The 144179-nt window shown below is 42.7% G+C and overlaps 7 protein-coding genes and 1 long non-coding RNA gene across 9 annotated transcripts; 7 read left to right on the forward strand and 1 right to left on the reverse strand.

The window, feature by feature from the left end:
* The first annotated feature begins 1940 nt into the window (after positions 1-1940).
* On the forward strand, positions 1941-9280 carry LOC137286592 (uncharacterized). The gene is made up of 8 exons (XM_067818537.1): positions 1941-2067; positions 4863-5264; positions 5803-6123; positions 6780-6815; positions 6952-7047; positions 7454-7544; positions 7669-7891; positions 8072-9280. The coding sequence occupies exons 1-8, from the start codon at positions 2010-2012 to the stop codon at positions 8096-8098; spliced, it is 1254 nt and encodes a 417-aa protein (XP_067674638.1). The 5' UTR covers positions 1941-2009; the 3' UTR covers positions 8099-9280.
* A 6502-nt stretch (positions 9281-15782) lies between these two features.
* On the forward strand, positions 15783-40390 carry LOC137286593 (uncharacterized). Of its 2 annotated transcripts, XM_067818538.1 has the most exons (7): positions 15814-15936; positions 17974-18387; positions 37792-38124; positions 38220-38255; positions 38909-38956; positions 39260-39341; positions 39845-40390. In XM_067818538.1, exons 1-7 carry the CDS (start codon positions 15882-15884, stop codon positions 40077-40079), a joined length of 1203 nt encoding a protein of 400 aa, XP_067674639.1. In that variant the 5' UTR covers positions 15814-15881; the 3' UTR covers positions 40080-40390. The 2 variants fall into 2 exon arrangements, with proteins under 2 accessions (XP_067674640.1, XP_067674639.1); XM_067818539.1 differs by lacking the exon at positions 38909-38956 and having other exon boundaries at positions 15783-15936.
* A 10396-nt stretch (positions 40391-50786) lies between these two features.
* Positions 50787-70089, forward strand: LOC137288028 (uncharacterized). Its single transcript, XM_067820388.1, has 7 exons — positions 50787-50805; positions 52596-53009; positions 56368-56700; positions 58406-58441; positions 61651-61737; positions 69306-69413; positions 69935-70089. Exons 1-7 carry the CDS (start codon positions 50787-50789, stop codon positions 70087-70089), a joined length of 1152 nt encoding a protein of 383 aa, XP_067676489.1.
* A 2789-nt stretch (positions 70090-72878) lies between these two features.
* On the forward strand, positions 72879-81303 carry LOC137288029 (uncharacterized). The gene is made up of 6 exons (XM_067820389.1): positions 72879-72990; positions 73293-73403; positions 77244-77657; positions 79305-79637; positions 79748-79783; positions 81236-81303. The coding sequence occupies exons 1-6, from the start codon at positions 72879-72881 to the stop codon at positions 81301-81303; spliced, it is 1074 nt and encodes a 357-aa protein (XP_067676490.1).
* A 422-nt stretch (positions 81304-81725) lies between these two features.
* On the forward strand, positions 81726-82345 carry LOC137287522 (uncharacterized). Its single transcript, XR_010957036.1, has 2 exons — positions 81726-81816; positions 82029-82345. It is a non-coding gene; the product is annotated as an uncharacterized lncRNA (long non-coding RNA).
* A 5595-nt stretch (positions 82346-87940) lies between these two features.
* LOC137288030 (excitatory amino acid transporter-like) lies at positions 87941-101659 on the reverse strand. The gene is made up of 8 exons (XM_067820390.1): positions 101455-101659; positions 100689-100899; positions 98276-98490; positions 93456-93582; positions 92840-93073; positions 90056-90250; positions 88818-88952; positions 87941-88248 (listed from the first exon to the last, which is right to left on the reverse strand). Exons 1-8 carry the CDS (start codon positions 101657-101659, stop codon positions 88107-88109), a joined length of 1464 nt encoding a protein of 487 aa, XP_067676491.1. The 3' UTR covers positions 87941-88106.
* An 8095-nt stretch (positions 101660-109754) lies between these two features.
* LOC137287504 (uncharacterized) lies at positions 109755-116775 on the forward strand. The gene is made up of 7 exons (XM_067819841.1): positions 109755-109944; positions 111772-112185; positions 114252-114584; positions 114680-114715; positions 115360-115407; positions 115831-115911; positions 116246-116775. Exons 1-7 carry the CDS (start codon positions 109887-109889, stop codon positions 116299-116301), a joined length of 1026 nt encoding a protein of 341 aa, XP_067675942.1. The 5' UTR covers positions 109755-109886; the 3' UTR covers positions 116302-116775.
* Positions 116776-119667: 2892 nt separating this feature from the next.
* LOC137286425 (uncharacterized) lies at positions 119668-134115 on the forward strand. Its single transcript, XM_067818281.1, has 7 exons — positions 119668-119735; positions 129192-129608; positions 130769-131101; positions 131215-131250; positions 132442-132480; positions 132874-132964; positions 133417-134115. Exons 1-7 carry the CDS (start codon positions 119681-119683, stop codon positions 133664-133666), a joined length of 1221 nt encoding a protein of 406 aa, XP_067674382.1. The 5' UTR covers positions 119668-119680; the 3' UTR covers positions 133667-134115.
* Positions 134116-144179: the final 10064 nt, after the last annotated feature.

The raw sequence follows: 144179 nt of genomic DNA on the forward strand, positions 1-144179 counted from the left end.
CTTTGTATAGTTTAGCGAAGTTTCAAAGTTCAGAGACAACTTGCATCGTTCTAAAACATTTTCCTGTTATATTTCCTGTAACTGTTTGCATTTTCATGTCCCAGTTTCCACCTCTCAGAACACCAAATAGTAGTGCCCAGAAGGAATGACGGTGTACAGGACCCGAACCCCTTAAGCGTACACCCGGTGTCAGACCTTAGTTTCAGTCGTCCTTTCATATGTTAACTGCTGTATAACCCTGAACTGTATAGATAATGACCATTATTCCCATGCTTTGGTCTTATTTGTGTTATTAGCAGCCATTAGACCATCAGTTATTATCTCCGGTAGCTGACACCAAACCAGTGATGGATATCGGGAACATCGATCAACACCAATGGCGCTTTGATCACGCTTTAAAGAAGCAAAACTCCCCAGTCATGTGACGCTATATATATTAATCAATATAATTCAGAATACCGTTTAAGTACTGGCTGTGAGTGATCAGACAGGTAGATGAAGGCTGAGACTGGAGCCAGTCTATCAGTCCTTACCGACGGTAGTTACCGTAGTTACCGTACTTAGCGTAGTTCCCATAGTCTTCGAACTACGCACATGTCGCACACGACTGACTACAGCTGCCAGTGACATCATAGCTGGATCTATGTAGTCCTTTACACACAATCCTATAGGTGACATGTAAATTTATAACCAGCGGCAGGTAGAGCTTTCTGAAAAAAGGATTTTTTGGGTATGTGTGTGTGCGCGCGTGTGCGTGTGTGCGTGCGTGCGTGCGTGCGTGCGTGCGTGTGTGTGTTCGTTTTCACGGGTCGTTCAATAAACGTTTCAGGACGAAAGGGGGTGGGCACCACCCACACACCCCTCTTTCTTTCCCCCAGATAACTTAGAGCACATCCATCACAATCAGATCCTATGTAGTTGTATTGCAGCATCACAATCAGATAACAGGTACATTGTTGTAGTTGTGTAGTAACATCACAATCAGATAACAGGTAGTTGTGTTGTAGCATCACAGTCAGATAACAGGTAGTTGTGTAGTAACATCACGATCAGATAACAGGTAGTTGTGTTGTAGCATCACAGTCAGATAACAGGTAGTTGTGTAGTAACATCACAATCAGATAACAGGTAGTTGTGTAGTAACATCACAATCAGATAACAGGTAGTTGTTTTGTAGCATCACAGTCAGATTACAGGAACAGCTTGATTAGAGCGACAACTAATTACCGAGTTAATTTTGTGATTGATGTTTGCTATTTCTTGACAACTGTTTCAGCCCAGTAGATGTGTTTCGTGTTTCAAATGATGCTCACGTCTGGAAGAAAGTGGTGAAATTGACGGTCAGCTAGCCCTATACTTATACTCCGATGTGTCGAGTTCGACATTCATGCCAATCGTTGTCTTCATTTCAGTCCCTCGCTGTAACACTTCTGGAACATTGCTTAAAGCACCGGAAACCTCGCTCGCTCGATCACTACACTGGGAGGTAAAAACGCTTGACTTGACTACACCGTGACGCCATGCCTCCACCCTAGGAGCATTATTTATTTATTTATTTATTTATTTATTTATTTATTTATTTATTTATTTATTTATTTATTTATTTATTTATTTATTTATTTATTTATTTATTTATTTATTTATTTATTTATTTATTTATTTATTTATTTATTTATTTATTTATATTAATATATTTTCAGTCCTATCTCTTGAGCATATTGCATATTTATAATCATTCAGCCATTTGAACGGTTTAGTGGTTTGACCGTCATGAATCTGGGATGCAATCAGCAATGTGCAAAAATAATTTCAAGCAACACCTTCAAGAAGTATGCTGAGTGTTGATCTCTTGCACGGGACGAACTGTTCAATGCCCCCCGTAAATTCCCTTGTCACTATTTCCTGTTGACTCATGTTTTCTATCACAGGCTTAACTAACTAGGTCAAATCACCGCATAAATTTCAGTCACCTTGAACTACAGGAAACGTGCTGATGTTTGCGTGTAGTGATGGAAAGTGGCAACCTTATAGAAGCAGTTCTGGTGTTAATGTTGCTGCCAAGCCAAGGTAATCAAAGATATACGTTTGTTTTAATGTATGCACTTGTAGGGGGTGGAGAGAAGGAGGTGGGGTTTCAGGGTTAGCGTCCAGGTCACGCCAGCTGATTGTGTAACATTTCTTTCGAAGTTTGAAAACTTCGTCCGTGAGAGCTAACGGTTTATTTCAGGGTGCAGAGAGATAACATCGCACTCGTTGTACACTCAACTTAATATATCGTCGGTATAGTTAATGCACGTCTATATCACACGGATGTATTTGACGGTTTATTTACCTTGTAAATATACGTGCATAATAATGTGCCAAAACACTAAAATCTTGTTACACTGACAACATCTCTCTGATGATACGATCGGAGATTTTATTTAGGAAATTGCTGAAAATGCTGTACATACATTTGTATTTTGTGCAAATGTAGGTTGTAACTACCTTTTATTAAATACACGCATAGATGTGTTGACAAGTCTAAGTGTGCGAGCAGCTATGTTTTATCTTAGGTATAAGGGTAGTTGCAGATATGTTTAATTTTAAAGAGAAGGGAACACAACTTATTACACAGACCACTACCAGGCATTTCTCGTTTCTTATTATAAGGGTTAAAGATTATGTTCCTTATTCCAGACTCAAACATTCACATATACACGTAGTTTATATAATATGACACCACAAACGATGAATAAATCAGCGACATATGTTCACACCTGATAATACCAAGTCCGATATCCCACACCTACAAGACCAACTATCACCATCCCCACAACCACTCCAAAACCAACTCCCCTCTCCCGCTCCAACGCCTACCCCCTCCCACGCCAACGCCCACCCCACCGCTCCAACACCTACCCCCCTGCCACTCCAACACCTACCCAACCGCTCCAACACCTTGCCCATCGCTCCAACACCTACTACACCCGCCCACGCTCCAACACCTACCCAACCGCTCCAACACCTAGCCCATCGCTCCAACACATACACCACCCGCCCCGCACTCCAACACCTCACCCCCACCCACTCCAACACCTACCTACCTCCCACTCCTACACCTACCCCTCCCCCACTCCAACACCCACCTCTTCCCCTCCCCAAACTCCACATACACCCCAAACACCTACCCCAGACCTACCACAAGAACACCTACTCCAGCCCTCCCACTCCAACACCAACCCTCACCTATAACAATGCTTAGTACTTATTGCCTTGCCTGGTGTCCGGTATTTAGTAGTACAGCAAGGACAGGTGGGCTCGGTGTGTAGTCAGCCTGTGTCCTGGCGTCCGGTATTTAGTAGTACAGCAAGGACAGGTGGGCTCGGTGTGTAGTCAACCTGTGTCCTGGCGTCCGGTATTTAGTAGTACAGCAAGGACAGGTGGGCTCGGTGTGTAGTCAACCTGTATCCTGGTGTCCTGTATTTAGTAGTACAGCAAGGACAGGTGGGCTCGGTGTGTAGTCAACCTGTATCCTGGTGTCAGGTATTTAGTAGTACAGCAAGGACAGGTGGGCTCGGTGTGTAGTCAACCTGTATCCTGGTGTCCGGTATTTAGTAGTACAGCAAGGACAGGTGGGCTCGGTGTGTAGTCAGCCTGTATCCTGGCGCCCGGTATTTAGTAGTACAGCAAGGACAGGTGGACTCGGTGTGTAGTCAGCCTGTGTACTGGCGCCCGGTATTTAGTAGTACAGCAAGGACAGGTGGGCTCGGTGTGTAGTCAGCCTGTATCCTGGTGTCCTGTATTTAGTAGTACAGCAAGGACAGGTGGACTCGGTGTGTAGTCAGCCTGTGTCCTGGCGCCCGGTATTTAGTAGTACAGCAAGGACAGGTGGGCTCGGTGTGTAGTCAGCCTGTATCCTGGCGTCCGGTATTTAGTAGTACAGCAAGGACAGGTGGGCTCGGTGTGTAGTCAGCCTGTATACTGGCGTCCGGTATTTAGTAGTACAGCAAGGACAGGTGGGCTCGGTGTGTAGTCAGCCTGTATCCTGGCGTCCGGTATTTAGTAGTACAGCAAGGACAGGTGGGCTCGGTGTGTAGTCAGCCTGTATCCTGGCGTCCGGTATTTAGTAGTACAGCAAGGACAGGTGGGCTCGGTGTGTAGTCAGCCTGTATCCTGGCGTCCGGTATTTAGTAGTACAGCAAGGACAGGTGGGCTCGGTGTGTAGTCAGCCTGTATCCTGGCGTCCGGTATTTAGTAGTACAGCAAGGACAGGTGGGCTCGGTGTGTAGTCAACCTGTATCCTGGCGTCCTGTATTTAGTAGTACAGCAAGGACAGGTGGGCTCGGTGTGTAGTCAACCTGTATCCTGGCGTCCGGTATTTAGTAGTACAGCAAGGACAGGTGGGCTCGGTGTGTAGTCAGCCTGTATCATGGCGTCCCTGTGGACAACGCCATACAACCAACAGTAGTCGGGAACAGCACGTACCGGTAGTGTTAGGATATTTGTTATAGGTAACTTGTGCAATTAAATGTATATTAGTAACACGTACCGCCAGTACAAGATACGTGTGACACCTGTATGCGTACTGACGATAGGAAACTTAAGTGATGCTTTACTTGTATCTACATAATCTACACATATTATTATGATCCGTGTGTTTTATCATCAATCCATTATGGCAGTGAACAGTGCTGGTAACAGGAATAAAAATGTCTTTCTTTCTTTCAGTTTACTCAGAAATCGTCTGTATTAATTAACACGTCTGTATAATGCGTTCGGTTCTGAATATAACAATACTTATCGAGTCAGTCGTGAGACAACCTTAGATTTCAAATTTTCTCTCGTCAATATGCTGTAATCGTTGTGTTCCCTTTTTACAGTTATATCAAAGTGTGAACCAGAGGCCGTACAACGGGGATATGAAAGAAATGTTTGTCACTACAAAACAGAACCGTCAATATTAAAATGTTCTCGGAATGAAGAAATGTTAGTTTTGAAGCTTTTGCAAAGAACTGAAACAGACTGTAGTCCAAACGGCGATGGGTGTTGTGAATACAAGAGAGATGACAAACTGTACGATATCGGAGGGTGTTTGTTAGACCAGAGTGATACTCAGCAGAAGACTGTGTACCAGTCTGCGCTGCGCGACGTTCTAAAGGAGTGCAGTCAGAGGCGATACTGTCTCTTGGAGAGTCTGGGCACCCACCTCCACAACCTCAAGAACACCACCTTAGGGGGACTCCGCACGTCAGCCGTGCTGGTCAACTACGAATGTGTGAAAGGTAATTAGTTGGTTGTTGTTTTGACACAGATCATTTCTTTGAAACAAAGTAGCAAAATTAGTTCATTGGATGCAGTATTGTAATGACAGTGGCATGCACAATCAGGAACATTCAGAGGTATTCCAGAATTAGAAGATCGTCAAAATCATTTAAATAGTTTCAGCTATAATCAGCGTGGGCTGCCAATAACGTGCTTGTGGTGGAACTCTAGAGGACCTGTTGGTCAGGTAGTGTGAAGTCTGCAGTGTGTCCATTGTCTTCCACTGGTGTGAATCCACACTGATGTGCTCATGCTTTCAGTAATGGTACATTCTGTCCCGACTATTATCAGGGCACCATAACAAAGCTTATACTTGCTTATAGTAAATGTTCTTCACTCACTCACACAACCGACAAACAGCTAGTCAATCATTAGGAGAAAATTGCCTGGAAATGTGGAAACATGTCACGCTGAGGTGTTTGTTTGATTTTTAATGCAGCAATAAGCAATATTCTGTTTACATGGCGGCAGTAAGTAGTTGGTGCCATTGTAATTCAGAGGAGGAGTCAGTGACATTATGCCGGAAGCAGTCAAGAACCGGACCACGTGTCTACATCGGTCTGGGTCAGACGATGACGTCCCCAAGTGAGACATGTTCGTGTACTGTAAAGGGAGGTAACCACGTCCAGCTGCTCGATGTCCGGCTAGGGGAAGGCCAGAGCATACTGACCTTGAGAGAGAAGGACAACACATTTCTCACTGTCAGTGGCGACGACATCCAGTTCATGCAGACGAGGGAGTTCCAGATATCAGAATGGAGTGTACACCTGGACATGGACAGCGCGAGTCGTCCACACAGTATCTGGGTCAAAGTAGAAGGTGACGTATCACGTATTTGGCACAACAGAGCTTATATATCGGTCATATATCTCTTTAGCCTTAAAACATATTGTTTTAAATCTCATCACTTTTTTCATCAGTTTCCCACGACGAAACATGTTTCAGGTAGGGAAAGTTTTCTCATTTTTTTTATAATCCAAGCGTCATATATTTAATGTGAAAGTAGGATGTTTGTATTGGAAAACGTCGAACAAGATGAACCATATACCTCATATGACTGTATCTGGCGGTGGCTGACCGCAAAACAAATATGACATGCCTTTTCGATAGTAGTGTCTTCAAGTTTACACATATTCTGTGCAGGATGTTAGTTTGAGACACTATACATGACCCACACCAAGTTGGGAAACATTGTTGAGCTCTTTCGCAAAGCCATTCTGGCAGTGGTCGGCACGTAGCAACGTCATAAATATGTGTACTTACTGCTGAGTTGGCACCCAGTTTAGCTCTGGTCATAGTCTGTGTTTGCCAGAGAGATACCCGTATTTATGGGTGTCATCCAGGCTTTGGCTCCCACAATCTCACCTGTTTATATCTCAAATATTGCTCTAGCAGGCTGCGTTAGTGTTTATTTCACTCACTCACACATATCAGCATGATGCTACTTCCCTAACACATTGGTTTTGTTTTGTCAGCATCCGGGAGTTCTACAGTTCAAGTCACATGCAGTGGTAGGTGTTTATACTTTTATCATTGAACATTTGAACATATCTGTAACGGTATACGTGATGAAAGTTTTCCGGTACGTTGCCTCTGTTTGAATCTTGGTTACATTCCACTACTTACATACAAGCTGTCGCTATTCAGAGACACAACCAACGTCCTCGTCGTCCTCGTCTGAAGCGCCAACGACTACACCTCCAACACCAGCACTTCCTGTACAGTCCAGCCCGTCTGCAAATTGTAAGTTAGAACCACTTACTGTCCAACATATTTTACGATCAACCCACTCTCGTCCGTGTATCACTTCTGAACCGCTCTCTCCCCCCCCCCTCTCTCTCTCTCGTTTATTTTATGCTCGAACCGCCGTATACCGCACGGTTTGTCTGAACGACACTTTGAAACATTGTATACCGCACGGTTTGTCTGAACGACACTGTGAACCATTGTATGCACGGTTTGTCTGAACGACACTGTGAATCATTGAATACCGCACGGTTTGTCTGAACGACTCTGTGAACCACTGTCGAAACCTGCCTTGGTTTCATTTCTGAACTTATCAACGTTTCTGGTCTAAATCTCAATCCGCTCATCGATTTCCAAGTCTGAACCACTCACTGTCTGAAACAGGATCTGTCTTGTGTTTCAGGTTTGGATCACTATCTGCCGTACGTGTTTCTGGTCCTTGGTCTCACATGTGGCTTCCTAACAGGAGCTGTCCTCGCTGTATACAGTAAGAGGTAGGTTAACTCCACCACTAGGTGGATATTGTGTGTTGACGGAGGCATCATGCTATGATTTCACCTGGTATTAAACCAAGGCACAGAATGTCGGAATTACATAATGCATACCTGTCTCCTTCAGATTTCTAAATCGATCGTTGTTCAAGAAGAAGCCGTCTTCCCTACCCTGTGTTGCCCAGGTGAGGAGCCCTGAGGAGCCAGTGTACTCACTCCCCTACAACCACCAGGGGAAATTGATTGTAGTCAGATCCACGAGGAAGCCACGCAATTTCCAGGATAACACCCTGTCAAAACACAGCTCTTCATCAAATCCAATCATTGACAAGGAATTTGTGTACTCAAAGGTAATGTAATGAATCACAGTGTATTATTTCTTCTTTAAAAATCAAATGAATTATAGAAGCAAGTTATCCTGTAAATTAGAATTAATCAGGAACAGATAATCATCATAATTTATAGTTTTATACTATTACGAAATTTTATATTGACTTGTATCACGCGGTGCTATGATATTTTTTATAAAGGGTGAAGCTCCCGCTTCAAGTGTGTAGAATCGAGGTGTTCCATGCAAGCAGTTACTTTCTACCGGATACCCACTTACTGCAAGCAAAGCCGATAGACGAACACCTGTTTCCACCGATGTATACGAAACCTCGACGCTTCAGTGAGGATAGCATTTCAATTAGAATCTCACAAGTCTACACGGATGAAAGTCCTGATGTCTCACTTCTTGCATTGCTCAACACTCTGAAGTGGGCCCTTCAAAAGAAAGGGAAACACCTTTGACTGTTGTATACGAGTGTTACCTACATGGCTGTTCGTAATGGTCGTTGTCTTGTGCTTTAGTTTACACTGCCAGTGATGTGAATCTACACGAATCTGAGTCCTTTTCATTGTTTTAGTGAAAAGGATTTTTGAACAGCAGTAATGTATTTACTGTGAATCATAGATTTACTGTTTTGTAAATACGGAATAATTGGAAGTCGTTTTAACATTGTTAACCTATACCTGAAAAAAACATTGTTAGTCCTGACTCAAAATGACATATTTAAACATTTTTACACATATTTACAAAGGGAGACTACTCCATATGTACTGTACGGGAACTTTCCTGGACATTTGACTATGAACAGAGGTTGAGTTGATATTCTAAGGTAGAATGGAGAGAGATCCCCAGACGCTGGGCATCTAAGTGTTATATGTGTGTCCATATGGGCTTGTTTTTATTATATGTTTTAAGTATTTCATCCGAATGCTATATACTGCCAGTATCACCGTCCATATTCCTACACCAATACATTTCAGATTTTGATGAATGGTACCACATGCATATGTCATATCACAAACATAACGTGCATTTTACAGGCGCTTTATTACGGGAGCGCCATGCATTGTATAACCCCTTACTTTAAGCCTCCACGTCTACTTAATGACACTCACGCCCAAGGTCCGGGTTCGATTCCCTGCGTGGGTACAATGTGTGAAGCCCATCTGTGGTGTCCTACGCCGTGATATTTCTTTGGCAGTGCTACAAGCGGCTTAATCTAAAAACTCGCATACTCACTTACAGACACAGGCGCACACGCACACGCACACGCACACGCACACGCACACACACGCACCAGGAAAGTACCATATTGCCTAGACACTCAAGAACAAATATTTAGATGAAATCTGAGAGATGTATTTGTTGACTTGTTTATAAAAAGAATAAGTATCTATGTTTGTCGTTACGAGGGGTTTGATTGTTTTGTTTACATCAGTATGTCCACACTGTGATCTAGGATTTATATGTGGTATGTTAGGAACATTAAAAGTCTTAACTGGATAGGCAAAACGATACAGTCTATAAGCATGGCGTGTACAGATGTATACAAGAGCTCACGGGTGTGTGAGATTTGACTGGGTGCACAGGTGCGGGATTCATGTGGGTTGTACATATGTGGGATTCATGCGGTACAGGTGTGGGATTCTTGTGGGCCGTACATATGTGGGATTCATGTGGGTTGTACATATGTGGGATTCATGTGGGTTGTACAGATGTGGGATTCACGTGGGCTGTGCATATGTGGGATTCATGTGGGTTGTACAGGTGTGGGATTCATGTGGTTGTACAGGTGTGGGATTCTTGTGGGTCGTACATATGTGGAATTCATGTGGGCTGTACACATGTAGGATTCATGTGGGTTGTCTATATGTGGGATTCATATGGGTGTTACATATGCGGGACTCACGTGGAGTGTATGTATGTAGGATTCATGTAGGGTGTACAGGTGTGAGGTTCGGCTTGGGGTTATGGTGTGGGATTCATGTAAGGTGCACAGGTGTGAGGTTCATGTAGGGTATATAAGGTGTGGTAATCGGTTTGGGTGTACCGTGGTGGACGAGGGCTTACAGCGTTTATTGGGGTATGCAGGACTGGATAGGGCGGTACAGAGTACATTGTAGATATTATAATCTTAATGCGCATATTTTGCAGATACAGAAAATGTGATATTCACCATCAAGTCATTCACCACACTATTAACCAAAATCATCAACTGAACGTGTGGTTCAGTAGATTTTATTATTGCAACATGTACACCCCATTCGCTATAGCTTTAAATATGCTTCCGGTTTACATAAGCTGCATCGATCAGGTCAGACCAACTCTCCCGCTAAACCCGTCTGTCAGCTAACATTACGGAAGATTTAAAGTGATATGGCATACCCACCATACAATATGGTCACATGGTTGCTGAGCAGGGCCCTGTTTCACAAAACTCTCGTAAGCCTAAGATGTCGTAACTTTTCTCGTAGCTCTCGTTCCTGGCATACTGTAACATAGGAGGTGCAAATGCTACGAGAAAAGTTACGAGATCTTAGGCTTACGAGAGTTTTGTGAAACGGGGCCCTGATTACGAGACGTACGTTCAAGGACGGCCGCCCTGAATGCCCAGTATAACGGTTGGGAACAATGGTGTTAAGACTCACAGGTTCTGTATTCCTGTCTGTACTTTCAGTAGTCAGTGGTACGTCCACAGTTTCCCACCTTTGAACTCTTCAACCTCCAGGTTCTCGGCATGTTTGTTCACAATGCTAACGGACAGATTTTGGTTTTAGTTTACGGATTTGGGTAGTAGGGACTTTCTCCTGAAGATCCATTATTTGAATAAAAAAAAGTTTGGAACTGTAGGGGATAAATATGTAACGAAGATGTTTGTCCTGGTCATTATAAATATTGTTTATCTGAAATCTGACCCCGGCGTTTTAAATAACTTTTACTATCAGAAGGATCTTAGACGGTAAAATACAAGCTGGCCATTCTGATGACATTTGTTTGGAGATTCGATATGTAAGCTCCACAGATCCACAAATCGATAAATTCCGTCCAAATATTACCGTGATCCAAAACACACGCAAAGCCACGTAAACGGTCCCTGTCACACACTATAGCTAATATAGTAGTTATGCTACATACTTGGGCTTGGTAACATTGGGAATATTGATGACAAAAATGACGAGAACTGGCTTGAAAGAATATTGGACATGTACACACATGCCATTCTTATGACGCATTTGAATATCGCAACACCTGATGCTCAGGGAACAACATAGTATAAAATTACGTATCAACTGGCTCTAAAGACGATTGTACAAATTTTGGTCTAAACACGCGATGATACCTGAGCATACTGTAATCCACACACCAAGCACGTGCCTCACACTATAACTCAAAATTTATTGTCGCATGTTCACGTGTTGTAAGGTGCCAAACAAAAGAGGATTATATTTTCACAATTGCAGTATGTGCACTACAGTATGTTTTCTGACATGATTTCAAAGACGACAGTACTAAACATTTAGCTTTCTTACATATTGACTTTCAGTAATTACACAATAAAAAGGTACAGGTATTGACTTGCATGCCGCAGAGCTAGGCACACAGCGTTAGTCGACTTGAGGTTAAGTTAAGGACTGTCCAAGACCTGGAAGACAGAGGAAGACCACTGACCGCAATGACCAACTCAATCCCATGACCAATGCCCAAGAAATTCGCCGGCAATGGAGAGTGGGAAACCGGTATGTGTGTTACATGTGCCGGTGTGTGGTCCTGCGAGTATAGCCCAGGTCACAAATCAGTTGAAGTTATGCAGCGTTGAACGAGGACTATCATTTATGGATATACAACTTCTTTTATTCAGTGAATGCGACGTTTCGACATATATACTAATGTCGTTGTCAAGCAAATGGTACAGGGTAATAAGTAATGACTATAAGTAACCTGGAATGTGAAACTGTGAGTGAAACTACTTGTGAGTGTGAAATCCTAGCCTTGCACCAGTTTCTAAAGGTAGTAATTAATAGTTTCTGTGAAAGGTTCTAAAATGTATACATAGCACACTGGCGCCCTTAGACTATCTGCGTACCTAAACTTGCCTCTATAAGTGAGTGAGTTTAGTTTTACGCCGCATTGAGCAATAGTCCAGCTATACGGCGGCTGTCTGTAAATAATCGAGTCTGGACCTGGCAATCCAGTGATCAACAGCACGAGCATCGAGCGAGCATCGGTTCGGTGGGAACCGATTAGATGTGTCAACCAAGTCAGTGAGTCTGACCACCCGATCCCGTTCTTACGACAAGCATAGTCGCCTTTAAGGGCAAGAATGGTTTGCTGAAGGCCTAATGTACCTCGGATCTTCACTGGTCTGCCTCTATAAAGATTAGAATTACTATACCTGGGCTTAACACCCGGTGAAGTCACGGAACAAGGGTAATGAAACTCGAGCTGGTTGAGAGACACAATAACACAATAAGCGAACAGGATGTATGTTCTATTGTGTACGTTGATTTTCCGGGGGAATGAACTTGATCTCCACATCTATGTTGATGATACACTTTAGTGTTGAAAAGTCAGCTATTTATTCTACGGGGTTTCACAAGGCCTGATTGTTTAGCTATGCAGTCGATTTGCAAGAGACCAGTTAATTGCCAGGTTCCTATTTACACCCGTATAAAATACTTAGAATGACATAATTTCCTGTCCATGAGGCATTATGACATGGGGAACCTTGCACAGGCAACTTTCTCCTTCCAACGAGTGAAGTCCGTTAGAATTAATGAGATTATGGTTTGTCAATTTGGAAAATCAAAACTACTTCCTACTGGTTGTTAAATATGTATTTGAATCATGACCAAAAGGATTTTGTATGACGCAACTTGTAACATAAGGACTTCTTCCACGGAAGCAAGGTGGGGGTCGAAGTGACATCGCTTCCAAGAGTGAAATTGCTATGTTATGTGCAAAGTCATGCAAAAATCATATTGTCCGTCAATCAAATACATATGTTACTACTAGTAAAAAGAAATTTTGATTTTATAAGTCGGTGAAAACAAACTTAAATAGCATCTATCCTCAGGCAGGGTGCCGCCGATTTTGAAAATCGTGAAGTTACTGGCTGAAGTCCGTTAGAATTAATGAGATTATGGTTTGTTTTCTCCTAGTTAAAAATCAAAACTACTTTCTACTAATAGTTAAATATGTATTTGAATCATGACCAAAAGGATTGTGCATAACACAACTTGTAACATAACGACTTCTTCCACAGAAGCAAGGTGGGGGTCGAAGTGAAAATACTGCGCGATAAATTTCTTCCTTTCCTAAATTTACTTCGTTTGTAAACGTTCACTCACCAGTATGTAGACACTTGTCAATATACGTCTTTATATTTGGTCTCATAATCCTAATTACTTCATAATTATACCTGTATGCATTTTGAAACTTGATAAAAAGAAACGATATGCAGACACTTATAGCGAATTTATAACAGGAATGTAATATCTAGATATTTTATAGTTTGCCAGTGTAAATCACACACGCCCTGGTGTATGTTGTCTGTATCATTACACTTCACGACGGAAACAATGATTTTGTTGAATGGTACAACTTCATAAACACAAAATGCAAATGTTAAAATTAAACCAAATTAAAGTTATAGGAACAATGTCAGGCTCTTACCTTGTTCGAGGAATGTATCCACCATTATCCACAAAAACGAGTGATATAATATCATTCATCTGCAGATTTCCCAAGTGATGTGTCTTTTAAAAGTATAATATACGAAAAGGTGATGTATTTCACATCGGTGTATAGTCTCACTGGTCACTCAAGATAGCACACCTGGCAGCTAATTGCACAATGTCCGTCATTCTTTTAAAAAGGTAATTTAGTAAGCCAATAATGAGCAATCAGTCAATGTATTGGCAGTTAATCCTTTGAAAGAAGGGTGTTGTTTTTACACAGACACAGACACAGACACAGACACAGACACAGACACAGACACAGACACAACAGATTGTATTCAGTATAGATTAGTAAATGTGCATACACAAACACTACCTTTTGACATTTAAATCCGCATAAAAGTAATTAATCAATCAGCGTGTTATCGGTTAACTCTTTGATCGATCAAGACACAAGAAATGCCAAATGGGGTAATCTAAGTGGCTTTACAACTAATTATACCTGTCATAAATTCATTAACTGAGCATCAAGTAAATGATGACAAATAATGTGTAGGTTTAAACCACCTAACACGGATTACAATCTAGCGACACCAAGTAATTTTGACAGATTCGTCTATGGAAACAACTCACTGATAGCAGACTGTGAGAACATATAACTTTCATTTTTCACAACAGCTGTTGAGATTTCAGGTTTGTACAAACCTGTAAACGAAATAGTTTACCCCTTGAAATGTAGATGAATTCTCATATTACGTCACGGAGACGAGCAGCTCTGATTGGTTGAAATTTCGTTTGCGGCTGAGAATTGTGCAATGTTGTCAAAAAGGTGGATTTAAGATAATTCAAGATCGAAATGAGTAATCCTAATGACGGGGTTTCATTTATGACGACCCCTATGAGTGATTTGTATATTTACACCTCATAGAGTATATGTCATCTCTAATACACATATAATATTTCATTCTGTTCATATTCAAAATGAGGTGTGTGAGTTTCAATCAAGACTGGGTCAAGATTTTAAGTCAAGGAAATGTTTTCATACATAAGTGTTAAGGGATGCATTGTTGAACATAGAAATAACTATGTCATGTAGTCTATATTAAATATTGGAACACTACACTAAACCTGCACCTTATTAATCCTCTTTGACTCACCATGTTGACAGTGTGACTTTATCAACACCTCGCATCAAAATGGTAAAATATTTCTCATGAGTGGTTCAATAAGCTTTATATTTTCATGGGATAATATATTTCATGAGAGGTTCAAAAGGCTATATACTTTCAAGGTTTAAAATGTTTGTAATACTCCGCAGCTGAACACTTAAACTAAATGGTAAGACAACTTTTCTTGATAATAATAGTCAACCAGTCAATAATAGTATGCCACACAGTCTCACCCTGTTGTTCATTGTGAAGCCGTGAGATGTGCCCGAGGACCATGTATATCTATACAAGTAAGAGGTACAGGCCGGGTTCTTTAATCAGATCCACTATATTCATGGTATTCAGTGCCTTTCCCCACGTTTTGTCAATATACTCGGCGTCATTAATGAAGGGTCAAGCTGTTGGTAATACTTTTTCTTAAAAAGCTGAACGTTGTACAAAAAATCTTAGCAGGATGGATAAACACATCCGATCGTTGATTCATACAATATATATGTATATATATAGTAACAAACAGAGCCATTTAAATTGAAACAGAGTCCAAGGAAAACCCGAGATTCAGAACCTGAACATGAGCTGGTCTAGACTTGCTCCATTTAGAGCTTTAGCATTGCAGAGAGGACTAAGCAGTACGGAAAATGGAGTATTTCAGGGACTGTGAGTCAGACTAATGGAATGTAAACCATTGCTCCATACATCGAAAACAGTCCTGTGTGATGTTGTCGGTCGTTGCCGAACAGGCGTCAATCCCTATTTGCCTTACAGGGTCTTCGTAGAGAGCGTCCCAAGCTACATAACTGAGGGGTTCTCTTGTATAGTTCCGTCGGTAGAGGGCGCGAGAGTCGATTCAATGCAACGTTGCTTTAATTCATTAATTCACAGTACTGTAATTATGTGATTACACGATGCCATTCAGAAAGTGGTCAAATGCAACATATGTCATATTTGGGATTTCACTTTCTCAGTAAAGTACAAATTCTAGTACTATTTTGGTTGAGTCCCATCCGCATCCCATTAGCATGAATGAGACAAATGCAATATTGATTTCAGAGAAGTGTGTCGTGATACTGTGCTCTTAAAGACGGAAATAAGCCGTGTCAACGTTTTCACCCGTGTGAAGGAAATGTTTTGACGCCACCACCCCTGGTATGTGCCACCAGCCATGAGGCAAAGAGTGTCTTCAACACTACTGGTATTAATGGTGTCCTATTGTTCTGGTGAGTAGATTAATGGGCTTGAAGAATTTCTGATGTCAGTCAAATATCTGCTTGTAGAGAAAGATGTGACTGTGACAGCTAAAGTTGTCTATCCAACAGGGATGCCCCAGTCGTATCCACGACAAGCTATCATTTACCGGAGATCGAGTTTGACCCAAATTCAATTGTCATTGTTTCAAACGTCTGACGCATGCATCACTTCCTCCCGATATTGTCCGATGTTATAACACAAAGTGCTGTCTGAAGCGGAGTCTTAAAAGAGAAAGACGTGGCTGTGACTGAACAGGGATGTCCCAGTCTTACCCCCGACAAGCTATCATTTACCAGAGACCGAATTTGACCCAAATTCAATTGTCATTGTTTCAAATGTCTGAGGCATGCATAATTTCCTCCCGATATTGTCCGATGTTATAACAGAAAGTGCTGTCTTTAAAAAACTCACTCACTTACTCCTGGTCACAACGTCACTCATGGGTGTGACACCAGAAACGGACATCAAAGATACGACAATTTAATACTTGTCTTGAATTAAGTGAACACTTGTATTAAAAAATAGAAGGTATTCTATGATGTGGTTTTACAAATACTGACTCTTTTCAGTTTAGAAACATTTAGAAAAGTCGTGTCATACGACTCGTTTCCGTTGATTACTCTCGTTTCCGAGACACAGTTTTGGAAGACTTGTAGAGCAAATTATAAAAAAACAAGTCCAGAACATTTCCGTATTTCCACTGGTACCATGAGCTGGCCTTGACACGTGTTTGTGACGGGAATCACTGGTTAGGCAGGATTTCACGTCTCATCAGTATTTCACAGTGAACCACTAATTTTAAGTCGGACTTAATTTCAGACTTAGTCGGATATTTATTATGCATAAAATAAATGTTGGTTTTTGAAAACATTTACTTTTTACGGCAACAAATGTGGTCATATTGTATGCATTAAAATACCCCAGAAATCTGTTGGCGAAAGACTTCCGTGTTAAACCAGCAAACGAAGAAATGCTATAAACTTACAATGACTATATGGAATTAACTAAGTTTACAAAGCAAGAAATTACTACAAAGTGATTACAATGGCAGTATACAATAGAATGGAAATATTCTCCTTTGATCTTTATGTAATGTAAACTAGTAGGGAGTGTTTTGTCCATTGGTCTTGGAAGTGTTTTGATAGGATAATTAGTTTTACACTTATTTCTATTTAGAAAGGTAACATAAAAAATATTTGGATACAATTCATGGATTCATGATGCCTTAATACTTTACACTAGTATTAAATGAGTAATACTATGATCTCGTGGAAAAGCCCTCGCTGAGTGTATTTATAGAACTCCCTTGTAAGGTTGATTAACATGCACTGAGATGGTATGGAAATGTTCTTGCCCCTTGTACAGTCTTAAAAACTGCTACATGATCTCTACATGTCAGAATAAATGTACTGTGCTAATATATACCAGATGAGATTTGATCACCACACATTGTGATTATTGCAACTGCTTACCACACGACAGATTACATCTGAGAGTTATACACTGTTGTAACATATTATATTTGGGGATGCACTTTCTCAATAAAATACAGATTCTAGTACCTTTGGGAGATTTAGTTCCATCCGGGATTCGAAGTCAGGCATCTACTCGCCAGCACATAAAGTCAGTGATCTACTCCTCAGTCACCGTGGCTCCTACTAGTAAGGAGACTCGGACAACTGATTGTCAAGGTTACGTACTCCTTTAAGCCCCGGTAGCTGTACATATAATCGAGCCTGGACCAGACATGGATAGACAATACCGGCACCCATCTGTGCAACAAGGATACGATGACATGTGTCAACCAAGTAAGCCAGTGACCTCGTGATCCCGTTGCGACGAGCCCTTGTTGCTGTACACCACTTTTAATCAATATTCATTTATATCTCTAAAACCCAACTGACATTCTGTTCAGTACGTTACAAATATTACAGAGAGTTAACCACTCTCTCTCCTTACTGACATGGTTCTGAGAAGTTTTTTAAGTGACGTCTGCTGTATTTCAGGTTCAAACGTTTGTGAAAAAGTTAATCTCGCAGACCTGAAAGGACAAGCGAACAACCTTTGTTACAAGGACGGGAGTAGAGAGATTAAGTGTCCCAGAAATCAAACACTTTTGATACCATCGCTCTTGCAAAGAGTACATTCACCTGAAGAATATGAGGACCCAAGTTCCTGTAGTGAAACAGTCCGTGATAACTTTCATGACATTGGAAGATGCCTATTAAACATTTCGGATGTGCAGGAGAAGGCGACCTATGAGGCAGCGGTGAGGGAGGTGCTGCAGGAGTGTAGTCAGAAGAGGTACTGTATCGTGGAGAGTGACATGACGTCCTCTATCCATGGACTCAGGGACCTTCCTGTTGGAGAGGGGAACAGACTACCGTCACATCTGGTGCTAATGCATCAGTGTGTTAAAGGTAAGGATCTCACTATACAGACCCATTGCTTACCATTCTGCTGTTGTATGTCGAGATTAAATATCTACCTTCTACAGTTGATAACTGTAATATTCAAAACTATGTCATTTCAATTTTTAATGTTCACCTTGATCTATGTTTTTTCAGTTATTATTGAACATGTCGAAAAGACTACCATCAAATATGGTGCTAATGTATCAGTATGTTAAAGGTAACATACTGTCAGTGGTATTGACACATGGGAGATTTGCACATGGGAGATTGACTCGTGGGAGATTGACACATGGGAGATTGACTCGTGGGAGATTGACACATCTGAGATTGACTTTTGGGAGATTTACACATGGGAGATTGACTCATGGGAGACTGACACGTGGGAGATTGACACAGGGGAGATTGACTCACGGGAGATTATCTCACGGGAGAATGTGCCGAAAGATATTTAGTTTGTGTCATGTTACCACCTGTTTGTGTTTAGATATACCAAAATACCTTTCATTATAACTTCTATCATTACAAAAACTACAGTAGTATAGGGAATGACAGTCCGAAAACACTTTTCAAAACCCCCTATAAAAAGCCTCATTTACTAAATGAGGCTTTGGTGGGACCCTTAGTTCTTGCTATTATTGCCCCTACTACAAAGCTACGCCATCACGTTTACCGTGACTTGGCAGGCGGTAACACTGTGCCGTACGGTACGATCAATAATTCTTCTCTTACAAATCCCCTACCCGGCCCATCCCTCAAGTAGTACAAGTTGGGTTCGTCGGCTTTCATATCCACTTTATCTATGTTGTAAGTTTTGACTGACCATATAGGATCGGTGGCTCGCTTACGGCTATCGCCCCTATGTTATGTTTATATCAATGAAACAGTTTAATGTGAACCGCCTACGATCTCTTTGGTGTTCATAATAAAGGCTTGCTGGGCTTTTTGTATTCCCTGTGCTATGTACTTTTTTTTCTCGTCCTCGCTGATAGCAGACTTACGAGACTTGGATCGAATATCTTGTTTCATTCCGTTATATTTTTTGAGTTCAGAGAGGATTGAACTAAACTCCTCTTCTGAGATCTTACTGTCAGAGAGTGCCGTGGAAATTCGCTCACTCACTGTGTTCAGCTTTGCTTCGGCCAGAACCCTGATCTCGTCGTGTTTCAATACCTTACGATTAAGTCTGCGTGATACTAACTTAAGCGCCAACCCTACCAACCCTGTCACCCCAGCCGTTATTTCAATACCTAGCACTATAGGTGCAGCCACGATGGTGGTTAACAACCCAACGCCTGCCGCCCCTAGTCCCATGCTGGTTGCCATAAGGGTAGTGTCAGCCCCATCCACGATATTGAAAGCTCTATTGTATTTTTTACATAGTGCTTTCCGCGTGTCACGGTCTTGTTCTAGTTGACGTTTTACATCACATAACTGCCTCAAGCGGAACCCATCTACGGTTTCCAACGTCTTAGCTACTTCCTCTACGACTGGGTACAGACCCATCCTATAATATATATTTTGAAAGATATTTTAATTGGGGTTCAGTTAAAAATCTATCAATGTATTTGAAGCCTATAAGTTCTAGACTACTAGTCAGGGTAATAGGTGAGAGGCTAATAAAACTTCCTATTCTAATAAAAACCCCACTGAGGCTTATTAAGTGGTTTATAGGGCCCGTGGTATCCTGTTGTATAACAATACGACAATATTGGTATGTGTAAGACCAGCGTATTGACACCCCGGGTAAAATTTGGTGTACTATTGGGGGGTCTCCATCGAATGAATCCGTAAAGAAGACTTCTATGATGAGTGTGAAAGGGGGGGTTATTATTTCAGGATTACTAAATGTTAATTTATTTTCGAAGAAAGTTGATAACCCTTTTTTGTCGTAACCAGCAGATTGTCTGTGTGCTAATCCCCTCTCCGGAATGAAATCCCCGGCCCAGATACCGTTGTTCCTAATCTTAGTGATCCAATTATTTTCGTCTATTGTGATATAAGGTGAGGTGAGTGTTAAGTTGATCAGCCATTTAGGCTTTGTAAAATCTGGTAACGGCACCCGTCTGTACACGTTGTCTTTGAAGTGTAGGATGTATAATTCATCTTCCTCACCAGGCTGATCGAATCCCTCCGTATCTCCCAGGTCGTTAAGTGTAGTGTTGGGATGATGACTGGTCATTATTATACTATTATGATATAATTTCCAACTGGTTTTCTGATAATAATTCAGGGGTTAACTTAATACCCATGAAGTGTATGTTGTCAGGCAGGAAGATATTGATTAGTGATATCTTGTTTTCTACGATCACGTTGACCCCCTGCAGACTGGTCTTGGAGTCGACACCCACCCGCACGTAAACGTTGCAAACTTGATACTGGTGTCGTTTCACCCACCCGAGTTTGATCCCCTTCACGATCTCGACATCATTCACCGATGGTTCCCCTAGGTAGACTTTGATGAATAGTGTTGAGTTTGCCGGTAGACTCTCTAGTATCTTGACCACGCCTTCGAATTCAGACACCAACTGCAATTTCACGTTTTGTATGGCTGGTTTACTCGATAGCATGTGGGCTGCTATAGTGTTGACTGGGCTGACGACTATGCTACGTCTCTGAGTTGGGACGTAAGCCACGAGCAGGGTTCCATTGTTCACGACTTTGTTTAGGTGGTTGTCTTTGTTATCCGTGAACACGTAAGGGGAGACGAGCCTAATATTGAGAAACCATTTGTTATCGGGTAACAACACCCACTTGTTATCTTCGGTGAAGACGAGTATATATGGTTTGTTTTTGACGACGGTAGTGCTCTCAACATCGTCTAAGTCGAACAGTTTACCTCCGAATGATGGGTATATTCTCCAGTTGTCATCACCGGTGTTGACGAGGGCGTACTTAGTGTTGGCTGTTGCTCCTGTGGTATCTATCATATCACTTAGGGCTCCACCGGAGGGGATTTCAACGCGTTTGTAAATGTTGTTTTTCAGTTGCAAGGCATACGATTTACCATCTACTCCGGGAGCGTCGAAACCGCGTGTGTCTCCGAGGTCGGAGATCCCGATATTGACGCATTTTTTCACTCCGGGCCCTTGTGCGCTGGTCATTTTACGTGAAGCGTTAAGCTGAGGTATCCTATATTTACAGGATTATGATTTATATCTAACACCGATATTGTCAGCTCAGGTATGTTGCCCTGGGTTAATCTCTTATACTGCCGTGGTGAAAATGACTCGGTTCTACCGTCGTTGAATTTCTCAGTTTTCACCGGCACTGCTCTCAATATAGTGGAAGGGTGACCTCCTTGAATGTTATACGTTGTGCTCACCTGACTGAGATGAATGTACAGCTCTCGGTACGGTACTAGGTCGGGTAACTTCGTGCCTGTGACGGTTGTTGTTGGTTTTATCTCGTCAGGAGACATACCGAGTATCCTCGCTAATGGTCGGCCGAGCCTCAAGGAGGTTCTTCCGTTGTTGATTAACACCACTGTACCGTTTGAATCGTTCATCTTGAGTTCGGCTCCCAGGGGTTTGAAGACCTCATCGTTTAGAGAGCACACGCTGTAGTAGCCGTCAGTTATCTGGCTGCGAGTTCCACTGACGAACAGCTTATTGTTGCTGATATTAATGTTAGTCCATTGCGGTAGGTAGGTGATATCACAGAGTGCGACTTCGAGTTGACCTGACGTGTTATCGATCGCGTGCGTCAGCTGAACGGCCTCACCGCTCGTTATTCCTGGAAGTGTTATGTACATATTACATATATATTTATTTATATAATAGTTTTAAAATGTATTCCCCTGGTGTGTTTTACCCTAAACTGGATGTAGATTTCTCCCCCATGAAGATCGTGGTTGCTCCTGAGTTGTATTTCAATGCCCAGCTTTTAGATGTGTTCGATAAGTATAAGCTTATGGTGACTAACATTGAGGCAGTCCACGCGTGGTTCAACAACCCTATGCAGTTCTGGCAGAATCAATTCAACTTTGCTGTGTGGTGCGCTACAACGGGGTGTGGTGTGGCATTGGCCGACTCTCAGCGTGGACCGCTGAGTCAGTCTGTGTTCAAGTTCCACGTGTACTACCAGGTCAGACGTATCCTTAAAGAGATCAGTGCCCCCCTCCCACAGGACAAAGCGTGGGACGCAACAAACAACCCATACGATAGACGGGCCTACGAACGTATTTGTAATGAATTCGAAATAAACCCGAAGACGGATTGGCGTTTGCCGGGCCCGAACCACGGGTTGGGTATTCCTTCTGATGGCGTGCGATCAGTGAAAGAACTCAGTGATCTTGTACTGAAACAAGGTAAACTACGCCCGGACTTTGCTTTGTCGAGTAATGAATGGAGGGATGATCGTATGAACTTTAAAGGTGGTGTTGCTTTCACAGTCCAGAAAGTGGAGCAGTCAACCGCAGACGGGTGGAAAATGTTCATGCTGGACACATCGAAAGGATTCACTCGTGCTGGTACAATACGCTTGAACGACTCGATTCGAACGTACGTGTGGTCGCTGTTGGGTGCGCAGTCGCAAACGCGTTCCAACATCATCGGTAAGGGAACTGCTTACGACGCTCAGAAACAGTTCGTTGCCAACGTTGAGGATGCTATTAATTCTCCAGTTGATCTCCCGCGGGCCATCGAACGCTACCAAAACGTGTTAGAATACGCCAGATCGAAAGTCAACTACGTGTTCGGCGTGGGGCTGTACATGTCTCCGAGTGATATGCAACTGAGAATAAAAAAAGTGGTGGGTTATAACAACGAAATAGTCATAGCCACGAAGGATCAAAAGTTGGGTATCAACCCCGATATTAACACCCCACATATCCCACACACCCAACCACGTGAAAAGGGTATAGTGGCGCCACCCCCGGGGCCTAAAGTTCATGTGGAGGTACCCCCGGGGGGTGTGGGGGAAACCCCCACCTATCAGCAGCATATTGATAATAAAACGGCCCTAGTGGTTGGTGGGGTAACTTTGGGGCTTATTTGGTTAAAGATTTCTTAGCCGCTACGTACACCAGACCCGCCACGGCGACGATGGCTGCCCACAGGTTTTGACTGAGCCACATGGCAGTTTTAGACAGAGCGCTCAACAACCACGAGACGATGCTACCCAGGATGCCGGGAAGGGCTTCGGCGGCTTTACCAGCCAGTTTAGCTAGGCCTTCCCCGAGTTTTTTAATCCAGTCTTTAACACCGCCGCCAGGGGGTGTGGGGGTAACTCCCCCACCGGCAGGCCCCACAGGGGTACCTCCTGTTAGTGACACCACCAGGGTTGATATAATGAAACCCAATGCAGTCAGAATGCTGGCGATGGTGATCCCTTGCTCCCGGAACAATATCCTAATCCTGTCTGCTAACGTGGTGTCTCGGTGGAGGACTTGATTGATGGTTTCCCGTATACGGCTGACCTGGGATCTAAGCTTTTCTTTGTAGCCGGACGCTGTCTCCAACCAGGTCTGCCTTTCATCTTCCAAATTACGTATTCGTTCCTCGATGGTGGCTTTCATAGACTCGTCCTCAGTTTCACCGAGTTTTTTCTTTTCATAGGCGATGTGGTCGTCTATCTCACTCATTTTGGCTGTGCTTTTCCAGAGCTGACCACGAATGGTTTGCATCAACAGATCCAACCCCCTCAGTTCCCGAACGGTAAATTCGAGCCCCGGGAAGGGTTCGTTCTCGTAGTCGGCCAACATCTTTTTAATATCATAAGTCATGTTTTGATCTGATGTGGCGTCCCTGATGCCTTCCAGGCCTTGAACTAACTTCGGAGGATACTGCTTAGGCCGCGCGCCACCGTAATCTTTGAAGCCTAGTTCATCTTGGACAAACTTACTTCCATGTTTACCGGCCAATGTTGATAAGGCAAGCGGTTTTCTCGTGTGTTGATGCATGAGATCGATCTCCGGGCGAGACTTCAAACGCAGCGTGCCATTGCTGAGGGTAAAATCGGAATATTTCCTTCCCAACGGTTTGAGTTTGGATTTATTTTCAACTGCGTTGTAATAATCGTCGACGGCGCCCTTAAGGAGCTCGTCACTTTGCGAGAATGAGGTCTCCTGGTCATCATTGAATGCCTGGGCACTATCGTCCCACATATCATCCATAGGTATGTCTTCATCCATTAGTATTAAAAATATATTTCATTTATATAACAATGTACGGTAGAAAATTAGATCCTTTCAGAAGATTGAGAGAGCCATTAGGTGCCAGAGCCGTGCGACAGTCGGTGACCATCACCAACAACCCCAGCAAGATAGACCAGAATCAAACTCTGCTGGTTAGATTTCCAAACCTTGGTGAGAATGACCTCATTGTACCAGGCACTGTTCGACTGGCGTTCAATATCACGTTGACCTCCGACAACGACAAACGCGAGCTAGTGCGGAACGTGGGTCGAGCTATCATCAAGAAAACGACCGTCAAGATCAGCGGTAACGAGGTACTGAGCATCGACGACAGCGACGTGTTTCACTGCTACAAGGATCTCTGGAAAAGCGAGAGAGAACGAGTCAATGATGTGTACCAGGGCATCAGCAAATCAACCCGGGCGCGCATAGGGTATGTCTTCACGACAGACCAGCAAGACAAGCTATCGGACGGTGAAAAGGCTATCGCTCTAGCATACGGGAATCGATTCTGCGTGCCGCTCGACTTCGAGTTGCTCACGGGACACGCGCCGTTTTACCAGGCCGCGCTGGGTGATAGGCTCGAATACGAGCTCACGTTTAACGACTATAGCAAAGTAGTGCGTACGCCGAACGGTGATGAGGCCAGTTATGCTATAGACAACATCTCTCTGGAGTTCGACATGGTCACTAGCCCGGAGCTGGCCAGGCAGGTTCGAAGCCAGTACTCTGGGAAGATGGCTATCCTGTACGATCGCGTACTGAGACATAGATCAATCGTGCGAGATAAGAGCGACACTGTGTGGAATATCAACCTGAACGTGCCGGCGAGATCGATGAAAGGTATCCTGGTCGTCCCTGTGGAGGATTACGATCCATTCCGGAGGGACAGCGAGAAGTTTTTCAACCCCGAGATTGAAAAGGTGGAAGTGACCATCGAGGGCGTGCCAAACCAGCTGTTCAGTCATGGTATGAGACCACACCAGCAGTGGGATGAGATAAAAAAGCTACCAGTGGGGGATTACATAACAAAGGACCTGGACCTCGGCTCCGTGCAGATCGGTGAATACCTGACCACCAAGTACGCCCTATGGTTGGACATGCGATCCACGGATGATGATAAACTGCACGGTAGCGGGCGTCATATAGATAACGGCAGCGAAGGGATAACCATCCAGATTAATAAGAAGGCTCAAACCGCTGGTAAGTTGAAATTATATCTGTACGTAATTATGGACGCGCAACTTAATATAGACAATGGAAGATTCGTGCAAGCCATCTACTGATGGGGGAGACCCCCTGGGGTTACCCACTGACCCACACTGCGCTATCATATGCGGGCAGACTGGCTGTGGGAAGACCGTTTTCGTGTTGGATATGTTGGAGGGTTACTACAAGGATGTGTTCGATAACATCGTTATCATGTGCCCTACTCTGAGCATGAATAAAACGTACGCGCGACCTTGGGTAATGACGGACCCTGACGTACACAAAATCGACCCTGGAACACGCCTGCAGGACTGGTTGAAAGCTCTTCACGAGAAATTTAAAGGGGAACCGACGCTGTTTATACTGGACGACTGCAGCGCTAATCGCGAGATAACAAAAAAGAGAGACATGCTATCGTACCTGGCCTTCTCCGGCCGGCATGCAAATCACAGCGTCTGGGTGCTAACGCAGAAGTTCAACTCGGTGTTGAAAGACCTCAGGGAGCAGACGCGATGGGTGGCCTTATTTCACTGCAAGGACAGGGATTCGTTTGAGGAGTGTTTGAGAGAGAACGATGTGATGAGTAAATTAGAACGGGAACGGGTGAAGAAACAGCTCGCTGAAACTAAACACGCTAAGCTCGTTCTAAAAACCGACCAACCAGTAGCATATATAGTATACTAAAGCTAAGCAAAGCTAAGCTAAAGCTAAGCAAAGCTAAGCAAAGCTAAGCAAATGCTAAGCATAGCTATGATATTTGAAGTATTTGTCGTGTGCAACTTAACCTTCATTTCTCTGTGTTTTGCATGTATCGGGTATTATATAGTTAAAACTAAATCTTACTTGTTATATTATAAGATGGAGTGTGAGGAATTGCTCGAACAGTTGGGGGGTACCCCCAGTGGGGGTGTGGGGGATTCCCCCAAGCGAGAGAAACTGGTGGCGTTGGCTGTTGGCGGCAAAGCCAAACATTACTTTGGAGACTACACCCCGGATAAAATTCACAAAATGTCAGCCGAAGAAATCGATAAGCTGTACGCTAGATACGAGTCCCGGCTCGGAGCAGAAATGACAAAGACAATAGGATCGGCTATGACCCAGATATACACCGGTATTGTATCACACTTCCTTCCCATTCCACCAGAGCGCCGACTTTACCTGTGGGAGGACCTAGATAAAGACCCTTTTATCGAACACGCCGTGAGCTCTATCAGCTGCGGGCTGTACCACAAATATGGTATGTTGTTGGCTCCAGTGACGGCGGCGATTATCACGGCAAAACATTGTCAATTTGAGAGAAAGAATAATAATAATAGTATAGATGGATGCTGCACAGGAAACCCCAGTGGAGGTACCCCCAACAGTGATGGAGGAGACCCCACCCCCAACAGTGGATACCACTGCAACAGTAACCAGACAGAAGAATCCTAAGAGAGTAGCTGCCGGTAAAAAACGGTGGCAACATAAAGTGACCAATCCAACCCGACTGTTGTTGGCTGTAGGCGTAACTGCTGCCTTGGTTATCTCGTGGTTATATACACGTGAGGGACGTGAGGTGGTACCTGAGGTGGTAACCCCCACTGTGGGGGGTACCCCCACCGTCGACCCGCATATCATGTTATAATTTTAATATTTTATATCATATACATAATGTCTGAGGGGAAAACGTTCGTCAACGACGCATACCACGCCACAGTGGTCGCTAGTCTAGCCGTAGGGTACGCTCGGTTGACTAAAATGGTGCTTAAACAACCAACTATCAAGCTAGATTTCAACCTGCAGGATATGGGTATGCTCATAATGAACCTTGGTATGGCGATGGCCACAAAAGACATCCTAGTAAAACAAGGAATAATACCTGATAATATAATGAAATAAATATAGGGATGGCCACGATAGCTATGATGGTCGGTGGGGCGTTAGTGAATGCCCTGGCATTTTCCGGGAGTAATTACCTCTTCTCAAAACTACGAGATGATCACGCGGCTGAAATACAGGAAGAAAGGAAGCGACACGATCTCGCTACTGAGAAATTACAAAGAGCACAGGCCGAGTACGCTAAAAAACGCCTCCAGAGGATCGATTTTATTAACGAACAACTCACGCGTGAAAACCATGCCGTTCAAACATTCAACGATGTTGATGAAGCAATGAAAGAATACTATCTACTAACTGGTAAACAATTGGAACCGCTCAATAAACCCACACTCGCTCAGTACTACACACCATCCAAGGGACAAATGAATCGTGAACTGGGCTTCATAGTGTTGGGTATAGCAGCTACTGCGTTGGTTGCGAAGCAATTAAACTAAAATACCTATATAAGTAAACATGAGACCCGCTCCATACCGATGCGAATATATACTTATGGGGAAGACCGAGGCCTGTGGTAGGAAATGCAGGAATCAGGGGTTCTGTTGTTTCCATATGGGAAGTCCTAACTACACGTGTTCTGTGTGTGGTATCGGGGTTAAAGGGCACTACTGTTTATGTAAAGCTCACGGAGCGAACGTAGTCAGACATCAACTCATATACGAGAATAAAAAAGGCTACATAAAAGAAGGTAGGCGACTGCTCAAGATAGCCACTTAAGAGTTACCTCCCCTTACTGTGAACCAATTAGACATTAGTTCTCTTAGGTGTAAACACGATGTCTACTGTGCGCGAGCTCAAGCGGGTCGCAAAGCAGAGAGGTGTGATCGGGTATTCTAGAATGCGGAAGCCAGCATTGTTGAGATTACTAGGTTTAGAAGTCCCTCCTACGGTAAAACAGTTAAAAGCTCAAGCGAAACAGCTTGGACACACGGGTTATTCACACCTGGGGAGAGCCGGGTTAACCGCATTGTTATCACATGCCCCCGTAGCAAAACCTCCCACTGTAAAACAACTGAAAGTCGAGGCACACGATTTGGGTTTAGGCGGGTATTCCCGTATGAGGAAACCACAGCTCGTAGAATTATTACAACAGAATAGAGCTGTTGACCTGCAGTTCGTTCGCACTGAGCGCGCTGTAGGCAACTATTTGAGAGGTTGGCGTATGCTCGTTGATAGAAACATAGACATTACAGATATCAAGCCTCTGATAGCTGATAAGGTCAACCAGGAACTAAATAACCTAGGAAGTATCAAGTTTCAGATCACGGTGAAAATGTCGCTCGATAAGGAGGGCACCACAGGGGTCACTGAGTATGTTCAACCTTACTTCCGAGGCAAACAAGAGGTCGTCACACATACAGAGACCATTGACGCATCAATCGATAATAGTTTTCAGCAGATACGAGAATACCTAGAACGCTACACGCACATGGGGTCCGGGTGGGCTGTAGATAAAATCGATAACGTCTATCTAGATATAGCTAACTACGTGCCGGTCAGAGGCGGGTCATACCTAGCCTTGTCTCCCTACTATAAGAACAAACAAGCCATAGTAAACGTTAAGAATAGAGGAAACGATTGCCTGAGGTTAGCTATCAGGTCAGCCTTATTTCCAGCTGCCACTAATCCGAACAGGCCTTCTAATTATCCACAGGACGATGGGCTCAACTGGGATGGTATAGATGAACCCACCCCAATATCCCAGATCACTAAAGTAGAAAAACAGAATAATCTGGCTATAAATGTCTTTGGACACGAAGGTAACACAACAATAGTACACAGGGTCAGCCCGGTGAAGGATCGCCAAGTTATTAATTTATTCATGATCAAGCGAGGTGAAACGTATCACTACACGTGGATAAAAAATCTCAGCCGGTTGTTGCACGACCAGTCGAAACACGATGGGGAAAAACACTTTTGTGTACGATGCCTACACGGTTTCAGTCGGGCCGATTTATTAGAATCCCACCGGGAGGATTGCCAAGGTGTGGGGCAGACGGCCATACGAGTCGACATGCCTAAGGAAGGTGAAAATATCCTAAAATTCGACAACCACAAGAACCAAATGTCTGTGCCTTATATCATATACGCCGACTTCGAAGCCTTAGTTGTGGGTGGGGATTCCCCCACACCCCCTAGTGGGGGTAGCTTCACCCACAAGACACAAGAGCATATAGCCTGCGGTTTTGGATACATCGTCGTCCGTTGTGACGGGGAAACGAAAGCTCCGGTAGTTTATAGGGGCCATGACGCGGCTGAAAGGTTTCTAAAGTGCTTGCAGGAGGAAGAAAAAATTATTAGGAATGCATTGTATAGAATCGCTCCCATGCGTATGACCCGAGCCGACAGGCTAGCTCACGCTAGTAGCACTAAGTGTCACGTGTGCGACTCACCGCTTAACGGTGATTCGGTGAGAGATCACTGTCACATAACTGGTAAGTATAGAGGCGCCGCTCACAGCGCGTGCAACCTCAAGCTTAAAATCAACCCTAAGACAATAAACATCCCCGTTGTCTTTCACAACTTGAGAGGGTACGACTCACACTTGATCATGCAGGCCATCGCGAAAATCGATGGTAATATATCGTGCATCCCCAACAACATGGAGAGATACATCTCCTTCAGCTTAAACGGACTTAGGTTCATTGACTCGTTTCAATTCCTCCTGTCGTCACTCGACAGTCTGGTCAAGGCTAACAATACCTTCCCTATCACCGATCGATACACAGACGCCGAGACTAGACCCCTGCTCATGAGGAAGGGTGTGTACCCATATGAGTACATGGATAGTTGGGCCAAGTTCACCGAGACCAGACTACCTCCTATTGACTGCTTTTATAGCAAGCTGAATGAGGCGTCCGTCTCACGAGATGATTACTCGCACGCGACTAACGTATGGAATAAACTGGGTTGTAAGAACCTGGGCGATTATCACGACCTGTACTTGAGGACAGATGTACTGCTGTTAGCCGACGTGTTTGAAACGTTCAGGCGGACATGTTTCAAGCAGTATAAACTCGACCCCGCATGGTATTACACCAGCCCAGGTCTGTCGTGGGACGCCTTGCTTAAAAAGACCGGAGTTAATTTGGAATTGCTCACAGATTACGACATGCACCTATTCATTGAGAAAGGCTTGCGAGGTGGGATTTCCATGGCATCCAAACGATACGCGAAAGCAAATAATCAATACGTGAAAGGTTACGATCCTAACAAACCAACCAATCACATTCTCTACCTCGACGCAAACAACCTGTACGGCTGGGCCATGAGTCAGTATCTACCTACAGGGGGATTCGAATGGGTACCCCACGTTGATGTTATGGAGGTTGCACCAGATTCGAACAAAGGGTATATCCTCGAAGTTGACTTAGAGTATCCCAAGGAATTACACGCATCGCACAACAGCTATCCCCTTGCACCCGAACGTATGAGGGTTAACCCAGACTGGATGTCTGAGTACCAACATAACTTGTCAGGTGGTCGTGTGACAGACGTTGAAAAACTCGTTCCTAACTTAATGAATAAGACCAAGTACATCGTTCACTATCGCAACCTACAGCTGTACCTGTCGTTGGGTATGAGGCTGGCTAAAATACACAGGGTGCTCATGTTTGACCAGAGCCCATGGATGGAGCCCTACATCAGAATGAACACAGACCTACGAAAAAAAGCCACCAGTGATTTCGAGAAAAATCTCTACAAGCTCATGAACAACTCGGTGTTTGGTAAGACTATGGAGAACCTGAGGAAACGCGTGACCGTGAAGCTGGTTAGATCTAGTGAGGAAGACAAGCTCAGGAAATTGATAGCCAGTCCGGCATTCAACCGTAGCAAGATATTCACAGACGACCTGGCTGCCCTACACATGAAGAAAAGCCACATAAAATTCAACCGACCTGTTTACGTGGGGATGAGCATCCTCGATTTATCCAAACACCTGATGTACGACTTTTACTACAACGAGCTCAAGAAACAGTACGGCGACAGGTGCGAAGTGCTGTACACTGACACGGATTCCCTGCTGATGGAGATTCGAACCGAGGACGTGTACGAGGACATGAAAAAACACATCGATTTATACGACACCAGCGACTACCCTAAGACCCATACCCTACACAGTACGGTAAATAAAAAGGTCCTAGGTAAGATGAAGGACGAGTGTGCTGGCACGCCCATAGCCGAGTACATAGGTTTGAGGCCTAAGATGTACTCCATACTGAAAGCCGACAATAGCGAGATCCGGAAGGCTAAGGGGGTTAAGAAGTATGTGGTGAAACAACACATCAAACACGCCAGATTCAAGGAAGCCCTGTTCAAGACCCGTACCTTTAGACATAAAATGAACACACTTAGAAGTGATGGGCACAAGATATACGGACTGACTATAAACAAGACGTCCCTATCACCTATGGACACGAAACGTTGGATAGCTATTGATGGGATAAACACATACGCGTATGGACATGAAAAAATTTGAGTCTATTTACTACAGCCCGCGTGGGTACTGGAAAGGAGCTAGCGCAGTAGATAAGCTAGCTAAACTAGCGCGAGTACCCCCGGAGGAAGCCAAAGCGTGGCTTGAAAAACAAGCCCTGTGGCAGATCTATTTGCCTGCACCACGCTACGTACCTAGAAGGAGGTTCGGTATTAACATACCTAATAGCATTCACCAGGCAGACCTACTGTTCCTACCCCACGATAAGAGGTACAAGTATGCCTTAACCGTAGTGGACGTAGCCAGTCGTTACAAGGAAGCCGAACCCTTGACCACGAAAGATTCGGCCCAGGTAGCCAGAGGATTCGAACGCATATACAAACGCAGCCCGCTGACGTGGCCAACAGAGCTGCAAGTTGACCCCGGACGGGAGTTCATGGGTGCCGTGTCACAACTGCTAGCCAAACACGATACAAAGATCAGGCGTGGTACGGCCGGAGCCCATCGCAGCCAAGCCATAGTTGAGAGATTTAATAGGACTTTGGCTGAGCGCTTGTTCGGCTATCAGTATGCTAGGGAGATGACCACCCCTGGAAAACGATCGACTGAATGGGTCACGAGGTTACCCAAGGTGGTGTCGGCAATCAACCATGAAGTCACCCGTCTCACCGGTAAGAAACCGGCAGACGCTATCAAACTAAAATCAATAGTTGCAGAGTCGGCCGCTCCATTGCGTGGGAAGGAGAAACAGATACCAGATAGGGCCCTAGTGAGGTATCTATACCAGCCGGGGGAACACGAGGGTGATAGCCGTAAGCGAGCCACCGATCCTATATGGTCAGTCAAAACTTACAACATAGATAAAGTGGATATGAAAGCCGACGAACCTAACTTATACTACTTGAGGGGTGGGCCGGGTAGGGGGTTTGTAAGAGAAGAATTATTGATCGTACCGTACGGCACAGTGTTACCGCCTGCCAAGTCACGGTAAACGTGATGGCGTGGCTTTGTAGTAGGGGCAATAACAGCAAGAGCTAATGGTCCCACCAAAGCCTCATTTAGTAAATGAGGCTTTTTAGAGGGGGTTTTTGAAAAGTGTTTTCGGACTGTCATTCCCTATACTACTACTACGTACGTGTATCTTTATACAATTCAGCTATTCTAAACAATATTACACTAATTTTTCAAAGCTGTGTAACATATGAAACTGGGTCACTGTTCTTGTTCACTGATTCCCCTCCCCGCCGCTACAAACACGCCCATACCCAGTTACCCAAGTTGTCTAGCTAGATACCTGATACTGAGTCGACTTGACTACTGTAACAGCCTCTATGCTCGATTCCCCGAAGTCCTTCTTGACAAACTTCAAAAGGTGCAGAATACTACAGCACGAATGGTGACCCTCACCCCAAAGAAATCACACATCACTCCAGTTCTTAGGAATCTCCACTGGCTTCCAATAGGAGCAAGGATCCAGTTCAAAATTTTCTGTCTGACATATAAATCTCTTCACAACCAAACTTCTTCATATATATCGGAGCTGTTATCAGCCTATGTCACAGCACGTCAACTGAGATTTCAACACCAGAACCTACTGACAGTGTCACAACACAAACTCAAGTCCTTTGGTCAGAGATCTTTTGAACATTATGCCCCCTAAATGTGGAACGTTCTTCCCCACGACCTGAAACTCTATCCTACGTTTGATTCATTCAAAGTTGGTCTCAAAACCTATCTTTTCCGCCAGTTCCACGAATCCTGCTAACTTTGTCATCTCCCATTCCATTGTACTTCCTTGATTGTTGCGCCTTGAGCATGGAAATGAGCTCATTACAAATGTGCACTAATATTATTGTTGTTGTTGGTCTGCAGAATGCTGGCATGTCAGTAGGATCTATTCCAGAGATATTGGTTGTCATCCAGTGACCATCAGCCGAATGGTATCACATCAGCAGATTATCAAAAACGTTTGCTTCCACACTGTTGTTGTTTCATCAGAATGATCCCAAAAGCGCCTAAAATCGGCCGAGTATAAAACCGGACGGGTTTGATTCCTCACGTGGGTGTAATGTCAAAGTCAAGTCAAAAGAGTTTATGGGGCTTAAGGCGTCCGACCCACATACAAATATACATTTGTAGATAATACAGAATATACGAATAATATACAAAACAGATAATGAAGAGTACAAAATTACAAGCAACTGTAAAGTGTTGTTCAATAATTCATATCTTAATCTCATGCTATGCTTGATAGACAGTGACAGATTAAGAATATCATTATTATTTTGGACGTATAGGGTACAGCAGGTGGTCTTGACAAGACGGGTGAGGAATGTATTTCCTTCTCAGAATGGAATACGATGGACAAACTAACATAAAGTGGATTATACTATTCAAGTGCGGATGTACATTACGGGCAAATTCTCCTGTTCTGTGGACATTTTCCTGCCTTCTCTTATCTTAAGTCTAATTGATGCCAATTCAGATAGAACACAGCAATACTTGGCATTTAAAATTACATAATAAATAGGTTGGTGTTTCCAAAAGTTTGGTTCATCTAAATAAATTCACAACCATGAGAGAACAATGGGTAGGGCTTTTTTTAATACAGTCAGGTAAGGTACTCCCAATGTTATATGAAACGGAAGTAACGTTGAATATGTCATTTTCTGCTCTTGATTCTAAATCTTCTTTTAGAAAAGTTCAGTGGACAGAATAGGTGAGAACTGAAATAATCTCTTTTGCAGATCAAAGGAATATCTGACTGCAACAAGTATGTCTATTGATTACCGATATGATTTGTTTGATTGTCATTATTAGAAGGTGGTAAGTGATAAGAGAGTAAGATTCTTCATGGATAACAAATTCTTTATTGCATATGATGCGACGTTTCGGTATGGATCCTTAAACCGTTGTCAAGCAAGAGTGAAGTAATACAGCACAGAACAGACTTATATACATGGACAGGGATAAAGTAATAACAACATGTAGGTATGAATCAAAGGCGGGGGATTAACAACAACAACAATGGGTGGTGGTAATGATGAGACAATAAGAGGAAGCCAATAGTGGCTGTAGCTGTGACAAGGTATACATGGCTGATAGGGTAATTAGTAATGGTGGCTGGTGAGCTCTAATCTGTTATTTTTTTATGACTTCATTGTATGCAGTTGGGATGAGATATCCCTGATCTCTGTTGATTGAGGGCTTGTGTCTCCTGATTTGAACTGCTTCTGCCAGTTTTCTTTGGGTGAAGTCCTTGTGGTTTTTGGATAATATCTGTACACTGTTCCAAATTATGCTGTGATTGGGACATTTGATGATGTGGTCGGATATAGCAGATTTCCGATCTGATTTGGTTGTAGATGATAAGTGTTCTTTGATTCTGATGTTTATGGGTCGGGAGGTTTCACCTACATATGCCTCGCCACAGTCGCAGTTGATTTTGTAGACGACACCTTTCGGTGGCTGTTGTTGTTTAGAGGTGTTCCTGCCATTCGCTTTGAGCATGGTTTTCAGCGTTGTAGAACTGGTAAAGTAGGTTTCAATGCCTGCTTGTTGCTTTAGGAGACGGCTGATGTGGTAGGAGGTTTTTCCAATAAACGGTAAAGCGATGCGGATAGGTGCTGGTTCAGGTTTGTTGGTGGGCTCTTTTCTTGTCGGGTGGAGCGTGGATCTGATGATTTTATCCACTAACTTTGGTGGGTAGTGGTTGAACTTGGTGAAAACATGGCGGAGGTGTTCTATTTCTGCACTTGGACTGTTGGAGGAGAGGTTTATGGCCCGTCTGGTGAGGGTAGAGATGATCCCAGTTTTGGTTTTCAGGGGATGGTTGGAGTCGAAATGAATGTATTGGTCGGAGTGGGTTGGCTTTCTGTAGACACTGGTTTCTATCTTGTTGTCTGGGGACCTGGTTACAAGGACATCTAGGAAGGGAAGCTGGCCATTTGTTTCTGTTTCTAAGGTGAACTGGACCCGGGGATGCTGTTGGTTGAGGTGTTGCAGGAGGGTAGCTGGGTCTTGGTCTTGACGTAGGATGACAAAGGTGTCGTCAACCTTTCTGTACCAGCAAGTAGGTTTGATGGTCGAGGTGCTGAGGGCTTGCTTTTCAAAGGAGGTCATATAGATTTCTGTGAGTAATGGGGACAGAGGGGAGCCCATGGGCAGGCCGTGGAGGTCCCCAGACAACAAGATAGAAACCAGTGTCTACAGAAAGCCAACCCACTCCGACCAATACATTCATTTCGACTCCAACCATCCCCTGAAAACCAAAACTAGGATCATCTCTACCCTCACCAGACGGGCCATAAACCTCTCCTCCAACAGTCCAAGTGCAGAAATAGAACACCTCCGCCATGTTTTCACCAAGTTCAACCACTACCCACCAAAGTTAGTGGATAAAATCATCAAATCCACGCTCCACCCGACAAGAAAAGAGCCCACCAACAAACCTGAACCAGCACCTATCCGCATCGCTTTACCTTTTATTGGAAAAACCTCCTACCACATCAGCCGTCTCCTAAAGCAACAAGCAGGCATTGAAACCTACTTTACCAGTTCTACAACGCTGAAAACCATGCTCAAAGCGAATGGCAGGAACACCTCTAAACAACAACAGCCACCGAAAGGTGTCGTCTACAAAATCAACTGCGACTGTGGCGAGGCATATGTAGGTGAAACCTCCCGACCCATAAACATCAGAATCAAAGAACACTTATCATCTACAACCAAATCAGATCGGAAATCTGCTATATCCGACCACATCATCAAATGTCCCAATCACAGCATAATTTGGAACAGTGTACAGATATTATCCAAAAACCACAAGGACTTCACCCAAAGAAAACTGGCAGAAGCAGTTCAAATCAGGAGACACAAGCCCTCAATCAACAGAGATCAGGGATATCTCATCCCAACTGCATACAATGAAGTCATAAAAAAATAACAGATTAGAGCTCACCAGCCACCATTACTAATTACCCTATCAGCCATGTATACCTTGTCACAGCTACAGCCACTATTGGCTTCCTCTTATTGCCTCATCATTACCACCACCCATTGTTGTTGTTAATCCCCCGCCTTTGATTCATACCTACGTGTTGATATTACTTTATCCCTGTCCATGTATATAAGTCTGTTCTGTGCTGTATTACTTCACTCTTGCTTGACAACGGTATAAGGATCCATACCGAAACGTCGCATCATATGCAATAAAGAATTTGTTATCAATAAAGAATCTTACCCTCTTATGATTACCGATATATTGATAATATAAACTCAAAAGATACTTCATGGCTCATGACAACTGTGTGCCGTTGTAACTTGAAATGTAAATGGTGAATATACAAGTACCACATCATGTTGATTTCCATTGACACACTTAGGACAGGTCAGAACCTCTCCCAGAGCCTGTCCTAAGTTACGATACTAGGACACCTTTCGAGAATAACGTAGGCCACCTATCCTACACCCTCGGATCAACGTTCCGATATCCTAGGGCTAGGATACTTTGGAGCATAGGGCCCTGGGATATTGCTGACAACAGCGTATAATGCACTAACTTACTCACACAAGCCACAAGGTCTCTTTGTTATTAGATAACCAAGTACGTGACATTCAAGCAACATACTCTCGTGTTCTTGACTGCGATTTCTTTTATCTATCTACGGTTAACATATGTTTCGGGGTTTTCAGGCTAAACCACAAAAATGACAAAATCATATCTTGGCTGTGATACTCGTCTACTGCTTTTCAGAGCAGATCGTATTGTGCGAGAGTAAGACCCAGACAGACAAGGAGGTCTACATCAGCATCAACCGACTGAGGATGTCAACTCTGGGAACAAGCACCTGCACATGTACAGTCAGCGGAGGAGCGAGTGACGTCACCCTACTGGACGTGAGACTGGGCAACAGCAACAGGACAGGACTGTCCATCGGTGACAAGACAGGGTCAGTGTACACAGCCCACGGTGGTCAGCAGACAGTCCACTACATGAAGGAGATTAGGATGAGTCAGACAGAGTGGAGTCTACACCTGAATGTTGTTCAAGACCATGTTCCTGACAAGATATGGATGAGCGTGCAAGGTAATTAGTTTACAGTATTGATTGTACTTGTTAGCTAAAATGTTAATTATTGAATCAAAAAGCTTCTGTGACTGAATAAACTTCCTTTTCCACAGGTTACAACAGTACTCAAGTCACAGTCACATGTGAGGGTAGGTCCTTCTCAATTTCCAACTGTCTAATTTCCCATACTCACATTGTCCGTAAGTTACATTAACGCCACCAGGAAAACCATACGTGTAATGTATAATCATACGTACTTGTTAGGTGCTTGTTGGAGTGGCAATAGTTTCATAAAATATAATATGAAAACAATGTATAAGTGCACTGTATGAGAGATTCTGTTAATCCATTCCTGTCCCCGAAATTTCTTTCTTTCACTAATATAACAGAATATGTCTGAAGAAAGCTGACTGCACAACACCTACACACGGAAGGTGACTCTTAGAAGGCAGTGCTGCTGTGTGTGTCATAGTGGAGACATTTCGGCAGGGAAAACTGTAAACCTTCAACTTGACTTCAGTGACATAAAATTGACGATCATGGGATTTGAATGCGATTATTTGTTTGGACGGAAATGAAAATGTACATCAAATTATAGAGTGTATGTATAACAGTGTATATGAAACAGTTAAATTCTTGCATCGCCAATGTTCACATGAGGAATTAAAAACGACAAATAAAGACATCAGTTCTACCTGGTTATAACTGAATTGTTGAACATCTTTGTGTAATTTATGTCATTTTCCCCGTGAGGACTGTAACTCACTTCTAGTCAGCAAACTGACATTAGACTCTGTTTCAGAACCACATGTTGCAACACCTATTCCTGTGCTGCTACGATCCTCGTCAGGTGAAGAGTGTTATTTACATACACATATTAATATCACTTTCTTCACGTTTTGGCACAGGTGGCAGATTGTAAAGAGAGTTTCCTCAAACTATAGCCATACTCCATTTCTGGTGTGCTTTGCTGTGATAATTCTGTAATTGTCCTCAAAGCAATGTATAAACACACCCATCCTCTAAAAAGTACATTTTGGGGGCATCACATACAGACATATGTCCAGTGACCTGATGTCTCAGTTCAGCCTCATCAACATGTCGTCGTTGTTGTTGTCATGATGTATAGATATTGTTTTACCTTTCATTCCAGGTGAATACATTGTTTTTGCGTGCGTTGGCTTTGTGGCAGGATTGGTCTTTTCTGGTTTTACCTATTGTACTCTTGTTAAGAGGTAAGTGGAACTGAAATCTGACATTAAGTAGCAGCTGTAACCCTGCTAAGATATGGTTCAGATGTACAAATGTATACAAATGTTTCACGCCTCCTGTAGCCTGACGTCAACGGTATTGTTCTCTGAAGTGAGTGAGTGAGTGGGTTTAGTTTAGTTTTACAATATTCCAGCTATATGGCGGCGGTCTGTAAATAATCGAGTCTGAACCAGATAATCCAGTGATCAACAACATGAGCATCGATCTGCGCAATTGGGAACCGATGAGATATGTCAACCAAGTCAGCAAGCCTGACCACCTGATCCCGTTAGTTGCCTATTACGGCAAGCATAGCCGACTTTTATGGTAAGCATGGGTTGCTGCAGGCCTGTTCTACCCCGGGACCTTCAGAGGTCTGTTCTCTCAAACACTGACATGTTACCAGCAATATGACCTAAGCTAAACGTATGGCAGCAACAGTCAACAGTTTTTGGAAGAGTGTCTGTAAAGCAATGCTGTGTTCCAGGAGATCAAGACTCTCCGGTTCCAGCAGATCAGGACTCCCGGGTTCCAGGTCCATAGAAGGTCAGGATAACGGAGGGGCACACTGCTCTCAGCGGGGCGGGTCACGTGTACAGCAGCCAATAGGATCTCCAGATGGAGATGACCATCACTACCACATGCCTGATGACACAAGTGACCACGCCCCAGCACAATGCAACGATTATTACCTGGTACCTATTCACAGGCAGACTCGATAAACTAGCTGTTGGAGACTTGCTAAAAGAGAGTCACATGTTATCTTAGCTCTCTGTCCATTTAACTATTCGCTAGATGAAGAAACTGTTCATACACATATTGTCATCCTCTTTTGCTGCTCCAGCTCCTAAATGCTTCTTAAAGAAGTCATGCTATTGCAGTCCACATCTCCACTGCACTGTTCAAACATCACCTCCTCCCATTTGAATACATATACTAATATATGCCTCTTAATCTTTATTCCCTACTTGGTTGATAATTTTGTTTAAAACCTACACGTCGCTATCACTGTAATAAAGAGCTTGTAAATCCATATATTGTTGTCCTTCTTATTATCTAGAAGACAATGTCTTTGATGCCGTCTTGAGCTTTACACTTTGAAGTAATTTGTGCTGTATGCTGTATTGTGTTGTGTGTGTGTGGTGTGCTGGAGTGTGTGTGTGTGTGTGTGTGTGTGTGTGTGTGTTTGTGTGTGTGTGTGTCTGGTGTAGTGGTGTTTGTATGCGTGTGTTTGCTGTAGTGATGTGTGTCGTCTAGTTATGTTATGGTGTAGTGGTGTGTGTGTGTGTGTGTGTGTGTATGTGTCGTGGTGTGTGTTGTAGTTGTGTTTATGGTGTAGGAGTTTGTGTCTGTGTTTTAATGTAGTGGTGTGTGTTGTAGTTGTGTTTATGGTATAGTGGTGTGTGTGTGTTTTTTATTTGTGGTGGAGTAATGTGTGTGGATGTGTGGGTGTTTGGTGTAGCTGTGTGTGTGTGTTGTAGTTGTGTTTATGGTTTAGTGGGTGTGAGTTTAGTTTGGGGTTTGTGCGTTTCGTGTAGTCATGTGTGCGTTGTAGTTGTGTTTATGATGTAGTGGTGCATGTGTGTGTTGGACGTAGTAGTGTGTGTGCTTGTGTGTGCTGTACGAGGGGATGTCAATAAGTTTTGAGCCTTGCATAGAAAAACACAAAATATTGGTATAAACCACATTTATTTTTCAACATAGTCCCCTTGTAAGTCAAGACACTTGTTCCATCTTTTCTGCCAGTCGCTGATGCCATCTCTGTAGAAGGCGCCATTTTGGTTCTCAAACCAAGCCTCAGTAGCAGCAATAAGCTCATTATCACCCTGAAATCTACGACCACGCAAGTGTTTCTTGAGATTTGGGAACAGATGGTAATCACTTGGTGCCAGGTCTGGAGAGTAGGGGGGATGCAGCAAGATTTCGTACCCGCATTCCAGGACAGCAGCGGCTGCAACGCGAGAGGTGTGTACTGGAGCTTTGTCTTGATGTAGAAGAATACCACGTCTGATCTTGCCCCGGTGCTTCTCCTTGATTGACTGTCACACTTGCCTCAACAAGTTAGCGTAATACTCCCCATTCATTGTTCTTCCTTTTGGTAAGTAATCTATGTGGATGACGCCTTTGCTATCCCAGAAGACTGTCGCCATTACCTTCTGCACTGATCTGGAGGCTTTTTGGTCCTGGGAGAAGTGACATGTTTCCATTCCGTGGATTCTTGTTTGCTCTCAGGATCATAGTGGTGGATCCAGGGTTCATCACAGGTTACTAGCCTAATGTGAAAATCGTCTGGATTCGTGTTGTATCTGGTTAGCATGGAGTTGCTTATGGTGACCCTTGTTTGCTTCATTTCACCTGTAAGCATCCTTGGCACCCATCTTGCGCACACCCTAGACATGACGAGATGTTCATGAAGAATTGTCTCGATGAATCCGTGTGAAATGCCTGTGGTCTCCTCTAACTCGTGGAGTGTGATTCGACGATTTTCCAGCCCAAGTCTATGCACTCTGTCAATGTTTTCCTGACTAGTGCTTGTTGTTGGGCGACCTGGACGGGGGTCATCTTCAAGACTCTCTCTACCATGCTTGAATTCATTGACTCACCATTTGATAGCAGCAGATGAAGGGGAAGACTTCCCACAAACTGCTGAAAGCCTTTGTTCAATGTTCTTCGCCAAGTTTCCTTCAAGAACTAAAAACGTAATTACTACTCTATACTCAATTTTATTCATTTTCACTGCCGTGAGGGGTGGGGGTGGGTGGGTGGGTCTCTTTCTGTCAATGTGAGCTGTTCAATAACTTCTGAGAGCAGGATACCAAAACTTATATGTCACATCAGCTACACCCCAAGGTTCAATGTCGTACCATAGGCTGTGACACCTGGGTATGAAAAATGCTCAAGGCTCAAAACCTATTGACATCCCCTCGTAGTTGTGTTTCTGGTGTAGAGGTGTGTGTTTGGTGTAGTAAAGTGTGTGTTGTAGTTGTGTTGATGGTGTTGTCTGTGTGTGTTTGTTCTAGTGGTGTGTGTGTGCGTTTGGTGTAGTGGTGTGTGTGTGTGTGTGTGTGTTGTAGTTGTGTTCATGGTGTTGTGGGTCGCGTTTCCTGCTACAACAACGCTAAAGGAGACAAAATATCTATCGACGTAGACACGAAAGTTTTGAGCCGAACTGCGTTCAACAGGTGGACATAATTGGCTGAGAAAGTGTCGAATTTTCTGCATCTTCGTTCAACCGTAAATATGTGTAATACATTTCCTTATTTTGGGCATATGTGTTTTTCTTCTCAAGCGTTTAAACCAGTTGCCCTGGTCAGTTGAAATGTACCTGTCAGTGATGTCGGGTTGGTTGGATGTCCTCTAGTCTCACACACACAGTTGTTGAAATATACCTGTCAGTGATGTCGGGTTGGTTGGATGTCCTCTAGTCTCACACACACAGTTATTGAAATATACCTGCCAGTGTTGTCGAACAAGTTGGATGTCCTCTAGTCTCACACACACAGTTGTTGAAATATACCTGTCAGTGATGTCGAACAAGTTGGATGTCCTCTAGCCTCACACACACAGTTGTTGAAATATACCTGTCAGTGATGTCGGGTTGGTTGGATGTCCTCTAGTCTCACACACACAGTTGTTGAAATATACCTGTCAGTGATGTCGGGTTGGTTGGATGTCCTCTAGTCTCACACACACAGTTGTTGAAATATACCTGTCAGTGATGTCGGGTTGGTTGGATGTCCTCTAGTCTCACACACACAGTTGTTGAAATATACCTGTCAGTGATGTCGGGTTGGCTGGATGTCCTCTAGTCTCACACACACAGTTATTGAAATATACCTGCCAGTGTTGTCGAACAAGTTGGATGTCCTCTAGTCTCACACGCACAGTTATTGAAATATAAGTGTCAGTGATGTCGAACAAGTTGGATGTCCTCCAGCCTCACACACACTGTTATTGACATATACCTGTCAGTGAAAATACGGCGGTAAAATACAAGCTGGTCATTCTGATGATATTTGTTTTGGAGTTTCGATATGTAAGCTCCTCAGATCCACAAATCGATAAATTCCGTCCAGACATTAGCTTGATCCAAAACACACGTAAAGCCACCTAAACGGGCTCGTCACACACTATAGCTAATATAGTAGCTATGTTACATACTAGGGCTTGGTAACATTAGGAATATTGATGACAAAAATGACGAGAACTGGCTTGAAAGAAGTATTGGACATGTATACAAATGCCATTCTTATGACGCATTTGAATATCGCCTAGCAACATATGCATCACGTGACATGACATGTAAACCTGATGCTCAGGGAAAAACATAGTATAAAATTACGTATCAACTGGCTCTAAAGATTGTACAAATTTTGGTCTAAACACGCGATGATACCTGAGCATACTGGAATGCACACACCAGGCACGTGCCTCACACAATACCTCGAAATTTACTGTCGCGTGTTCACGTGTTCTAAGGCGCCAAACAAAAGGTAATACAAGACACTATTATGGATGACAACTTCTTTAATTCTTTTAACACGACGTTTCAAGGATAATTCTTGCCCCTTCGTCAGGTGGATGAGGATTATATTTTCACAATTGCAGTATGTGCACTACAGGTTTCTGGAATGGTTTCAAAGACGACAGTACTAAACATTTAGCTTTCTTACATATTGACTTTCAGTAAATACACAATAAAAAGGTACAGGTATTGACTTGCATGCCGCAGAGCTAGGCACACAGCGTTAGTCGACTTGAGGTGATGTTAAGGACTGTCCAAGACCTAAGACAGAGGAAGACTACTGACCACAATGACCAACTCAATCCCATGACCAATGACCAAGAAATTCGCCGGCAATGGAGAGTGGGAAACCGGTATGTGTGTTACATGTGCCGGTGTGTGGTCCTGGGAGTATAGTCCAGGTCACAAATCAGTTGAAGTTATGCAGCGTTGAATGATATATATTATGGATATACAACTTCTTTTATTCAGTGAATGCGACGTTTCGACATAGATACTAATGTCGTTGTCAAGCAAATGGTACAGGGTTATAATATAAGTAATGACTTTAAGTACCCTGGCATGTGAAACTGTGAGTGAAACTACTTGTGAGTATGAAATCCTAGCCTTGCACAAGTTTCTAAGGTTACCCTAGTAATTAATAGTTTCTGTAAAAGGTTCTAAAATGTATACATAACACACTGGCGCCCTTACACTATCTGCGTATCTAAACTTGCCTCTGTAAGTGAGTGAGTTTAGTTTTACGCCGCATTGAGCAATAGTCCAGCTATATGGCGGCTGTCTCTAAATAATCGAGTCTGGACCCAGACAATCGAGTGATCAACAGCATGAGCATCGAGCGAGCATCGGTTCAATGGAACCGATGAGATGTGTCAACCAAGTCAGTGAGTCTGACCACCCGATCCCGTTCTTACGACAAGCATAGTCGCCTTTAAGGGCAAGAATGGTTTGCTGTAGGCCAAATATACCTCGGATCTTCACGGGTCTGCCTCTATAAAGATTAGAATTACTATACCTTGGCTTAACACCCGGTGAAGTCATGGAGCAAGGGTAATGAAACTCGAGCTGGTTGAGAGACACAATAACAATAACACAATAAGCGAACAGGATGTATGTTCTATTGTGTACGTTGATTGTCCGGGGCAATGAACTTGATCTCCACATCTATGTTGGTGACACACTTTAGTGTTGAAAAGTCAGCTATTTATTCTACGGGCCTAATTGTTTAGCTATGTAGTCGATTCGCAAGTCGTATAAAATACTGAGAATGACATAATTTCCTGTCCATGAGGCATTATGACATGGGGAACCTAGCACAGGCAACTTTCTAGTTCCAGAGAGTAACAATATTCTTGTAAGTAATATCATATTGACCCCAGCCTCGCTTTTCAGGAATGACAAAGTCATGCAGAATCCTATTGTCCATCAATCAAATACATATGTTACTATCAGAAGACAGTAATTTTGACCTTATAAGTTGGTGAGCATAACCTAAATAGCATTTATCCTCAGAGAGGGCGCCGCCATTTTTGAAAATCGTGAAGTCCGTTAGAATTAATGAGATTATGGTTTGTCAAGTTGGAAAATCAAAATTACTTCCTACTAGTTGTTAAATCTGTATTTGAATCATGACCGAAAGGATTTTGCATAACACAACTTGTAACATAACGACTTCTTCCACGGAAGCAAGGTGGGGGTCGAAGTGACATCGCTTCCAAGAGTGAAATTGTTATGTCATGCAAAAATCATATTGTCCGTCAATCAAATACATATGTTACTTCCCGTAAAAAGAAATTGTGATTTTGTAAGTCGGTGAAAACAAACTTAAATAGCATTTATCCTCAGACAGGGTGCCGCCGATTTTGAAAATCGTGAAGTTACGGGCTGAAGTCCGTTAGAATTAATGAGATTATGGTTTGTTTTCTTCTAGTTAAAAATCAAAACTACTTTCTACTAATAGTTAAATATGTATTTGAATCATGACCAAAAGGATTGTGCATAACACAACTTGTAACTTCTTCCACGGAAGCAAGGTGGGGGTCGAAGTGAAAATACTACGCGATAAATTTCTTCCTTTGCTAAATTTACTTGGTTTGTAAACGTTCACTCACCAGTATGTAGACACTTGTCAATATACGTCTTTCTATTTGGTCTCATAATCCTAATTACTTTATAATCATACCTGTATGCATTTTGAAACTTAATAAAAAGAAGCGATATGCAGACACTTATAGCGAATTTATAACAGGAATGTAATATCTAGACATTTGATAGTTTGCCAGTGTAAATCACAATTCACACGCACGCCCTGGTGTATGTTGTCTGTATCATTACACTTCACGACGAAAACAATGATTTTGTTGAATGCTACGACAACTTAATAAACACAAAATGCAAATGTTAAAATTAAAACAAATTAAAGTTATAGGAGCAATGTCAGGTTCTTACCTTGTTCGAGGAATGTATCCATCAATATCCACAAAACGAGTGATATATAATTCATCTGCAGATTTCTCATGTGATGTGTCTTTCAACAATCTAATATACGAAAAAGTGATGTATTTCACATAGGTGTATAGTCTCACTGGTCACTCAAGATAGCACACCTGGCAACTAATTGCACAATGTCCGTCATTCTTTTAAAAAGGTAATTTAGTCAGCCAATAATGAGCAATCAATCAATGTATTGGCGGTTAATCTTTTGAAATAAGGGTGTTGTTTTTACACAGACACAGACACAGACACAGACACAGACACATACATAGGCAAATTTATAGGAAAGCTAGAAATGAAGTTTCACAGGTAATTCGGAACGCAAAAGCGACTCACTGCTTGTCTAAGATTGTCAAACATTCAAACAGTCCAAAATCTTTACATCGATTTGTTTCCTCTCTTATGGGGAAAGAAAAGAAAAGTGTCTTGCCTCCACACTCCTGTGAAATACACTTAGCTGATGATTTCAGTGGATATTTTCTTTCAAAGATTGAGAAGATTCGTGTGGAATTGGACAGTGTAACTTCTGGTCATAGTGTCGGTTGTGATGTCCCATCTTTCAGTGGTGTTCCTATTGATTCCTTCAAAGAGTTTTCTGAGAGTGAAGTGCAGTCTCTCATTAACGATTGTAACTCTACTACATGTGAGCTGGATCCGCTACCTACCAAAGTGCTGCTCATGTACTCTGATATCCTTCTGCCCGTGATTACAAGGATTATCAACAAGAGTCTAGTAACTGGATCTGTGCCTGCAGGATTCAAGAGAGCAGTAGTGAAGCCTCTTCTAAAGAAACAGGATCTAGATTCATCAACTCTCAGTAACTATAGGCCTGTATCAAACTTGTCTTTCTTATCTAAAGTGCTGGAGCGAGCAGTTAAATGTAGATTGTCTTCCCACCTAGACAAGTTTGGTCTGTATGACAAATATCAGTCTGCATATAGGTCAGGACATAGCACGGAAACTGCGCTACTTCGGATAATGAACGACATGCGTACTTCTGTAGATAAGGGCTTTGTAAGTTTATTAGTATTGTTGGATCTCTCCGCAGCCTTCGATACTATTGATCATGAGAGAATAGCTGTGACACTGAGAGATTCCATTGGTGTCCATGGGACTGTGCTGAAATGGTTTGTGTCCTATCTCTCTGACAGAGTCCAGTCTGTTTGTATTGGCGACTGCAGCTCGGAACCAGCGGTCTTGAAGTACGGTGTTCCCCAGGGATCAGTGCTCGGACCAATCTTGTTCAGTCTGTATGCTTCAAACCTAGGGAAGTATATATCATCAACAGAAATGCTACATCACACGTACGCCGACGATACTCAGCTACTCAACTTTTTCCCACCTGAGGATTCTGCCCAAGCTGTCAGTGCGCTTGAAGCTTGTGCTGACGGGGTCAAGTCATGGATGACCCAGAATAAACTCAAGCTAAATGACAGCAAGACAGAGGCACTTCTTGCTTGTACTCCCCCAAAACGTCTCGCTGCTGATGTAATCACAGTGCGAGTAGGGAACTCTAACATTCCTCTCTCTGAACGTGTAAGAAATCTTGGAGTTCTAGTTGACAGCAATCTCTCTATGGACGATCATATAGGCAATCTGTGTAGAACCTGCTACTTCCACCTGAGGAATATTGGATCAGTTCGGGATTACCTCTCGACTGTTATGGCCCATATGCTGGCTAGAACTCTTGTCCTGTCTAGACTGGATTACGCAAACAGTCTTTTTGGTCAGTTAACAAGAGATCAGATAATAAAGTTGCAGCGCGTGCAGAACACGGCTGCTCGCATTGTGACAAGAACAAAGAAAACAGCACATGTCACACCCGTACTTGTGTCACTACACTGGCTCCCCATCGAAGCTCGTGTCCAGTATAAAATCTTGACTCTAACATATCAGTGCTTCCATCAGACTGCACCAGAATACCTGACAGAGTTAGTTGAGCAGTATGTCCCATCTCGTGCATTGAGATCAGCGGATCAGCTCCTTCTTAAAGTGCCCAAAGTAAACCTAAAAAAGTTTGGACATAGGTCATTTTCATTTCTCGCCCCATCACTCTGGAATGATCTACCTTTTCAACTGACGGTGTCTATGTCACTGACTGTCTTCAAAACCCGCTTGAAGACATATCTCTTCAAAAGACTCTACAATGTATAATACATCCAATGACAATGCATTTGTACATATTCTGTAGCGCATAGAGCAGGCACTTAGTGCCTGGAGATTCTGCGCATTATAAATTTACTTTATTATTATTATTAGACACAACAGATCGATTGTATTCAGTATAGATTAGTAAATGTGCACACACAAACACTACCTTTTGACAATTCCCCATTTAAAGTAATTAATCAATCAGCGCGTTATCGGTTAACCCTTTGATCGATCAAGACACCAGAAATGCCAAATGGGGTAATCTAAGTGGCTTTACCACTAACGTGTAGGCTTATACCGCCTAACACGGATTACAATCTAGCGACACCAAGTACAAGTAATTTTGACAGAACCGTCTATGAAAACAACAATGATGGCAGATTGTGAGAACATATAACTTTCATTTTTCACAACAGCTGTCGCGATTTCAGGTTTGTACAAACCTGTAAACGAAATAGTTTACCCCTTGAAATATAGATGAATTCTCATATTACGTAACGGACACGCGCCGCTCTGATTGGTTGAAATTTCGTTTGCGGCTGAGAATTGTGGACTGTTGTCAAAAAGGTCGATTTAAGGTAATTAAAGATCGAAATGGGTAATTCTAATGACGGGCTTTCATGACGACCCCAATGAGTGATTTGTGTATTTACACCCCTAGAGTATGTGTGATCTTTAAAACACATTGCATTCTATGGATATCAACTTCTTCATTATGAGAACACAACGTTTCGGAGTTAATGCTTACTCCTTCATCCGGTGAATGAGAATGGGGTGAAGGAGTAAGCATTAACTCCGAAACGTTGTGTTCCCACATAAAAAATTTGATGTCCATAAAAATCTTCATTCTTATGCATTTCACTTCTAAATGCCCTTCAAAGACTTGACATTGCATTCTGTTCATATTCAAAAAGATGTGTGTGAGTTTCAATCAAGACTGAGTCAAGATTTTAAGTCAAGGAAATATTTTCATTAATAAGTGTTGAAGGATGCATTGTTGAACATACAAATAACTATGTCATGTAGTCTATATTAAATATTGGAACACTACACTAAACCTGCACCTTATTAATCCTCTGTCGGACTCACTATGTTGACGGTGTTACTTTATCAACACCTCGCTGTCAGTTTCAAATATCAAAATGGCAAAATATTTCTCATAAGTGGTTCATTAAGCTTTATATTTTCATGGGATAATATGTTTCATGAGAGGTTCAAAAGGCTATATACTTTCAAGGTTCAAAATGTTTGTAATACTCCGCAGCTGGACACTTAAACTAAATGATAAGAGAACTTTGCGTGATAATAATAGTCAACCAGTCAATAATAGTATGCCACACAGTGTCATCCTGTTGTTCATTGTGAAACCGTGAGATCTGCCCGAGGACCGTGTATCTATACAAGTAAGGGGTACAGGCCGGGCTCTTAAAACAGATCCACCATATTCGTGGTATTCAGTGCCTTTACCCATGTTTTGTCAATATACTCGGCGTCATTAATGAAGGGTCAAGCTGTTGGTAATACTATTTCTTAAAATCTGAACGTTTTACAAAAATTCTTAGCAGGATGGATAAACACATCCGATCATTGATTCATAAAATATATATGTATATTTATAGTAAAAAACCAAGTCATTTAAATTGAAATGGAGAGGAAGAAAAATCCGAGTTTCAGAACCTGAACATGAGGTGATCTAGACTTGCTCAATTTAGGGCTTTAGCACTGCGAGAGGACTTGGCAGAAGGGAAAATAAAGTGATTCAGGGACTGTGAGTCAGACTAATGGAATGTAAACGATTGCTCCGTACATCGAAAACAGTCCTGTGCGATGCTGTCGGTCGTTGCCGAACAGGCCTCAATCACAATTTGCCATATAGGGTCTTCGTAGAGAGCACCCCAAGCTACATAACTCTGAGGCGTTCTCTTGTATGGTTCCGTCGGTAAAGGGCGGGAGAGTCGATTCAATGCAACGTTGCATTGATTCATTAATTCATTAATTCACAGTACTGTAATATATTGTATACGTGATTTTTTTGGGAACAAATTATATGGCAGCTTCGTTGATGGCTGATAGATACCATAATTGAGACAAATGCAATATTGATTTCAGAGAAGTGTGTCGTGATACTGTGCTCTTAAAGACGGAAATAAGCCGTGTCAACGCTTTCACACGTGTGAAAGAAATGTTTTGACGCCACCACCCCTGGTATGTGCCACCAGCCATGAGGCCCATAGGAGTGTCTTCAACACTACTGGTATTAATGGTGTCCTATTGTTCTGGTGAGTAGATTAATGAGCTTGAAGAACAACTTCTGATGTCAATCAAACATCTGCTTGTAGAGAAAGACGTGGTTGTGACTGAACAGGGATGTCCCAGTCTTATCCCCGACAAGCTATCATTTACCAGAGACCGAATTTGACCCAAATTCAATTGTCATTGTTTCAAATGTCTGAGGCATGCATAATTTCCTCCCGATATTGTCCGATGTTATAACAGAAAGTGCTGTCTTTAAAAAACTCACTCACTTACAACTGGTCACATCACTAATGGGTGCGACACCAGAAACGAACACCAAAGATACGACAGTTTAATACTTGTCTTGAATTAAGCGAACACTTGTTTGAAAAATAACGTATTCTATGACGTCGTTTTACAAATACGGAGTCTTTTCAGTTTAGAAACATTTAGAAACGTCGTGTCATACGACTCGTTTCCGAGACACAGTTTTGGAAGACTTGTAGAGCAAATTGAAAAAAAAACAATGTACAGAGCATTTCCGTATTTCCACTGGTACCATGAGCTGGCCTTGACATGTGTTTGTGACGGGAATCTCTGGTTAGGCAGGATTACACGTCAGGATTACAGTATTTCACAGTGAACCACTAATTTTAAGTCTGACTTAATTTCAGTCTTAGTCAGGTATTTGTTATGAATAAAATAAATGTTGGGTTTTGAAAACATTTACTTTTTACGGCAACAAATGTGGTCATATCGTATGCATTAAATTACCCCAGAAATCTGTTGGCGAAAGACTTCCGCGTTAAACCAGCAAACGAAGAAATGCTATAAACTTACAATCACTATATGGAATTAACTAAGTTTACAAAGCAATAGAAATTACTGCAAGGTGATTACAGTGACAGTGTACAATAGAGTGGAAATATTCTCCTTCCATCTTTACTTAATGTAAACCAGTAGGGAAAGTTTTGTCCATTGTTCTTGGAAGTGTTAATAGGATAATTAGTTTTACAAGTATTTCTATTTAAAAAAGAATCATAAAATGTTACTTATTTTGATACAATTCATCATGCCTTAATACTTTACACTAGTATTAAATGAGTATGCTCTCGTGGCAAAGCTATCTTGAATTTATTTAAATAACTACCTTGTAAGGTTTACTAACATGCGCTGAGATGGTATGGTTAAGTTCTTGCCCCCTTGTATAGTTTAAAAAACTGCTACATGATCTCTACCATGTCAGAATAAATGTGCTGTGCTAATATATACCAGATGAGATTTGATCACCACACATTGTGATTATTGCAACTGCTTACCACATGACAGATTACATCTGAGAGTTATACACTGTTGTAACATATTATATTTGGGGTTGCACTTTCTCAATAAAACACAGATTCTAGTACCTTTAGGAGATTTAGTCCCATCCAGGATTCGAACCTATACTCTCAGTCAAGTATCTACTCGCCAACACACAAAGTCAGTGATCTACTCCTCAGCCACGTCGGACAGCTGGTAGTCAAGGTTACGTACTCCCGGAAGCCCCGGTGGCTGTATATAGATATATAATCGAGCCTGGACCAGACATGGATAGACATTACCAGCACCCATCTGTGCGACATGGATACGATGATATGTGTCAGCCAGATAACCCAGTGACCTCCTGATCCCGTTACGACGAGCTGTTTTTGCTGTACACCAGTTTTAATCAATATTCATTTTTAGTTCTAAAAGAAACAAATGACATTCCATTCGGTACGTTACAAATATTAAAGAGTTAACCACTCACCCTTCTAACTGACATGGTTCTGAGAAGTCTGCTGTATTTCAGGTTCCATCGTGTGTGAAAAAGTTAATCTCGCAGACATGGAAGGACAACCAAACAACATTTGTTACAGCGAAGGGAGTACACAGATCAAGTGTCCGAGAAATTACACACTTTTGATACCAGCGCTGTTGCAAAGAGTACATGGACCTGGCGAAAGTGAGGACCCCAGTTCCTGTAGTACATTATTCCGTGATAGCCTTTATGACATTGGAAGATGCCTGTTGAAGACTTCGGATGTGCAGGAGAAGACGACCTATGAGGCAGCGGTGAGGGAGGTGCTGAAGGAGTGTAGTCAGAAGAGGTACTGTATCCTGGAGAGTGACAAGACGTCCTCTATCCATGGACTCAGGGACCTTCCTGTCGGAGAGGCGAACATACTATCGTCACATCTGGTGGTAATACATCAGTGTGTTAAAGGTAAGGACCTCACCATACAGACAAATGACTGTACCGTACCGCACCTTCACATCTGTTGGCAATGCATCAGAGTGTTAAAGGTAAGGATCTCACTATACATACCAATGACTGTCCCGTACCGTCACATCTGGTGGTAATGCATCAGTGTGCTAAAGGTAAGGATCTCACCATACAGACAAATGGCTGTACCGTACCGTCACATCTGGTGGTAATGTATCAACGTGTTTAACAGTTAAAGGTAAAGATCTCACCATACAGACCAATGACTGTCCCGTACCGTCACATCTGGTGATAATGCACCAATGTGTTAAAGATAAGGATCTCACCATACAGACCAACTACTTAATATTCTGTTGGGGTATGCCGAACTTAAATATCTACTATCCACGGTTGATAACTGTAATATGCAAAACTATGTCATTTCAATTTTGAATGTTGACCTTGATCTATGGGTTTTTTTTAGTTATACAGGTAACATACTGTCAGTGGTATTGGCTCATGGAAGATTGACTCATGGGAGAATGACAAATTGACGCACTTTTGTTCGTGCCATGTTACCACCTGTTTGTGTTTGGATACACCAAAACACCTTTCACTATAACTTCCTCTATTGCAAAAACTATGTATATGTGTCTATATATAATTCAGCTACTCTAAATAATATTACACTAATTATTCAAAGCTCTGTAACATATGTTCTTGTTCGCCGATTCCCCTCCCCAGCGGCTACAAACACGCCCATACCCAAATTGTTGGTCTGCAGAATGCTGGCATGTCAGCAGGAGCTATTGCAGAGATATCTGTTGTCATCCATTGACCATCGGCGAAATGGTATCGCATCAGCAATCTAAGGACGTTAAGGCCAGCTTTTTGAAAGGATCAAACCCTAAGTATCACAAGACTCCATACATTCATGTCACGTAACTTATCAAAAACATTTGCTTCCACACTGTTTTTTGTTCAACAGAATGCTCCAAAATCGCATAAAATCGGGTTTGAATCCTCACGTGGTTGTAATGTCAAAGGCAAGTCAAAAGAATTTATCGTAGTTAAGGCGTCCGACCCACATACAAATATGCATTTGTAGATAATATAGAATATACAGATAATATATAATACAGATAATGGAGAGAACAAAATGACAGGCAATTGTAAAGTGTCTTATTAGCGTTTTAAGTTGCTCAACAATTTATTTCTTAATCTCATGCTATGCTTGATAGTCAATTTATTTCATTTAGTGTGGTTACTAGCATTATTAATTTTTCAATTCTATGATAACTCAAGTTTCTGTAATAAAAACGAAAACAAAACAATCTATAAAAATACGTAAACAAATACATCTAGTAGGCCTCTCAAGAGTGTAAACAAATATGGCGTCGCCCGTAAAAGTTAATAGTTGATTTCGTCAAAACTGACGGACATTTGGTTGGAAGAGTTGTGAATGTTATCAAGAGATTGAATACCTTCTGCGTGTATGTTGTCAGGACTGCACAGTAACACACAACATCAAAAGACGAGCGGCGCTCTTGTATCTCTATCTCTATCACTGCCACTGTCAGCCGCATCCATTCGCGTCCTCCCGCACAAACATATTGTCACTGCCATGCCTCCCGTGGTTTCTTATGTAGGGGTCAAAAGCACTTCCCAGAATCTGAACACCATTGGCTTGAAATCGTCTTCGTTCGAGGTTGTAGGCTGTGTTTTCAGACCCAGTTTTTTGTGGAGTCTTCAACCTAAACATCGAATCTCGACAAGTGGGAAATCCAAGCCGAGATGAGAATGCGTCACTGGCATCCTGCGCAAAGCGTCACCGAAATATTTACAGTTACTCGTCCTCCGATGAAGAATATTAAGCTCAACTATTTGAGACATACAGTTCCCTGATATTCACATTCATCTTTGCTGTGTTTTGATGAATTACATTATTGCTTTTAAAAACTAATCCTCAACGGAAAAGAATTGATTTTTCATTACGACTTGTTTCTTTCTTAATTTGTTTATTTTCTTGTGATTTGGCGGCGTATAGGAAATACATTGCCTCTACGCAGCGTACGTTTTCCTGGAGTGAAGCGGCTGACATTCCAATCACCAATATGATGTATTAATCCATGTTACATGGTTCTATATAGGAAAGCAAAATATTTCTTTATTTTAACGACATTTTCACTTTTTAGAACGTGGGTAATAAATAGGATACAAAATTCGTTCCCCTTTCATATCACGTTTATGTCCCTCGTGAAACAATTTTGGTTTGTCACGAGCTATATTCCGCTTTCATATCAAGTTTATGTCCCTCGTGAAATAAAAATTAAAAAGGGGAATTATGAAAGGGGAAGCTCGTTTAATATCCTATAATACAATCCATTAACGGAAACTGACAATATCACTGGTCTTAAAATATACCCTTGTCTTAACCCGACTGAACAATCAAAATAATCTCTAAAATCATCACCACAGTACACACGTGATTTTACATTAGAGTACTTAGACGTTAGGAATACATTTTCGCTCGTAATCAGGTCTTCAACAGACAGTACCATAATTTAGAACCATCAACTGAATAGAAAATGTTGGGTTTTTTTTAAATCGACGAACGCTACATACATTCGATGTGAAAGACATTTTTTGAGTTACTGAATGCAATGTGAAAATGTGATCTGAAGAAGAATACTTCTATCGAAAACCGACATGAGCTTCTGGGATTAAGTCACGCACTGAGTTGTCTTTGACATTGACATTTCACAGCAATGTGACAGAAAAGAGTGATGTTGTGAAAAAAAGGCATAGAATAGGTAAGAACAGAAATAACCTTTTTTGCAGATCAAAAGAATATGTGAGTGCTTCAAATATGTCTGTTCATTACCGATAGATTGAAAATATAAACTCAAAGGATACTTCATAGCTCATGAGAACTGTGTGCCGTTGTAAATTGAAATGTAATTTAGTTTTGGTAATGTCACTACTGGTGAACAAACAAGGACCATACCATGTTGATTTCCATTGATAGACTTAGGACAAGTCAGAAGCTATCCTGGAACCTGTCCTAATATCCTAGAGCGAGGATACCTTTCGAGAATAAAGTAGGCCACATATCCTAGACCCTGGGGTCAAAGTTCGGACATCCAAGGGCTAGGATACTTTGGAGAATAGGGCCCTGGAATATTGCTGATAACAGCGTATAACACACTAACTCACTCACACAACCCGTCCAGTCTCTTTGTCATTAGGTAACCAAGCACGTGACATTCAAGCAACATGTTCTCGTGTTCTTGACTGCGATTTCTTTTACCTATCAACGGTTTAAATATATTTTGGGGTTTTCATGTCTTAGCTGTGACACTCGTGTACTGCTTTTCAGACCAGATCGTATTGTGCGAGAGTAAGACCCAAACAGACAATGAGATCTACATCAGCATCAACTGGCTGAGGATGTCAGCTCTGGGAACAAGCACCTGTACCTGTACAGTCAGCGGAGCAGCGAGCCACGTCACCCTACTGGACGTGAGACTAGGCAACAACAACAGGACAGGACTGTCTATCAGTGACAAGACAGGGTCAGTGTACACAGCCCACGGTGGTCATCAGACAGTCCACTACATGAAGGAGATTAGGATGAGCCAGACAGAGTGGCGTCTACACCTGGAAGTTATCCAAGACCATGTCCCTGACAAGATATGGATGAGAGTGCAAGGTAATTAGTTTACAGCATTGATTGTATTTGTTATATAATAACCTTGACCTTATAGTAACCTTTTTAGGGTTTATATGTGGCCTAGGATAATTATAATACCTAGAATTGTTGTCGGGGAATTAGCTTCGGACCGCACACCTTCAAAATAACCAAGAGAAGCATCAATTAGTGGCCAGTCTTTATTCGGTGCATTTCATGAGTAATCACATAATACAACATTAGCAATATCTCAAACTTGTACAAATAATACATATGAAACTCATGTGAATTAACACAATTTTACTGACAAAATACCTTACAATAAACAATTGCAAGGATTACACAGAGGTGAAGACAGCGCAGCTGACAAATAAGCATAGAGACTGATAAGTAATACTAAAATAATCTTCTGTTTGTGGAGGTCGTAAATGACAGGGAACACAACTTAAAGGGCGCAATATAAATACACAAATAATATACACGTCAGTGTGCTAGTTGAATCATATGACCACATCTTTACATCTAGACTATCGTGGGATACAAAAGATCATATGTCGAACATCATGTTATCGAAGGTGTTCAACGTATATATAATTAGAGCTTAACAATACTGAAAACGTAGCAATATTGAGCAGCAGAATGCAGAATGCGCTCCCTAGTTTTGCATGTACAGTATAGTTATCTCATGTAATACATTTGAATTAAACGCACACAATAATCATTTAGAAATACATTCACTGGTATACATTTGATTGTAAACACGCAATAAAATATACAAGACGTGCACAATGATTCCTCTGCTTCCACGAGCCCGATTATATGTAAATGTGATTTACTAAAGTTAGATTATGCCTGACGCTACTAAATTATACTGTAAGCTATTTTGACGTAGACTAAATATTTAGGGTGGGGCTACATGGCCTTACCTAACTAAAATATTCCCTGGTGTACTTAGCCTATACTGTATAGTTTAAGTGTCAGTATATCGTATAAACTAACAGTATGGAACGCAACAGAAAACAGAAAACATGAACATAATTTAGGAACATACATTGAATGAAATGAACATGGCTTACCTTCAAAATAACCAAGAGAAGCATCAATTAGTGGCCAGTCTTTATTCGGTGCATTTCATGAGTGAAGTACCCCGAATAAAGGCCGTTATATATACCACCGATGCTCTCAGAGTTCGTGATATGGACGCACGTTCAACTGAGTAATCCTTAAACAATACTTACAAATGTTACTAATCTACACTGCTGCCTATCTGAATTTTGAGATTACCAGCGTAGCTTCAAAGACTTGAGAATGCAGAAATGACTAAAATTATCTAACAGGTTTCTCGGCGCGTGTGTTATCATAGCGTAATCTTTACCTCTCTCTCTGGACATGTATTCTTAACGATTATTACATAACGCTTATCAAGTAACTTAGTAATTAAGACGAGCGCATATCTCACTGACGGATTAATATACTTGGAACGGACCATGCCTGTAATCTTAAAGCTTAACACTCAATGCTTATTATCTTATAACCTGGAAAATGAAGATCACCAATAACAGATACAGCGTTCAGTATTCTCGTTTTTGAGTAAAATATACAAACTGGGTTGTTTAGTTCTATTCTATAAACTCAGAAATATTTATGTAAGACCGAGGAAAATATGGCGTATTTTAGAACTATGATAGTTAGCTAAAATGTTGATCATTGAATAAAAAACAAACAGGTTATAACAGTACTAAAGTCACAGTCACATGTGAGGGTAGGTCCTTCGGGTATCCCACCCCCACCCCCACCGGAAACGAAAATGTAAATCAAATTATAGAGTGTATATATAACAGTGTATATCGTATATGAAACAGTTAACAAATTCTTGTGTCATCATAGTTCACATGAGGAATCTGCAGTAAAAACGACAAATAAAGACATCAGTTCTACTTGGTTATTTCTGAACTGTCAACGTCTTTGTGTAATTTATATCATTTTCCCTGTGAGGACTGTAACTCACTCCCAGTCAGCAAACTGACATTAGACTTTGTTTCAGAACCACATGTTGCAATACCTGTTCCTGTGCTGCTGCGATCCTCGTCAGGTGAACAGTGTTGTTTACATACACGTATTAATATCAATTCGTTCAAGTGTTCGCACTAGTGGCAGATTGTAAAGAGAGTTTTCTCAAACTATAGCCATGCTCTTAAATTTTACTGAAGGAGGCCTTTGGGTAGCCGAGTTGTTTGACCGTTCGCTTCTCACGCCGCAATCCTAGGTTCCATTCTCGACATGGGTATAGTGTGTAAAGTCCAGATCTGGTGTGCTTTGCTGTGATAATGCTGTAATTGTCCTAAAAGTGATGTAAAATATATTCATCCTCTAAAAAGTAGACATAGGCTCTGGGACCTTTCAATACAGCCTCATGAATATGTCGTTGATGTTGTTGTCGTTGTTGTTGTCGCCATGATGTATAGATATTGATTTACCTTTCATTCCAGGAGAACACATTGCTTTTACGTGTGTAGGCTTTGTGGCAGGATCGGTCTTTGTAGGTTTGACCCTTTGTACTATTGTTAAGAGGTAAGTGGAACTGAAAATTGACATTAAGTATCTGTAATCTTGCTATGACATGGTTCAGATGTACAAATGTATAAAGTTATCTAACCCTCTTGTTTAGAATGAAGATTTTTATGGATATCAACTTCTTTATGAGAGAACACAACGTTTCGGAGTTAATGCTTACTCCTTCATCAGGTGATTGAGAAAGGGATACAGAGGTGTATTTATATGTACAGGTAAAACAATAACAAAGTAACAAGTGGAATGAGTTAACGAAAGCTAGTATAAACAAGCACTGATAGGAAGCCGATAGTTAAGATAACAATGATGGAAGCCAATGGTGATGCATTACAGTTGATTGGATATGTTTACATAACACAGATACGGGGTAAGGACGATGTACATGATTGGGGATACGGATGGAAGCCTATGGTGATACATTACGCATGATAGGATGATGTACATAACACACGATAGGGGGTGAGCATGTTTACATGAGGGTTGATGATGTACAAACACAAGTAGGTAAGGATGTACTCGGGTAGATTGGCTATACATGAATTACATAGATAGAATGTACACAGATAGATGAGATTAATTTATGAATAAGTCCCAGGCACTTGGTAGGTACACTCCTTGGTCACGGTTGATTGCTGGTTTCTGTCTCCGGATCTCGATGGCCTCTTGCAGTTTCCTTTGGTGCCAGTTGTTGTTGTTGGTAGATAGTATCCTAGTGTCCTCCCATCGAATTGAGTGTTCAGGGTTCTTGAGAATGTGTTCAGAGATGGCCGATTTCTGGTCGAGTTTCCTGACTGAGGTCTGATATTCCTTCATTCTGGTGTTGATTGGTCTCAGCGTTTCTCCAATGTATAGGTCGCCACAGTTGCAAGGGATCTGGTAGATGCATCCTCTCGGGTTAGGGTGTTCACAGCTGGGTCCTTTACCGTTGGCTTTTAGGTAGGTCTTGATGGTCTTGCCACTGGAGAAGGTGACATCGATACTGGCTTTGGTCTTGATGAGGCGTGATATTTGATGACTGATGGGGCCAAGGTAGGGTATGGTTACTCTGATGGGTGATGGAGAAGGTTTGGGGCGGGGTTCTCGGTCCTTGAGGGTCTTGTTGATGGTGGCTGTGACGAGCTGGGGAGGGTAACCGTTGAGTGTGGTGAATGTCTTTCTGAGGTGGTCCAGTTCATTGTTTAGGGCATCGGGGTGGCAGAGGGCTTTGGCACGTCTGGTAAGGGTGGCGATGATAGCTTGCTTGATCTGAGGATGGTGGCAGGAGTTGTAGTGGATGTACTGGTCGGTGTGCGTCGGCTTGCGGTAAACTGAGGTTCTAAGTCCATCGTCTGTGGTGTGGAGGGATACATCGAGGAAGAGCAGGTGTTGGTTGGTCTCAGTCTCCATGGTGAACTTGATTCTTGGATGTTGGTCGTTGAGGTGGTTGAGGAGCTCATTGGGGTCGTTGTCATAGGCGATGGTGGTGAAGGTGTCGTCGACTTTGCGGTACCAACAGAGGGGCTGGAACGGAGCTGTGGAGAGGGCTGCTTCCTCGAAGGAGGTCATGAAGATTTCTGTAATGAGAGGAGAAAGAGGTGAGCCCATGGGGAGACCGTGGATCTGCTTGTATATCTTACCATTGAATGTGAAGTAGGAGGTGTCAAAGCAGCTGCGGGCGAGGTTGGTGATGCTGTCTATGGTGAGCTGGGTGTCCAAGTCTTCTATCCGGTTGGCTAACTTGCTGCGAAGGATGTCCAGGGCTTCTTCTAGTGGGATGTTGGTGAAGAGGTCCACGACGTCGTAGCTGACCATGGTGCCTGTGGGGTTGGATTCTTTCAGCTAGTTGACAAAGGATGAAGAGTCGCTGATGTAGGACTTGCCATCTTTGCCAAGTGCAGCGAGGAGACGTGTGAGGAACTGGGCGGTGTTGTAGAAAACTGAACCTTATCCCCAATCATGTACATCGTCCTTACCCCGTATCTGTGTTATGTAAACATATCCAATCAACTGTAATGCATCACCATTGGCTTCCATCATTGTTATCTTAACTATCGGCTTCCTATCAGTGCTTGTTTATACTAGCTTTCGTTAACTCATTCCACTTGTTACTTTGTTATTGTTTTACCTGTACATATAAATACACCTCTGTATCCCTTTCTCAATCACCTGATGAAGGAGTAAGCATTAACTCCGAAACGTTGTGTTCTCTCATAAAGAAGTTGATATCCATAAAAATCTTCATTCTTATGTATTTTCACTTCTAAATGACATTCAAAGACTTAACCCTCTTGTTGCCTGATGTCAGGGGTATTGTTCTGTGAAACACTGACATGTTACCAGCAACATGAACTCAGCTAAACGTATGGCAGCAACAGTCAACAGTTTTTGGAAGTGTCTCTGTAAAGCAATGCTGTGTTCCAGGAGATCAGGACTCTCGGGTCCCAGGTCCAGAGAAGGTCAGGATAACGGAGGGGCACACTGCTCTCAGCTGGGCGAGCCACGTGTCCAGTAGCCAATAGGATCTCCAGATGGAGATGACCCTCACTACCACATGCCTGATGACACAAGTGACCACGCCCCAGCACAATGCAACGAATTTTACTTGGTGCCTGTTCACAAGCAGATTCGATAAACTAGCTGTTGGAGACTTGCGAAAAGATAGTCACATGTTATCTTTGCTTTCTGTCCATTATTATTTAGGTGGAGAAATTGTTCATACACATATTTTTATCCTCTCTTGCTGCTCCAACTTCTAAATGCCTCTGAAAGAAGTCATGTTATTGCAGTCCTGATCCCCATTGCACTGTTCAAACATCTCCTCATACTTGAATATTTGCCTCTTAATCCTTATTCTCTACTTGGTTGATAATGTTGTTTAGAACCTACACGTCGCTGTCACTGTAATAAAGAGCTTGTAAATCCATACATTGTTGTCGTTCCTATTATCTAGAAGACAATGCTTGTGATGCCGTTTTAAAGGTCACATGCAACCAAAAAATCAAACATAATTAAAACACATTTATCACTTACTCGTGACATATAATATACATTGCTGCTTAAAAAAAACCAAATAAACAAAAATATAATCTTACAATTGCGATTCAAAAGTGCAATATTTTGTACTTGGGATTACTTCCCCCGAAACGAAGCTCTTGGGAGACCGAACCTAGTCATAGCGGGTGGATGTGCACTCAAGTGTAACGACGGCTTCGGATTGGCTGGTTCATTTGCTGATACGCTGAGGGCTTATTGTGTGTACAGAAAGATTTATCAGTTTGATGGGCATTTTAGAAGTACCAGAGAGTTACAAGAGAGTAAGATTCTGTATGGACAACAATGCAACTTCTTCTTTTTTGTACTTGATGCGTCGTTTCAGTATGGATTCATATACTGTTGCCAAACAAAATCATATACACTAAAAGAAGTTGTTATCCACGAAGAATGTATGTAGAGATGTTAGGTTTTGAAAATACATTTCTCTGAATTTGCGCCAAAAATGAATTTCAGTCAAAAATTATCTTAGTAGAGATGGTAAACTACTGCGTGGCAGGAATCTGTCATTCGTACAAAGCAGGACTTGAAACTGACAAGAGTTTGCATCAGTTTCCGTCAGATCCAGTCATCCGAGAAAAATGGATGTAGTTTGTTTGCAATCCACAAACATAAAAACATGTCATGTGTATCACACCTGCCTAAATACATAATCTGGCAGAGACGGGACTCGGATACACGAGTAATAAATCAATTTATTTTCTTTATGTCGTATAGTCTGATAGGTGTTAAGTTCAAATTACATGTGGTCAGTGATTGAAACTGTGTACTGCATGTTGTCTTAAGCAGACAGGCAGACATACAGGTGTGAATAAACCAGACACTGAACTTTCCCTGTGACAGAGACTGCTTACCACAATCAACAAGTTTATTTACGTAACGAGTAGATTATTTACTTGTTTGTGTACACAACCAAGATCAGACTAGTGCTCACCACCTCATACTCTGGGCATGCATACTGTTTCAAGCTCCGCGAACCTATTCACTGCGCATGCGTTATGGACGCAGCGTAACACAGCTGTTGAAACCAGTTTTTCCCCCAGCGCTGGGGGAAATTTAAAGAAACGTTTGAACTCCGATTTCGCGGGCTTTTTTTTCATCGCGTTTGTTTCAACTTTATAGGTTGAATTAGCATTTTTAATGATTTGTTTCGGCAAGTGCATACCGATAGGTATCAGAATCTGCAAAGTTGCATTTTACGTTGCACGTGACATTTGAACTCTGAAGTAATTTGTGCTGTATGCTGTTGTTGTGTTGTGTGTATGTGATGTGCTGGGGTGTGTGTGTGTGTATGTGGTGTGCTGGTGTGTGTGTGTGTATGTGGTGTGCTGGTGTGTGTGTGTGTGTCTCTGGTGTATTGGTGTGTGTTGTTGTGTATATGGTGTAGTGGTGTGTGTGTGTGTTTGCTGTAGAGGTGTGTGTCTTCTAATTATGTTTATGGTGTAGTGGTGTGTGTGTGTGTGGCGGGGTGTGTGTTGTAGTTGTGTTTATGGTGTGGGGGTTTGTGTCTGTGTTTTAGTGTAGTGGTGTGTGTTGTAGTTGTGTTTATGGTGTAGTAGCAATTTGTGTGTGTGTGTGTGTGTTTGGTTGGTGTGGTGGTGTGTGTCTAGTGTAGTGGTGAGTGTGTGTTGTAACTGTGTTTATGGTGTAGTGGTGTCTGTGTCTGTGTGTTTGGTGTAGTGGTGAGGGTGTGCCTTTTGTGTAGTCGCGTGTGTGTTGTAGTTGTGTTTATGGTGCAGTGATGTGTGTGTGCGCTTGGTGTAGGTAGTGTGTGTAGATGTGTTTGTGGTGTAGCAATGTGTGTGGGCCTGTGTGTTTGGTGTAGTTGTGTGTGTTGTAGTTGTGTTTATGGTTTAGTGTGTGTGTGCGTTTGGTTTAGTTTGGTGTTTGTGCGTTTGGTGTAGTCGTGTGTGTGTTGTAGTTGTGTTCATGAGTGAGTGAGTGAGTTTGGTTTTACGTCGCACTCGGCAATATTCCAGCTATATGGCGGCGGTCTGTAAATAATCGAGTCTGGACCAGACAATCCAGTGATCAACAACATGAGCATCGATCTGCGCAATTGGGAACCGATGGCATGTATCAACCAAGTCAGCGAGCCTGACCACCCGATCCCGTTAGTCGCCTCTTACGACAAGCATAGTCGCCTTTTATGACAAGCATGGGTTGCTGAAGACCTATTCTACCCCGGGACCTTCACGGGTCAACTGTGTTTATGATGTAGTAGTGTATGCGTGTGTTGGATGTAGTGGTGTGTATTTGTGTGTATTTTAGTTGTGTTTATTGTGTTGTGTTGTGGTGTGTGTTTAGTGTAGTAAAGTGTGTGTTATAGTTTTGTGTTTGGTGCAGTAGTCTTTGTGTTTGTTGTTGTGGTGTGTGTGTTGTAGTTGTGTTCATGGTGTTGTCTGTGTGTGTTTGTTGAAGTGGTGTGTGTGCGTATGGTATAGTGGTGTGCGTGTGTTTTAGTTGTGTTTATGGTGTAGTGATGTGGCTGTGATTGGTGTAGTGGTTTGTGTGTGTGTTGTTGTGTTTATGGTGTAGTGGTGTGTGTATATGTATGTGTGTGTGTGTGTGTGTTGTAGTTGTGTTCATGGTATGGTGGTCTGTGTTAATTTGGTGAAGTGGTGTAGCGGTGTGTAAGTGTGTGTGTGTGTCTATTTGGTGTAGTGGTGTGTATGTGTGTGTGTGTCTATTTGGTGTAGTGGTGTGTATGTGTGTGTGCGTATATTTGGTGTAGTGGTGTGTGTTGTAGTTGTGTTCATGGTGTAGTGGTGTGTGTGTGTTTGGTGTAGGGTGTGTGTGATGGAGCTGTGTTCACAGTTTAGTGGTGTGTGTGTGTTTGACGTATTGGTGAGTGTGTGAGTTTGGTGTAGTGTGTTGTGGGTGTTTTTATGGCGCAGTGATGTGTGTGGTGTGTGTGTGTGTGTGGGGGGGTTGTTTGGTGTGTATTGTAGTTGTGCTTTTGGTGTATGTGTGTGTGCGTGCGTGCGTGTGTGCGTGCGTGCGTGTGTGTTTGTGTTCGACGTTTGGTGTTTGTGCCTGTGGGTGTGCGCGCGTGCTTACGCGTATGTGTGTGTCCTGCATACTCGTGTCAGCCTATTCGAGTAGGGCCCAAGTATTCCTTGCTGTGTAATAAGAACAGAAAAACACTTACGGGTTACTATGGTGACAGTATGTACATGATTACAACAATGATAATAACGTGCTTTATTGTCTGTCCAGTTTACTGATCTGTCTGTTAATAATACAGTTACTCACAGAACACGTAAGCACGTTCACATGAAAATTAAAACTCAGTGTGTGGGTGAGTTTAGATTTACGCCGCACTCATCAATATTTCAGCTATATGACGGTGGTCTGTATATAATCCAGACAATTCAGTGATCAACACTGCGATGGGTCGCGTTTCTTGCTGCAACAACGGGAAGGGAGACAAAATATCTATCGACCTAGACACGAACGTTTTGAGTCGAACTGCTTTCAACAGGTGGACAGATTTGGCTGAGTAAGTGTCGAATTTTCTCCAGCTATGTTGAAGCTTACATATGTGTAATACATTTCCTTATTTTGGGCATATGCGTTTCTCTTTTGAAGCGTTTAAACCAGTTGCCCCGATCAATCCAAATGACGTGAGTTTCAGTCCTCTTGAAATGTCAGTGATATCGAGCTAGTTGGATGCCCAGCCTCCAGCCTCACAATTAGTCCTATTGAAATGTACCTGTCAGTGATGTCGGACTAGTTGGATGTCCTCCAGCCTAACACACAGTCCTATTGAAATATACCTGTCAGTGATGTCGGACTAGTTGGATGTCCACCAGCCTCACACACTGTCCTATTGAAATATACCCGTCAGTGATGTCGGACTAGTTGGATGTCCTCCAGCTCCACACACTAATTAGGCATGCTAATGTCATTGATAGTTTCTAAGTGCGTCGGTAGAGTCAAAGTGATGTCTTGGGGCAGATTTGTAATCGAGCACATCTTACATGTTGCCCAGTACAGTTTTCCTCAACACGAGTGATTGAGTAAGTTAAAGTTTCAGTATTTCAGCGTCAGTATTTCTGCAATATTGTGACTTAACATTGTTTTAAATCCGATGAGCAAATTTTAAGTGCAAAGGACAGTAAAACCAACTTGTATATCACAGTAATAAGAAATACGACAAGCATGTACATGCATCTCTAAAATATAATTTCAAATTAGTACAATACAAAATAAAAGGACTGGCGATCGCCAACCACTCTGGGGACCATGGCGACTTTCAGCTATTTGGCTACCTGCATGGGCCCCAGCTGTCTCTACACCGCCCCTTCAGTCATTGGTGATTGTACTGGTATTTCACCACGATAAAAGAACAAAACATTCTTTCTCAACATGAAAGGCAAGTTCTTAAATAGTTACCTAAAATTGTGTACAGGGATTCTTCGACGTGTATTTGTTGCATTATTCACTGATATCATGAAAACGCGATCCTAAGCATACTTTGACTGGCATAGTTTCTATTGAGATAGATTGAAATTATTGTCACATCTGAAACCGACTGCCTAATCTAACAAACGACGCGCACATGCCAAGTGAAACCACCAAATTATGTTGAGCAAATACAGCTAATAACCTAATGTGAAATCAGATTTCAAAGGGAAATGTAAACTGATATCATCACATCACTTGTCGTCAGCCATGGAGACCGTCAGTGTTGGGATTAATGGTGTTACTGGTGAACTCCTGTCTGTGTGAGTACATGTTTATATATACGTATGCCTCCTTACAGAACAAACTCCAGCTAAGCGTCTTACTATTCGTTCTGTATAGTAATGTTGTAACATCTGTATCAAATGGTTACTTTGCAATCACATAATCCTATCCACATTCTGCCACTGATAATCTATCTTTAAAACAAACGGCAACATAACTGGGATATACCAGTTAAGTACACCGGCAATGGGCTTCACACATTGCACCCATGTGGAGAATCATGTGGAGGGCTTCGGCGTGCCAACGCTTTACCAACTAGGCTATCCTACTGTACTTTAATGATTAAGACCTTTTACAGCGTCGAGTTTTTAACTGTCCTGATTTGTTCGAGCTGAAATTATCTCTTGTCTATGCTTGACACGGAATACGCCACCACTGGTCGAACAGTCGATACGCCAGAACATGACCACTCTGTGAAATTCTGAAACTCTACATTAGTAAAACTACATGAGACCCAGTGAACCAAAGGGTCGTCAGTCGGATGTTAAATTAAAAGCTGATGACTTAACACGCATGTCGCGACAAGGGACAGGCTAACAGTTATTGCATGAGTTATCAAGCAAGTACGTTGTTAACGTCTACACAGAAACGTCACATCCACAACAACAAAGAAGTTGTATGTCCATGAAAAGTGTTCCTCTTCATCATATCAGCTTCTAAATACAACTTATCCCCTGGATGCCGATTTTTTTTTTCAGGCGCACATTTTCATAAGGTTTGAAAACTGAACGTTGTGTGAGGTTTGTGCTGGGTTGGTCCTGGATCTGCATACGGCTATAAAATTACACAGAAATGTAGAATATCTATAACTTCGACCCTCATGGGTTTGAGAAATAGACACTGCTGAATGTTGTCCAAAACCTGTGCTTGCGCTGAAAAACAGTTAATTTCTCCATTTTTCATCGTGCACCAATAAAAGCACTACGCTACCATTCTTTTTACAGGCTGATGTCTGAACGACATAAGTGTATATGAAATGGATTTATGGATTTTCTTCTTTGACGTCAAACGTCGACAGAGAGGTCATGCACGTGTAACGATAAGGGGGCATAACTCCGCTATGATGTATATTAGATCAGTGTAACTCAGATCACATGGAGAGAATTTACTTGGGATACGGACAGTATATTTTCATTATATTTTGTTCACAGTGAACCAAACTATTCCAAACTTCCCCAATGTAAGCTGATACCCTATACAATACATTGGTGCTTCGATTTTCATCTTCTCCTGCTTTTGTGTTTTGACGAATTCCGCATCATTTGTAACAGAATAATAGCCATATCTATAAACGTATTGAAATTTCTGAAAATAATACAGCATTTTTTGCTGACGTCGTGGCATGTTTAGTGCATTTTGTGACTTCGGAAAAAGACGACACTGGTTTGCTGATTAGTATATATCTCATCGAATTTCCATTGTTTATGTGAAAGGTCTCAGCTTCTTCTTCAGAGTTCAACACTCTTTAGACAAAACATAAAATGAACGGTTTTACCATTGAAATTTTGTCCAGAAAATATCAACAATTAGGCGGTTTTACTACGCATCTTATTGTGAGCAGCAGGCGCACCTGTCTGACAGCAATTTAGCTTAAATGAAAATTAATATTTCACAACACCTGAATATTTATTGAATATTTATTTAGGATACAAACTTTTCCTCTTATGGTTATGTAATAATGTCTCTTCATAAATATGCAATGAAAGGTACAAAGAGATCGCTTTTTCAGTATGGAACTATTAGAATATGGACGTGAGGCTTGTCCAAATTAAGACATGACCTGGTTTATATCTTTCAACAATTTTCTTATAAATATTGTTTGAGTTAGATATCCTGCCATCACAATATGTTTTAACCGAATTCGAATTGATTGCATTATCGAAAACAATGATAATGAATCACCAAACGTTTTTGACAAACTCGCACCTGGTCAATCAATATTCATAATATAACATTTTTTATTAAATGTCATTTCTTATACTTACCTGGTAGAAAGCCAACATTGCCCGCTTGAGTGGTGCTTAATCAATTTCTCTCACAGCACAGTCTACACAAAGTAGAGACGCGAGGTGAACATACGGGCGGTCATCACGAGATGACCTGTACCCGTCATTCCCTTACCCAGCGAGGCAGTTAATAAAACCTGGTAATCATAGTTAATAAAACCCTCAGGAGGGGAGGCTGGGCGGTAACTCCCGATTGCTGGCTCTCTACCAGGTAAGTATAAAAATGACATTTAATATAAAATGTTATATTTTTTACATACTTATCAGGTAAGAAAGCCAACATTGCCCAAGCCAACAGAGGCGGAGGGCTGAGAGCGTGGACGCTAGACCTCGCCGTTTGTCTCTACGTAAAGAAGAACCAAGACACCCTGAGGGGTGCGACATTGCGGAAGCATCCGTCCCCGCACTAGAGGGCGGGTGGGACACGAACCGCTGCCCGGACACTTCCGCTAAGGAGGGGAGAGCGGACGGCAACCCCGGAATGGAAACCCAACACGATAAAAGACAGCACAACACCGAAGGAGTGGAGATAAGCAACGGACTTGTTTATTAACACAAACAAAGGTGGGGAGCTGAGGTCCCCAGCTTGGGACCTATCGAGAGGAGGGGGAATGTAGGCCTCCTAAGGAGGAGGAACACCGCTCCGACTCAAAGGGTGAGGATCCCCCGTTCTTTGCTGGGCAAAGACCTGGGGCCCTAGTCTGGAAATGCCCCCCAGATCCTCGTTGGAGAGGGCTCTTAAATAGTGGTTGGCGAACACCAAACCAAACTTCTAGAAGCAGCCCGCCATGATGTCCGCCACCGCAATGTTGTGATGATAAGGCATGGTGACCGAGACGACCCTAATCTCGTGTGGGTTAGTTCGAGGCGGAACTGGCCTGTCCTGACTCTTGTAGGCCTCTATAATGGCGGACCGAAGGTAGACCCCAAGCGCCCTCCTGTCAATCTCACGTTTGCTCCTCTGGGAGTGAGGGAGGAAGAGCCTCCACCGCCCCTGTGGGTGCGGGTGCGAGGGAGCGGGTGCGGCCGGTATATGCTCGGAGAGCCCTGACGGGACAGAGAGAGAGCGCTCCCTCCTCTGCAGGGTCTACCAACGGCCCTAAGGAACCGATACGGAAGCCTTTTTGTTTTTGCAGACGAAGTCGGGGGCTAGTCCCAGGGACGCAGACCCTCCGTCTGCGGCCTCGAATCTCAGGAGGTCCGCCTGAAGAGCGTGAAACTCCGATATTCGGGCCGCTAAAGATATGGCCACTAGAAAGGTGGTTTTGACAGTGACTTGGGGGATGGGAGCCTCGTCCAGAGGCTCATAATAATCTAACTTGAGGTGGTCAAGGACCACCGCCAAATCCCACTAAGGAGCCCACGGCTTCCGCTGACCCTCCGCCTGTCGGAAAGACTTGATTAGTTCCCTCAGCACCGAAATGTCCAGTCCCGGCGACCTCTTCCTTACAACGGACATGATTGCCGCCAAATTGGTGTTAATGGACGAGGCCTTGAGCCCTCTGACGTTGCGCAGGTGAACCATTTAGTCAGATATCTGGGGCAGAGTGGCAGAATCCGCCTCCACGCCGTGGTCCTCACAGAAGGTGGGAAAGGAGCCCCACTGGAAGTCGTAGAGCTTCTGAGTGGTTTTCCTCTGCGAGGAAGCCAGGGCGGACGCTACTCCATTGGAGTATCCGCTCTTCCTGAGCACCCTTTGAATACAAGCCAAACGTGCAGATTGAATACCTGAGGGTTTTCGTGAAAGTGGCCGCTCGGTTTGCTTAGGAGTAGGTCCCTCCGGTCTGCCTACCAGGTACCTGCAGTCTGGTCCGACCCCAAGTGAACGCCCCATCCTTGAGCGTCCATGAAAAGGTGACTGGTCAGGGGAGGTATCCTTAGGGGAACTCCTCTGAGGACGTTGTCGTCCACTGCCTGAGGGACAGGTGCTGTGATAGTGCACGAGTCATTAGGGGCGCTAGCCTTGTCATCCGCTCCTTGGGTACGAAGGCCTTGAAGGCTTCTGCATCCAGTATGGCGCCTAGGTATTGGAGTGGTGGATGGTACTAGATCCAGGTTCACTAACCGCCCTAGGCGTCGAAGGACGTGGATGACGAGGTGCCGTTGCGCCTCGCAAATGGAGGGCGAAGGGCTGTGAGCAAACCCATCATCCGGGTTCATGAGGAATTGTAACTGGAGTTCGTGGAGAAACTGGACGATGGGTTGAGTCACACGAGTGAACAACCATGGAGTGGAGGAAATCCCGAACGGGAGGACATTTCATTGAAAGTGCCTGATCCCCCAGGATGAAACGGAGGTACCTGCGGTCCGCCAAGTGAATGGGGATGTGCAGGTACGCGTCCTGGAGGTCGAGGGACACCATGTAGTCCGAGAGCTCCAGCAACCGCATGACTGATGGAATGGTCAAGAGTAAAAAATATGGCGGCTGTTCGAGGTAGGAGGAGTTGAACTCCTTCAGGTCGTGAATCGGACGCCATTTCCCCGAGTTGCGTTTGGGCCTGACAAAAACGGGGGAATACAGTCAGGGAGTCAGATCCTGAAGGGGGATTTCCTGAACTGCCCCCTTGGAGATGAGAGACTCCACCTGTTCTAAGGTGGGTTGGAACCTGAGCAAGTCCATTAGACGTTCCACTGGAGAGCAGGTTAGAGGGAGCGGAGAAGTGATCCGGCCCCCCTCCAGGATCCGACACACGAACGGGTCTAGTCCTAGCTGACGCCAGTTCGGGACAAAGAGGCTCAGACGGCCGCCAACGGGCCCGTCGAGCGGAGAAATGATAGGTGGTGGAAGGACTGGTGGGCACCAAGAGTTAATTCTTCTTGGGGGGTTCACTTACCCTTGGTCGGTTTCCGGGGAGTGTTCTTGATTGGGGTTTGGAACCCCTGGTTAGCCTGGCTGGGCTGGTTAGACAGGCTCGTGGGTCCTTGGCCACGACCTCCAAACCGAAAGTCCACCTTCCCTGTCCGCTTCCTAGGAGTGGACTGGTCCGCTGGAGGACCTCCCTGACGCTTGGGGGGCGTGGAGCCCGCGGAGGGTCCGCCACTTGTCATGATCCGATTGGTTAAATCCTGCTACTGGATCTCATGGCGCGTGCGGAGGACTTCTGGGATCTCCCCCGCGAACAAAGTGTCTGCGGACACTGAGGCGTGACGGAGGGAGTCCCCAGTCTCCGGAATCAGATTAGTACGCCCCAGGAAGCCTTCCCGTCTGAGGTTGATAATGGCGGCCGAAATTCTAGCAGCTGATAGGGTGACTTGTGCCACTCCACCGGCAACAGCTCCAAATGCCCTATACAGAGACTCCTCGCCCTGCTCCATCCCCGCCTCCTTGGTGAAAGTGGCCATAGCTTGGCAGGCATGAGCACCATAGTTGCTCAGCCCCACGAATGGATCTAGCCTCCTTGTCGAAATGGATGAGGCGATTGTCTGACACCTTGTGCGGCACGCCTGCAGATGCCACTCGAGAGATGTCCGCGTCCAAGGAGGGAGGATCTAGCAGAATGGGCGAGTTCGCTACTGGAAACCTAATCCTCTGTTTGTCCGAGAGGAGGAGCTGAGGGATAAGTGACCTGGTCCGGCGGAGGCAACAGCCTCCTTCAATTCCTTAGCAGCTGCTTCGAGGAAGTGGTGTAGAGGGAGGACCTTCCGAGGGGAGAGAACTGAGTCTTCAGGGCAGAAAGACTCTCCTCTCGCCCTAGACGGGGCGGAGGGTTGGTCCTCTACCTCCGCCAACACCATGCCAGTGTATTCGGCAATAGCCTCCAGCCTAGAAGCATAGCCAGAGACTGGAAGGTTAGATTCCGGAAGGACAGGGTCGCTGTCATCCCTACCCTTTCCGGAAGGATGGGAATAAGAGGAGGGTCTCTTATGTCAATGAACTCCTTCCTGAGGAGGGGAGGACCTGGGAGAAGGAGAGGGAACAGGCGTCTGTCTCAGGCCAGGAGTCGCCGTGGAGGCAAGGGGTCGGAGTGGAGCGGAGGCCTCAGAGGAACCTGACGGCTTGGACGCACCAAGACGTTGGTCAAGGATGGATTCCACTAGTCCTTTAACCGAAAGGAGAAGTCTTCTTAACTTTTATGTCCTTGCTCCTCTTCTTCTCCTTCCTCACCTCCGGTGATACGGCCACGTCCTCCCTCAGGACAGGCCGAAGAGGAGAGCAGAAATGGGAGCAAGAAATGCTCCCCTCTGGCATATTCCTAATGGGGTCCGACTCAAGTTCAGACTGAGAGTCGAATTCCTCTGCCTCCTCGTGAATAGCTAACACCTCAGAGGCGGAGGGAGAAGGAGGACGGAGGGGGGAGGAAGTCACCGATCATCTGGACGCCGCCGAAGAAACGGCGAACCTGTGGAAGGCGCCGGCTTCTTCCGGTGAGCCTCCCTCTCACTCTTCTTAAGTACTGCACACTGTTACGGTTAAGAATTTACCGTGAACAATGTAAGAAATCCCCTTGTGAACCAGCAAAACAGAACAAAGACAAGTTAAAAATATTCAGATATTATTATTATGCAACGAGAGCAAGGTATACAAAGTCACAAGTCAATATAGCAATGCAGATTACAAAATTAATACAATTCAAGAGAAACAAAATCAGAAATGGGTCACAAAAATATAATATATTAAACTCACCAAAGTCTTCGTGTGAGAGAGAACAGCTATGGCAAAATGTTAACACAGCGATCGGTGCGACAGCAGATAATGTAGATTCAGGCGTTGACGGGATTTCAAGCGTTGGATGTAACTCCAGCAAATATGAATGAGTTTGAGTGTCGCCCTCAACACGGCAACATCGTCAACACTGTAGAATGCCCTCGAATAAGTCTCCCGGAAGTAAACACATCGAAAACTAGGAGCAGATAAATTCTGGAAAACCAGAATGCTAAAAGTGTTGACCAGCTATTAAAACGAAATGTGACCCATCATATTTAATATTCAAAACACTAAATGTTGTTACCCAATAATAATTATTACTGAATTAATAACAAAAATATACAGAAAATACATATTAGTAACAACACACCCTGCGCAAGTGTTAATTGGGGCGCAGGGGTTCTTGCAAAGCCTACACAAGGTGTGAGGGTCCCACTTAGCCGACTTCCAAGTGCCGCACTGAGTGCAGAAGGAGGCGAATACCATGGTGGAACGGACGAAAGGGTTCGCTACTAAGGGGTGACGTCCGTTTAAGCTCCGAGGACGTCCGTTTAAGCTCCGTCACAGGCGAAGGGTCCGATCACATTCGCCTATCCTCCTCTATTCCGCACTGGGGGCGGAGGGAACGACAGAAGAACTGCCTAACGAAGGGTCCACCTTGACGGAGGGTCCGTCTGACCTCCGCTACTCCGCACAGAGGCGGAGGGTGCGATAATAAAGGGAACTAACGAAGGGTCCGCCCCGGCGAAGGGGTCGCCTGTCCTTCGTCTCTCCACGTAGAGGCGGAGGGGTTCGATAGCTAAGAGAACTAACGGAGGGTCCGTCCAGGCGAAGGGTTTGCCAGTCCTCCGCCTATCCGCCTATCCGCCTATCCGCTAACGAGGAACGCAGAAGTCCGACAAGGGCTCGAGCGCACGAGCCACACAAGCGCGAGCGTAGACACAATCGGGACGCCAGTGTAGCACGTACAAGAAGGACGCCGGCTGACGAGTAAAATCGTCAGCAGACCCACCAACAACAAGCAAGACTTAAGACAACAACAAGCAACACGTCCTGACTCGCTCGTCTCTAGTAAAGGAATGACGGGTAGAGCTCATCTCGTGACCTGGGTGACCTGCCGCCCGTATGTAGACCTCGCGTCTCTACTTTGTGTAGACTGTGTTATAAGAGAAACTGATTAAGCGCCACTCAAGTGGGCAATATTGGCTTTCTTACCTGATAAGTATGTACAAAAATGTTTTATCTATAAAAATGACACAAAGAAATTCAGTGAACAAGACAATTCCTTCAAATATGTAGAATGTATAAATCATTTTTATTGACATTATCAGTTTTACTGAATCGCTGTTTATTAACCTGATCATTTGAAACTGTAATATTAGTCCCAGCGTATTGAATATTGTACATCACAGGAACTAAAGCAGATGTTGCAGTAACGGCTGCGTGTGATCTTCTAACACTTGTGTAGAGGCTTAAAATGTGATAAAGTACACTTTAATAATGAGTCAATTTCCAATGAAAGTATTATCAAAACACTCAAAAGCTTTCAAAGAATGAAAACGCATACCCTATATCTACATGTGATATTGTGTTGAATAAGTATATACATGGAGACACTGAATTAGTTTCATGAAACATACCTGAACGATGCGTAAAATGTACAACAAAAGACTGAAAGAGCAATCAGAATGACAGTGACATTGTTTTCTCTCTTGTTCAACCGAAATTCACCTCAAAGGAGTTGCAAAAGTGTTGACGTGTGACATCACTACCGATGACCGATTTTTTTCAAAATGGGGGTTTCGCTGACAACGGTACACAGGATTTTAATTTTGATAGGACTCTAACCTTGATTCAGGGATGTTTTGTACATAAATATGAGATGTAAGTAGTCTGGCTATCTGGGTATTTTTATATTTTTTATCGTTTACATTGTACATAACAGAAGAAACCAGAAATGCTGATAAGTACCATTGTCGCTCTGTGTGATTTTGCGTCAGTGATGGCATCACATTGCATGGAAACTTTGACACCTTTTTATTCATTATCAAATGATTGCGTTGTATGTATTTTTAATTTGTAAGTAAAAGTAAGCTCTCTCACTCACTGTGACGAATGGTCTGTGGTATTGTATTGTTCCTTGATATGTCAAGTATGTATGTGTCTTTGCCTGTTTTAACCATTCCGCTGGAAGAGACATGTACACGTTCTTCCCAAAGGACACTAAGGATGTTGGGTTGCTTGCAGTTGAGGTTTATGTGGACATTCCTGGCCGGGACATTGTGTTTATTGACTATTGATAGATTCTCAGCTTGATAGAATTTGATGTTTTGTTTCTGCCATTGCAGCTGGATCTTCTTCCACTTTTCTGATTACAATTTGATCGCACATCAACTCTAAGGTCGTGTGCATCTGTCAAGAAGTGCTTCGGAAATCTGATCACTGCTTTTACAGATGGACCACCTTCGATCGATGTGAACCGTTTCCTTTGTGCAAATGCACTGATAACGCTCATTAGGTACAGTGACCTACGGCACAGCACTAGTCCACGTGACCCTGCAGGTCTGAAATTTACTTCCGCTGTAGAATTCTTACTAATGTTTATAATTCAGGTCCTTCACGTTATTTTACTTGTTATCTTCAATCATAAACTACAAATTACGAGTTCATGAGTCAAGTGTCTATTTTGTCGACGTGTGGGTCCGGGGGATACCTGATTGGCCACCGGAGTTCATTTGTCGTTATCTGCCTTTGGGTGTCCTGGCACTCCTGGCTTCTGTTGATCATTACACTTTTTGTCTCCTGCTTTTGTTGGAGGAACTTGACGAACACGCGACCTTTTTATTATCGAAAACTTAGATTACGAACAATAATGTTCATGAAGGCGTACAGATATTGCACAAAGTTTATTACGCTGTGAGTCTCTTCTCTCGCTCAGTTACGTTAGCCAGCAGCTGATGTGTCATGCTAGAGGACAGAGTTAGATAGTTGGCTTGAAGCCAGAGCTTGGTGCCCAGTAAAGGCTACATAATGTAACTGGAATACTGGTTAAAGCAGGATACCAAACTCACTCACTCACTCACTCACTCACTCACTTACTCACTCACTCACTCACTCACTCGGGCGACAAAAAGAGGACCGCGTACTTTGGATTCGTGCCTATAGTGGACAGGATACCAAACGTCATCAAACATTTTCACCTGCCTCTCTGTTATTCAGAGTCTAATGTAACGCATCTGAACGCTACTTGTACAGCCAAACAAGTAGAGGAGTGCAGTCAGAGAATATTTACACCTTACTCATGCATACCCTGTGTCGATTGTCGGCCCGATGAATCGGGTGGCCCGGCTCTGCTGGTTATTGTCTGTTGTTTTATGTGCCAGCCCTGTAACCGAGTATGATCATTCTGATCCCGTTACGCGTAACATAGCTTGCTCCTGGCCAGTTCTCTACGGTTTACCTGTTAAAAAAACGTAAGATAAGGCGAACTGATTTGTCACTAACTCTCCACACTGATATATTTCAGAGAAGTTTGCTCAGTGACGTCTGCTGTATTTCAGGTTCCATCGTTTGTGAAAAAGTTAATCTTGTAGACCAGAAAGGACAAGCGAACAACCTTTGTTACAAGGACGGGAGTAAAGAGATCAAGTGTCCCAGAAATCAAACACTTTTGATACCATCGCTGTTGCAAAGAGTACATTCACCTGAAGAATATGAGGACCCAACTTCATGTAGTAAATCAGTCCGTGATAACTTTCATGACATTGGAAGATGCCTATTAAACATTTCGGATGTGCAGGAGAAGGCGACCTATGAGGCAGCGGTGAGGGAGGTGCTGCAGGAGTGTAGTCAGAAGAGGTACTGTATCCTGGAGAGTGACAAGACGTCCTCTATTCATGGACTCAGGGACCTCCCTGTCGGAAAGGGGAACAGACTACCGTCACATCTGGTGGTAATGCATCAGTGTGTTAAAGGTAAGGATCTCACCATACAGACCCATTGCTTACCATTCTGTTACGTTCTACGGTTGATAACTGTAATATTCAAAACTATGTCATTTCAATCTATAATGTTGATCTATGGCTATTTTCAGTTATTATTGAACATTAAAAGTAAGGATCGCACCATACAGACCAATGAATGTACACAACTTAAATATTAATATCTGGAGCTGATTACTGTACTATTCAAAACTTTCATTCATTACAATGTTTATTGTTGACATTGACCTGTGTTCTTTTTCAATTATTACCGAACGTACTCAACAAAGCCTCCTTTGACCTGTGTGTATACACTCTCAATTATTTTCCAGTCAAGACAGTGACGGAAATTATTTGAACTTCAGATAGTACTAGTATGTATTGATAAAGTGAATACAATGCTTAAGCGACGTTTTAAAGTGATGGTATGTGATTTTGTACATAAGATGACAAGTTAAGTAGCCTTGGGAGTCCCTGGGGTTTCGGTCCTACCCACACTGGAGCAGATACAGCACACATGCTGTCTCCTTTAGATAGTGACTTTGTTTGAAATATTACCCTGTCCGCCTTGCAGTGACATGTTTACACATCTCATATGTGATTGTTAACTGTCAAGTTCTCGAAAGACAGGTTGGACAGAGACTGCTGAGAATGAAAATCCCGAACTGGACAAATAAACGTGAATGTTGTTCTTCCACTGAACATTAACTGGGGTCAATATGAAGCATTGTGTCACCAAACTGCTGCTTCAGTGTAAAATAGCTCGTTCATGTAATTAAGCTAGTACATTCTTAACCGCGAGAGAAACGGAAACTGTCAATAGAAGACGACGACAGAAGACGACAGAAGACGACAGAATACATCTAGACACATTTGAGACATGATGACGAAGAAACCCTCCCTGCAAGAACAGGGTACACGCTAACAGAAACATAAGGAATTGTACATCCGCGAGGCCTCTGTTAACTGTGGCAAGAGCCGCACATCACCACCTCATTAAGTCAGCTCAGTCCTCGTTGAAAGAGGCAGCTGAACTGTCCCACAAAGCTGTAAACATTGACACCAGAGGCTACTGCTGCTTGAATATTCCAAGACACACTGGGCTGAGGTGATCCCTCTAGTCCTATGAAACTTTGTCCATAGATCCACATGACAGATATACTTTGACTTCAATGGTTGATTTCATGTCTGGTTCAGGTGGTTGCATTGAAGCTGACCTAATTAACTATATATCTGTGCTAAACCATCACACCCTGTGTTCTACACGTGTTCGTGTGTTTTGCATTACTAATATGGAATTGCATGGCCTGGGTGAAACTTAAGGGTGAAGTTCAAGCATTAACGTCAACAGAAACCTGACTGGATTTCTAATGTCGGTTTGCAGTGAAAGTTGCCTGCGCATCTAGATGCTCAACAACAATGCTCGAGGTCGGAACATGTCCAAAGTGCAGAAATCATATATGCTTTAACCGATAGGATACCCCCACCTTCCAGATAATTGTCAGTAAGTAGGTAACTTAGAACTTATTTAAATGTGGGCCAGCACAGTTCAAGATAATTGTAATTATACACGATAATGTGTATGGCACTCTCACAATTAGAATTAGAAGTTTCTCTGACAAGAAAAACACTTTATTCCAGAGCAGATCGTATTGTGCGAGAGTAAGACCCAGACAGACAAGGAGGTCCATATAAGCATCAACCGCCTGAGGGTGTCAGCTCTGGGAACAAGTACCTGCACCTGTACAGTCAGCGGAGGAGCGACTAACGTCACCCTACTGGACGTGAGACTGGGCAACAGCAACAGGACAGGACTGTCTATCAGTGACAAGACAGGGTCAGTGTACACAGCCCACGGTGGTCATCAGACAGTCCACTACATGAAGGAGATTAGGATGAGCCAGACAGAGTGGAGTCTACACCTGGATGTTGTCCAAGACTATGTCCCTGACAAGATATGGATGAGAGTGCAAGGTAATTAGTTTACACCACACAGCACTGAATTTATAGCGTGGGTTGATAACTGAAATGTTCATAACGGAAAAAGATTTCTTCCATGTCCTAATTAGCTTCCTTTTCCTCAGGTTACAACAGTACTCAAGTCACAGTCACGTGTGAGGGTGCGTCCTTCTCTATTTCCACCTGTCTTATGCTTAAACGTCTTTGACTGGCATTCTAGAAGCTGGATAGAATAAGAATGAGGACTATATTTATGGATGTACAACGCCATCTATGTCGAAACGTCGCTTATACAAATTGATTAAGTTCTTAAGAATGGTCCTCATTCTTATTGCTTAAATTGTCTACATTGTGTATTTTGTTACAAGACATTAAAACAGAGAGTTAATCGTGCAAGTCTATAGGCACATTTTGGAGCAAAAACCCTGCTCTCCTATTGCTGGGGCATTATGATAAACTGACCCGTGAAGGTCCGGGGTAGAATAGGCCTTTAGCAACCCATGCTAAACTCTCTCACTCACTATGATTATCCATATCTGAGAAAAAAAGACCGGTCGCCATCAATAGGATTCTGTTTGCGAGCAAAAACGGAAGTTCCTTCACCCAAATGTTTCGCAGCATTTTCCAATAAGAGGGTTTATAATAAAATTGTAATTAAATAATAAAATCATCAAGACTGGAATAAAAAATTTCTTTTGAATTATATTTCATGCTGTTTATTTCTGTTTTAATAAGTCGAATATCGATCACTTTCACTGTCAGTTCTTTCAGCTTCCCTTCGTGTTTTGTTCAATCAAGGCTCCTCAGGACGAATCGGTACAGTTTTAGATTGAAAACATGATCTAAATCTATTATACCTACGTTAATGATTTTACGTGCACCATCAAGACAATTCTTAAAAGTATCAATCAGTACTTTCTATACGATTGTTAAGGTTATCGTAACTGCCAGTTTTGTAACACCATAGAATCTAAACAACTGTTAGAGGTGACATGTATGTCTAAAGAAATGTAAGTACCCGTATGAGCACTAACGTTCTTAAATTCAGCAAGTCTACTGTCTCAAACTGACTTATGTCTGTGTCTTACACATCGATGTTGTTCTCAGACTGGCTGAGCACTCTTCTACTATGTTCAGTGTACCCTGCTTACATTTCCATGTTACCCGCTAGGAATGTGTGAATCCATTTTGAGCCTCGTGTTAGGAATTCCTTATCTCCAAAATTTGAGACACGCATGATGTACGGGAATTACCGAGGTTTTGCGAATTCAAATCAATGGAGGAGAGCACTCTTCTTTCTCTGTACCTTTTGTGCAGTAATAGTACCCCTAACTGTCACTCGTCCTCCATGCCTGTTGGTTTTGGAAATGTTCATGGAGAGGGGTTTTAGAAGTTGCAAAAACTTGCCCCTGATCTTTTTCACTTTGTAAATAAATATGCTTACACTAACCATTTCTGCAAACCTCACTGTGTGTCACGAAGAAGGAGCGAATGACACGTTACAACGATTCATATTCTGATACATAACGTTGAATAGTAATTCTCAAGCATGTGAAGTGGCGCTTGTCAACTAAATTTCGTGTCAGTTGCGTTGTCGATCGTTAATGTTTCAGAAGCAAGGGCAGCGAAAAGAGCTCCGGACAAGAGATCAGGTGAGGTCACTCTCGAGGTGGATTGTTAAGTGTCTCGATGTTATTCCCTCTATTTTCACATGTACATAGTGAAGTCACAGACCCTCGTGGCTTTGCGAAGATTACTTTGTAAAAGAAAATGTGATATTGTTTTGAGTTGACTCCCCGATTCGAAATGCTTCCCGGTACATATTAATTATTGTACTGAGAAGCATTTCGCGTCGGGGTTATCTCACCTTTTTCATTTATTTATAAAATCTTTAATTCTCTCAAAGACATGAGGTCTGTGGTTTATCTATCGGTGTTCACGTTCATGGTCAAACTGTCTGCAGTCATATATGACTGTGTTCGCCGGTGTCAAACTGTCTGCTGTCACATATGATTCCGTTTTAATGTATTATGCTGTCGTCAAACTGTCTGGTATCATACATGATTCGGTATTAATGTATTCGCTGTTGTCAAACTCTTGCAGATGGACCAGACTTGAAACTGATTTTCCTTGCGATTGGCTTTTGTGCTGGTTTCGTGGGTTTTGGGATCATCTCAATGTTGTGCTTGAAAAGGTGGGTACTACTGCAGATACCTGTGTTATCACTGTTATCACAGTCACTGGTGTGATCATAGACATGTACATCTTTGCTCTGAAAATGCTTCGTTGATTTACGTGTAATACGTTCTCGGCAAAATGACAAATCAGTCGAAACACAAGATCTTTGTAAAAACAGAAAAGTACAAACCATCAACATAATATATTTTATTTCACTATTTCATCCAGGAAACGAGGACGCCCACTCTCTGTTTCACCTTCCCCACGGTTTACCCCAGAAGGGAATGATGCCTTTGAGCCAATCTACTCTCTACCCCATCAACATCGTGAGACGGTGCCCTCTCGCCAACCCTCAACCTGGAGCCAGGGTGCCAGGGCCAGTTGCAAGAAAGATTCCGACAACCCTATGTCTTTATCAAACCTTACTATTGACCAGAACAAGCTCCGAGCCAACACCGACGGGGGAATAGAGAACTAACATAACAAAAACTGCTTTAACATGGAATAGTTAATGTTTTTAGACATAACATACCACGGAAGAAAAATGAATAAATGATTTGTTTAACCGTAGACATCATACGGTCGGAACGCTGCAGTCGATTACTTATGACTGTGGAAATGGTTGTAACTTTACGCCATGTAACTTTACGGCATGTAACTTTACGGCATGTAACTTTACGGCATGTAACGTTTCAGCATCTTATAATCATCTTGGATGAGGCACCCAGAATATTGTTCTATGTTTAGACGAACATCAAAAGGTAAAAATACTAGTCCTCATCCAGTTGGTCAGACGGAATCCTACACATCTAGAAACTTGACATATTTTGACGTCTGTTTGTAATATCGGTCATTTACAACAAAACTTTAAGTTTTTCCCTGTTTTTTAAGAATTGTTTAAATATTTCCTGATGATAGGACAAAAATGACTATTTTATGCTGTTTCTATAAATAAATATAATGCCAAGATTACGATCGCTTTGAAACACGGACACAATCAATTCATTTCGCAAAAACGGGAAACAAATGTATTTTATCGTTAATCCTCAACGGCTACACTAAAGAAAGAAATAGAAATAGAAAAAAAATTCTACCTAACTACTAACTACAGTTCCAGTGGTAGGGAGATAAGAAACGTGATAAAGGACTTGAACGAGAAGACGTTAGTGCAGACAGGAGAAATCTGGGTTTTGTTTTCAAAGTCTAAAGCGACTTATTTGGAGAAGATCGTGGCTCAATGCAAATCAGTATGCGATCATATTGTATTACAAAGGCCACTTTTTACGTGTCCATTTTGAAATTAGACTTAGCGTCACTGTAAACGAAACCTGACGTAAAATATAATAACTTTCATACTTTCATACTATTAAGGATGTAGCTGCCACTGAGTCTCACTGTCACTATACAATGAAAGAAATAGGGAGGGTCGTCTCAAAAGCGAAACCAGAGACGGTTGTCGCAGACGATGGTTGGTTCGTTTGCAAGAAAGAAAAATTGCAATATAGGTATATTTATGAATTCTTATACATTTTGAATAGTATAGTTATTATGCGTGAAATATTTGCACTATAACAATATGATTATCCTACAGGGGAATGGAACTGGGGAAATACACGTTATATCATAACAATTTACAAATCATATCCAGTCCTGTCGATATTCGGGTGGTCATGTCGCCTATATATTTGGAGACATTTAATACGACGTGTGTCTGTGGTTATCAGATATACTCTTTTTATATCCCAACATAAAAATTATGAAAGAAAGACACGTAAGGTGTGAATCAGCTCACTCAAACAAGTCCAAAACATCCGTGCCTGTAGGCAGCACGTACATTTCAACAAAAATTCTACTTCCCTGGAATACACCGCATTTCATCCTAATCTGGATATCCTCTGACTCATCCAACTGAAAGCTCAGCTGGGCCGAAGTGGGTATTTCGACATATGTTATTTGCAGCTGTGTAAATTTTAGGGACACAGAGTAAGAGCCTACAACAGTTTTTGACTATTTCAGACAGTAGTTTAGTGGAATGTTCAGTTCATGCAACAGTTCAATGTTCCAATGTATATCATGTCAGTCTAGTGGAATAGTCAGTTCATTGTTCCAGTGTATAGCATGTCACTCGAGTAGAATGTTCAGTTCATTGTTCTAGTGTATAGCATGTCAGTCTAGTGGAATGTTCAGTTCATTGTTCATGTCACTCGAATGGAATAGTCAGTTTATTGTTCTAGTGTATAGCATGTCAGTCTAGTGGAATGTTCAGTTCATTGTTCCAGTATATAGCATGTCAGTCTAGTGGAATAGTCAGTTCATTGTTCTAGTATATAACATGTCAGTCTGGTAGAATACTCAGTTCATTGTTCCAGTGTATAGCATGTCAGTCTAGTTCTATAGTCAGTTCATTGTTCCAGTGTAAAGCATGTCAGTCTAGTGGAATAGTCAGTTCATTGTTCTAGTATATAACATGTCAGTCTGGTAGAATACTCAGTTCATTGTTCCAGTGTATAGCATGTCAGTCTAGTTCTATAGTCAGTTCATTGTTCCAGTGTAGAGCATGTCACTCGAATGGAATACTCAGTTCATTGTTCTAGTGTATAGCATGTCAGTCTAGTGGAATAGTCAGTTCATTGTTCTAGTATATAACATGTCAGTCTGGTAGAATACTCAGTTCATTGTTCCAGTGTATAGCATGTCAGTCTAGTTCTATAGTCAGTTCATTGTTCCAGTGTATAGCATGTCACTCGAATGGAATACTCAGTTCATTGTTCTAGTGTAAAGCATGTCAGTCTAGTGGAATAGTCAGTTCATTGTTCTAGTGTATAGCATGTCAGTCTAGTGGTATAGTCAGTTCATTGTTCTAGTGTATAGCATGTCACTCGAATGGAATACTCAGTTCATTGTTCCAGTGTATAGCGTGTCAGTCTAATGGAATGTTCAGTTCATTGTTCTAGTGTATAGCATGTCAGTCTAGTGGAATATTCTACATCGCGTTCATGTTTTTGTTTATCACTTGTCACTTATCAGTCTGTTATCGCTTTATTTACTTAATACCTGTCAACTTTGTAACTTCTTTTAATTATGTCACCGTGATAGTGCTGGATTATTGCTAAAAGCGGCGTAAAACTAAACTCACTCACTCCATCAGTTATGATATTTCCCCAGAGGTAACACTGTGTCCTACACGAACCTTATACTTCCTGTGAATGTTTTGACTACTGAAGTTTGAGAGTCATGGTCAGTGTAACTTTACATGTACATTACATTATTTTACTTGTCAGATGTTGCCCGACCGGGCGTTTTTTGTAGTGGATCTACATGTTACTGTATGATATTGGAGAATTACGTTGTTAGATCTACAAATCTACTGTCGAAACACTTTAACCGTACAAGTTTCAGAATGTTGATGACTGTTTGTATCACCCGGAAATAACGTACGAGAGACGTCCTTGTATCTGACCTGACCACTTCTATTTAATGGAACTATTCTTTGGAGATGTTAGTGGTCTTTACTTTCTCACAAAACGTAAACATACCATGTTAGTTAACGAAGCAGTCTCAGTAAAACGCCACCTGGGACAATGCATGGCTGCAACATGGCAGATAATAGTTTAGTGGGAGCAGGTTTTCTTTGGGAAATCAGGATCTCTTCTTTTACATTTCCATGAAAGATAACATTTTTGTTTGTTTACTGGCTGCTTAACGCTTCACTCAGCAGTGTTTCAGCTTTGTAACATAGTGATGGCATGCTTGATCTGCTAGTTATACGCTTGCAATCACCTTGGTTATATTAATGATGATATATCTGCAGTTGTAGACAGCTTATTCTTCATCATATATGGCCTCTAACCCCGTGCTGTAATGTGATTTACGTCATGTCATCATATATGTACTCTAATCCTGTGCTGTAATGGGATTCACCTCATGTCATCACATATGGATTCTAATCCTGTGCTGTAATGGGATTTACGTCATGTCATCATATATGGGCTCTAATCCTGTGCTGTAATGTGATTCACGTCATGTCATCATATATGGACTCTAATCCTGTGCTGCAATGTGATTCACCTCATGTTATGATGTATGGACTCTTATCCTGTGCTGTAATGTGATTCACGTCATGTCATCACATATGGGCTCTAATCCTGTGCTGTAATGTGATTCACCTCATGTCATCATATATGGACTCTAATCCTGTGCTGTAATGTGATTCACGTCATGTCATCATATATGGCCTCTAATCCTGTGCTGTAATGTGATTTACGTCATGTCATCATATATGTACTCTAATCCTGTGCTGTAATGTGATTCACCTCATGTCATCATATATGGATTCTAATCCTGTGCTGTAATGGGATTTACGTCATGTCATCATATATGGGCTCTAATCCTGTGCTGTAATGTGATTCACGTCATGTCATCATATATGGACTCTAATCCTGTGCTGTAATGTGATTCACCTCATGTCATCATGTATGGACTCTTATCCTGTGCTGTAATGTGATTCACGTCATGTCATCACATATGGGCTCTAATCCTGTGCTGTAATGTGATTCACGTCATGTCATCATATATGGACTCTAATCCTGTGCTGCAATGTGATTCACGTCATGTCATCATATATGGACTCTAATCCTGTGCTGTAATGTGATTCACCTCATGTCATCATATATGGACTCTTATCCTGTGCTGTGATGTGATTTACGTCATGTCATCATATATGGATTCTAATCCTGTGCTGTAATGGGATTTACGTCATGTCATCATATATGGGCTCTAATCCTGTGCTGTAATGTGATTTACGTCATGTCATCATATGTGGACTCTAATCCTGTGCTGTAATGTGATTTACGTCATGTCATCATATATGGACTCTAATCCTGTGCTGTAATGTGATTCACGTCATGTCAACATATATGGACTCTAATCCTGTGCTGTAATGTGATTCACGTCATGTCATCATGTTTGGACTCCTATCCTGTGCTGTTATGTGATTCACGTCATGTCATCATATATGGACTCTAACCCAGTGCTGTAATGTGATTGACGTCATGTCATCATATGTGGACTCTAATCCTGTGCTGTAATGTGATTCACGTCATGTCATCATATATGGCCTCTAATCCTGTGCTGTAATGTGATTCACGTCATGTCATCAGATATGGACTCTAATCCTGTGCTGTAATGTGTATTCACGTCATGTCATCAGATATGGACTCTTATCCTGTGCTGTAATGTGATTCACGTCATGTCATCCATCATATATGGACTCTAATCCTGTCAATATATTCTTGTTAGTATCATGAATCTTGTTCCTTTTCAACGACTCTTCAATAAATCAATGTTTATCTCAGGTCACGTGACATGTTACAAGTGGTCAAAATGACTAGGTGAATGTCATACCGGTATTGTCTTTAACAACAATCTGAGTTCAATGAATACACCGACTTTTGCGGTATCGTGTCACTTCCATGTTTAAAGGCAGGAGAGATCACACGCAGTAAAAGATACTTTTGTAGCTAGGAAAATTACGCTTACACGTCTTGATTTAACTGAAATTCTGTATCACTGACATACTGGGCCTCCTTCCAACCTAAGCACACATTCGTGACTTTGCTAAAAACCAAATCACCCACTCCTAGTAATGGGTGATGTTACGGGACAATTCGTATTGCCTACCTCGCAAACGAAAACAACAACTCTGTTGCGGAAAACATAACCTGAAACTGGAAATAGTTGAGAGTATAGGACGTCAAGACAGCCCTTAATAACACGCCGCGTGTATTAATTTTCAGGAATACTGGCACATTCCCATCGTCGGTATAATTGTTGAACATCAGTGAGAGTGCCCAAACCCTCCAGTAAGGTCTTAGTCTTAGGGGACGACTGTCGTCGACAGAGGTAATTATAAGCTTGTTGCGTGTCACGTATACCGTCGCCATCGTTCTATATCTACCCACACATCATCCCCCCCCTCCACCCCTCCCCACCCAACACACACACACACACACACACAGAGAGAGAGAGAGTGAATGAAAGCACCATATCTTCAGGACCTGATATCTAACTCACTTAGTCACTGAGGCTAGGAATGGTTCAGCGACAAAAGACACAACACCCCACTTTATACAACACCTGAGTTTAGTTAAAAGTCACTTTGAGAGGTATTTCAAGGTTGATGTGAGACGACAGACTACTTGGATGAACGTCAAGCTGAAGCACTGAAACCCCGGAAACCACACCATAACCAGGGTAGTTTGATACACATTCAATGTGGTGCAAACCTCACCTCTTTTATAGAGTTTGTTACACAATGTCTGTGTGCTCTATCATGCTATGTTCTTGGTCCGTGTGTACTGCTCTACTGCCTTGCAAGGGGAAGTAATGAGCCAGGATGGCAGCCGCCACACAGTCACCGCTGATGTTCACCATGGTGATCACGCGGCCTCTGGAAGATGAATCGGTAGGAATGGTTACATATTGTTTCAGCAACAGTGCCACTCTGATACTTAGTATTCCTGGTGTCTACTGCGGTGATGATGTTGGAATATATGTTATTGCTGAATTATGTATTTAGCATGTACAATGAAACCTTGCTATAAACTTAAAGGCACGCGACATTCCTAGCACATATTTCGGTGTGAAATTAGCTGAGAACGAATGAATGATCACCTTTGGCCGGTATCACGTAGTTTTATTATACATTGGTCACCAGAGAACCCAAGATAAAATCGGTATCTTTATAGCAGAACCAATACGATGACGATACACAGAGTGAGTTTAGTTTTACGCCGCACTCGGATGTCAAATGCAGCCATAATTTGAAATAATGAAAAATCAACACGTATTGTATACGTTTGTATATGCATGAAGACCTGTACGCGATGGTGTTGTCCCTTTATGTGCTATAAACACACTCTGTCCAGGCATTAGGGGTTTACACTATAGACGTCTACAAAAGCCACACATTAGAAGTTAAAACAGCAGACTCCTTGTGTGTGTCTGGTGAGAACTTACAGCAGCCAGACAACCGGCAGGACGAAGTACACGTCATCAGCAGGGAGGCCGACAGCGGACATGATGACGAAAAGCGTTACAAAGCCGCCCCCCGGGATGCCTGCCGAGCCAACACTGGTCAGGGTTGTACACAAGCTGAAAATACAAAATACAAAACATCTTTCCATCTCAAACATCCTTGTTGGCTTCTAAATGTAGTTGCATTGTTGCTATGGATAAAGTGCATTTATTTCACAATCACCAGTTGTGTTGCTAGCTGTTCACTTCTCTTTTTAACATAACCGTTAAATTCATATAATGTGCTGAAATATCGGGGTTTTAAACATCCCTGTGTTTGGTAAACAGTTTGACAATATTATAACTTTGAGATATGAATGAAGACTTGATGCCGAGTAATTGTGGTGTTGATGTCGTGCACAAAGGTTCCTAGTGTAAATATTTTATGACCGCATCAATGTTTGGTTTATTTAAACGGTATCTTCTTAATTCTATGGACTTTCACCCTGCTTGCATTTGGAAGACAGCTGGCATACCAACATTCCTTACCCATCCAAACAGGACTTGCACTGAATCAGGTTTATTTAGGTATTTAATGGTATTGCACGTTTTTGTTGTCTCAGACAGAATGAAACGACCTACCGACTACCGCAGATCATATGAAAGGCTGAACACCTTGACCACTGAATAATTGTCACATTACATAACACCCGTCATCTACCGAGTTCCCTCAAGGAAAGGGGCTGTCTAACAGTATGATTTTGGCGATGGCTAGAAAACGTCTGTATTGCATTGGTTGCGATGTTTCGGCGTAGATTTAACACCGTCATCAAGCAAATACGTTGTTAACATGTACACAGAAAAGTCGCATCCACAGCAACAAAGAAGTTGTATGTCCATGAAAAGTGTTCCTCTTCATCATATCAACTTCTAAATACAACGTAAAGAAGATACTGCTTAAAGGTAACATTGTCAGTGATGTGAGTGAGTGAGTTTAGATTTAAGCCGCACTCAGCAATATTCCAGCTATATATCTGTAAATACTCGAGTCTGGATTAAGCAATCCATTGATCAACATCAGGAGCATCGATCTGCGCAATCACTGGGAACCAGTGACATGTGTCAACAAAGTCAGGTAGCCTGACTACCTGACGCCGTTAGTCGCCTCTTATGACAAGCATGGGTTACTGAAGGCCAATATTGTAACCCGGACCTTCACGGGTTTGACGTGAGTGAAATACCAGATGATGAAGATGTCGATGAAGTTCAGCTGTATAGCTTTCAGCTGTGCGATGAAGACGACAGTGACAACTTGAAAGATGGCGGTGCCGTCCATGTTGATGGTGACCCCTATGGGCAGCACGAAGCGGCAGATGCTCCGGTCAATTTTCAAGTTGTCCTCACAGCAGCGGACCGTCACAGGAAGTGTAGCTGCGCTGTCGGACAGTACAACACGTTCATCAATATCGGTGGACCCTCTCTTGTTGGTGCTAGACAGCTGAAATTTGAATATCTAAGAGGATCTACATCTTGCCTAGATCACTATCACTTACAAGAAGCCATACTGCGAAACATTCGAACAGAAGTCGAGATATCAATGGTGAGACGTTAATAGAACGCCCATATAAGACTATGTTATCATACATATTTTGCATTGATTAAAACACATTGTCTTCTAGTGACACGGGAGAAGAGACTCCTCCCAGTGTCTTTCGATATAGTTTGACTGCAGTCGTCATTAAGATAATTCCTATGTTCGAATCCCGATAATCGTGTCGTGGTTGTGGTTCAATGAGCACAAACGCATCCAAATAGTATTAGTAAACGTTTGTCATAAAAACGATACATGAAAAGTGCAGAAACGTTATAAACGTAATGCTCGGGCAATGTGTCGGAAACAAGAGTACAGACATCGACTTTAAACCAGATTCATCATTTCGGTTTTTACGACGTAAACGAGTTGAGATCGGCTTTACGGCACATCGGCATTATTCCAACCATAGAGTGACGAGATCAAGTTTGCATCCATTACCGTTCAAAGTCCATGGTCCAAATGACTTTCGTTTAAAAAATATATGTTTTCATTTCACTACCATTTAAAAACAGAACATGTCATAGCACCAAATACAAAAGCAAGCTATTTGTTATTCTCTTTAGAAAACCGCACTCTATGATATAGGTCAACTTCCCTCAGGTAATCTATGATCAGATGCCCACTCATGTGGGAAAACAGACCTTTTTGTTTCCTTAAGGTCCCGAGTACAAGGGCTTTCCAAGAGCAGCATCGGCCCTTGTGTTACCTGCTATGTCGACGTGACCTGGCACCCAGCAGAGGATGATGTCATATTGGCCAGTAGAAAGATCGTTGTAATGTTCTAAAATGTCCAGGATGATAGGATGACGTCATTGGACGTTGGGACTCCCGGTCTGCTGTTGCAAAAGTCTTCAACATCCATCACAACACCCAATCTCGATCATGGCATCAATATGCCAGCTTCATTTCGACCCTAGATCGTCCCAGACCTGGAAGACCAAGAGTTACCACTCCTACTCAGGACAGATTTATCAGGGTGTTTCACTTACGTCGCGGATTTGCTACGGTAAAAGGGGTCTGGTCATCGAAATTGTTTCCGCCGAAACCACCAGAAAACGTCTTAGTGAAGTGGGAATTCGGAATTGGACCTAACCTGACGCGACAACACAGGACAACGACGTGTCCGAAGGTACAACAAGGTACAGACCCGGAACCTGGGGAACTGGGACGCGTATGATTCAGTGATGAATCGCATTTTCTCCGGCAACGACGGGATGGAGACAACGTTTCCATCGACGTCTACACGAACGTTTTGAGCCGAACTGCGTTCGACAGGTGGACATATTTGGTGGATATAGCGTCATGGTGTGGGGATAATGTCCTGAAACTTGTTGTTGTTGGTGGTGGTGGTTTAGGAAAATCTTACGGCAAATGCTTAATCGAATAAATCCTGCGAGCTCACCACCTTCCACTTTTTAACCGCCAGGGAAGATGTTTCAACAACAATGCTCGAGCCCACACAACTCGCGTAACAGGTGCCTATCTCGCCCTGGCACTCCAGATCGCCTCACCTGAACCCGATCGAGACACTATTTGACGAGCTTGATGGACGCGTCCGTAAACGTCACCATCGTCCTCAGACACCTGCAGAATTCCTCAAGCAAACATCCGACTACTTGTGCAATCCCCTGGTGATGTCACCAGCTACTGTTCTGAACGCCCCTTGTGTCCACACATTGAATTGATTGAATATGTCCAGAAGGCAACTGAATTGATTCTGGCAATGACAACAACGCATATATATGTCGAATTTTAAGCCTTATTGACTTTTGTACAGTTGTGTACGTTTAGTAAATGTCCTTATAATCATTTTAGGAATCACCATTTCGGACATTCATTGCTTAAAATAACAACAACAACAACAACAACAATAATGGCCTATTCGGAACTCGCATGAAGCATCTTGATGTCCATCGTTTGTCCATTCGTAACAGACAATTCGTTTCTAGCTTTTGCTTGACTCCAAATAAGAGTACGTGGGTCAGTGAGTACGAATTTACGTCGCTTTAGCTAATGGACATTACACACAGTACTCGCGTGGGGAGTCATGGTCATCGGCGGGACATCAGAACGCTTAACCACCAGGCCAAACCTCACCAATTTCAAATAGCCGAGGTTTCGTTTTCCAGATATCTCACGCAAAACAGAACTTGTTCAAAGAATATGTGAAAGTATGAATATGAGACAGCACAATTAGTCAGGCATATTGACTCGTTCCCACGCAATCTGGTTGTTAGATGCAATGACATGGAGCTTCAGACTCGGGTGAAAGAGTGTCCCAGGGGAACCTTGCTCACTACATCAGTCAAGTAATTTCACATCCAGACTAGATTATTTCTAGACCATGACCATATACCTGGAATGGTGCGGCTATAAATAGCATCCATCCAACAACTCTCCGATGTACCTATGTTTACAGTAAGTATCAAACCTCGAGTTAGTTCCAACTGCAGTGACAAGTGCCTGAAGTATCCCACGTGTGATCCTGTAGGGGTTCCTCCTGGTCAGGGCCGCGTAGATGACGGGTAAGACGACAGAGGAGTGGACAGCGTACCCGACAAGGTTGGTGATCATGTACATGCCCAGCTGGCGACCCGTGGTCAGTAAGTCGTCTACAGCCAGGATCTTGGACGTTGTGAGGAACAAGATCCCAACAGGTGAATACCTACACAGGTGAATACCTACACAGGTGTTGTGTCACTGTATATCATATCTAGTTCAGGCTATAAGAAACATCGACATGTACTACCTTTAATTAGTGTTGCTCAGTCATATATAAAAAACAATAAAACAAAGAGGAAAGAGGATACATAACACCATTTCGAAAACTTCTGACACAAATGTTAGCATTATAATAGGTTCCTATTTTCTGAAACATGACAAACATTTTCTTAAATTTCCTGAGGCTAAGTTTAAATCTCAATTAGATATCTTGAAATTTTAAGAAAACAGTTCTAACGCAAATGGACCCTTAAATGCTTCCGTACTTCTCTTAACCTGTCAGAAATATCGGTGACAGATGAAGAGGATCCGTTTTTAATACGTACCAAATAACAAGCGTAACCATTGTCATGGTGATGTCATTGAGGGAAGAGAAGAATCTTAGCATCACTTCGCCAGACTTTCCGAGCCTTCCCAAGCACAACCCGAACACAACACAGTACATCAGTATACCTGTAGGACAGAGCACAGTCCAAATGCAACACAAACGCCAGTATACATGTAGGACAGAGCTCAGCCGAAATACAACACAATACGTTATTATGCCTGTGGGACAGAGCACAGCTCAAATACAACACAATACGTCAGTATACCTGTAGGACATAGCACAGCCATGAGCGAGTGTTGTTTTATGCCGCAAATATGACGGCGAACTATGCACATTTCGTCCAGGAGAAAAAAATATCACTTAAAGCAAGAACAACGACACATGTTTATAACGCGACACACATAACGGTGATATCCATAGTCTTATAACCGCCTTTAGACAAACAGTGTGGGGCCAGATAGGGTCCTCGGGGTCATCTTTGAAATCTTCTTGATATCACAGCTTCAGTTACAAGGAGACTTATACGTACAATTCACGTTTAAATCAGAGGTAAAAATGGGTGCGCATGTCCCAGCCTTCCCGTAACCTACGACGCTGATGAAGCTCAACACGGAAACGTCGTTATCAAATCTTACAGGAGATAAAAGTAAAACCCTTAATCAAACCATTTATAAATCATGCAAAAAGAGGTATGTCGAGGAAGACACTTTTCATTGTCTGAAACATGTAGCACATAATTACTCTTTGAATAAATCAGAAGACTTCTGACTGGGTAATCGTCAGTCCATGTACTCATGGATTACGTTTCATGGATCATAAGAATCCCAATGGAAAATTCACGAAAAATTATTTTTGTAAACTGTGTCGTGAGAATATACTATTTTTCATTTATAAAATAGAAACAAGATCTGAAGATACATCCTAAAGCGGTGGTAATATTTGAAATAGGTTCCATAGAACAGGTTTTAACGACAACATAATGATAAGAATATGATTATTCACATGGCTGTTTGGCTTTGGCTTCAGGAACTACTGAATCAGACGGACTGACTGAAACATATCATTCTACCAGGCAATTTGTTGTCTAACGAATGTACAACCTTTGTTTTTATACATGCCAAATTCTAATAAATTTCATGACATAGTTCTTTTATTTCTTGGGCATCATTGGCTGCAAAGCGTTTCACCGTGTCGCATACGAACATGGTCGTTCGGTACTCAGAGAGATATAAGCTCGGTATGTTTACAAACTTTATCATGCAAAATCTGCCTCCCACAGTAGATGTCGCTTGTGTCAGATCATGCGATATCTATAAGTGATATCTACTGTAGATTTCACAAGAATGTGAATCTCAGTGATATTGCATCATCAGTTTATGACCTCACAATGATTTCACGTCAAGAAAGAATTAGGATGATAAATATAATCACCGTTGTATACTGTGATATCAAATATATTAACACTCTTGAAAGTAAAAATAGGTAACTTTAATCAATCGTGTTGATGTATTTGATATCAAAATACACAAGTGTGACATTCCCTATATGTAACAAAAACTACCATATTTTACAGTCTAGTAGGTATTTATAGGTCTAATCCTGCTTCCACGTAAGAAACAGAAGACCAGCACATTCTCAAGGTCTAATCCTGCTTCCACGTAAGAAATACAAGACCAGCACATTCTCAAGGTCTAATCCTGCTTCCACGTAAGAAACAGAAGACCAGCACATTCTCAAGGTCTAATCCTGCTTCCACGTAAGAAATACAAGACCAGCACATTCTCAAGGTCTAATCCTGCTTCCACGTAAGAAACAGAAGACCAGCACATTCTCAAGGTCTAATCCTGCTTCCACGTAAGAAAGAGAAGACCAGCACATTCTCAAGGTCTAATCTTCCTTCCACGTAAGAAACAGAAGACCAGCACATTCTCAAGGTCTAATCCTGCTTCCACGTAAGAAACAGAAGACCAGCACATTCTCAAGGTCTAATCCTGCTTCCACGTAAGAAACAGAAGACCAGCACATTCTCAAGGTCTAATCCTGCTTCCACGTGAGAAACAGAAGACCAGCACATTCTCAAGGTCTAATCCTGCTTCCACGTAAGAAACAGAAGACCAGCACATTCTCAAGGTCTAATCCTGCTTCCACGTACGAAACAGAAGACCAGCACATTCTCAAGGTCTAATCCTGCTTCCACGTAAGAAACAGAAGACCAGCACATTCTCAAGGTCTAATCCTGCTTCCACGTAAGAAATACAAGACCAGCACATTCTCAAGGTCTAATCCTGCTTCCACGTAAGAAACAGAAGACCAGCACATTCTCAAGGTCTAATCCTGCTTCCACGTGAGAAACAGAAGACCAGCACATTCTCAAGGTCTAATCCTGCTTCCACGTAAGAAACAGAAGACCAGCACATTCTCAAGGTCTAATCCTGCTTCCACGTAAGAAAAACAAGACCAGCACATTCTCAAGGTCTAATCCTGCTTCCACGTAAGAAATAGAAGACCAGCACATTCTCAAGGTCTAATCCTGCTTCCACGTAAGAAACAGAAGACCAACACATTCTCAAGGTCTAATCCTGCTTCCACGTACGAAACAGAAGACCAGCACATTCTCAAGGTCTAATCCTGCTTCCACGTAAGAAATAGAAGACCAGCACATTCTCAAGGTCTAATCCTGCTTCCACGTAAGAAATAGAAGACCAGCACATTCTCAAGGTCTAATCCTGCTTCCACGTGAGAAACAGAAGACCAGCACATTCTCAAGGTCTAATCCTGCTTCCACGTGAGAAACAGAAGACCAGCACATTCTCAAGGTCTAATCCTGCTTCCACGTAAGAAACAGAAGACCAGCACATTCTCAAGGTCTAATCCTGCTTCCACGTAAGAAATACAAGACCAGCACATTCTCAAGGTCTAATCCTGCTTCCACGTGAGAAACAGAAGACCAGCACATTCTCAAGGTCTAATCCTGCTTCCACGTAAGAAACAGAAGACCAGCACATTCTCAAGGTCTAATCTTCCTTCCACGTAAGAAACAGAAGACCAGCACATTCTCAAGGTCTAATCCTGCTTCCACGTAAGAAACAGAAGACCAGCACATTCTCAAGGTCTAATCCTGCTTCCACGTAAGAAACAGAAGACCAGCACATTCTCAAGGTCTAATCCTGCTTCCACGTAAGAAACAGAAGACCAGCACATTCTCAAGGTCTAATCCTGCTTCCACGTAAGAAACAGAAGACCAACACATTCTCAAGGTCTAATCCTGCTTCCACGTACGAAACAGAAGACCAGCACATTCTCAAGGTCTAATCCTGCTTCCACGTAAGAAACAGAAGACCAGCACATTCTCAAGGTCTAATCCTGCTTCCACGTAAGAAATAGAAGACCAGCACATTCTCAAGGTCTAATCCTGCTTCCACGTGAGAAACAGAAGACCAGCACATTCTGAAGGTCTAATCCTGCTTCCACGTGAGAAACAGAAGACCAGCACATTCTCAAGGTCTAATCCTGCTTCCACGTAAGAAACAGAAGACCAGCACATTCTCAAGGTCTAATCCTGCTTCCACGTAAGAAATACAAGACCAGCACATTCTCAAGGTCTAATCCTGCTTCCACGTAAGAAATAGAAGACCAGCACATTCTCAAGGTCTAATCCTACTTCCTCGTAAGAAATAGAAGACCAGCACATTCTCAAGGTCTAATCCTGCTTCCACGTAAGAAACAGGAGACCAGCACATTCTCAAGGTCTAATCCTGCTTCCACGTAAGAAACAGAAGACCAGCACATTCTCAAGGTCTAATCCTGCTTCCACGTAAGAAATAGAAGACCAGCACATTCTCAAGGTCTAATCCTGCTTCCACGTAAGAAACAGAAGACCAACACATTCTCAAGGTCTAATCCTGCTTCCACGTACGAAACAGAAGACCAGCACATTCTCAAGGTCTAATCCTGCTTCCACGTAAGAAATACAAGACCAGCACATTCTCAAGGTCTAATCCTGCTTCCACGTGAGAAACAGAAGACCAGCACATTCTCAAGGTCTAATCCTGCTTCCACGTGAGAAACAGAAGACCAGCACATTCTCAAGGTCTAATCCTGCTTCCACGTAAGAAACAGAAGACCAGCACATTCTCAAGGTCTAATCCTGCTTCCACGTAAGAAATACAAGACCAGCACATTCTCAAGGTCTAATCCTGCTTCCACGTAAGAAATAGAAGACCAGCACATTCTCAAGGTCTAATCCTACTTCCTCGTAAGAAATACAAGACCAGCACATTCTCAAGGTCTAATCCTGCTTCCACGTAAGAAACAGGAGAGCAGCACATTCTCAAGGTCTAATCCTGCTTCCACGTAAGAAATACAAGACCAGCACATTCTCAAGGTCTAATCCTGCTTCCACGTAAGAAATAGAAGACCAGCACATTCTCAAGGTCTAATCCTACTTCCTCGTAAGAAATAGAAGACCAGCACATTCTCAAGGTCTAATCCTGCTTCCACGTGAGAAACAGAAGACCAGCACATTCTCAAAAAGGAAGCAATAATAAGACCAAAAAGTTCACAGTAAGAACGTTTTGTGAAAATAGCTGAATGTGCAAAAATCCAATATAAGCCCCGAATCGAGGTCAAGGTTCCAATCCTATTCTTTCATAGAGAAAATATGTTTATATGAAACAGTCTGGAGATTCAGTGGGCTAGATGTCTGTGGGACTTCCTCTGACAGTAGGCTGACTGCCGTGACATATCCCATATACAATGTATTTCACAAAGCGGCATCCAACTGAACCGTTACAGCCAGCAACTGTACATGTTTCTCACCTACTGTGTTCATCCCTGTTACATACACACTCTTCTGTTCCCAGCCTGCCTCTGTCTGTTGCCTGTGGAAGGTCATATTTGGGGGCAGTACGTCCTCATAGGAAGCATTTCTTCCTGCATCCAGGGTGACGTTTGAATTATTCATGCCGGTTCTAGCCTTCTGGACATACTTTGTTCCCGTTTGCTGGATGGCTGCCTGCACGATGTTCTCATTTCTGAAAGGATTCAGAAGTGCTGTAATTCCTTTATTGTCTTAAGAAAATCTTATTACACATATTTGAAAGTAAGTAACAATACAATAAATAATAATAGAAACGCATTTGTAATGAACACAAGCCAGACATCAAACTTTCTCAAAGTGCAACAAAATAACGATTAAGACAGGGAGTAGAGGTTCGAATTTGATACGAAAGTAAGCAAAATGTCAGATGCATTGAGAGAACAGGTGTTTTTTGAGTCATAATTTGAATAGTTCGAACGTGTCACAAAGTGTGACGTCAGATGCAAGAGTATCCAACAGTACTAGGGAGATGTGTAGCCAAAGAGTTTTAGTCTGTAGGAAGGAGTGAGTTGCTGTCACTGGAGCAAAATTGTCGGCCTGGTACATATGGAGTAAGTCACTAATTTAGTCAGGACTGGTGTTGTTGAGGCATCTGTATGTAATGCAGAGCACCTTGAACTGTATTCTAACTGTACTCTGGCTCTGATAGGCAGCCAGTGAAGTACTCCAGGAATGGGTGATATATGCGCATACTTCCTGGTTTGTATCATGATCCTAGCCGCTGTGTATTGGACCATTTGAAGTCGGGGTAGATGTCTGTCACTAATGCCCTGTAACAAACTGTCACAATAATCCAGTCTAGATGCTATTAGACAGCGGGTCATGGATTGTACGACAATCATTGCTAATATATTACCAGTACCTTCCCTACAAAATTTCATTACATGAATTAAGTGTGTTACAATGTTGTATTAGATAGTGCTGTTGTTTACTCCGAGGTGTCCACAACACCGTCAGCGCGGTGTCAGGTATACGCTGTGTCAGGTATACGCTGACTATGAGTTAGTTGCTAACAGTAAGAGTGGGCTTCACACTTTGTACAAAAGCAGGATTCACTTAAGGTATACAGCGTGACTAGATTTCACGTACTGGAAACAACGTGAAATAATTAGTGTGTCGGGAAATAAAACGTCCAGTACAACATGGTTTTGTTACTGGTTGCAGCACGATATTCTCTTTCATCTTCCCTCGAGTACAGATCTTGTCTCCAAGTGAGCTCTGTATCACAGATGATTCCCATGTGTAGTTGGATGTATTCACTGGTGGCCAGTATAGTGCAAGGAATACTTTTGAGGCCCATGGTTCAACACCGGTGTTCATAACGGAGAAAGGTCTTGTCTTGTCACATCTCCTCGCCTCGATGAGAAACCTTCAAAATTACTTGTAGCCATAATCTGTCTGTCTGTCTGTCTGTCTGTCTGTGATATTCTGTACATTACCCGTTCTGACTATCAGGCCTGTTAGTGCATTGTTGACAATGTTACGACAGTGTAATGTTACGAGAGTGTATTTCTATAAATTGTATTATTACTCAAGTGATGATTATCATTGGGTCACAATGTTTGGAGTTTTGAGTGATTGTTATTATGGGTCACATTTCGTATGGTAAATGTTCAGTGTTTTTGTCATACTTTGGCTGCAGACTTTAAGGTAGCACTCTAGGGTTACCTCCCTTTGAGAATGTGTATTGTTTAATTGTTGACTTCCGTGAGACTATGAAAAAGTTCTACGTTAATGGCGATGGTGGCACATGTGCTCGAATGTTCAAGAATCGGTGACCATGTATATAAAGGCTGCTTGATGTGTTGACACACGACACACAAACGGATTAACTGGAATGCATCATTTGCCTGTTTCCGTCAACGCTTGACCTACATGACCTCTGCCTGGTCGCTCGCCATGTAACATTCAGGATAACTGTTTCTCACTCTAAAACCAAGCCTTTGGTGAGTTAATCTTATATTTGTGACCCATTACTTAAAGTTTGATTCAGGTGCACTGTACATAAAACCTCTAATGTGAATGTTTGTATCTTACAATACAAAAATATTGAAAATTTTAGACTTCTCAGTGTCATATTTTGCTGGCTCTGAGGGGATTTCTTATACCTTTTGTCACGGCAATTTGTTAACTGTAACAGTGACATTATTCCTTTTGTTACAACGTCATCTGTAATTTCCTGCAAATGTGGGTTCATATGACGTCACAATGTTACTTGATTCAGTAAAAGCTATTGAACAGTAGTTACAAAATAGCCACCACACAACAGAGTATAATAATCTCCAGTGAGAATTATGGACAATGCGTCCATACCCGTACATATCTGGCTACGAGGGACTTTGGGGAGAGTACCTGAGAAGATCCAGAAAGGCGTGTATGGGCGAGAGATGGGGAGCTGGTCCAGCCTTGTGTGTGGTGGACGCCATCATGTTGCCGACCCCCGGTTTGATGGCAAGGACGAGCGTGAGACCAACAGCCAGGGCCACGACAGTGGTGCTGATGTAGTAGGCCAGTGTCACCACGCCCATTTTACCAGCTGACCTGCCGTCTAGATTTTCGATTCCTTAAAATCAATGCCAATAATGAATTATCATTATGAAGCTTGAAAATCTATTTTTTTAAACATATATTTCATCACCACATTGAGATATTGTTCAGACTACCATTATGCCCAATGTAAAAACCTTTCACAAGACTTGCGGACAAATCTTAATTAGAACAAGATGTGTATTTCCCTTTCTCCTCCAGAATATAAAATGGTTGGTTTTTTTATGGGATCATCCCCGAAAGAAATTGTGTAATTTATGTACACAGCATATGAATGGCGTGGATATATCATATGTGAACTTGTTGCCTCCAGATGGTTGGAAGTACCAACTCAACGGTGTGTCAGAGGCTTCGAAACTGACATTTATTTACAGACCATTGTGACAGCTGGGATATTTACAGACCATTTTGACAGCTGGGATATTTACAGACCACTGTGACAGCTGGGATATTTACAGACCACCGTGACAGCTGGAATATTTACAGACCACTGTAACAACTAGAATATGTACAAACGAGTGTGACAGCTAGAATATTTGCAAAGCACCTACATGCAGCCTCATTCACCCACCTGTGATTATACTGGCCACTATCAAGGGGAGAATGAGCAACTTCAACATTCTCATCAGCAGTTCGCCCGGGAAACCGATGATCAAGATAGTTTCAGAGGATGGATTCAACTGACGACACAACATCCCAGCAGTCACCCCTATCACTATAGACAGGACGGTGACTAGCAGCAACAAGTGCCCGCGGAGACATTTCTTGACCTTCATCTTGTTCAATCAGCTTGGAAATATCAGACACACATTCACAACATATTTTGAAGTATTTTCACTTGGGAATTTTACAAAACTATGTCACTGGATAAGTGGGGGAAAGGTTTTGATAAATGAGTATGCACATTTTGTGTAATCGTTAAACATTCATCATTGTCCAGGCTTGCCTGTTTAAAGGACGCCGTAGTATGGATGGAAACGCGCGGATAACAACAAGATGTTTGATATGTAGAAACAGATTTTTGCCAGTGACCTATATCTATATATGTCTACACTAATCAACGCTTTTGTAAACTTACCGAAGAATGGTAATGCCACCACACAGGCTTATAGCCAACTGTCAGGCCAGTCGGGAGTAACTAGTAACACTCCGATCGAGACACCACACCTGCCAGGTAGACACACATGAATGCCCGTTCTGTATTAACACAAAGAACAACACTGTCAGGTCGTCTACAGGTGTTCATATATCTAACTCAATGACTGTCTCAAAAAACATTGTATGTCGTTAGATGCAATTTTTTTTTATTCAAACTCTCCTCGAAATAGCTTTTTTCATGTTTGTGTGTAGTATTGACAATATAGTTACCACATACTATATCTAATTTCGCACAATCTTACACTTTTCATGAACAGTGAGTGAGTGAGTGAGTGGGTGAGTGGGTTGGGTGAGTGAGTGAGTGAGTGAGTGAGAGAGTGGGATGGATTGATTCAACGTGAAATGTGACAGTATGTATCAATGACTGTGAATAGTATATAGATGTATATAATTATATTTTTGTGTTAGAATCTGTAGCCTATATATGGTGAATGTATGACATCAGAATATAATCATATCTTTGTGTTACCGCCTGTGGCGCATGTATGTCAAACCTACAAACAAATATGAATATATATAACGTATATGCAGTATTAATTACTTTATGGTAAACTACGCAATGAAGGGCGTTGCACTTGTAAGCTGAGATGCGAGTCGGGGCTGGAGGTGACAACTGACGCTTCAGCCCTGATGCCCTGAGACAGCAGAACATTCTCCCCTTGCCCTTGAACATTCTCAGACCTGCCCTTATCGAGCATACCTGCGGTGACATGGAGAGAGGTTTACGTCAAGCTAAGAATCAAGATCAACATTCCCCATGTCTGAACCAACGCTTATCCCGATTCAGCAGTATTTAGAGAAGTAACGCACTTTCTACGTGAGGTAGTGCGCATGTTTTCAGGCGCTGCTCTGCTACGTTAAATCTTGTGTTTGCCTTAACATCGAAAATCCTTTCCTAATTACTAATTGTACATACTATTTTCGTTACATCTAAGCGTACAATCTGGTAGTAAGATGTCTTGTTTACGCTTTTTCTATACATATAATACTTTATAAGGCGGTCATAACTATTTTCTTTTTGTATGGTAAATTAGCACAAATGATGTTTATCAGCCGATCATGTTTCTCTTTGACTTGGTGTATGGTTTGCCATCACCGAATTCAATATTTTCAAATTCTTGTTTTATTAAATCTTGTTTGTACTTTGCTCTTAACTTGTATAGAAATGATGTCATGAATGCTTGGTTACTGTTTATAAAACATATTGAATTCTTCGAAGAATATTTAATGAGATCAGTGTATGTTCACAGCACTGGGAATTAAGCGAGTTGTAAGTCATTTGAGTTTGTATGGAGACTTGATAATTTTTTATAAAAAATTATATTTGGGATTACATTTTCTCAATCAAGTTCAGATTCTAGCACAGTTTTTGTTTGAGTCCCATCCGCGATTGAAACCTAGACTCTCAGAGTGAGATACCTAATCGCCACCACACAGAGAATGCAATCCAACCCGGGCCGCCATACAAAAATGGAAATCTGAGACTGGTGGTCCAGGTTACATACCTTGTGTACCCCTCTGACAAGTGTGAATTGGCTCGCAATGTCTCTTCAGCCAGCTGTCAGATATATAAGTATTATTATCTGTAGCTGTGTCATAGTATTCACTATAATTGATGCTGACGGCGAAATATATGTCATTTGTATTCGTGGTAAGTTTTCTTTATGCAAATCGTCAGCAGGGCTACTGCTCAAAAATTATATCTTCAGCAGGCCTATTGCTGCCAAGTGATATCTTCAGCAGGCCCATTGCTGCCAAGTGATATCTTCAGCAGGCCCATTGCTGCCAAGTGATATCTTCAGCAGGCCTATTGCTGCCAAGTGATATCTTCAGCAAGCCTATTGCTGCCTTTACATTGTTTTAGTGAAAAGGACTTTTGAACAGGATTAGTGTATTTACTGTGAATCATATTTTTACTGTTTTGTTGCATGTAAATACGGAATAATTGGAAGTCGTTTTACACATTGTTAACCTATACCTTAAGAAAACATTGTTAGTTCGGACTCAAAAGGGTATATTTACACACATTTACAAAGGGAGACTACTCCATGTCCACTGTACGGGAACTTTCCTGCACATATGACTATGAACACAGGTTGAGTTGATGTTCTAAGGTAGAATGGAGTGAGATCCTCATACGCTGGTCATCACAGTGTTATCAATGTGTCCATATGGGCTTGTTTTTATTATACGTTTTAAGTATTTCATCCGAATGCTATATACTGCCAGTATCACCGTCCATTATTCCTGCATCAATACATTTCAGATTTTGATGAATGGTACGACATGCATATTTCATATCACTAGCATAATGTGCATTTTACAGGCGCTTTATTACGGAAGCTCCATGCATTGTATAACCCGTTACTATTAGGCTCCACTTTTACTTAATGACACTCACGCCCAAGGTCCGGGTTCGATTCCCTGCGTGGGTACAATGTGTGAAGCCCATCTGTGGTGTCCTGCGCCGTGATGTTTTTGGGCAGTTCTAAAGGCGGCGTAATCTAAAACTCACATAAAAGGCGCACACGCACACGCACACGCACACCCACACGCACACGCACACGCACCAGGAAAGTACCATATTGCCTAGACACTCAAGAACAAATCTTTAGATGAAATCTGAGATATATATTTGTTGACTTGTTTATAAAAAGAATAAATATCTATGTTTGTCGTTACGAGGGGTTTAATTGTTTTGTTTACATCAGAATGTCCACACTGTGGTCTAAGATTTAGATGTGGTATGTTAAGAACATTAAAAGTCTTAACTGGATAGGCAAAACGATACAGTCTATAAACATGGCGTGTACAGATGTGTACAACTGCTCAAGGGTGGTGTGAGATTTGACTGGGAGCACAGGTGTGAGGTTCATGTAGGGTATATAAGGTGTGGTAATCGGTTTGGCTGTACAGTGGTGGACGAGGGCTTACAGCGTTTATTGGCGTAGACTGGGGTATGCAGGACTGGATAGGGCGGTACAGAGTACATTGTAGATACTTTAATCTTAATGCACATATTTTGAGCAGATACAGAAAATGTGATATTCACCATCAAGTCATTCACCACACTTTTAACGAAAATCATCAATTGAACATGTGGTTCAGTAGATTTTATTATTGCAACCTGTACACCCCACTCACTATAGCTTTTATGCAATTTAAATATGCTTCCGGTTTACATAAGCTGCATCGATCAGGTCAGACCAACTCTCCGGCTAAACCCGTCTGTCAGCTAACATTACGGAAGATTTAAAGTGATATGGCATACCCACCATACAATATGGTCACGTGGTTGCTGGGCTGATTGCGAGACGTACGTTCAAGGACGGCCGCCCTGAATGCCCAGTATAACGGTTGGGAACAATGGTGTTAAGACTCACAGGTTCCGTATTCCTGTCTGTACTTTCAGTAGTCAGTGGTACGTCCACAGTTTCCGACCCTTGAACTCTTCAACCTCCAGGTTCTCGACATGTTTGTTCACAATGCTAACGGACATATTTTGGTTTTAGTTTACGGATTTTGGTAGTAAGGACTTTCTTCTGAAGATGCATTGTTTGAATAAAAAAGTTTGGAACTGTAGGGGATAAATGTGTAACGAAGAAGTTTCTAATGGTCATTTTGAATATTGTTTGTCTGAAATTTGACCCCGGTATTTTAAATAACTTTTACTATCAGAAGGATCTTAGGCGGTAAAATACAAGCTGGTCATTCTGATGATATTTGTTTTGGAGATTCGATATGTAAGCGCCACAGATCCACAAATCAATAAATTCCCTCAAAATATTAACGTGATCAAAAGCACACGGAAAGCCACCTAAACGGGCCCCGTCACACACTATAGCTAATATAGTAGTTATGCTACATACTTGGGCTTGGTAACATTAGGAATATTGATGACAAAAATGACGAGAACTGGCTTGAAAGAAGTATTGGACATGTATACACATGCCATTCTTATGACGCATTTGAATATCGCCCAGCAACAAATGCATCACGTGACATGACATGTAAACCTGATGTTTAGGGAACAACATAGTATAAAATTACGTATCAACTGGCTCTAAAGACGATTGTACAAATTTTGGTCTAAACACGCGATGATACCTGAGCATACTGTAATGCACATACCAAGCACGTGCCTCACACAATAACTCAAAATTTACTGTCGCGTGTTCACGTGTTGTAAGGCGCCAAACAATTTTCACAATTGCAGTATGTGCACTACAGTTTTCTGAAATGACTTCAAAGACGACAGTACTAAACATTTAGCTTTCTTACATATTGACTTTCAGTAATTACACAATAAAAAGGTACAGGTATTGACTTGCATGCCGCAGAGCTAGGCACACAGCATTAGTCGACTTGAGGTGAAGTTAAGGACTGTCCAAGACCTGGAAGACAGAGGAAGACCACTGACCGCAATGACCAACTCAATCCCATGACCAATGCCCAAGAAATTCGCCGGCAATGGAGAGTGGGAAACCGGTATGTGTGTTACATGTGCCGGTGTGTGGTCCTGGGGGTATAGCCCAGGTCACAAATCAGTTCAAGTTATGCAGCGTTGAATGATATATATTATGGATATACAACTTCTTTTATTCAGTGAATGCGACGTTTCGACAAATATACTAATGTCGTTGTCAAGCAAATGGTACAGGGTAATAAGTAATGACTATAAGTAACCTGGAATGTGAAACTGTGAGTGAAACTACTTGTGGGTATGAAATCCTAGCCTTGCACAAGTTTCTAAGGTTACCCTAGTAATTAATAGTTTCTGTGAAAGGTTCTAAAATGTATACATAACACACTGGCGCCCTTAGACTATCTGCGTATCTAAACTTGCCTCTATAAGTGAGTGAGTTTAGTTTTACGCCGCATTGAGCAATAGTCCAGCTATACGGCGGCTGAGATAATCGAGTCTGGACCTGGCAATCCAGTGATCAACATCATGAGCATCGAGCGACCATCGGTTCAATAGGAACCGATGAGATGTGTCAACCAAGTCAGTGAGTCTGACCACCCGATCCCGTTCTTACGACAAGCATAGTCGCCTTTAATGGCAAGAATGGTTTGCTGAAGGCTTAATGTACCTCTGATCTTCACGGGTCTGCCTCTATAAAGATTAGAATTACTATACCTGGGCTTAACACCCGGTGAAGTCATGGAGCAAGGGTAATGAAACTCGAGCTGGTTGAGAGACACAATAACAATAACACAATAAGCGAACAGGATGTATGTTCTATTGTGTACGTTGATTGTCCGGGGGAATGAACTTGATCTCCACATCTATCTTGGTGACATACGTTAGTGTTGAAAAGTCAGCTATTTATTCTACGGGGTTTCACAAGGCCTAATTGTTTAGCTATGTAGTCGATTCGCAAGAGACCAGTTAATTGCCAGGTTCGTATTTACACCCGTATAAGATACTTACAATGACATAATTTCCTGTCCATGAGGCATTATGACATGGGGAACCTAGGACAGGCAACTTTCTAGTTCCACCGAGTAACAATATTCTTGTAAGTAATATTATATTGACCCCAGCCTCGCTTTTCAGGAATGACAAAGTCATGCAAAATCCTATTGTCCATCAATCAAATACATATGTTACTATCAGAAGACAGTAATTTTGACCTTATAAGTCGGTGAGCATAACCTAAATAGCATTTATCCTCAGACAGGGCGCCGCCATTTTTTAAAATCGTGAAGTTCGTTAGAATTAATGAGATTATGGTTTGTTTTCATCAAGTTGGAAAATCAAAACTACTTCCTACAAGTACTGTTGTTAAATATGTATTTGAATCATGACCCAAAGGATTTTTTTCATAACACAACTTGTAACATAGCGACTTCTTCCAAGGAAGGAGAAAGGGGAAGGGGAGGGGGGGGAGGGGGTGGGGGCGGTCGAAGTGAAAATACTGCGCGATAAATTTCTTCCTTTTTGCTAAATTTACTTGGTTTGTAAACGTTCGCTCACCCGTATGTAGACACTTGTCAATATACGTCTTTAAATTTGGTCTCATAATCCTAATTACTTTGTAATCATACCTGTATGCATTTTGAAACTTAATAAAAAGAAGCGATATGCAGACACTTATAGCAAATTTATAACAGGAATGTAATATCTAGACATCTTATAGTTTGCCAGTGTGAATCACAATTCACACGCACGCCCTGGTGTATGTTGTCTGTACACTTCACGACGAAAACAATGATTTTGTTGAATGCTACAACAACTTAATAAACAGAAAATGCAAATGTTAAAATTAAAACAAATTAAAGTTATAGGAGCAATGTCAGGCTATTACCTTGGAATGTATCCACCATTATCCACAAAAACGAGTGATATATAATTCATCTGCAGATTTCCCAAGTGATGTGTCGTTTAAAAATCTAATATACGAAAAAGTGATGTATTTCACATCGGTGTATAGTCTCCATGGTCACGCAAGATAGCACACCTGGCAACTAATTGCATAACGTCCGTCATTCTTTTGAAAAGGTAATTTAGTCAGCCAATAATGAGCAGTCAGTCAATGTATTGGCGGATTACAATCTAGCGACGCCAAGTAATGTTGACAGAATCGTCTATGAGAACAACTAAATGATAGCAGATTGTGAGAACATATAGCTTTCATTTTTCACAACAGCTGTTGCGATTTCAGGTTTGTACAACCCTGTCAACGAAATAGTTTACCCCTTGAAATGTAGATGAATTCTCATATTACGTCACGGCTGAGAATTGTGAAACTGTTGTCAAAAAGGTCGATTTAAGGTAATTAAAGATCGAAATGAGTAATTCTAATGACGGAGGTTCATTTATGACGACCCAATGAATGATTTGTGTATTTACACCCCCTAGAGTATATGTGATCTTTAATACACATTGCATTCTGTTCATATTCAAAAATAGGTGTGTGAGTTTCAACCAAGAATGTGTCTGCCCGAGGACCATGTATCTATACAAGTAAGAGGTACAGACCGGGTTCTTTAATCAGATCCACCATATTCATGATATTCAGTGCCGTTACCCACGTTTTGTCAATATACTCGGCGTCATTAATGAAGGATCAAACTGTTGGTAATACCTTTTCTTAAAAAAGCTGAACGTTTTACAAAAAATCTTAGCAGGATGGATAAACACATCCGATCATTGATTCATAAAATATATATGTATATATATAGTAACAAACAGAGCCATTTAAATTGAAACAGAGTCCAATTAAAACCCGAGATTCAGAACCTGAACATGAGTTGATCTAGAGTTGCTCCATTTAGAGCTTTAGCATTGCAGAGAGGACTAAGCAGTACGGAAAATGGAGTATTCCAGGGACTGTGAGTCAGACTAATGGAATGTAAACCATTGCTCCGTACATCGAAAACAGTCCTGTGCGATGTTGTCGGTCGTTGCCGAACAGGCGTCAATCCCTATTTGCCTTACAGGGTCTTCGTAGAGAGCGTCCCAAGCTACATAAGTCTGTGGGGTTCTCTGGTATAGTTCCGTCGGTAGAGGGCGCGAGAGTCGATTCAATGCAACGTTGCTTTAATTCATTAATTCATAGCACTGTAATTATATGATTACACGATGCCATTCAGAAAGTGGTCAAATGCAACATATGTCATATTTGGGATTTCACTTTCTCAGTAAAGTACAAATTCTAGTCCTTTTTTGGTTGAGTCCCATCCGCGTCCCGTTAGCATAAATGAAACAAATGCAATATTGATTTCAGAGAAGTGTGTCGTGATACTGTGCTTTTAAAGACGGAAATAAGCCGTGTCAACATTTTCACCCGTGTGAAGGAAATGTTTTGACGCCACCACACTTGGTATGTGCCAACAGCCATGAGGCCCGTAGGAGTGTCTTCAACACTACTGGTATTCATGCTGTCCTATTGTTCTGGTGAGTAGACTAATGGGCTTGAAGAACAATTTCTGATGTCAGTCAAATATCTGCTTGTAGAGAAAGATGTGGCTGTGACTAAAGTTGTCTATCCAACAGGGATGCCCCTGTCGTATCCCCGACAAGTTATCATTTACCAGAGATCGAGTTTGAGCCAAATTCAGTTGTCATTGTTTCAAACGTCTGAGGCATGCATCACTTCCTCCCGATATTGTCCGATGTTATAACACAAAGTGCTGCCTGAAGCGGAGTTTAAAAAACTCACTCACTTACTCCTGGTCACAACATCACTCATGGATGTGACACCAGAAAAGAACATCAGAGATACGAGTGAGTGAGTGAGTTTAGGTTTACGTCGCACTTAGCAATATTCCAGCTATATGGCGACGGTCTGTAAATAATCGAGTCTGGACCAGACAATCCAGTGATCAACAACATGAGCATCGATCTGTGCAATTGGGAACCGAGGACATGTGTCAACCAAGTCAGCTAGTCTGACCACCCGATCCCGTTAGTCGCCTCTTACGACAAGCATAGTCACCTTTTATGGCAAGCATGGGTTGCTGAAGGCCTATTCTACCCCGGGACCTTCACGGGTCTCAGAGATACGACAATTTAATACTTGTCTTGAATTAAGTGAACACTTGTATTTGAAGGTATTCTACGATGTCGTAGAAACATTTAGAAAAGTCGTGTCTTACGACTCGTTTCCCTTGATTACTCTCGTTTCCGAGACATAGTTTTGGAAGACGTGTAGAGCAAATTGAAAGAAAAAAACATGTCCAGAGCATTTCCGTATTTCCACTGGTACCATGAGCTGGCCTTGACATGTGTTTGTGACGGGAATCACTGGTTAGGCATGATTTCACGTCTCATCAGTATTTCACAGTGAATTATTAATTTTAAGTCGGACTTAATTTCAGACTTAGTCAGATATTTATTATGCATAAAATAAATGTTGGTTTTTGAAAACATTTACTTTTTACGGCAAGAAATGTGGTGATATGGTATGCATTAAATTACCCCAGAAATCTGTTGGCGAAAGACTTCCGTGTTAAACCAGCAAACGAAGAAATGCTGTAAACTTACAATGACTATATGGAATTAACTAAGTTTACAAAACAAGAAATTACTGCAAAGTGATTACAATGGCGGTATACAATAGAATGGAAATATTCTCCTTTGATCTTTACGTAATGTAAACTAGTAGGGAGTGTTTTGTCCATTGGTCTTGGCAGTGTTTTGATAGGATAATTAGTTTTACACTTATTTCTATTTAGAAAGGTAACATAAAAAATATTTGGATACAATTCATGGATTCATGATGCCTTAATACTTTACACTAGTATTAAATGAGTAATACTATGATCTCGTGGAAAAGCCCTCGCTGAGTGTATTTTTAGAACTCCCTTGTAAGGTTGATTAACATGCACTGAGATGGTATGGAAGTGTCCTTGTATAGTCTTAAAGACTGCTGCATGATCTCAACATGTCAGAATAAATGTGCTGTGCTAATATATACCAGATGAGATTTGACCACCTCACCTTGTAATTATTACAACACGACAGATTACATCTGAGAGTTATACATTGTCAGTGATCTACTCCTCAGCCACCGCAGCCACCGCACCGAGCCAGTGACCTCCTGATCCCGTTACGACGAGCCCTTGTTGCTATACACCACTTTTAATCAATATTCATTCATATTTCTAAAAACCAACTGACATTCCGTTCAGTACGTTACAAATATTACAGAGAGTTAACCACTCTCTCTTCTTACTGACATGGTTCTGGGAAGTTTTCTAAGTGACGTCTGCTGTATTTCAGGTGCCATCGTTTGTGAAAAAGTTAATCTCGCAGACCTGAAAGGACAAGCGAACAACCTTTGTTACAAGGACGGGAGTAGAGAGATTAAGTGTCCCAGAAATCAAAAACTTTTGATACCATCGCTGATGCAAAGAGTACATTCACCTGAAGAATATGAGGACCCCAGTTCATGTAGTGAATCAGTCCGTGATAACTTTCACGATATTGGAAGATGCCTATTAAACACTTCGGATGTGCAGGAGAAGATGACCTATGAGGCAACGGTGAGGGAGGTGCTGCAGGAGTGTAGTCAGAAGAGGTACTGTATCCTGGAGAGTGACATGACGTCCTCTATCCATGGACTCAGGGACCTCCCTGTCGGAAAGGGGAACAGACTACCGTCACATCTGGTGATAACGCACCAGTGTGTTAAAGGTAAGGATCTCACTATACAGACCCATTGCTTACCATTCTGCTGGTGTATGGCGAACTTAAATATCTACCTTCTACGGTTGATAACTGTAATATTCAAAACTATGTCATTTCAATTTTTTTTAATGTTGACCTTGATCTGTTTTTTTTTCAGTTATTATTGAACATTCCGAAAAGACTACCATCATTATAGTGCTAATGTATCAGCATGTTAAAGGTAACATAATGTCAGTGGTATTGACACATGGGAGACTCACACATGGGAGATTGACACATGGGAAATTGACTCATGGGAGATTGACGCATCGGAGATTGAGACATGGGAGACTGTGCCAAAAGATGTTTAGTTTGTGTCATGTTACCTGTTTGTGTTTAGACGCCCATACCCAGTTACCCAAGTTGTCTAGCTAGATGCCTGATACCGAGTAGACTTGACTACTGTAACAGCCTCTATGCTCGACTCCCCGATGTCCTTCTTGACAAACTTCAAACCGGCTTCCAATAGGAGCAAGGATCCAGTTCAAACTTTTCTGTCTGTAAATATAAATTTCTTAACAACCAAACTCCTTCATATATATCGGAGCTGTTATCAGCCTATGTCCCAGCACGTCAACTGAGATCTCAACACCAGAACCTACTGACAGTGCCACAATAACAACTCAAGTCCTTTAGTCAGAGAACATTATGCCCCCTAAATGTGGAACGTTCTTCCCAAGACCTGAAACTATATCCTACGTTTGATTCATTCAAAGTTGGTCACAAAACCTATCTTTTCCGCCAGTTCCACGAATCCTACCAGCGTTGTCATCTCCCATTCCATTGTACTTCCTTGATTGTTGCGCCTTGAGCATGGAAATGAGCGCATTACAAATGTGCACTGTTATTATTTCGTTGTTGCTCTGCAGAATGCTGGCATGTCAGTAGGATCTATTGCAGAGATATTGATTGTCATCCAGCGACCACCAGCCGATTGGTATCACATCAGCAGCTTATCAAAAACGGTTGCTTCCACACTGTTGTTTGTTCATCAGAATGATCCCCAAATCGTCTAAAATAAAACCGGACGGGTTTGATTCCTCTCGTGGGTGTAATGTCAAAGTCAAGTCAAAAGAGTTTATGGGACTTAAGGCGTCCGACCCACATACAAATATACATTTGTAGATAATATAGAATATACGAATAATATACAAAACAGATAATGAAGAGAACAAAATTACATTTATTAGTCTCATGTTATGCTTGATAGACAATGACAGATTAAGAATATAATTATTATTTCGAGAAGACATTAAGGATGTATAGGGTACAGCAGGTGGTCTTGACAAGACGGGAGAGGAATGTATTCTCTTCTAAGAATGGAATACGATGGACAAACCAGCATTAAGTGGATTATACTATTCAAGTGCGGATGTACATTAAGGGCAAATTCCTCTGTTCTGTGGACATTTTCCTGCCTGGATAGAATAGGTAAGAACTAAAATAATCTCTTTTGCTGATCAAAGGAATATCTGACTGAAACAAGTATGTCTATTGATTACCGATATATTGATAATATAAACTCAAAAGATACTTCCTAGCTCATGACAACTGTGTGCCGTTGTAAATTGAAATGTAATTTAGTTTTGACAACGTCAAAACTGGTGAACATATAAGTACCACATCATGTTGATTTCCACTGATACACTTAGAACAAGTCAGAAGCTATCCCAGAACCTGACCTAAGTTACGATATCCTAGGGCTATGATACCTTTCGAGAATAAGGTAGGCCTCCTATCCTAGACCCTCGGATCAACGTTCGGATATCCTAGGGCTAGGATACTTTGGAGCATAGGGGCCCTGGAATATTGCTGATAACAGCGTATAAGGCACTATCTCACTCACACAACCCACCCAGTCTCCTTGTTATTAGGTGACCAAGCACGTGACATCCAAGGAACGCGTTCTCTTGTTCTTGACTGCGATTTCTTTTATCTATCAACGGTTAGTATATATTTCGGGGTTTTCAGGCTAAACCACAAACAGGGACAAAATCAAATCTTGGCTGTGACACTCGTCTACTGCTTTTCAGAGCAGATCGTATTGTGCGAGAGTAAGACCCAGACAGACAAGGAGGTCTATATCAGCATCAACCGACTGAGGATGTCAACTCTGGGAGCAAGCACCTGCACATGTACAGTCAGCGGAGGAGCGAGTGACGTCACCCTACTGGACGTGAGACTGGGCAACAGCAACAGGACAGGACTGTCCATCGGTGACAAGACAGGGTCAATGTACACAGCCCACGGTGGTCAGCAGACAGTCCACTACATGAAGGAGGTTAGGATGAGCCAGACAGAGTGGAGGCTACATCTGGCTGTTGGTCAAGACCATGTCCCTGACAAGATATGGATGAGAGTGCAAGGTAATTAGTTTACAGTATTGATTGTCCTTGTTAGCTAAAATGTTGATTATTGAATCAAAAAGTTTCTGTGACTGAATAAACTTCCCTTTCCACAGGTTTCAACAGTACTAAAGTCACAGTCACGTGTGAGGGTATGTCTTTCTCTATTTCCAATTGTCAAATTTCCTATACTCACATGGTCCGTAAGTTACATTAACGCCACCAGGAAAACGAATGGATTTTAGTATCATACGTGTAATGTATAATCATACGTACTTGTTAGGTGCTTGTTGGAGTGGCCATATGCTCATAAGCTATAATATGAAAATAATGTATAAATGCACCGTATGAGAGATTCTATTAATTTCACAAATATAACAGATTATGTCTGAAGAAAGTTAACTGCACAACAACTACACACGAAAGGTGACACTTATAGAGGTGAGTGCTACTATGTGTGTCATAGTGGAGACATTTCGGCAGGGGAAAACCGTAAACCTGCAACTTGACTTCAGTGATGTAAAATTGACGATCAAGGGATTTGAATTATTTGTTTGCACGGAAACGAAAATGTAAATCAAATGATGGAGTATATGTGTAACAGGGTATATTGTATATAAAACAGTTAACAAATTCTTGTGTCGGCATATTTCACATGAGGAATCTTCAGTAAAAACGACGAATAAAGACATCAGTTCTACTGAATTGTCAACGTCGTTGTGTAATTTATGTTAGTTTCCCTGTGAGGACTGTAACACATTCCCAGTCAGTAAACTGACATTAGACTTTGTTTCAGAACCACATGTTGCAATGCCTATTCCTGTGGTGCTAGGATCCTCGTCAGGTGAAGTATGTTATTTACATACACATGTTAAAATCACTTCCTTCAAGTGTTGGCACGGGTGGCAGATCGTAAAGAGAGTTTTCTCAAACTATAGCCACACCTCATCAATTTTACTTACGGAGGCGTTGGGGTAGCCGAGAGGTTTGACCGTTGGCTTCTCACGCCGAAATTTCTAGTTCCATTCTCGACGTGGGTACAGTGTGTAAAGTTCATTTCTTGTGTGTTTTGCTGTGATAATGTAAGTTTGCTGAAAGCGGTTTAAACACACACCCATCCTCCAAAAAGTACATTTTGGGGGCATCACATACAGACATATGTCCTGTGACCTGATGTCTCAGTTCAGCCTCATCAACATGTCGTCGTTGTTGTCGTCGTTGTTGTTGTCGTCATGATGTGTAGATTTTGATTTACCTTTCATTCCAGGTGAACACATTGTTTTTGCGTGCGTTGGCTTTGTGGCAGGATTGGTGTTTGCAGGTTTACTCTTTGCACTCTTGTTAAGAGGTAAGTGGAACTGAAATTTGACACTAAGTAGCAGCTGTAACCCTGCTAAGATATGGTTCAGATGTACAAATGTATAAAGTTGTCTGATGTCAAGGGTATTGTTCTCTGAAGTGAGTGAGTGAGTTTAGTTTTACGCTGCACTCAGCAATATTACAGATAGATATGGTTCAGATGTACAAATGTATACAAATGTCTCACGCCTCCTGTAGCCTGACGTCAAGGGTATTGTTCCGTGAAACACTGACATGTTACCAGCGATATGAACGAAACTAAACGTATGGCAGCAACAGTCAACATTCTGGAAGAGTGTCTGTAAAACAATGCTGTGTTCCAGGAGATCAAGACTCTCCGGTTCCAACAGATCAGGACTCTCGGGTTCCAGGTCCATAGAAGGTCAGGATAACGGAGGGGCACACTGCTCTCAGCTGGGCGAGGCACGTGTCCACCAGCCAATAGGATCTCCAGATGGAGATGACCATCACTACCACATGCCTGATGACACAAGTGACCACGCCCCAGCACAATGCAACGAATTTTACTTGGTGCCTATTCACAGGCAGACTCGATAAACTAGTTGTTGGAATCTTGCAAAAAGAGAGTCACAGTTTATCTTTGCTTTCTGTCCATTTAACTATTATTTAGGTGGAGAAAGTGTTCATACACATATTGTTATTCTCTCTTGCTGCTCCAACTTCTAAATGCCTCTGAAAGAAGTTATGCTATTGCAGTCCTGATCCCCACTGGACTGTTCAAACGTCTACAGATACTTGCATATATGCCTCTTAATCCTTATTCTCTACTTGGTTGATAATTTTGTTTAGAACATACACGTCACTATCACTGTAATAAAGAGCTAGTACATCCAATCCATACATTGTTGTCCTTCTTATTATCTAGAAGACAATGTTTTTTATGCCGTCTTAAGCTTTGCACTTTGAAGTAATTTGTGCTGCATGCTGTTGTTGTGCTGTGTGTATGGTGTGCTGGTGTGTGTGTGTGTCTGGTGTATTGGTGTGTGTTGTTGTTGTGTATATGGTGTAGTGGTCTGTGTGTGTTTGCTGTGGAGGTGTGTGTCTTCTAATTATGTTTATGGTGTAGTGGTGTGTGTGTGGCGTGGGTGTCTTGTAGTTGTGTTTATGGTGTAGGGGTTTGTGTCTGTGTTTTAGTGTAGTGGTGTGTGTTGTAGTTGTGTTTATGTAGTAATAGTAGTAGTAGTGTGTGTGTTTGTTTGGTGTGGTGGTGTGTGTCTAGTGTAGTGGTGAGTGTGTGTTGTACCTGTGTTTATGATGTAGTGATGTGTGTGTTGTAGTTGTGTTCATGGTGTTGTCTGTGTGTGTTTGTTGCAGTGGTGTGTACGTTTGGTGTAGTGGTGTGTGTGTGTTGTTGTTGTGTTTATGGTGTTGTGATGTGTCTGTGATTGGTGTAGTGGTTTGTGTGTGTGTGTGTTAGGTGTAGTGGTGTGTGTGTTACTGTGTTTATGGTGTAGTAGTGCGTGTGTATATGTGTGTGAGTGTGTGTGTTTGTTGTAGTTGTGTTTATGGTGTGGTGGTCTGTGTTTGTTTGATGCAGTGGTCTCTGTGTTTGTGTGTGTGGTGTAGTGGTGTGTGTTGTGGTTGTGTTTATGGATGTAGTGGTCTGTGTGTGTTTGTTGCAGTGTGCGTGCGTTTGATGTAGTAGCGTGTGTCTGTGTGTTGTGTTTATGGTGAAGTGGTGTGTGTGTCTTTGTTGTAGTGGTGTGTATGTGTGTGCGTATATTTGGTGTGTAGTGGTGTGTGTTGTAGTTGTGTTTATGGTGTAGTGGTGTGTATGTGTGTGTGTGTGTGTGTGTGTGTGTGTGTGTGTTTGACGTATTGGTGAGTGTGTGCGTTTGATGCAGTCGCTTTTGTGTTGCAGTTGTGATCTGTTCATGGTTTAGTGGTGTGTGTGTGTGTGAGTTTGGTGTAGTGTGTTGTGGGTGTTTTTATGGTGCAGTGATGTGTGGTGGTGTGTGTGTCTGTGTGTGTGTATTGTAGTTATGTTTATGGTTTAGTGGTGTGTGTGTGTGTGTGTTTCGTGTGGTGGTGTTCCGTGTATATGTATGCGACATGTGTATATGTTTGCTGTTTGGTGTTTGTCTGTGCCTGTGGGTGTGCGCGCGTGCTGTATGTATGTGTGTGCCCTGCATACTCGTGTCAGCCTATTCGAGTAGGGCCCAAGTATTCCTTGCTGTGTAATAAGAACAGAAAAACACTTACGGGTTACTATGGTGACAGTATGTACATGATTACAACTATGATAATAACGTGCTTTATTGTCTGTCCAGTTCACTGATCTGTCTGTTAATAATACAGTTACTCACAGAACACGTAAGCACGTTCACATGAAAATTAAAACTCAATGAGTTTGAGTGGGTGAGTTTAGATTTACGCCGCACTCATCAATATTTCAGCTATATGACGGCGGTCTGTAAATAATCCAGACAATTCAATGATCAACACTGCGATGAGTCGCGTTTCTTGATGCAACAACGCGAAGGGAGACAAAATATCTATCGACCTAGACACGAACGTTTTGAGTCGAACTGCTTTCAACAGGTGGACAGATTTGGCTGAGTAAGTGTCGAATATTCTCCATCTATGTTGAAGCTTACATATGTGTAATACATTTGCTTATTTTGGGCACATGCGTTTCTCTTTTGAAGCGTTTAAACCAGTTGCCCCGATCAATCCAAATGACGTGCGTTTCAGTCCTATTGAAATGTCAGTGGTATTGAGCTGGTTGGATGCCCTCCAGCCTCACACACAGTCCTTTTGAAATGTACCTGTCAGTCATGTCGGGCTGGCTGGCTGTCTGGCTGGCCTCCAGTTTCACAATTAGTCCTATTGAAATGTACCTGTCAGTGATTTCTAGCTAGTTGGATGTCCCCCAGCCTCACGCACGGTCCTATTGAAATGTACCTGCCAGTGATGTGGGACTAGTTGCATGTCCTCCAGCCCCACACACTAATTAGGCATGCTTATGTCATTGATAGTTTCTAAGTGTGTTTAAGAGTCAAAGTGATGTTTTGGGGCAGATTTGTAATCGAGCACATCTTACATGTTGCCCAGTACAGTTTTCCTCAACACGAGTAATTGAGTAAGTTAAAGTTTCAGTTTTTCAGCGTCAGTATTTCAGCAATATTGTGACTTAACATTGTTTTAAATCCAATGAGCAAATTTTAAGAGCAAAGGACAGTAAAACTAAGTTCTATATCACAGTAATAAAAAATACAACAAGCATAAACATGCATCTCTAAAATATAATTTCAAATTAGGACAATACAATATAAAAGGACTGAGGATCACCAAACACTCTAGGGACCATGGCGACTTTCAGCTATTTGGCTACCTGCATGGGCCCCAGCTGTATCTACACCATCCCTTCAGTCATTGGTGATTGTTTTGGTATTTTACCACGATCAAAGAACAAAATATTCTTTCTCAACATGAAAGGCAAGTTCTTTAATAGTTACCTAAAATTGTGTACAGGGATTCTTCGACGTGTATTTGTTGCCTTATTTACTGATATCATGAAAACGCGATCCTAAGCATACTTTGAGTGGCATAGTTTCTAGTGAGACAGATTGAAATTATTGTCACATCTGAAACCGACTGCCTAATCTTACAAACGACGCGGACATGCCAAGTGAAACCACCAAATGATGTTGAGCAAAGACAGCTAATAACCTAATGTAAAATCAGATTTCAAAGGGAAATGTAAACTGATATCATCACATCACTTGTCGTCAGCCATGGAGACAGTCAGAGTGTTGGGATTAATGGTGTTTCTGGTCAACTCCTGTCTGTGTGAGTACATGTCTATACGTATGCCTCCTTACAGAACAAACTCCAGCTAAACGTCTTACTATTCCTTCTGTATGGTAATGTTGAAACATCTGTATCAAATGGTTACTTTGCAATCACATTATCCTATCCACATTCTGCCACTGATAATCTGTCTTTAAAACAAACGGCAACATACCAGGGATATACCAGTTAGGTACACCGGCAATGGGCTTCACACATTGTACCCATGTGGAGAATCAAACCCGGGGCCTCGGCCTGCCGACGCTTTACCAGCTAAGCTATCTCACCGTCCTTTAATGATTAAGACCTTTTACAGCATCGAGCTTTTAACCGTCATGATCTGTTCGAGCTGAAATTATCTCTTGTCTGTGCTTCACACGGAATACGCCACCACCGGTCGAACAGTCGAAACGCCAGAACATGACCACTCACATGACACTGTGAAATTCTGAAACTCTTTGCTGATGTCATGGCGTGTTTTGTGTGGTTTGCTGATTAGTATATATCTCATCGAATTTCCATTGTTTATGTGAAAGATCTCAGCATCTTCTTCAGAGTTCAACACTCTTTAGACAAAACATAAAATGAATGGTTTTACCATTGAAACTTTGTCCAGAAAATATCAACAATTAGGCGGTTTTACTACGAATCTTTTTGTGAGCAACAGGCGCACCTGTCTGACAGCAATTTAGCTTAAATGAAAATTAATATTTCACAACACCTGAATATTTATTGAATATTTATTTAGGATATAAACTTTTCCTCTTATGGTTATGTAATAATGTCTCTTCATAAAATTAAAATATGCAATGAAAGGTACAAAGAGATCGCTTTTTCAGTATGGAACAATTAGAATATGGACGTGAGGCCTGTCCAAATTAAGACATGACCTGGTTTATATACCTTTCAACAATTTCTTATGAATATTGTTTGAGTTAGATTTCCTGCCATCACAATATGTTTTAATCGAATTCGAATTGATTGTATTATCGAAAACAATGATAATGAATCGGCAAACGTTTTTGAAAAACTCGCACTTGGTCAATCAATATTCATAATATAACATTTTTTATTAAATGTCATTTTTTATACTTACCTGGTAGAAAGCCAACATTGCCCGCTTGAGTGGTGCTTAATCAATTTCTCTCACAGCACAGTCTACACAAAGTAGAGACGCGAGGTGAACATACGGGCGGTCATCACGAGATGACCTGTACCCGTCATTCCCTTACCCAGCGAGGCAGTTAATAAAACCTGGTAATCATAGTTAATAAAACCCTCAGGAGGGGAGGCTGGGCGGTAACTCCCGATTGCTGGCTCTCTACCAGGTAAGTATAAAAATGACATTTAATATAAAATGTTATATTTTTTACATACTTATGAGGTAAGAAAGCCAACATTGTCCAGAATGGCACAGAGGCGGAAGGTTGAGAGCGTGGACGCTAGACCTCGCCCGTGCGTCTCTACTTAAAGAAAGACCAAGAAACCCTGAGGGGAGCGACGTTGCGGAAGCATCCGCCCCTGCACTAGAGGGCGGGTAGGACACAAAGCGCCGATAAGGAGGAGGGAGCGGACGGCAACCCTGGAATGGAAACCCAACACGATAAAAGACAGCACAACACCAAAGGAGAGGAGATAAACAGCAGAATTGTTTATTAGCACAAACAAAGGTGGGGAGTTGAGGTACCCAGCTTGGGACCTATCGAGAGGTGGAGGAATGTAGGCCTCCTAAGGAGGAGGAACACCGCACCGACTCAAAGGGTTAGGAGCCCCCGTTCTTTGCTGGGCAAAGACCTGGGGCCCTAGTCTGGAAACACCAAACCAGACTTCCAGAAGCAGCCCGCCATGATGTCCGCCACCGCAATGCTGTGATGATAAACCATGGTGGCCGAGACGGCCCTAATCTCGTGTGGGTTATTTCAAGGCGGAACTGCCCTGTCCTGACTCTTTTAGGCCTCTGTAATGGCGGACCAAAGGTAGACCCCAAGCGCTCTCCTGTCAATTTCACGTTTGCTCCTCTGGGTGTGAGGGAGGAAGAGCCTCCGCCGCCCCTGTCTGAGGGAGCGGGTGCGGCCATGGGAGTCACCAGAAGCAGTCTGATGGACTTGGTGGTCTGAAGCTTGGCCACTACCTGTGCTAGAATCGCTGGTGGAGAGAAGGCATAAACGTCCATCCCTTCCCACTCTAACGATAGTGCGTCGAGGGCCCAGGCTGCTGGGTCCGGCACTGGGGATACATAAATCGGGAGCTGGCAGTTAAGCCTGGTGGAGAACAGATCCAGCATGGGCTTGCCAAACTGGAGGAGAGGAGTGGCCTTGGTCGAGCCTTGTCGGTTGATCGTCCAGGCTGCGACCGAGCTGTCCGTGTGGATCAGTAAGGTCTGGTGCTTGAGGGGAACATACCAGTGGAGGATGGCAAGCACATGGCATCCAACTCCAGCACATTGATGTGCCGGTCCTTCTGGTCTGCCGACCAGGTACCTGCCATCTGGTCAGACCCAAAGTGAGCGCCCCATCCTTCTGTGGAGGCGTCCACGAAAAGGTGACTGGACGGGGGAGGTATCCTTAGGGGAACTCCTCTGAGGACGTTATCGTCCACCTGCCACCACGCGAGGAAGTGTCTGAGGTGAGGTGGGAGAGTTATAGGGTGAAGACAGTGAGTCTCCCTGACGGTCAGGTCCTGGGCTGCCGTCAGGAGGCCCAGTATCCGCTGCCACTGCCTGAGGGACAGGGGCTGTGATAGTGCACTAGTCATCTGCTCCTTGGGTAAGAAGGCCTTGAAGGCTTCTGTATCCAATATGGCGCCTAGGTGTTGGAGAGAGGTGGATGGTACTAGATCCAGGTTCACTAACCACCCTAGATCCTGCTGCTGGATTTCATGGCACGTGCGGTGGGCTTCTGGGATCTGAGGCGGACACTGAGGCGTGACGGAGGGAGTCCCTAATCTCCGGAGGGAGATTAGTACGTTCCAGGAAGCCTTCCCGTCTGAGGTTGATAATGGTGGCCGAAATCCTAGCAGCTGATAGGGTGACTTGTGCCACTCCGCTGGCAACAGCTCCAAATGCCCTATACAGAGGCTCCTCGCCCTGCTCCATCCCCACCTCCTTGGTGAAAGTGGCCATAGCTTGGCAGGCGTGAGCAACATAGTTGCTCAGCCCCATGATGGATCTTGCCTCCTTGTCCAAATGGATGAGGTGATTGTCTGACACCTTGTGGAGCACGCCTGCAGATGCCACTCGAGAGATGTCCGCGTCCAAGGAGGGAGGATCTAGCAGAATGGGCGAGTTCGCCACCGGAAGCCTAATCGTCTGTTTATCCGAGAGGAGGAGCTGAGGGATAAGGTGACCTGGTCCGGAGCAGGCAACAGCCTCCTTCAATTCCTTAGCAGCTGCTTCGAGGAAGTGGTGCAGAGGGAGGAGAGAACTGAGTCTTCACGGCAGAAAGACTCTCCTCTCGCCCTAGACGGGGCGGAAGGTTGGTCCTCTACCTCCGCCAACACACCGCCAGTGTATTCGGCAATAGCCTCCAGCCTAGAAGCAGTGTCAGAGACTGGAGGGTTAGATTCCGGAAGGACAGGGTCGCTGTCATCCCCTACCTTCTCCGGAAGGATGGGAATAAGAGGAGGGTATCTTATGTCAATGAACTCCCGAGGAGTCGAGGACCTGGGAGAAGGAGAGGGAACAGGCGTCTGTCTCCGGCCAGAAGCCGCCGTGGAGGCAAGGGGGCGGAGTGGAGCGGAGGGCTCAGAGGAACTTGACGGCTTGGACGCACCAAGGCGTTGGTCGAGGATGGATTCCACTAGCCCTTTAACCGAAAGGAGAAGTCTCCTTAACTTTTATATCCTTCCTGTCCTCCCTCAGGACAGGCCGAAGAGGAGAGCAGGAATGGGAGCGAGAAATGCTCTCCTCTGGCATATTCCTAATGGGGTCCGACTCAAGTTCAGACTGAGAGTCGAATTCCTCTGCCTCCTCGTGAATAACTAACTCCTCAGAGGTGGAGGGAGAAGGAGGACGGAGTGGGGAGGGAGTCACCGATCGTCTGGACGACGCCGAAGAAACGGCGAACCTGTGGAAGGCGCCGGCTTCTTCCGGTGAGACTTCCTCTCACTCTTCTTAAGTACTGCACACTGTTACGGTTAAGAATTTACCGCGAACAATGTAAGAAATCCCCTTGTGAACCTGCAAAACAGAACAAAGACAACTTTAAAATATTCAAATATTAAAATATTATACTACCGACAGAAAATAAGGGAACCAAGAAATTGAATGTAGATGACTTTGACTGTGACAGGGTCCGTTATCGTGGCGTATCTCCCAAACGCAGCATCCAATGACAATGGAATTTCGCATAATGCATGCCAAGCACGTGCTACACGTGCATACAGAAGTTAACTCCTATAAATGTACTGGAGAAGTCGCAATCACTAATGCAATAGAGATTGACACTTACTGACAGAAATGCCTCCGAGGCAGTATCTCGGTGAAGCAACAAAATGGAGAATTGTGAAGATGATAGAGGGGGGACATCATTATGTGAAGTTGCCCGGCACATGGGTAAATCAAAAAGTGTAATTTCCTGTGGGATAAGTACCGTCACACGGGTGGGGTTGCAACGAGACCTGGGCGTGGTAGACCAAAATCAACGACACCACGACAGGATCGTCTCATTACGTTAATTGCTCTACGCGATACGTTTAAATCGGCCCCTGCCATCAATAGAGAATTCCGCACATTCACTGGAAGACGCATTTCAACCTCAACCGTTAAAAACCGACTCTATCAAGCTCGTCTGAAAGCAAGACGGCCTTTTAAGGGTGTCACTTTTTCAGCTCACCATAAGCGCCAAAGATCGGCATGGGTTAGGCAGCATCAGAGACGGGCTATGAGCCACTGGCGTTACACCATGTTCTCTGATGAGTCAAGGTTTTGCCTACGATTCACAGATGGCAGAAAACGTTGTTGGCGTCGGAGCGGGGAGCGATATGCCAGAGCAGCAATTCTTGATCATGATCGATATGGAGGTGTTAGTGTCATGGTGTGGGGTGGGATTACACATGACAGACGATCAGATTTGGTCATCATTAACGGAGCCATGACTGGTCAGCGATACGTTGACCAAATATTGCGTCCTGTTGTGGCTCCATTGGCTAGAGTTATCGGCCAAAATTTTGTATTCCCAGATGATAATGCCAGACCACATCGGGCCCGAATTGTCTCCGCGTATCTCCGACAAGAAAGTATCCAGACATTGGACTGGTCCCCTAAGTCCCCAGACCTGTCCCCAATTGAACATCTGTGGGACGTTCTTGGTTGACGGGTGTACGCCAGGGACCCAGGACCCCCCAACCTGGCCCAGCTTGGTGCAGCTCTCCAAGAGGAATGGCGGGCAATACCACGGGCAACCATCCGGAAATTGATTAACAGCATGCCATCAAGGTGACGTGAATGTGTTGGCCAACATGGTGGACACACCAGATATTGAACTTGACGGCTAAAATTGATTTAGTGGATATTTAAAGCAGTTTCAAATTCGCTATTATTTCATTAGTTCCCTTATTTCTTGTCGGTAGTATATTATTATTATGCAACGAGAGCAAGGTATACAAAGTCACAAGTCAATATAACAATGCAGATTACAAACAGACAAAGAAAGACAAAATCAGAAATATAATATATCAAACTCACCAAAGTCTTGGTGTGAGAGAGATTAACTATGGCAAAATGTAAACACAGCGATCGGTGCGACAACAGATAATGTAGATTCAGGAGTTGACGGGATTTCAAGCGTTGGCTGTAACTCCAGCAAATATGAATGAGTGTGAGTGTCGCCCTCAACACAGCAACCGGCCTTTATATATATCTACTAAATCATTTCGCGGAAGTTCGGGCACAAACGAACATCGCCAACACTGTAGAATGCCCTCGAATAAGTCTCCCGGTAGTAAACACATCGAAAACTAGGAGCAGATAAATTCTGGAAAACCAGAATGATAATTATTACTGAATTACTAACAAAAATATACAGAAAATACATATTCGTAACAACACACCCTGCCCAAGTGTTACCCGGGGCGCAGGGGCTCTTGCAAAGCCTACACAAGGTGTGATGGTCCCACTTAGCCGACATCCGAGTGCCGCACTGAATGCAGAAGGAGGCGAATACCATGGTGGAACGGACGAAAGGGTTCGCTACTAAGGGGTGACGTCCGTTTAATCTCCGAGGACGTCTGTTTCAGCTCCGTCACAGGCGAAGGGTCCGATCAGATTCGCCCATCCTCCGCTACTCCGCACAGGGGGCGGAGGGAACGACAGAAGAACCGCCTAACGATGGGTCCACCTAGAGGGACGGTCCGTCTGACCTCCGCTACTCCGCACAGAGGCAGAGGGGTGCGATAATAAAGGGAACTAACGAAGGGTCCGCCCCGGCGAAGGGGTCGCCTGTCCTTCGTCTCTCCGCATAGAGGCGGAGGGGTTCGATAGCTAAGAGAACTAACGGAGGGTCCGCCCAGGCGAAGGGTTTGCCAGTCCTCCGCCTATCCGCCTATCCGCGTATCCGTTAACGAGGAACGCAGAAGTCCGACAAGTGCTCGAGCGCACGAGCCGCACGAGCCACACAAGCGCGAGCCGAGACACAATCGGGACGCCCGTGTAGCACGTGCAAGAAGGACGCCGGCTGACGAGTGAAATCGTCAGCAGACCCACCAACAACAAGCAAGACTTAAGACAACAACAAGCACGTCCTGACTCGCTCGTCTCTAGTAAAGGACGGGTACAGCTCATCTTGTGACCTGGGTGACCTACCGTCCGTATCTGTTGACCTCGCGTCTCTACTTTGTGTAGACTGTGTTATGAGAGAAACTGATTAAGCGCCACTAAAGTGGGCAATGTTGGCTTTCTTAGCTGATAAGTATGTATAAAATGTATTATCTATGAAAACGACACAAAGAAATTCAGTGAACAAGACAATTCCTTCAAATATGTGTGACTATACATTTCATAGAATGTATAAATCATTTTAATTAATATTATCAGTTTTATTAAATCGCTGTTTATTAATCTGTTCATATGAAACTGTAACATTAGTCCCAGCGTATTGAACATTGTACATCACAGGAACTAAAGCAGATGTGGTTGCAGTAATGGCTACGTGTGATCTTCTAACACTTGTGTAGAGGCTTAAAATGTGATATAGTACACTTTAATAATGAGTCAATTTCCAATGAAAATATTATCAAAACACTCAAAAGCTTTCAAAGAATGAAAAGTTAACGCATACCCTATATCCACATGCGATATTGTGTTGAACAAGTATATATATGGGGACACTGAATTAGTTTCATGAAACATACCTGAACGATGCGCAAAATATACAACAAAATACTGAAAGTGCAATCGGAATGACAGTGCCATTGTTTTTTCTCTTGTTCAACCGAAATTCACCTCAAAGGAATTGCAAAAGTGTTGACTAACAATGACCGATTGCTTTCTAAATGGGGGTTTCGCTGACAACGGTACACAGGATTTTAATTTTGATAGGACTCTAACCTTGATTCAGGGATGTTTTGTACATAAATATGAGATGTAAGTAGTCTGGCTATCTGGGTATTTTTATATGTTTTTTTATCGTTTACATTGTACATAACAGAAGAAACCAGAAATGCTGATAAGTACCATTGTCGCTCTGTGTGATTTTGCGTCAGTGATGGCATCACATTGCATGGACACTTTGACAGCGTTTTATTCATTATCAAATGATTGCGTTGTATGTATTTTTAATTTGCTATTTCTTGCTACGATACTCTTCCCATGCATCTTCTAAACGTATTGAGCCATTGTAAGTAATTAGTCATTAGACGGCTGGATGTCGGACAATTTCGTTCTTTTTTGCGTGTGTGTTTTGTATAGACGGGCAAGTTTCACTTGTCACCTGCGATAACATACATCTGGTCTAGACTCTCTTATTTACAGACCGCTGTCATATAGCTGGAATATTGCCGAGTGCGGCGTAAAAGTAAGCTCTCTCACTGTGACGAATGGTCCGTGGTATTGTATTGTTCCTTGATATGTCACGTATGTATGATTGTCTCTTTTGACCATTCCGCTGGAAGAGACATGTACACGTTCTTCCCAAAGGACACTAAGAATGTTGGGTTGCTTGCAGTTGAAGTCTATGTGGACATTCCTGGCCGGGACATTGTGTTTATTGACTATTGATAGATTCTCAGCTTGATAGAATTTGATGTTTTGTTTCTGCCATTGCAGTTGGATATTCAACTTTTCTGATTACAATATGATCGCACATCAGCTGTAAGGTCGTGTGCATCTGTCAAGAAGTGCTTCGGAAATCTGATCACTGCTTTTACAGATGGACCACCTTCGATCGATGTGAACCGTTTCCTTTGTGCAAATGCACTGATACCGCTCATTGGGTACAGTGACCTACGGCACAGCATTGGTCCACGTGACCCTGCAGGTCTGAAATTTGCTTCCGCTGTAGAATTCCTACAAATGTGTATAATTCAGGTCCTTCACTTTATTTCACTTGTTATCTTCAATCATAAACTACAAATTACGAGTTCATGTGTCAAGCGTCTATATATATTGTCGACGTGTGGGTCCGGGGGATACCTGATTGGCCACCGGAGTTCATTTGTCGTTATCTGCCTTTGGGAGTCCAGGCACTCCTGGCTTCTGTTGATCATTACACTTTTTGTCTCCCGCTTTTGTTGGAGGAACTTGACGAACACGCGACCTTTTTATTATCGAAAACTTAGATTACGAACAATAATGTTCATGAAGGCGTACAGATATTGCACAAAGTTTATTACGCTGTGAGTCTCTTCTCTCGCTCAGTTACGTTAGCCAGCAGCTGATGTGTCATGCTAGAGGACATAGTTAGATAGTTGGCTTGAAGCCAGAGCTTGGTGCCCAGTAAAGGCTACATAATGCAACTGGAATACTGGTTGAAGCAGGATACCAAACTCACTCACTCACTTACTCACTCACTCACTCACTCACTCGGGCGACAAACAGAGGACCGCGTACTTTGCATTCATGCCTGTAGTCGACAGGATACCAAACGTCATCAAACATTTTCACCTGCCTCTCTGTTATTCAGAGTCTAATGTAATGCATCTGAACTCTACTTGTACAACCAAACAAGAAGAGGAGTGCAGTCAGAGAATATTTACACCTTACTCACGAATACCTTGTGTTGGTTGTCGGCCCGATGGGTCGAATGGTCCGTCTCTGCTGGTTACTGTCTGTTGTTCTCTGTGCCAGCCCTGTAACCGAGTATGATCATTCTGATCTCGTTACGCGTAACATAGCTTGCTCCTGGTAGTTCTCTACGGTTTTCCTGTTACAAAAACGTATGATAAGGCGAACTGATTTGTCACTAACTCTCCGCACTGATATATTTCAGAGTCGTTTGCTAAGTGGCGTCTGCTGTATTTCAGGTGCCATCGTTTGTGAAAAAGTTGATCTCGCAGACCTGAAAGGAGAAGCGAACAACCTTTGTTACAAGGACGGGAGTAGAGAGATGATTAAGTGTCCCAGAAATCAAACACTTTTGATACCATCGCTCTTGCAAAGAGTACATTTACCTGAAAAATATGAGGACCCCAGTTACTGTAGTGAATTAGTCAGTGATAACTTTCATGACATTGGAAGATGCCTATTAAACACTTCGGATGTGCAGGAGAAGACGACCTATGAGGCAGCGGTGAGGGAGGTGCTGCAGGAGTGTAGTCAGAAGAGGTACTGTATCGTGGAGAGTGACAAGACGTCCTCTATCCATGGACTCAGGGACCTCCCTGTCGGAAAGGGTAACAGACTACCGTCACATCTGGTGGTAATGCATCAGTGTGTTAAAGGTAAGGATCTCACCATACAGATCCATTGCTTACCATTCTGTTACGTTCTACGGTTGATAACTGTAATATTCAAAACTATGTCATTTCAATTTTTAATGTTGATCTATGTTTTTTTCAGTTATTATTGAACATTAAAGGTAAGGATCTCACCATACAGGCCAATGACTGTACCCAACTTAAATATTAATATCTGGAGCTGATTACTGTACTATTGAAAACTTTCATTCATTAAAATGTTTATTGTTGACATTGACCTGTGTTCTTTTTCAATTATTACCGAACGTACTCAACCAAGCCTCCCTTGACCTGTGTGTATACACTCTCAATTATTTTCCAGCCAAGACAGTGACGGAAATTATTTGAACCTCAGATAGTACTAGTATGTATTGATAAAGTGAATACAATGCTTAAGTGCCGTCGTAAAGTGATGGTATGTGATTTTGTACATAAGGTGACAAGTTAAGTAGCTGTCTCCTTTGGCTAGTGACTTTGTTTGAAATATTACCCTGTCCGCCTTGCAGTGACATGTTTACACATCTCATATGTGATTGTTAACTGTCAAGTCCTCGAAAGACAGGTTGGACAGAGACTGCTGAGAATGAAAATCCCGAACTGGACAAATAAACGTGAATGTTGTTCTTCCACTGAACATTAACTGGGGTCAATATGAAACACTGTGTCATCAAACTCTACTTCAGTGTAAAATAGCTCGTACATGTAATTAAGCTGGTATATTCTTAACCGCGAGGGAAACGGAAACTGTCAATAGAAGACAACGTGTTCGTGTGTTTTGCATTACTCTGACGTGAATATGGAATTGCATGGCCTGGGTGAAACTTAAAGGTGAAGTTCAAGCATAAACGTCTACAAAAACCTGATTGGATTTCGAATGTCGGTTTGGAGTGAAAGTTGCCTGCCCATCTAGATGCTCAAAAACAATGCTCGAAGTCGGAACATATCCAAACTGCAGAAATCATTTATGCTTTAACCGCTAGGCTACCCCCACTGTCCAGATAATTGTAAGTAAGTGGGTAACTTAGAACTTCTTCAAATGTGGGTCAGCACAGTTCAAGAAAATTGTAATTATACACGATAATGTGTATGGCACTCTGACAATTAGAATTAGAAGTTTCTCTGACAAGAAAAACACTTTATTCCAGAGGAGATCGTATTGTGCGAGAGTAAGACCCAGACAGACAAGGAGGTCTACATAAGCATCAACCGACTGAGGATGTCAGCTCTGGGAACAAGCACCTGCACATGTACAGTCAGCGGAGGAGCGAGCCAGGTCACCCTACTGGACGTGAGACTGGGCAACAGCAGCAGGACAGGACTGTCCATCAGTGACAAGACACGGTCAGTGTACACAGCCCACGGTGGTCAGCAGACAGTCCACTACATGAAGGAGATTAGGATGAGCCAGACAGAGTGGAGACTACACCTGGATGTTGTTCAAGACCATGTCCCTGACAAGATATGGATGAGAGTGCAAGGTAATTAGTTTACACCAAACAGCAATGAATGACAGACAGCGTTTGCGGATAACTGAAATGCTCATAACGGAAACAGATTTCTTCCATGTCCTAATTAGCTTCCTTTTCCACAGGTTACAACAGTACTCAAGTCACAGTCACATGTGAGGGTGCGTCCTTCTCTATTTCCACCTGTCTTATGCTTAAATGTCCTTGACTGGCATTCTAGAAGATGGATAGATGAAGAATGAGGACTATTTTTTATAAATATGCAACGCCATCTATGTCGAAAGGTCACTTATACAAATTGATTAAGTTCTTAAAAATGGTCCTCATTCTTAATGCTTAAGTTGTCTACATAGTGTATTTTGTTACAAGACATTAAAACAGAGAATTAATCGTTTAGGTTTATAGGCACATTTTGGGGCAAAAACCCTGCTCTCCTATTGCTGGGGCATTGTGATAAACTGACCCGTGAAGGTCCGGGGTAGAATAGGCCTTCAGCAACCCATGCTAAATTCACTCATTCACTATTATTATCCATATCTGAGTAAATAGACGGGTCGTCATCAACATGATTCTGTTTGCGAGCGAAAAAGGAAGTTCCTGCACCCAAATGTTTCGCAGCATTTTCCAATAAGAGGGTTATTATAAAAATGTAATTAAATAATAAAATCATCAAGACAGGAATAAAAGTTTTCTTTTGAATGGTATTTAATGCTGTTTATTTCTGTTTCTAATAAGTCGAATATCCATCACTTTCACTGTCAGTTCTGTCAGCTTCCCTTCGTGTTTTGTTCAATCAAGGCTCCTCAGGACGAATCGGTACAGTTTTAGATTGAAAACATGATCTAAATCTATTATACCTACGTTAATGATTTTACGTGCACCATCAAGACAATTCTTAAAAATATCAATCAGCACTTTCTATAAGATTGTTAAGCTTATCGTAAGTGCCAGTTTTGTAACACCATAGAATCTAAACAACTTTTAGAGGCGACATGTATGACTAAAGAAATCAATGGAGGAGAGCACTCTTCTTTCTCTGTAACTTATGTGCAGTAATATTACCCCTAACTGTCACTCGTCCTCCATGCCTGTTGTTTTTGCAAATGTTCATGGACAGGGGTTTTAGAAGTTGCTAAAACTTGTCCCCTGATCTTTTTCACTTTGTAAATAAATATGCTTAAACTAACCATTTCTGCAAACCTTACTGTATGTGTCATAAAGAAGGATCGAATGACACGTTACAACGATTCATATTCTGACACATAAAGTTAAATAGTAATTCTGAAGCATGTGAAGTAGCGCTTGTCAACTAAATTTCATGTCAGCTGCGTTGTCGATTGTTAATGTTTCAGAGGCAAGGGCAGCGAAAAGAGCTCCGGACATTAGATCAGGTGAGGTCACTCTGGAGGTGGATTGTTAAGTGTCTCGATGTTATTCCCTCTATTTTCACATGTACATAGTGAAGTCACACACTGTCGTGGCTTTGCGAGGATTACTTTTGAAAAGAAAATGTGATATTGTTTTGAGTTGACCTGATTCGAAATATTATTTATTGTACAGAGAAGCATTTAGCGTCGGGGTTATCTCACATTTTTCATTTAGTTATAAAATCTTTAATTCTCCCAAAGACACGGGGTCTGTGGTTTATCTATCGGTGTTCACGTTCATGGTCAAACTGTCTGGCATCATACATGACTCTGTATTAATGTATTTGCTGTCGTCAAACTGTCGTGTGTCACATATGACTTCGTATTAATGTATTCACTGTTGTCAAACTCTTGCAGGTGGACCAGACTTGAAACTGATTTTCCTTGCGATTGGCTTTTGTGCTGGTGGCGTGGGTTTTGGGATCATCTCAATGTTGTGCTTGAAAAGGTGGGTACTACTGCAGGTACCTTTGCTATCACTGTTATCACAGTCACTGGTGTTGTCATAGACATGTTCTCCTAAAGCAGTCGGAATAATACAATCCAGTCTGATTTCAGCAGAAATTTCATCTTTGCTCTGAAAATGTTTTGTTGATTTACGTGTAATACGTTCTCGGCCAAATTACAAATCAGTCGAAACACAAGATCTTTGTAAAAACAGAAAAGTACAAATCATCAACATATATATATATATATATATATATATATATATATATATATATATATATATATATATATATATATATATATATGTATGTATGTATGTATGTATGTATGTATGTATGTATATATATATATATATATATATATATATATATATATATATATATATATATGTATATATATATATATATATATATATATATATATATATATATATTGTTTCACTATTTCATCCAGGAAACGAGGACGTCCACTCTCTGTTTCACCTTCCCCACGGTTTACCCCAGAAGGTAATGATGCCTTTGAGCCAATCTACTCTCTACCCCATCAACATCGTGAGACGGTCCCCTCTCGCCAACCCTCAACCAGGAGCCAGGGTGCCAGGGCCAGTTGCAAGAAAGATTCCGACAACCCTATGTCTTTATCAAACCTGACCATTGACCAGAACAAGCTCCGAGGCAACACCGACGTGGGAATAGAGAACTAACATAACAAAAACTGCTATAACATAGAATAGTTAATGTTTTTAGACAGAACATACCACGGAAGAAATATATAAATGATTTGTTTAACCGTAGACATCATACGGTCGGAACGCTGCAGTCGATTACTTGTGAGTGTAGAAATGGTTTTATTTACGTCATGTAACTTTACGGCATGTAACGTTTCAGCATCTTATAATCATCTTGGATGAGGCTCCCAGAATATTGTTCTATGTTTAGACGAACATCAAAAGGTAAAAATACTAGTCCTCATCCGCTTGGTCAGACGGAATCCTACACGTCTAGGAACTTGACATATTTTGACATCTGTTTGTAATATCGGTCATTTACAACAAAACTTTAAGTTTTTTTGAGAATTGTTTAAATATTTCCTGATGATAGGACAAAAATTGACTATTTTATGCTATTTCTATAAATAAATATAATGCCATGATTACGATCGCTTTGCAACACGGACGCACTCAATTTATTTCGCAAAAACGGGAAACAAACGTATTTTATCGTTAATCCTCAACGGCTAAACTAAAGAAAGAAATAGAAATAGAAACAAACTATCTACCTAACTACTAACTACAGTTCCAGTGGTAGGGAGATAAGAAACGTGATAAAGGACTTGAACGAGAAGAGGTTATTGCAGACAGGAGAAATCTGGGTTTTGTTTTCAAAGTCCAAAGCGACTTACTTGGAGAAGACCGTGGCCCAATGCAAATCAGTAGGCGTTGATATTGTGTTACAAAGGCCACTTTTTACGTGTCCATTTTGAAATTAGACTTAGCGTCATTATAAATGATAGCTGACGTAAAAATAATAACTTTCATGCTATTAAGGATGTAGCTGCCACTGAGTCTCACTGTCACTATACAACGAAACAGATAGGGAGGGTCGTCTCAAAAGCGAAACCAGGGACGGTTGTCGCAGACGATGGTTGGGGTCGGGCTGGGGAGTACAGCTATCAGCTATGGCGGCATGTGTTTTACAACCTGAACGAGTTACTTCGTTTGTAAGAACGAAAAATTGCAATATAGGTATATTTATGAATTCTTATACATTTTGAATAGTATAGTTATTATGCGTGAAATATTTGCACTATAACAATATGATAATCCTACAGGGGAATGAAACTGGGGAAATACACGTTATATCATAACAATTTACAAATCATATCCAGTCCTGTCGATATTCGGGTGGTCATGTCGCCTATATATTTTGAGACATTTAATACGACGTGTGTCTGTGGTTATCAGATATAGTAGTATAGGGAATGGGGGTTCTGGCTCACTTTCAAGAAATGTCTCTACAAAGCCTTATTTACTAAATAAGGCTTTGGTTGGGCCATTAGCTCTTGCTACTATTACCCCTACTATAAAAAAGTTGGCGGTAATTACTGTGCCTTGGTAGGAGGTAACACTGTGCCGTACGGTACGATCAATAATTCTTCTCTTACAAATCCCCTACCCGGCCCATCCCTCAAGTAGTATAAGTTAGGTTCGTCGGCTTTCATACCCACTTTATCTATGTTGTAAGTTTTGACTGACCATATAGGATTGGTGGCTCGCTTACGACTATCGCCCTCGTGTTCCCCTATGTTATGTTTATATCAATGAAACAGTTTAATGTGAACCGCCTACGATCTCTTTGGTGTTCATAATAAAGGCTTGCTGGGCTTTTTGTATTCCCTGTGCTATGTACTTTTTTTTCTCGTCCTCGCTGATAGCAGACTTACGAGACTTGGATCGAATATCTTGTTTCATTCCGTTATATTTTTTGAGTTCAGAGAGGATTGAACTAAACTCCTCTTCTGAGATCTTACTATCAGAGAGTGCCGTGGAAATTCGCTCACTCACTGTGTTCAGCTTTGCTTCGGCCAGAACCCTGATCTCGTCGTGTTTCAATGCCTTACGATTAAGTCTGCGTGATACTAACTTAAGCGCCACCCCTACCAACCCTGTCACCCCAGCCGTTATTTCAATACCTAGCACTATAGGTGCAGCCACGATGGTGGTTAACAACCCAACGCCTGCCGCCCCTAGTCCCATGCTGGTTGTCATAAGGGCAGTGTCAGCCCCGTCCACGATATTGAAAGCTCTATTGTACTTTTTACATAATGCTTTTCGCGTGTCACGGTCTTGTTCTAGTTGACGTTTCACATCACATAACTGCCTCAAGCGGAACCCATCTACGGTTTCCAGCGTCTTCGCTACTTCCTCTACGACTGGGTACAGACCCATCCTATAATATATATTTTGAAAGATATTTTAATTGGGTTTCAGTTAATACTCTATAAATGAATTTGAAGTCTACAAGGTCTAGACTCCCAGTCAGGGTAATAGGTGAGAGGCTAATAGAATTTCCTGTTGTAATAAAAACCCCACTGAGGTTTATTAAGCGGTTTATAGGACCCGTGGTATCCTGTTGTATAACAATACGACAATATTGACCATGGTGTTCTTTATACCAGTGTATTGACACCCCGGGTAAAATTTGGTGTACTCGTGAGGTGTTTTCCTGGTTAAAGAAGACTTCTATGATGAGTGTGAAAGGGGCTGATATGCTAGGAAGATATCTGCTAAATGTTAATTTATTGTGTGGATAAGCACCTAACCCCTTTTTTTCGTAACCAGTAGATGGTAGGTGTACTAATGCCCTCTCCGGAATGAAATCCCCGGCCCAGATGCCGTTGTTCCTAATCTTAGTGATCCAATCATTTTCGTCTATTGTGATATAAGGTGAGGTGATTGTTAAGTTGATCAGCCATTTGGGCTCTTTAAAATCTGATAACGACACCCGTCTGTACACGTTGTCTTTGAAGTGCAGGATGTATAATTCATCTTCCTCACCAGGCTGATCGAATCCCTCCGTATCTCCTAGGTCGTTAAGCGTAGTGTTGGGATGATGACTGGTCATTATTATATTATTATGATATAATTTCCAACTGGTTTTCTGATAATAATTCAGGGGTTAACTTCATACCCATGAAGTGTATGTTGTCAGGCAGGAAGATATTGATTAGTGATATCTTATTTTCCACGATCACGTTGACCCCTTGCAGACTGGTCTTGGAGTCGACACCCACCCGCACGTAAACGTTGCAAACTTGAAACTGGTGTCGTTTCACCCACCCGAGTTTGATCCCCTTCACGATCTCGACATCATTCACCGATGGTTCCCCTAGGTAGACTTTGATGAACAGTGTTGAGTTTGCCGGTAGATCCTCTAGTATCTTGACCACGCCTTCGAATTCAGACACCAACTGCAATTTCACGTTTTGCATGGCCGGTTTACTCGATAGCATGTGGGCTGCTATAGTGTTGACTGGGCTGACGACTATGCTACGTCTCTGAGTTGGTACGTAAGCCACGAGCAGAATTCCATTGTTCACGACTTTGTTTAAGTGGTTGTCTTTGTTATCAGTGAACACGTAGGGGGAGACGAGTCTAATATTGAGAAACCAGTCGTTCTCGGGTAACAACACCCACTTATCATCTTCGGTGAAGACGAGCATATATGGTTTGTTTTTGACGACGGTAGTGCTCTCAACATCGTCTAAGTCGAACAGTTTACCACCGAACGATGGGTATATTACCCAATTATTATCACCGGTGTTGACAAGGGTGTACTTAGTGTTGACTATTGCTCTTGTGGTATCTATCATATCACTTAGGGCTCCACCGGAGGGGATTTCAACGCGTTTGTAAATGTTGTTTTTCAGTTGCAAGGCGTACGATTTACCATCTACTCCGGGAGCGTCGAAACCGCGTGTGTCTCCGAGGTCGGAGATCCCGATATTGACGCATTTTTTCACTCCGGGCCCTTGTGCGCTGGTCATGTTACGTGAAGCGTTAAGCTGAGGTATCCTATATTTACAGGATTATGATTTATATCTAACACCGATATTGTCAGCTCAGGTATGTTGCCCTGGGTTAATCTCTTATACTGCCGTGGTGAAAACGACTCGGTTCTACCGTCGTTGAATTTCTCAGTTTTCACCGGCACTGCTCTCAGTATAGTGGAAGGGTGACCTCCTTGAATGTTATACGTTGTGCTCACCTGACCGAGATGAATGTACAGCTCTCGGTACGGTACTAGGTCGGGTAACTTCGTGCCTGTGACGGTTGTTGTTGGTTTTATCTCGTCAGGAGACATACCGAGTATCCTCGCTAATGGTCGGCCTAGCCTCAATGAGGTTCTTCCGTTGTTGATTAACACCACTGTGCCGTTTGAGTCGTTCATCTTGAGTTCGGCTCCCAGGGGTTTGAAGACCTCGTCGTTTAGCGAGCACACGCTGTAGTAGCCGTCAGTTATTTGACTGCGAGTTCCACTGACGAACAGCTTATTGTTGCTGATATTAATGTTAGTCCATTGCGGTAGGTAGGTGATATCGCAGAGTGCGACTTCGAGTTGACCTGACGTGTTATCGATCGCGTGCGTCAGCTGAACGGCCTCACCGCTCGTTATTCCTGGAAGTGTTATGTACATATTACATATATATTTATTATATAATAGTTTTAAAATGTATTCCCCTGGTGTGTTTTACCCTAAACTGGATGTAGATTTCTCCCCCATGAAGATCGTGGTTGCTCCTGAGTTGTATTTCAATGCCAAGCTTTTAGATGTGTTTGATAAGTATAAGCTTTCGGTGACTAACATTGAGGCAGTCCACGCGTGGTTCAACAACCCTATGCAGTTCTGGCAGAATCAATTAAACTTTGCTGTGTGGTGCGCTACAACGGGGTGTGGTGTGACATTAACCGACACTCGGCGTGGACCGCTGAGTCAGTCTGTGTTCAAGTTCCACGTGTACTACCAGGTCAGACGTATCCTTAAAGAGATCAGCGCCCCCCTCCCACAGGACAAAGCGTGGGACGCAACAAACAACCCGTACGATAGACGGGTCTACGAACGTATTTGCAACGAATTCGAAATAGACCCTAAGACGGATTGGCGTTTGCCGGGGCTGAACCACGGGTTGGGTATTCCTTACGCTCATGGGCTCTCGCCAAAAGCATTTGATAAACATATACTAACAAACTTTCTGAAACGAAAAATGTTTAGTCCTGGGAATTTTTTCCGTGAATTAGCTGAAATTGTTCCTAAACCTGCCAAATATGGACCACAACCAGTGAAAGATGCCAGTGATGATTTAGTGAGACGAGGTATACTTCGGAAGGACTTGGCTTTGTCGAGTAATGAATGGAGGGATGATCGTATGGACTTTAAAGGTGCTGTTGCTTTCAAAATCCAGAAAGTGGAGCAGTCAACCGCAGACGGGTGGAAAATGTTCATGCTGGACACGTCGAAAGGATTCACTCGTGCTGGTACAATACGCTTGAACGACTCGATTCGAACGTACGTGTGGGCGCTGTTGGGTGAGCAGTCGATGACGCGTTCCAACATCCTCGGTAAGGGAACTGCTTACGACGCTCAGAAACAGTTCGTTTCCAACGTTGAGGATGCTATAAATTCTCCAGTTGATCTCCCGCGGGCCATCGAACGCTACCAAAACGTGTTAGAAAACGCCAGATCGAAAGTCAATTACGTGTTCGGCGTGGGGTTGTACATGGCTCCGAGTGATATGCAACTGAGAATAAAAAAAGAGGTGGATTAAAACAACAAAATAGTCATAGCCACGGCGGACCAAAAGTTGGGTATCAACCCCGATATTAACGCCCACCATATCCCACACACCCAACCACGTGAAAAGGGTATAGTGGCGCCACCCCCGGAGCCTAAAGTTCATGTGTCCCCCACACACCCCTATATTCATGTGGGGGTACCCCCCTATCAGCAGCATATTGATAATAAAACAGCCCTAGTGGTTGGTGGGGTAGCTTTGGGACTTATTTGGTTAAAGATTTCTTAGCCGCTACGTACACCAGACCCGCCACGGCGACGATGGCTGCCCACAGGTTTTGACTGAGCCACATGGCAGTTTTAGACAGAGCGCTCAACAACCACGAGACGATGCTACCCAGGATGCCGGGAAGGGCTTCGGCGGCTTTACCAGCCAGTTTAGCTAGGCGTTCCCCGAGTTTTTTAATCCAGTCTTTAACACCCCCGCCTGTGGGAGTTCCCCCGCCGGCAGTCCCCACAGGGGTTCCCCCCGTCAGTGACACCACGAGGGTTGATATGATGAAACCCAATGCAGTCAGAATACTGGCGATGGTGATCCCTTGCTCCCGGAACAATATCCGAATCCTGTTGGCTAAAGTTGTATCCTCATTCAGTATTCTATCGATTGTTTCCCGAATACGACTGATCTGGGATCGAAGCTGTTCACGATTCGAGGAAGCGGATTCCAATCGTGTACGTCTCTCGTCTTCTAAATCGCGTAGTCGTTCATTGATGCGCCGCTTCATATCATCGTTTTCAGTTTCGTTGAGTTTGGTTTTTTCCTTAGCGATGTGCTCGTCGATTTCGTTCAGTTTCCCCATGTTGTTAACGAGTTCTCCACGCACGCGTTTCACGGCTTCGTCTAAGCCGTACAGTTCCCTTACCGGAAAGTCAAACCCCGGTAACGGTTTGTCCCAGTAGGTGCTCAACAGTTTTTCTATGCTGTCTGAGGCTTCTGTAGCACGCTGTGGTGTCATTTCATCTCTAGTGGTGAGGTGGGATCTGGTAGCTTGCAGATCTTCTTTAACGGCCTTAGGTATTGCACCACCGTAATCATTCATGTTTAGATTTTTACGAATAAATTCGACACCATGGCGGCTGGCTAGAGTTGACAAGGCCAGTGGTTTTTTATTGCTCTTGTTAAAGAGGTCAACCCCTGGGTCAGACTTAAGGCGTAGAACACCCTTTGTATCAATAAAAAAATTCTTATGATATCGGCCCTGTGGTTCAACGTAGTTTTTATCTCTTCTTAAACTTTCGTAATAATCATTTACCGTTGTTTCCAAGAGTTCTTGGTTCAATGGTGAACTAGTAAATGAGGTCTCCTGCTCATCGAATGCCTGGGCACTAGCGCCCGGCATCTCATCCATAGGTATATCTTCATCCATTAGTATTAAAAATATATTTCTTTTATATAACAATGTACGGCAGAAAATTAGATCCTTTCAGAAAATTGAGAGAGCCATTAGGCGCCAGAGCCGTGCGACAGTCGGTGACTATCACCAACAATCCCAGCAAGATAGACCAGAATCAAACTCTGCTGGTTAGATTTCCAAACCTTGGTGAGAATGACCTCATTGTACCAGGCACTGTTCGACTGGCGTTCAATATCACGTTGACCTCCGACAACGACAAACGCGAGCTAGTGCGGAACGTGGGTCGAGCTATCATCAAGAAAACGACCGTCAAGATCAGCGGTAACGAGGTGCTGAGCATCGACGACAGCGACGTGTTTCACTGCTACAAGGATCTCTGGAAAAGCGAGGGAGAACGAGTCAATGATGTGTACCAGGGTATCAGCAAATCAACCCGGGCGCGCATAGGATACGTCTTCACGACAGACCAGCAAGACAAGCTATCGGACGGTGAAAAGGCCATCGCTCTAGCATACGGGAATCGATTCTGCGTGCCGCTCGACTTCGAGTTGCTCACGGGACACGCGCCGTTTTACCAGGCCGCGCTGGGTGATAGGCTCGAATACGAGCTCACGTTTAACGACTATAGCAAAGTAGTGCGTACGCCGAACGGTGATGAGGCCAGTTATGCCATAGACAACATCTCTCTAGAGTTCGACATGGTCACTAGCCCGGAGCTGGCCAGGCAGGTTCGAAGCCAGTACTCTGGGAAGATGGCTATCCTGTACGATCGCGTACTGAGGCATAGATCAGTCGTGCGAGATAAGAGCGACACTGTGTGGAATATCAACCTGAACGTGCCGGCGCGATCGATGAAAGGTATCCTGGTCGTACCCGTGGAGGATTACGATCCATTCCGGAGGGACAGCGAGAAGTTTTTCAACCCCGAGATTGAAAAGGTGGAAGTGACCATCGAGGGCGTGCCCAACCAGCTGTTCAGTCATGGTATGAGACCACACCAGCAGTGGGATGAGATAAAAAAGCTACCAGTGGGGGATTATATAACAAAGGACCTGGACCTCGGCTCCGTGCAGATCGGTGAATACCTGACCACCAAGTACGCCCTATGGTTGGACATGCGATCCACGGATGATGATAAACTGCACGGTAGCGGGCGCCGTATAGATAATGGCAGCGAAGGGATAACCATCCAGATTACTAAGAAGGCTCAAACCGCTGGTAAGTTGAAATTATATCTGTACGTTATTATGGACGCGCAACTTAATATAGACAATGGGAGATTCGTGCAAGCCATCTACTAGTGGGGGAGACCCCCACACCCCCCGGGGGTACCCACAACTACCCACTGACCCACACTGCGCCATAGTGTGCGGGCAGACTGGCTGTGGGAAGACCGTTTTCGTCTTGGATATGTTGGAGGGTTACTACAAGGATGTGTTCGATAACATCGTTATCATGTGCCCTACTCTGAGCATGAATAAAACGTACGCGCGACCTTGGGTGATGACGGACCCGGACGTACACAAAATCGACCCTGGAACACGCCTGCAGGACTGGTTGAAAGCTCTTCACGAAAAATTTAAAGGGGAACCGACGCTGTTCATACTGGACGACTGCAGCGCTAATCGCGAGATAACAAAAAAGAGAGACATGCTATCGTACCTGGCCTTCTCCGGCCGGCATGCAAATCACAGCGTCTGGGTGCTAACGCAGAAGTTCAACTCGGTGTTGAAAGACCTCAGGGAGCAGACGCGATGGGTAGCCTTATTTCACTGCAAGGACAGGGATTCGTTCGAGGAGTGTTTGAGAGAGAATGATGTGATGAGTAAATTAGAACGGGAACGGGTGAAGAAACAGCTCGCTGAAACTAAACACGCTAAGCTCGTTCTAAAAACCGACCAACCAGTAGCATATATAGTATGCTAAAGCTAAACAAAGCTAAAGCTAAGCAAAGCTAAGCAAAGCTAAGCAAAAGCTAAGCAAAGCTATGATATTTGAAGTATTTGTCGTGTGCAACTTAACCTTCATTTCTCTGTGTTTTGTCTGCATCGGGTATTATATAGTTAAAACTAAATCTTACTTGTTATATTATAAGATGGAGTGTGAGGAATTGCTCGAACAGTTGGGGGTCTCCACCACGCCGTCGGCAGGCCCCACTGTGGGGGATTCCCCCAAGCGAGAGAAACTGGTGGCGTTGGCTGTTGGTGACAAAGCCAAACATTACTTTGGAGACTACACCCCGGATAAAATTCACAAAATGTCAGCCGAAGAAATCGATAAGCTGTACGCTAGATACGAGTCCCGGCTCGGAGCAGAAATGACAAAGACAATAGGATCGGCTATGACCCAGATATACACCGGTATTGTGTCACACTTCCTTCCCATTCCACCAGAGCGCCGACTTTACCTGTGGGAGGACCTCGAGAAAGACCCTTTTATCGAACACGCCGTGAGCTCTATCAGCTGCGGGCTGTACCACAAATATGGTATGTTGTTGGCTCCAGTGACGGCGGCGATTATCACAGCAAAACATTGTCAATTTGAGAGAAAGAATAATAATAATAGTATAGATGGATGCTGCACAGGAAACCCCAGTGAGTCCCGAGGTGACGGAACCAGTGAGTCCCGAGGTGATACCCCCAACAGTGGAGACCACTTCAACAGTAACCAGACAGAAGAATCCTAAGAGAGTAGCTGCCGGTAAAAAACGGTGGTGTAACCAACATAAAGTGACCAACCCAACCCGACTGTTGTTGGCTGTAGGTGTAACTGCTGCCGTGGTTATAACATGGTTATACGTGGGGGTACCCTCCCACAGTGAGCCACCACCCACCCACAACAGTGGGGGTATGGGGGTATCCCCCATGGTAGACCCGCATATTATGTTATAATTTTAATATTTTATATCATATACATAATGTCTGAGGGGAAAACGTTCGTCAACGACGCATACCACGCCACAGTGGTCGCCAGTCTAGCCGTAGGGTACGCTCGGTTGACTAAAATGGTGCTTAAACAACCAACTATCAAGCTAGATTTCAACCTGCAGGATATGGGTATGCTCATAATGAACCTTGGTATGGCGATGGCCACAAAAGACATCCTAGTAAAACAAGGAATAATACCTGATAATATAATGAAATAAATATAGGGATGGCCACGATAGCTATGATGGTCGGTGGGGCGTTAGTGAATGCCCTGGCATTTTCCGGGAGTAATTTCCTCTTCTCGAAACTACGAGATGGGGCTGAAATACAGGAAGAAAGGAAGCGGCACGATCTCGCTACTGAGAACTTACAAAAGGCACAGGACGAGTACGTTAAAAAACGCCTCCAGAGGATCGACTTTATTAACGAACAACTCAAGCGTGAAAACCATGCCATTAAAACATTCTACGATGTCGATGAAGCAATGAAAGAATACTATCTACTAACTGGTAAACAATTGGAACCGCTCAATAAACCCACACTCGCTCAGTACTACACACCATCCAAGGGACAAATGAATCGTG

This window comes from Haliotis asinina, chromosome 6 (assembly GCF_037392515.1).
Source record: "Haliotis asinina isolate JCU_RB_2024 chromosome 6, JCU_Hal_asi_v2, whole genome shotgun sequence".
Lineage (NCBI taxonomy): Eukaryota > Metazoa > Mollusca > Gastropoda > Lepetellida > Haliotidae > Haliotis > Haliotis asinina.

What these genes read in the sequence shown, in the direction of transcription:
- LOC137288029 (XM_067820389.1), top strand. Translation starts at nt 72,879, where the DNA reads ATGGGAATAAGAGGAGGGTCTCTTATGTCAATGAACTCCTTCCTGAGG. An exon ending in GAAGGCGCCGGCTTCTTCCG is followed by an intron (nt 73,404 to 77,243) that starts GTGAGCCTCCCT and finishes GCTGTATTTCAG; the next exon opens with GTTCCATCGTTTGTGAAAAA. An exon ending in AATGCATCAGTGTGTTAAAG is followed by an intron (nt 77,658 to 79,304) that starts GTAAGGATCTCA and finishes ACTTTATTCCAG; the next exon opens with AGCAGATCGTATTGTGCGAG.
- LOC137287504 (XM_067819841.1), top strand. Translation starts at nt 109,887, where the DNA reads ATGAGGCCCGTAGGAGTGTCTTCAACACTACTGGTATTCATGCTGTCC. An exon ending in AGTCACAGTCACGTGTGAGG is followed by an intron (nt 114,716 to 115,359) that starts GTATGTCTTTCT and finishes ACTTTGTTTCAG; the next exon opens with AACCACATGTTGCAATGCCT. An exon ending in GGTGCTAGGATCCTCGTCAG is followed by an intron (nt 115,408 to 115,830) that starts GTGAAGTATGTT and finishes CTTTCATTCCAG; the next exon opens with GTGAACACATTGTTTTTGCG.
- LOC137286425 (XM_067818281.1), top strand. Translation starts at nt 119,681, where the DNA reads ATGGAGACAGTCAGAGTGTTGGGATTAATGGTGTTTCTGGTCAACTCC. An exon ending in GATATGGATGAGAGTGCAAG is followed by an intron (nt 131,102 to 131,214) that starts GTAATTAGTTTA and finishes CCTTTTCCACAG; the next exon opens with GTTACAACAGTACTCAAGTC. An exon ending in AGTCACAGTCACATGTGAGG is followed by an intron (nt 131,251 to 132,441) that starts GTGCGTCCTTCT and finishes TTAATGTTTCAG; the next exon opens with AGGCAAGGGCAGCGAAAAGA.
- LOC137288030 (XM_067820390.1), bottom strand. Translation starts at nt 101,659, where the DNA reads ATGAAGGTCAAGAAATGTCTCCGCGGGCACTTGTTGCTGCTAGTCACC. An exon ending in GCCTTTCTGGATCTTCTCAG is followed by an intron (nt 98,491 to 100,688) that starts GTACTCTCCCCA and finishes GAATCCTTTCAG; the next exon opens with AAATGAGAACATCGTGCAGG. An exon ending in ATGGTTACGCTTGTTATTTG is followed by an intron (nt 93,074 to 93,455) that starts GTACGTATTAAA and finishes TCACCTGTGTAG; the next exon opens with GTATTCACCTGTTGGGATCT.
- LOC137288028 (XM_067820388.1), top strand. An exon ending in AATACATCAGTGTGTTAAAG is followed by an intron (nt 53,010 to 56,367) that starts GTAAGGACCTCA and finishes ACTGCTTTTCAG; the next exon opens with ACCAGATCGTATTGTGCGAG. An exon ending in CTGGGCGAGCCACGTGTCCA is followed by an intron (nt 61,738 to 69,305) that starts GTAGCCAATAGG and finishes CATACTTATCAG; the next exon opens with GTAAGAAAGCCAACATTGCC.
- LOC137286593 (XM_067818538.1), top strand. Translation starts at nt 15,882, where the DNA reads ATGAGGCAAAGAGTGTCTTCAACACTACTGGTATTAATGGTGTCCTAT. An exon ending in AATGGTGTCCTATTGTTCTG is followed by an intron (nt 15,937 to 17,973) that starts GTGAGTAGATTA and finishes GCTGTATTTCAG; the next exon opens with GTTCAAACGTTTGTGAAAAA. An exon ending in AGTCACAGTCACATGTGAGG is followed by an intron (nt 38,256 to 38,908) that starts GTAGGTCCTTCT and finishes ACTCTGTTTCAG; the next exon opens with AACCACATGTTGCAACACCT.
- LOC137286592 (XM_067818537.1), top strand. Translation starts at nt 2,010, where the DNA reads ATGGAAAGTGGCAACCTTATAGAAGCAGTTCTGGTGTTAATGTTGCTG. An exon ending in TATCTGGGTCAAAGTAGAAG is followed by an intron (nt 6,124 to 6,779) that starts GTGACGTATCAC and finishes TTGTTTTGTCAG; the next exon opens with CATCCGGGAGTTCTACAGTT. An exon ending in GTCCAGCCCGTCTGCAAATT is followed by an intron (nt 7,048 to 7,453) that starts GTAAGTTAGAAC and finishes CTTGTGTTTCAG; the next exon opens with GTTTGGATCACTATCTGCCG.